At 42.5% G+C, this 144,179-nt stretch overlaps 1 protein-coding gene and 2 long non-coding RNA genes across 8 annotated transcripts; 2 read left to right on the forward strand and 1 right to left on the reverse strand.

Annotated features, from left to right (window-relative positions):
* Positions 1-7,506: 7,506 nt before the first annotated feature.
* SEPTIN7 (septin 7) lies at positions 7,507-90,092 on the reverse strand. Of its 6 annotated transcripts, none has more exons than XM_084857878.1 (14): positions 90,000-90,092; positions 64,953-65,049; positions 48,877-48,983; positions 40,600-40,700; positions 39,413-39,547; positions 35,124-35,241; positions 29,830-29,922; positions 27,408-27,504; positions 26,186-26,237; positions 24,611-24,736; positions 18,312-18,332; positions 14,495-14,630; positions 13,327-13,466; positions 7,507-8,510 (listed from the first exon to the last, which is right to left on the reverse strand). In XM_084857878.1, exons 2-14 carry the CDS (start codon positions 64,960-64,962, stop codon positions 8,471-8,473), a joined length of 1,176 nt encoding a protein of 391 aa, XP_084714004.1. In that variant the 5' UTR covers positions 64,963-65,049; positions 90,000-90,092; the 3' UTR covers positions 7,507-8,470. The 6 variants fall into 6 exon arrangements, with proteins under 6 accessions (XP_084714004.1, XP_084714003.1, XP_084714005.1 ...); XM_084857877.1 differs by having other exon boundaries at positions 64,953-65,055; XM_084857879.1 differs by lacking the exon at positions 90,000-90,092 and adding an exon at positions 67,094-67,175 and having other exon boundaries at positions 64,953-65,055.
* LOC146344671 (uncharacterized) lies at positions 45,598-64,057 on the forward strand. Its single transcript, XR_014792273.1, has 3 exons — positions 45,598-45,666; positions 60,350-60,480; positions 62,431-64,057. It is a non-coding gene; the product is annotated as an uncharacterized LOC146344671 (long non-coding RNA).
* A 33,037-nt stretch (positions 90,093-123,129) lies between the features above and the next one.
* On the forward strand, positions 123,130-128,836 carry LOC146344672 (uncharacterized). The gene is made up of 3 exons (XR_014792274.1): positions 123,130-123,493; positions 123,990-124,091; positions 127,818-128,836. It is a non-coding gene; the product is annotated as an uncharacterized LOC146344672 (long non-coding RNA).
* Positions 128,837-144,179: the final 15,343 nt, after the last annotated feature.

The following is a 144,179-nucleotide window of genomic DNA, read 5'->3' on the forward strand; positions in this document are numbered from 1 at the left end:
CACCTCTCTTTTATCACGCCCAATCCCTTTGCCGAAGGAAGGAACAATGAAACCATGGGTCCATCTCACTCAGCATTATCTATACTGGCTGGCCACGGCTCTCTGGGATTTCATACAGGAGCCTTTCCCAGCCATAAATGGAGATGTCTGGGATTGAATCTGAAGCCTGTTGCATGCAAAACATGCGCTCTACCCACTGAGCTACAGTCCTATGCAGTAAAGGACACCTCGGAGCACATACAGACTGAATGGTGTTCCCTCCTCACAGAAAAGCATGAGCCTGTCCTCGAACCCTTTGGACTGAAGAGAAGAACTAAGGCTTGACACCTCTCCCTCTAGAAATCAAATACTGCCTCTCCTCCCTTGGCAGTAGAGGGGGAATGCAGTCCAAACATTTCTTTAAAACTTGAAATGGTGTGGGGCCAGGATATCTGAAGGGCCACCTGCTCCCATGTGGAACCAAGAAAGCTGCCTGACACAGAGCCAGACCATTGGTCCATTCAGCCCAGTATTATCAACACTGACCCCACAGTGGCTCCCCGCAGTTTCACGGCGGTGTTTTTCCTGCCCTACCAGGAGAGGCCAGGGGTTGAACCTGGGGTCTTCTGCATGTGACGCAGGTGCCCTCTCACTGAGCTAGAGGACAGGGTCTTTTCTGTGATGGTGGCTCCAGTTATGGAATGTCTCCCCAGGGATGTTGGCCTGGCACCAAGCTTGTTTCAGGCAACAGCTTTAATTTGCCTACATTTTAAACAATGGATTGTCTTTACTGTTGCTAATCAATGTTTCCACCACATGGCTTCCTAGGAATTCTGTTTCATGCTGCTGTTCTTCTTGATTATGTACCGGGACTTGAAAATGGGTATGTTTTATATTGTTTGCTGTAATTGGAAGCCACTTCGTGGGTTTTTGAAAAATGGAAAAGCAGGGTATGAAGATTCAAAATGAAGGAAACCAGGGTTGGCCTCTGCCATGAGCAGAGTGAGGCCATCACTTCAGGTGGCAGATGCTCAGGGCAACAGTGGCAGCCTTTCGGCTTCTCCCTTGGAACTCCCTGGATGTGCCCCTCTGTTGGGGGACAGAGCTGTGTACACCACACAACTTCTCCTGGGCCCCTTAAACTAGCCTGCTGCCTCAAGTATGGTGGCGGACACTATCTCATTGCAAGCATGGAAGTAAGTTCCAATTGCCAAGCCGGCTGGCTTCTATACATGGAACAGGGAGGTGGGCACCATCTTGTCCTTTGCCTCAGACAGCAAAATGTCTTGGGCTGGCCCTGAATGCAACAAATCAATAAAATTGATTCATGTAGGTTATTTATTGGCCACTTTCCAGCCAAACCTCGGCAGCAGCTTCCAATAATCAAACACAGTAATACACAACCATAAGCTACAGCAAAGCCAATTTAAAAATACCAGCATAAAACACCCATGCGCACAAAGAAAAAGGTTTTCACACAAAGACAGCGCCAGGTGAACCACCCCCAAACGGCCACAGTTGAAAACTGCCACAGTTGAAAAGCCCCTTAAGGTGGCACTTATGCTGATACTTCATACCTGACCATATCCACTCAGTTCCAATACTGGAAAAATATCATAGAATCATAGAATGGTGGGGTTGGAAGGGGCCTACAAGGCCATTGAGTCCAACCCCCTGCTCAATGCAGGAATCCAAGTCAGAGCATCCCCGACAGATAATATTGGAAGTTCACAACCACACCCTCCTCTCAGGATTTTTGAATGAATAAACAAACTGTCAGGGCCAGCCCGAGATGTTTTGCTGCTTGAAGCAAAGGACAAGATGGTGTCCTCTCCCATTTCGTGTAAATACTGCCTAGGAAGGCAACTGAACTTTTCTTCAGCAATGCCATTGGGGCAGTGTCCACCACCACTCCTGAAAGCAGCAGGCTAGCTTAGAGGGCATACAGCAGGCTATGTGGCACACAGGGTTGTCCTTCAACACCTTGCTGCCACCTCCCAGCATCTGCCGCCTGAGGTGACTACCTCACTCTGCCTAATGGTAGGGCCAGGCCTGCGAAGTGTAAAACCATGTCTACAGTGAATGGTGCTATAAACTCAGGCTTACAGAAATAGGAAAATTGATTTCACCATGAAGTCTGTTAGTATTTCTCCTTCCTTTTAAAACCATGCTGTTGCTGAGAGCACCTTTGTTCTATATTCACCCCCCACCCCTGTGGCACTGACACAGATGTAGATGCCGCCAACCTGGCTGTAACAGGAACTCTGGGAGCCACATCAACTGTGTGCCAAATGGGCTCACTCTCCTGAGGGGCATTGTAGTCTCAATCCTTGTCTGTCCTCCCATTGGCTGCTGTGGAATCGCCTCATTGGCAGCTGGGAGGAATCCAACAGCCAAGGTTAGGGCACTGAACTAAACAAGTCTGCGGAATTCAGAGTAGCGGGAGATAGGGCAGGAAAGAATCTAATGTCCTTTCTTCTCGGCTGAATGGAAATGGCGAGCACGCTCCCCACAGCGAGAGAGTAAGTGCAAGCTAAGGTTTAAGCAATAAATGGCATCTTTGGTATAACAACCATGCTTTGGTTCAGTGGTTAATTTCAGGCATCAGGCATCAAGCCTGCCTAGAAGCCAGGCCCTGCAGTATAATTTCAGACAAGTATGCATGCACACACAGTCTTTGCTTTGGATCCAAACTTAGTCATACTTAAGCGCAGACCCATGTTCGATGTGCAGAATTAAGTTCATGGTTACAGCATTTTATTGATGTCATTGGGATCTTTCTCGGACTAAGACTACTAACAAAACCTTGCAAAAACCTACTCTACGTGATGCCTGCCTTGACATTTGAGGTGTAAAAGTTGGGGCGGGGCGGGGGGAGAACTAGGCATATAATTAATTTTGTAGCATGGTTTTTATGTTGTCAGTAATGTGAATTGCCTTGGGAGGCCTTGCCTTGAAAAGGCAGCAATACAAATCCTTTAATAAATAAAATAAACAAATAGCAGGGAGGAGCTGGCAGCCAGAACTCCAGAACAGCTTGAACATTAGTAGGCTAGGAAGGGTGCTTTTCTGAAGTTGTCTATTGTGCCTCAAAGAGCCAGGGATTCATTACTAACACAAATTTATTCCCCAAGTGGGAAAAAGTGGTGGTGAGAAGATTGCAAATGAAGGCAGTTTTGCCTAAACTTATAAAAATGCTCCCTTTCCCTCCACCTGCAAGGTTAAAAAAATATATATCCGTGGGGGGGGGGGGTGTTTTTGTTTTTTGCAGGTTTAGGACACAGGTAATAGAATGCAGTTTGGGCACTTTTGTAAAGAGCACAGACCATTTACGCAGTTATTTCTTCAGCTGAAAGTAGGTTTCTGTAAGATAAAAGCAGTGTCTCCCTCACAAAGAGGCAACCCCAAGATGCAGAGCACGCTGCCACCTTCTGTTCAATGTCTTGTAATGTTGCCTGCCTCTTTCATTTTCGGGTGCACTAGGAGATACCTATGAGACATAGGGATGGGAGAGAAATTTGTCCAGTCTGCATTTTAATACAAACTTACTCAATTTTGTACTTTCAAATGATTATGTGAACTGAAACTCAGTTATCTCTTGAAACTCACACTACTCTGAATTTTGCAATGGAATTTGCTAATCAAAAAATGCACACAAATGTGTATATATTAGGGAAAATAACATTAAAAATGCATTATATTAAGAAAATTGCTTGCAAAAGATGTGCCAGCATGCATGCATTAGGAGAAAAATGCACAAAAATCCTTATGAATTTTCATGTGAACTTTTTCAAAAAATGCTCAAAAGTTCAAGATGAACCAAATTTAAGACAAGAAACTCTCAAAGTTTGAGATGAACTGAACTTCAGACTGGAAAAATTAGAAACCGAGACAAACTGAAATTGACAACTTTGTCTGCCACTGTGATAGTCCCTCACTTCAGAAAAGAACTTCCTGCCCTCCCACAAAACTGGATTCAGAGGAACAGGAAACCCTCCAGACGAACTTCAGATGCAGGAGAGGACTGCTGCACGCACACATGTACCCACGAACATGTACACCTGCATGTAACCAGAAGCTCCTACTGCCTGTGCATGCTGGGAGTCAACGGTTTTGCCACTGGAGCCAATGGTCCAGGTCATCTTAGTGAAGCCTCTTGAGTGACTGTACCTGATAGTGGTCAACTTCAAATGGGTTCCCCAGAAGTAGAAGGCCAGCAGCAGTGAGTTAGCTCTTGAGCACCTTCAGTGCTGAAAAGAGAAGCTCTCCCTCCATCAACTGCACAAGAATGGGAAAGCTTAAAAGCACTGCCCCTGATCCATATGGGGCTCTGGCCATGGAAATAATGGACATTTAAGAAAATAGTAGTCGACTCCCTCTTTCCGTTTGTTTGCTCAGTATCAGCCTCATTTATTTTTTATAAAGAAAAGCAAGGTAAACAACATTTAAAAGAAATTAAAAAGTGTTCTCTAGACATTTGTTTTCATTTAATTATTTAATGGGTTTTTAAACCGCTTTTCATGACAAGTTATCTTCCCATGGGGGTAGGGGGGAAGAGACTTGCTGAAAAACCGAAGTTCATTATTATTTAGCTACATTTTAAGTTGGGTGCTTCCAGACGAGGCCTTTGTTGTGCAATCACTCTGCTTCATTCACTGCATTTTATAGGGGGTCCAGACAACGTTGTCTTCCATTTGTAACCCTCCAGCTTCTGCCATCTTTCTTCTTACCAGAACAAAAATCTGAGAAGCAGGAAAAGATGGAACAGCTGCACAGTGTCCTTTGTTAGTGCTAGGCATCCCCTGTCTGGAAGCACCCTTGCTCATTGTGTATCCAATTTCTTTTAGATTGCTCATCATGCAGCAGTTCAGATGCTCTTTTGGAAACAGGGTGTTTTTAACCTACATATTTCTACAGTCAAGTCTGAACCTAGAACAATGGACTAACGACAGCAAAAAAAGTAGTGGGATTAGTGTCATGAATTTACTGAGGATAGAAGTAGAATGCAGTGGCACAATCCTGAATTGGTAGGGCTGAATGTACCATGTCAAGCTGCAGATAAGGAATGCCATGTTTTGAATGCTCTCCCAGATCAGAAACCCCATGCAAGGAAGAATTTAGCCCAGTCCTTTCCCTGCTGTTTTCTACTTGCAGGGATTTTTATATTTACCGTAGAACAGTAAAAAAAAAAAAAAGTAACTCTCTATATGCAGCCTGAAGTGGTACATTTATTCTACCACTGTATTATGTCATCTAAACAAAAGTAAAGTATTTTTTTATTAGAACCTGTTAATATACACCCATGTTACTAATTTGCAGCACATTGATGGCTTGAAATGAAAACAAAACAAAGGTAGCCGTGTTGACTGCAAGAAAAAAACCCAAAATCCATATTAGTGCTCCTGTAAATCCGAGGTCTTGACATTTCTTTATTAGACCAACCAAAAAGATCACAAAAATGTGCAACCTTTCCAGATCTCATCAGGCAAGATGTTACAAGAAGCAGGGTTTTGAGATCTAGAAATCTCAAAAGCTTGCACATTTTTTGTGATCTTTTGGTTGGCCTAATAAAGGAATGTCAAGTCCTTGAATTTACAGGAGCATTCTAGATTTTGTCTGCCTGAAGGTAACTTTCACTATCACAGTAGACCAAGGTAATTATTTACAGTCTCCCAATAAAGAGTAGGATGGGGTATGCTACTCATAGGCAATTAGCAGATTTCATTCTATATCCATATTTTCTATATCCTCTTTAGTTCCCCTTTTTGAGTTTACAACAGGGGTGGGCAACTTCAGAGGGCCCAGGGGCCCACTGAAATCGACATCACCACCTGAAGAATTGTTTCTTATCCCAAATTAGTAAATAAGCTGAGTTAGATATACAGCAAAGGTCTTTTACTGTAAACTGCATCTTGGATAACAAACAGTTCCTTCCAGGCAAGGAAGCCCACAGTCTCACCATTCAAATCCTGGGATACAAAGCTACATATTGGCAAGTAGGTGAACAGCTTATCTCTAATGAAGATGTATGCTCTCCCTTCACCCCCATTAACTGTAGTATGCCAAACTATATTATCCTAAAAATTTTAACCATTAAGACCAAGACTTTACATTGTTTGTTTGTCTTTAAGGCTAGGGGATAAACCCTGCAGAATTAAACTTGCACTCTGGGCACTTGTGGTTTTTTTTGGTATTGTTTGGAAACTTAGGTCTTACAATTGTTATTTTTGTCTTCACGCTCTAAACAAATATTAGCCCCTGATGCAATCATTAAACGAATGTAGTTTACCTGTACCTAAGATTGGGAGTTTCCTACCAGAAAAATATTCCATACTTGGGCCAATATAAAAGAACTACAATAAATCTTTTCTATAGGTACCTGGGATTTCTCCAATTTCTTTTCTCCAGGTTGCATGGTAGCCAACAGATGTGACTGCTATATTTTTAGGTACACTTGTAATTTGAGCTACTTCTTGAGTTTCGTTTCTGGCGTGGTGGCTGAATAGGTATAATTCCATCACTCACTTAGCATTTCCATTTAGCAGGGAAGTAGAAATGGATTCACGTAAATCAGAGGTGGGCAACTTCAGGAGATCTGGGGGCCATTTTGGGGGTCAAAATAAGCTGGTTTTCAAAGGGTCAAAAAGACCACAAAATAGCCATTTTTAAAAATTGTTTGTTTTTACAATTTTGGGAGGTGATGGGGGCCACAGTGGAACGCAGCAGGGCTGTATGTGTCTCGTGGATCACAAGTTGCCCAATCCCTGACTTAAATCAAGTCAGGGGTGGGCAACTTGTAGGGAAAAATGCCATAACAGATTGAGATCTAACAACCGGTTGCATGAAATGCTAATTTAAATTAATGCAATTTTAACATTAATAGTATATAAAATATTGGGTAAAAATAGCGTTAAAAACAATGTGTATCATTTTATTACAAGTCTTCTCTATTTTAAAATTGTAGCTTTCAAGGTACCAACTAACTATTAACAACCTTCAAAGATAATTTAGGGACCTTCCTCTTTATAAGAACTATTTTGAGAACAATCACTTCTGATGTGTTGCTACAGCTACATCCTAATAGTTTCAACTGAAGTAATTTTTAAGAACAAATTTCTTGCTCCAATTTTGGCTTGGTTCACTTATGAAGTTCCAATGGATGTCATGCTAGATCGGACAATGTGTATGAAACTGATGTGGCATGAAAAAAAACATGTATGCCTGCATTTCCTCCCCACCCCCCTCCAATTGCTCAAGCATCAAGCCAAATACCTTGCTATTAGTCAGTGGCAAATTGAGATGCTGAATATTTGTAGGACTATACTGATTCACAGTTGTGCAAAGTAAAGTCCCACTTTGTTAAATGTTTGTTAGTATTTTGAAAAAGCCCATGCTTTAGAAATGTAAAGCTTAGCTCAGGGGTATGAACAATTATAAAAAGTTACCAATTCTTAAAATTAAAAGCACTAAAAAAAGAGGAAATGCCACAAATGGTTTTATCCAAGGATAAGAGAATCCAGACTTGAGTATGTTACATCACAACATTGTTTATTATGTGACTTTTTACAATACAAACAAAAATACAGAAATGCAGTATATGAATACAGCTAAATGGAAAATGGTGTCTTTTCTCAAGAGGCCATGATTCTCATTTCTAGAAGACAGACTGCACACAGGTAGAAACAGGTTGGTAGTTAACGCCACATTTATTCCTAGAAATGACCTATAAATGCATTTTCCTGCTACTTATCATAAAATGTAAAAAGGGAGTTAAAGGAAAAGTTTTATTCACTGGTTCCTACCGTATGAAAGAAACTACATTCTATTTAGCAGGGCCAATATAAGGAAAAATATCTAAATTATATGTTATTACAAAAATGAAGCAGTAATGAATTTTTTTCTGGCTAAAGTAGTTACTAAATGAGAATAGCATATATTTAAAGAATCCAAAACAAAAAAGGGTTGTTATAAAAAGCTTTTAGGTGCCCCATAAGCCTATACGTTTGTCTTTCCATGTGTATTTTTAAACAATGGAAGTGTCAAAAATAGGGTCAACTGTGTTAGACTAAATTACATTATTATATATGCTGCATTGAATGGAATTTTTTATAATAGAAGTATAGTTTGTATTATATTATGGCAATGTATCCTTGTGGAAAACCTTCCCAAGTCCTCGTATACTGGAATATCCTGTAAACAAATCAAACCACCAGAACATGATTGTACAACAGTAAAATGTTATTTAGCATTAAAATTACTTTTGTTTTTAAAAAAGGGTACTTAGAGCTGTTTTGTTTTCCTAAGTATACAACACCCTAAACAATTCAAGGCATCTCAAGTGCCATCAAAATTAACAAAAAAATTTGTCATGCTGTTAAATCCATAGATATGGATACAACTGGTGCAAGACCGGTCAAACAGATCCAACACACACTGATGTCCAGGCTGGAATATTGGCAACTAATACATAACTGGTGGTCAGTAAGTACATTTAAAATATCTTCCCTTTCTTCTTGTTCTTTTCCAAAGTTCTGTAAAAAAAAATACAAACAAGAATCATTCTGATACATTTAGATGTGATCTTTACTTGTTTAGGCACAGCACAATACTGTACACTATTACACTCTTCACAAGCTTGTACAGTATTTTGTGTTCTTTGATTTGGCCTAATAAAGGTATCACAGTAATGGATTTTAGTATTTTTCTTTCCGATTATCATATATGCTGTCTTGGGTTGCAAATCCAATGTGCCTAAGCCCACTGAACTAGCTGAGTCAAAATTCTCCATTTCCAAGTAAGCACGCATAGGATTGTGCTGTTGGTTTGGGACAAGACAGAAAGACCAACAGTTAAAGAGACTTCTCTCCCAACTCTCAAATCTAAATATGAGAAATTTAGCTGCAAAGTATAAATAGACTTTGCAGCTAAATTTCTGAGCAGAGCAGAGCAAAGCAGAGGAAGCTGCTCCAGCTGGTCCACGAACTACAGAAGCAAACAGGCTCCCAGAGAGCGAGCGACCAGAGCGAGTGACCAGGGGGAGCAAAAAGGAATTGGCCAGGGGAGTTGCAGTGGTAGAAGAGACAAAGCAGACAGAGGCTAAGAGGTAAGTGGGCTGCAGGAAGCCCAGGAGGCTGTCTTTTATTCTTCTGAGTAGCTGTGAGCTCACCAGGTGCTCCTGAGAGCTCCAACTGAATTGGGGTGTGTGGCCTGAGTACTCCCAGCAGCTGTGGGCAGGAAGCTTCAGTCTGTTTCCCGCCTCCCAGCAGAGCAGAGAAAGCTGGTCCAGAGACTACAGATGCAAGCAAGCTCCCAGAGAGCAAGCTCCCAGAGCGAGTGAACAGGCGGAGCAAACAGGAGTTGGCCAGGGGAGTTCGGCAGGGGAGGTCAAGGGGGAGGCCCCTAACATTTTTTAAAATTATTTTTCTTGTAACACATACTTCCATACCAGTGGGACTCTGCTTTTAACTTCTAGTGAGTAGAGGAGCAGGCACAGGCTAGTCTAGAATAATCATAAAGCTAGACACAAAAAGGGATAAGAGGCTATGGAAGAACAAGACTCTCCAGTGGTGGTGACCTGCCAGGTATGTGCAATGCTTGTTTTCTTGCCTGAGAACAACATGGCCTACACCTGCAACAAGTGCAAGTTGATCACGCTGCTGGAAGAAAAAGTAAGAGTACTGGAGCGGCAACTGTTGACCCTCTGGGGAATAAGAGAACACGAAGAGTTCTTGGACAGAAGGGTGGAACTACAGCAGCAAAGGGAAGACCAGAAGCTTGAAGAGCAACAGCAAGCTGAGGCAGAAGTGAGAAATGCTGAGGTGAGGAAAAATGCAGTAGAGGATACTCCTTGGAAAAGGGTGACAGTTAGGAGAAGAAGAACTAGACGCCACTCTGCGCCAGTGGATGCAGTGGAGCTGTGGAACCGATTCCAGGTACTTGAGGATGAGACTGGAGGACAGTCTGCAGAGGAAGAGTTACAGGGAAACCTGCATGAGAGTGAGCAAGAGGCTGAAGGCCAGTCACGCAGAGGCGATGAAACCCAGGCCTACAACAAGAAGAAGAGAAGAGTAGTAGTAGTGGTGGGAGTCTCCTTGCTGCGTGGGATCAAAACCCAAGTATGTCGTGAAGACCTGTGGACTCACCAGGTATGTTGTCTCCCAGGAGGACAGATTAGAGACATGACTGAAAGGTTGCCTGCACTCATAAAGCCCACTGACAGGTATCCCTTTCTTCTCATCCATGTGGAAACAAATGAAACTGCCAAGCGGAGCTACAAAGAAATCACGTCAGACTTTGAAGCTTTGGGAAGGAAACTCAAGAACTTTGGGGCCCAGATAGTCTTCTCATCCATCCTTCCAGTAGTCAGAAGAGGGATAGAAAGGGAACGAAAAATACTCCGGGTGAATGACTGACTACGAAGGTGGTGCCAGAGCGAGAGATTTGGATTCTGGGACCACAGGCTATACTTCCTGGAAGATGGGCTGTTGGCAAGGGATGGGTTGCACCTCATAAAGGATGGGAAGAATGTGTTTGGTCACAGCATGAAGAACTTCATCAGGAGGGCTTTAAATTGAATCCTACGGGGAAGGGAGATGTAAAGTTGGGGGTAACAATGGACAAAGGCTTATGCACCACAACGAAGAGAACAGCTCTAATAGCGCCCAATAATAGTCTTCAGAAACATGTAGGAAGAAAACCAGACTATGAAGCACATGGTCTTCGATGTCTATATACTAATGCCCAGAGTATGGGAAACAAACAGAACGAACTTGAACTCTTAATACAAGAGGGAAATTATGACTTGGTAGGTGTAACTGAGACTTGGTGGGATGACTCTCATGACTGGAATACAGCAATTGAAGGATATAACTTGTTCAAAAAGAACAGGAGGAACAGAAAGGGAGGTGGGGTTGCACTGTATGTGAAAAATACATATCTCTGCACAGAAATACAGGAGGATGAGCTTGGTAGCCCCATCGAGAGCATCTGGATCAAAATAAATGGAGCAAAGAATAAAAGGAACCTGGTGGGTGGAGTCTACTACCGGCCACCCAATTAAGGAGAAGACGAGGATGACACTTTTGAAAAGCAAATAGCCAATGTTTCAAGGAAGCATGATGTAGTAGTAATGGGGGACTTCAATTTCCCTGATATTTGTTGGGAGACAAATTCTGCAAAACATGGCCCCTCCAGAAAATTCCTGACTTGTGTGGCGGATAACTTCCTCCTACAGAAAGTAGAGGAAGGAACTAGAGGATTGGCTATCCTTGACTTGATCCTAACCAACAGAGATGACTTAGTGGATAAAGTAGCAGTTACGGGAACTCTGGTGGAAAACGTCCATGTTATACTTGAGTTCTTGGTTCTAAGAGAAGCAAAAGCCAAGTGTAGATAAACACGTACCCTGGATTTTAGGAAAGCTGATTTTAATAAACTCGGAACAATGATAAGTAGTGATTACTCCAAGCCAACATGGATTTTTCAAGAACAAATCCTGCCAGATGAATCTGATCTCATTTTTTGATCAAGTCACCTCCTTTGTGGACTGTGGGAATGCTGTAGACATCATATACCTCGACTTCAGCAAAGCTTTCGGCAAAGTGCCCCATGATATCCTGATGAGCAAACTAGCTCAAACTGGGCTAGATGAAACAACAATCTGGTGGATCCACAGTTGGCTACAGAATCGGACTCAAAGAGTGCTTATCAATGGGATCTTCTCAAACTGGGGAGAGGTAACGAGCGGGGTACCGCAGGGCTCAGTCCTGGGCCCAGTGCTCTTCAACATTTTTATTAATGACTTGGAGGAGGACCTGCAGGGAATGCTGATCAAATTTGCAGATGACACAAAATTGGGCGGGATAGCTAATGCTTTGGAAGACAGAAACAAAAGTCAAAGTGATCTGGATAGACTGGAGTGCTGGGCAGAAAACAGAATGACATTTAATAGGGATAAATGCCAAGCTCTGCACCTAGGAAAAAGAAACCAAATGCACAGTTACAAGATGGGGGATACGTGGCTCAACCACACTACAAGCGAGAAGGATCTTGGAATTGTTGTCGATCACAAGCTGAATATGAGCCAATAATGTGATGTGGCTGCAAAAAAGGCAAATGCTATTTTGGGCTGCATTAATAGAAGCATAGCTTCCAAATCCCGGGAAGTACTAGTTCCCCTCTACTCAGCACTGCTTAGGTCTCATCTGGAGTACTGTGTCCAGTTCTGGGCACCACACTTTAAGAAGGATGCAGACAAACTGGAGAGGGTTCAGAGGAGGGCAACAAAGATGATCAGGGGATTGGAAACAAAGCCCTATGAAGAGAGACTGAAAGAACTGGGCATGTTTAGCCTTGAGAAGAGAAGACTGAGGGAGATATGATAGCACTCTTCAAGTACTTGAAAGGTTGGCACAGAGAGGAAGGCCAGCATCTCTTCTCAATCATCCCAGACTGCAGGACACGGAATAATGGGCTCAAGTTACAGGAAGCCAGATTCCGGCTGAACATCAGGAAAAACTTCCTGGCTGTTAGAGCAATACGACAATGGAACCCATTTCCTAGGGAGGTGGTGGGCTCTCCCACACTGGAGGCATTCAAGACGAGGCTGGGCAGCCATCTGTCAGGGATGCTCTGAGTTGGATTCCTGCATTGAGCAGGGGGTTGGACTTGATGGCCTTGTAGGCACCTTCCAACCCTACTATTCTATAATTCTATATAATGGGAATTTTCCAGGCTAACTGAATACAGAAAACAGCTCATTTCTCATGGCAAGGTAATCAGCCCCCATGATGCACCATTTTATCCAAACAGGCAGGGAGAAGCTCACATATTTAGTAATTACATTTTAGTCAGACGTTCCAGAGAATGTGAACGCTTTTTTCCGCACCTGCATGTAATTCCTAAGTTTTGCTAAGGTCTAGTATTTTAAGATCTAGAATTAAGATTTCCAGTAAAGTCAAATCTCCTTGTCTAAGCATGTATCATTGCCCAAACTTTAATACTGAGGTCTTCAGACATAAGATAGCCAGATATTCTGGTAAAAAAGAGGTAGAAGGTTCATAACTCAGCCCAGATAGGCACGTAGTTCTTAACTTCCACAGACACTTCATTTATGTGGCTTGCTTAGATTCTGATAAAGGTATATGCTAAATGCATACAAAACAGTAATTGCAAAAACTGCACAGATAAAATCCAACAAGTGACTATGTAATATTGTATTCCTAATTCGGATGTGCTGCCCTTGCATGTACATATGGGGCCAGAGCATCATTCCATGTGATGGGTCAAATCTGTATGGTTCAAGATCATAACGCTATCAGAAAGAACTGTGGTAAGACCTCCAATTACCTCGAAGAATTCTGTTGTTCCAAAATCCGTTGCTGAGTTTCCCAGTTTGCCTTTTCATCCTCAAACTGGCGGCGTTTTTCCTCCAGTTCTTTGTGTTGGGCCTCCAAGTTCTTTTTCATTTGCTCATGACGCCGCTGGAGCTAAGAAATAAGAATGCAAACACGGCAAACTACTCACCTGTGCTGAAGGATGCACCATTTTGCCAATAATTTATTCAAAATAATGTCATTACTGCATTTCCTACATCCTTGCAGTACCCCTACATAGGCTGTGTATTACAAGAGAAACCTGCTTACTCTTGTATCTGAGGCAAGAGTATACACTGCTTGTTAACTATGCAGTGTGGCTTATTTTTCCTCAAGCAAGCCACCTTGAGAACCCATGGTTTTTTGTTGGGTTGTTCAGGGCTGTTAACAAGCCACCCTGAGGAAAATGCCCTGGGTTCAGACAACATACCAACCCATAGTTCAACAAACAACCACAGTTCAACAACAATCCACACTCAAGCACTGAGTGTGGAGACTGCCTCATTGTTTTGTGGGGAAAAAAGTAATCTTTTGAGCTGGATAGGAAAAAATGCTATTTGCAGTCATCTGTGTCTCATGTTTCATGTACAATTGGTATACATGTCTTGAGCCATTGGGATAGGTTGGACTGTAACATCTTATTTATTAGCTTGATTGTAAATATTAATGAACTCAGTCTAATTTTATCAGTTTTATCAGTTTGCAAGAAGAGTACCACATTATGATTGATAATTTCAAGAAGATCAATGTACTACTTATATAAGCAGTATAAAAACCATCTCTACAAAAATTATCTTAATGATCACACTACAAGAGAGGTACTAGAAAGAGCAGAAGACTATACACATGCATTTTTGGAAGTACTTGCCTTAAGGTTAAAATCATGACCAGGAAATCCACAATGTGAAAAGTCACTCGGAATGATGTGTGCCAACAGTTGATGGGCACAAAGGGATAGGGATGTATTGATCATCCACATGTATACTCAAATGATTCCTCTGGGAATCCACTTAGAGCTATATCTTTTGAGGGGCATGTTCAGAGTGCTAAGTGAATACTGTTCTGTAGTACAAGGATTTCTAATATTTGCTTTATCCAGATGGTGGTATACAGTATAAGCTCTCTGTCACAGGTATATGTACCTCAGCTTCAGAGTCCTTCAGTTTCTGAACCTTTTCTTTGACCTTCATTTCAAAGACTTGCTCCATTTCCATCTCCATTTTCTTCATCTTTGCCACATGCTCCCTTCGTTCTTCTTCCATTTGTGCCAGGGGGCTCCTGCCATAAACAAAAGCAGACGGTTGGTTATTCAGTTTTCTTTTGCAAATATGTGATCGGTTGAAAGTCAACAGACATACACCAAATGGAAGCAAGCAACGTCCTGACAGTGAAGTAACCCAAGTTAACAGGTGCTTAACTAATGATGGTGATCAAATGCTTCCTCATTGTCTTGTACACAGGAAACTAATGTGAACATCTAGTTTACAAAGAGGATGAAACCATGTGACGGGGGTCTGTGTTCCACTTACAGTGGTACAATTTCCAGGGAAGGACACATTGTGAATTGGGGAGGTAGTGAGCTTTTAATACCACAGATGTGTCTGGTTGCACATTTGATGGGTTAGCTCATGATAAATTATTGTCCAAGGCTGCCCATCACAGTTTTATATAGAACATTCTTTCTCAGTGAGTGTAGTTTGGGACTAGATAGCCTAGATTTCTGCTACTACAATTTTATTGAGCCACACGTTTTTATTGAGATCTATATTATAATTTATGAACTTGAGCACACTCCGGGGGAGAGTGGAGGACAGGAAGGCCTGGCGTGCTATAGTCCATGGGGTCACGAAGAGTCGGACACGACTTAACGACTGAACAACAACAACAACAACAACATATTGTAATTTGCTTGTGGTGTTGAAGTCTCTGACATTAATAGATTTGGGTGGTGCAATGGCTTGGAATAGTCCATAGCTAAAGGAACAAAGCAGTTGCAATCCAGATTCTGTGAGGGACTGGAATGCTGTCATTTGGCTGGGATCAAAATATCACAGTGACAGTCTAAGGGCTTGTTCTGCGGCATATGGAAACCAAGAGACCAGAGGAAAGGAGAATGAAAGGAAAGCTACAAAGTAGGCTAGGCAAGGCAAGACTGAGAAAGAGGGATCTGAAGGAAAAGTAGGCAGACTGGGTAAAACTGGAAAGAAGGATTGACAGTGGCAGAAAGGATGTGGGCAAGAAGAGAAGGCTGGGGAATGTGGTTCAGGTAGCAAAGAGGGCACTGTATTGTTAGATCCAATGCCTAGACTCTTGCAGGGGAATTATGCATTCTGACAGGAGGAGGATTATGTACGCCACCTTGGGTTCCTCAAAGAGGAAAAAAGGTGGGATATAAATGTAATAAATAAATACATAAATAAATAAACCCCAAGGGTGCAATGAGGACAAAGAAGAAGTGGGCAGTACCAATGGGGGCAACTGAATTTCTTATTGGTTTGAACTAACAAGCCAATTGTTTGGCTACAGATCCCTAAGAAAATGAATTACACCATGAAATATTTACAAAGAGTTTTCAATCACCTCCTTGAAATGCTATGGCAGCTGCACTAGGATTAGGCTTAAGGGGTAGCTGCGGCTAAAAGGGGAAGGGGAAGAGAACCTACAAACTGTATGTGTGCATGCATGTGCAGAAGTGCACACAGGCCTCTAGGACTCTGCCAAAAGTTCTAATTGTATGGTTAAATGGACAAAGCTGTGGTATTTAACTGACCCATTATATTCAGTCACATGTATTTAATTTCTTTCTTTAGCTACTGAATCCATACCACACACACGTTCAAATACCAGAATCTACTTTAGGTTACAATCTGAACATGCTACATCTATATTATCTGAGAAGGAGAAAACAGGGAATGTGCCCAATAATATGAGTGCACTAAGACATATATTTATCATCACTTGTCTGGACATTCATGTGACACAAAATATGAAAAAATAAAATGTAAGTGAAGTAGCAACCAACCAAATCCAACATTTACTCTACCACCTAGAATTACGTTAAACAGACACTGACATTTCTTAAATATTTTTCTTTAAAAATGTAATTACAGTAGAACCTTGGGCAGTATGATCCCAATTAACTATTTTTAAAAAGACCCAGGCATGTGGAAAGGAATTTATCCCTCATCACTTACAACATCCTAGGCAGTGGCCAAAAGGTGCCTGTAATATTTCCTCAAGCACACTGAGACAGCAGTCTTGGTTGCAGTGGATGAGTTAGTAGGAAGCATCAGTTTCTCAGCAATTCCTCTTAGCAACTTGATTGCTAAGAAACAGATTCTCCACTCCCTGCCAAAATACATTTGTAGAGATAGTCTTCTAGAAGATGTAGAACAATTTTGTAATGGCTCACAGAAAAGCCACTCCACTGAGAATAAGTAAAGTTCTTCATCTGGTCAGCATGGATCACCGCACAAGGAATCTTCGTGAGTGAGCTAGAAAGAAGCAGCAAGTGAATTCAAAGTAGTTTACAGAGGATGGAGGAAGCAATGGCAGACTGAGTTTAGGGGTTTCAAAAGAGCGGTACTGGGAAGCTAAACAGGAGGCACAGGTGAGTAAAGAAGTCAAGAGAACATTGAAGTAAGTGATTATTTCCTGGAAGCAGCCTCTGTGAGTTCATATGTCTGAGGTTCTGATGTAATAATAGTAGTTAAGCCAAACCCAAGTTTATTTGAAAGATTTTGTGCTTTTATCTAATGACTAAAGGCAAGAATTGAAGTGCTAATTAAAATTATTGCAAAGATTGTGTGCATATGGAGAGACAGGCAATTTCTACTGTAGTTTAATTTCAATGGGACTATGTTACCTTCACTGTAATAAAGAAAGAAGCACCTTCCATGCACTATTGTCAGTACAGCTATTACCATCACTAGAACCTGGCAAGTGTTTTAATAAGCAGAATGTTATTGTAAATTTGAATGCTTATATATTTCTCTAAATGAATGCTGTTTTTTTTAAACCCACACACTGAATCTAGGGTGTTTCCAGTGCATGTAAATATGCAGAATCTGACCAATTCAAATATGAGAACTGCTCAGATTTTTTCAAAATAGGGCTTTCCTTTCATACTGAAGGAACAAGTATTGCAGAACCTAATACTTAAAATAATATATCAATTCTGGAATGTTTACTAAAGCTAGTTGCATTCAACAAACATAAAAGGTCTGTTTGAGTGTTACGTTCTGGAGAGAACTCTCAACCTAGTGAGGGTATCTGGCTCTTAGATGCTGCAGAAGAAAATTACAAATGAACTGGGTTGTACCATACACGAATGTGGTATCTCCCAGACCCAGAAGGAGATTTAAAGGCAGGTGGTCAGGTAGACACAGTGTCCAAATAAAATGCAGTACCACCCAGTTCACATAACTACTTCCTCCCCATGGTGAGGGGATGGGGGTGCATTCCCAGCTGATGCTCATGCCAGGTTAACTATTCTCTATGGAACACAACATCAGATCAGAATGAAAGATGAGCCTCTGCAAGCCATTTATATGATACCTATACATATGCCTTTCACCAGCACAACAACTTGATCATTCCAGTACATTCAAATGCTCTGGAAATCATCTACAACTTTAAAGGCAAGAAATGAATTTGACAAGTTCTTGAGGAGCATTTTGTACGCAATGTACTTTTAAGTACTAAAAAGCTGCAAGCAGTGGATTTCATATCTGATAACAGCCGAACTGACCTTCTACTCTTTTTGTGAATAAAAGTACTCTCAGAATTTGTCACTAAAAATATTTAACTTTGTTAGGGAAGTTTTTGAATAAAAACATTAAAGCAAAACAAATGCAAGAGGTGAAAATAAAGTTTAAAAAATTACACTCAACATTAAAAGCCTTGTTTGTTTTAAGCCTTTTGTCTTATGGTTTTTGAAAAATTTAAATGACCACTTACATGCCTTCAACTGTGTCAAATCTAAAAAACAAAAAATACAGAAGCTTAGCGTGCTTAAATAAAACCACAAAAATAAAAAGCAATAATTAAAAACGCAAATTTATTATGGATTTGAAGCTACTTTGGTTTGTATGCTCCCTAGAAGCAAAATGTCCACTGTGAAGTGACAGATAGTTAGTTAAAGCTAGGTGAATTTCGGTTTTCAATATTCTGTTAGTCAAGTGCTCCACACAATTAATGCAGACCTGGTGTGCAAAGCTTTCAAGAACTATTTACCTGTATTGGTATGCAATGAGTAATGCATGCTTTTTAAATGGGAATTTAAATATTTTAGTGACATTCACATAACTTCTCAAAACAAACACCAATTCACAACTGTCTCTAAACCTATCCTACTAGTGTGCATGTTCAAAGTGAAGTAACTGATACTGCAGAAGTCCCATTTAACTGGCCAGCAGAGTCTCAAGAGGCTTTTCTGAAAAAAATACTAACTATAATTAAGTTCAGATAACATGGCAACTATTAGTTTTTTTCCCTGTATTTTACATGTTCTTTCAGCTTTATAAAACCATTCAAACTATTTCATAAATGCCTTTAAAGTCCTACAACTCCTCTGAAAGTTTCTGAACTAAAAAAGGAAAACATTTTAGACTTTCACAAGAACTGGTACAAACTGAACAAGTTGGAAGCCATCTAAACTAGGCCCCATTTTTTACACCGCGCACCTTCATAGACTCAGTTTTCTTCTCCAAATGCCTGTTCCAACAAATTCTACTCAGTGCGCATAAGCCGAACCACTTACTGAACAATGCCTAGCAGCACAAGCGCATATTTTGAAGCATGTTGCACCATATTCCATAGGCTCAGGAAGGCTTACAACAACTCTGACCTGACATGTGCAGCTCTCCACACCTCAATTGTGTGAGCTTTAAGTCTTGTACAGAGCTATGAAAAATCTCCTTCCCCCAACATTTTACCTTAGAAGACAGCTCCCATTCTCCACAGCATGCACAAGAACACATCCTCCAGGTCTTAAACACAAGAAACAACCATAACAGTTTGCTAGCACTAGCAAAGTGCTTATGAGAGGCTGAGAATCCTATTTGATGCTCCCTACACAGTTGCTATCAAGTTGTCTTGGTGAAAACACTAAGTAAGGGAGGACCTGTACAGTTGGTACATATTTTGCTGAACTTTATTTAAGAATATTTATATACTTCCCATTTTTAAAATCCTGAAGCAGTTTACATATGCTGAGTTGCTGAGTGTAGGATCCTGATTAGATTGCATCACTGGAAGCACAGGTACAACAGTGGTAATCTTAGCAGGATCACATAATTATTCTGCCCAACATTTTTAATACCCCATCAGCCTTTGATATCCCTTTACTAAGAAATAACAAATGCTGAAAATACTCAAAGACCAGAGCTAAACCCAAAATAGATGTAGGAGTATTGATCTGGATTCATTCCCTTTTGCCATATATTCATACTTGATGCCCATGATCTCCTGATCTGGCTTCCCCCGAGTCTAACTTAAAGTCCGAAGTTTTAGTTCACTTGTCAGAAAAGGGTTACAGGATGCCAAATGTGGATTTTGTCAAAGACACAAGGTCTGTTGACTTTGCAAATCAAAAGTCTGCCTTAGTGGAGGACACTGTTTGCTAGAGAGATTAGTTGTTATTCCAGAATACATTGTTGTGAAGAACCAAATTATTAATATACTGATCACAGGTATATTGGGGTAAGGCAACATAATATAGGACCACTCCCCTAAAATTAGTTTTAACTAGTTGGAAACTCTTCAGCTACATCCTCAAGGTAAATGTGAAGATGCTGGTCAGCAGAAAGTACTGCTGGTGCAGACTTCTTGGACAAGAATATTGTTGTCTCTTGAACTCAGCAGAAAGGGTCTGCTAAAGGATGTTTGAATTAAGTAAAAGGTTACTTCAGCTTTCAGTAATCCTGAACCCTACAAAGCATGCTCTATGTATTAGCTAATAATCTATTTCCTAAAGCAAACTCACATTCATAATTTTAATATTTACGTAAAAGCTGACTTATGTATCCCAAACTAAGATATAAGCTTGTGCCAGAAATGTGGAAAAGTGTGCAGTGCCTCATCCACAATGTTTGAATAAAGCAGGCCAAATTTTATTTGTATGGAGGCAGTCTGCCTTTTATAAAGGAAAGATCCCCACGCTGCAAGTTGGACAACCTGAAAGGCCACGAATTGTAAGAGAACTGCTTTTTCTCCAATAGAATAACTAAAAACTATGGCAAAACTCGCTTGGGATTTTTAGTAGTTGATGAGAAGCCTACCAGAACACTTAAGATACACTTGGCTGCAGAACAGACTCATTTTTATTCACCTGTTTACATCTGGTGAATTTTATAGTTACTGCTATTGCCATCAAGAGTCAAACCACCACTCTGTTGTGTACCTCTTTGTGTTTCTAAAAGGCAAACAATTTTACCTGGAAAAGAAATTATCTCTCATATACACAAAGGAGTACCTACTTTTTTGGTTAAGTTTAATTATGCTGAATGGAAATTTTGTGGAACTAGTAAAATGTGAATTTGCAAGGCTGCAGGACTATGACACTTAGGGTCAGTTTGGGTGTCGCAGTAAGCCAGGGCTTCAGCGTATTGGGATTGAGTGAGCTGATGGAGGTGGTGTGGATTGCTCCCTGCCTCCTCCACCGGTCTGCAGTGCTTCTAAGCTGTATTTAAAACAACAACAACAACAGCCTGCTTTTTATTTGTAAGATGGGCTGAGAAAGTAGAGATGGAGTGCTTCTTCCATCCAAATTAAAAAATAATAATTGTAGGCTAGTAACTTTTGGGGGCTTATTAACAAGGCTGTTATGTACCAATATATACCTTACAAAAATTAATATATGCAACAAGTACTCTAGCTCCTCTATAAATAAAGATTCAATTATTCCCAACAGAATAGAGTCCATTAATACTTTCTGTATACCCCGAGCACAATATATAGCACATTAAGACCTAGCTTTTGATTTTGTTCTATTTGTACTCTTCTTCTGCATCATGTAATTCAATGTAAATTCCCTCTGCCTGTCAGGAAGCTTAACCATAGGGTATGCTGATACGTACAAGAGTAGATAAATATTAATTTCCAGTTGAGGCAACAAGTACATATCAATTCTAAACAGATATTGAATAGCTTTTGGAACAAGATGGAACCATGTGGATAGCACTGAAATATATGAAATCAATTAATCGCAGTACTACGTGATTATACCCAATATTGTAGGTCCTCAGTGATATGGAGAATCAGTGAGAGATCTAATGAAATCAACAACAAATATTTCCATCACTGTCTAGACCAGTCATCCCCAACTGGTGCCCTCCACCACTTGTGTTGGACTCTGGGATGTATGAGAATTGGACTAAGGGATGCATGAGAATTTTGTTTTTGCTCACAAAACATGCGAGCATGCTCTGTTCAAAGCCCTGAACACGACTACGGGCTGCACAACTTCCCCAGTTCAATTTGCACAGCATTCTTGATGTATGCAACTTTCACACATAGACAGAATCAGCCCTGCTTTACTCTATGGAAGAAAGCTGTACAAATTAGGAAATCTGGAGAAATCTGTGCAAATTTCATGTTCAATCACAGCTCGATTTGTGCAATTTTCCCTTTCGCACAGAGCGAACAGCGATCTGAAATGCAAATGGGAATCAGGTATGAGACGAGCTGCAAGATGATGATTCGAGAATCCTAACAATCTCAAACATTGCTCGTTTACCCATCCCTAGTTGGACTGCAATGGCTGTGCTGGCTGGGAATGATGGGAGTTGCAGTCCAACACATCCAGCAGGCACCAGGTTGGCGAAGGTTGGTCTAAATATAAACTCTCCACCAGGTGAAAAAAACTGCCACAGCCACAACATAAGGCTAGAAGCTAGGCTGGAAGTGATCTAAAAACTCCATGTCGTCCAGGCGAGACTGATACTATATGGACTATTAAAATTCTCTATGAAGAACTTTTTACTTTTATCTAAAATCACCTTCCAAAAAGATTGAACATGACCATTTTCTGAAAGGTGCATCTGCTTTTAGATACTGATATTGCTCTCACCTTACTGGTGTCAGTGTCCCAGTTCATACATTACCACAGGTGGCCCTTAAGCAGATGCCCACAATTCCAGTTGCCAATACGTCAGGGATAAGTGCCCAATACTCTCTGGCAAGGACTCGCTACAGTCTCCCTTTGTTTTGCAGTTCAGAAAGCGGAAGTAGAAGCAGGGATTTTTTTCCTTCTCCAAACTACTACACAACACTCTGCCTTCTCTATACTCCAACTCAAATGAGAGAAATCCTCCTTCTTTCCTCTCTGCCAATCCCCCCAGAGTACTCTGAATACACCCAAGGTCTGGGGGGCAGGACATGGCAGCAAGGACAAATGGGGGCTTTGCTAATAAGTCACAATGATACTTGTAAACCATTGCCTTTCTGATGAGCGGGCAGGCACCCCTCCCTTCTACCACACACTTCAAAGAATGTGTGAACTGGGCTCCCAGAACCAATGCCCAATCACGCAGAGGTCTCACTTGTGTGGTTCTCCTCCCCCAACCTTTGCGGGTGATAAACTGTGTGAAAGTGTCATTGTACAAATGGACATCCTTGAAGAGCCTCCACATCACATATTCTTTGAAGTATCTGGTGAAGGGAGGGAAGTTTGCTATTCCACCATTGCCTGAGGGCCACTGCTGGTAAAGTATGAAGCATGGCATGGATTAATGAAGATGCAATTCCTCTCATTTCTCAAGAACATGAGAAACGAAGTCACCTGAAATGGTTCCAAGGTGTTATAGGACACCCCATTTTTACACTCTGCCTTAACAGAGGCATCCAAATCAGACCAAATGTGAGCAATTTTTTCCACAAATGTGTTGCTCAAAAAACCAAGGCCCTTAGCTCAAACTAAGGCTGGGCTCTTGCCATAGCCAATGTTCAGGATGTTACCATATCTTGTAATGCATACTGAGGGAGGAGGCCTACAACTCTCAGCAAGAACACCCCACACAATTCAACATCTTGATCTTCCAGGCTGGGATAGGCCAGCAGCAGTACCTCAGTGTGTATATACAGCACTATCTTCTTGACTCAACAGCCACTGGTTCTGCTCTGGACAGTGTTAAGAGGTCATGGCATACTGGTCAGTAACTGCTGGTCCAATGAGGCAGCTCTGTTCTGCTGATGATCATAGCTCAGTGGTAGAGCACACGCTTCGCATGCAGGAAGTCCCAGGATCTATCCTTGGCATCAAGGATCAGGAAGCAGGTGATAGGAAAGACCTCTGCCCGAGATTTTGGAGAGATGATGCTAGTCAGAGCAAAGACTGGGCTAGATGGAGAAACAGTCTGACCTGGTATATTGCAGATAACTATGTACCACCTGTCTCTTACACCAGCAGGCCAGTCAGAGTAGTAAATATTATGCAAGTCTTACTTGGTAGATTCACAGCTCTGCCTATGTGTGTGTCTAACACAGATGTCAGGATAAAAATGTAGCAATTATTAAAATAGGTATTTTTCTGGATAGATCAGATAAACACATTCCTCTAGTAACATACTCTATAAGTCTAAAATCTGTGAACCCAAGTAGCTACATCTTGGGTGTGTGCAATATTGTATGAAAACCCAATTTAGCTGAAATGCTGCACTGTTGCCTCTCTTTCCAAAGTGGAAAGAGGATGGGATGACAATTTGATAAGCAACTTCCATTCTCCCCACTGCATTTCAAAGCACCACACACACACAGACACACACACCAAAAACAATTAAGTTTTTAAAAGCTGATGTAGATCATTAAAATAAGTTCACATCACTGTACATAGAAGCGATATGAATATAGCTAAAGTTCACCAAATTTCAACTGGTATTCAAGCAGTTCATCTACAGCTTTGTTATATGTAATGTGTTAAAAAAGAAGATCATAGCAATGGATCAAAAATTAAGGATCAAAAGATTAGGACTGCAATCCTATACATACGTATATTGGAGTAAATCCCACTGAACTCAATAGGACTTACTTCTGAGTAGATATGCACAGGACTGCACCATATAGAATAGTCTTCCCCAACCTGGTGCCCTCCTGATGTTTTGGATTACAACTCCCAGCATTTCTGACCATTGGCCATGCTGGCTGGGGCTGATGTGAATTGAAGTCCAAAAGATCTGACTCAATGGCAGAATATATAAACCAAAACCAATTTCCCATAAACTTCTGAGAAAAGCCATAGTGCCACCTAAGCTACCACTTACTTTGTTAACTGCCCTTTGTTTTTGTTGTTGTCAACTCCGTTGTAGGTAACAGCTGCAAGTTTTCTGCTTCTGTAGTTTTCATAATGGACATTATTAGTGACGTCCTTCAGGTCTTGCATGTGAGTTCTATTTAAGAAAAGGGACAACTTGTCAGCAACTTGCATGTCTTAAATAGCATCAGATAAATGCAATATTAAATTTTAATAACTAAAAACCTTGATATAGGGTTTTGAAATGTAAGTATTTGTTTTTGAACAGTGATTTACTGTGCTTACAGAAAGATATGTAAATGATTTCATATTTGGAAAATTCTACACAGGTATACCCCAAGGGCAAGAAACAGTGATATTCTGTAGATGCACTTAAGATGCAGATCTGTGGATCTTGCCTCTTAATATCAAGTTTATTTCAATTTATATACTTCGGATCAGGGTTTAAGGCTATGGTTTGTTTGCCTCAGGCCTTGATGTCAAAATTCTAGGCCTCCACATCCCATCAGTAGATATATCAAATTCAAATTCCCAAACATCCAGAGATATTAACTGCTGACTTTTACAACTCCCAGGCATTTGAGAATAAGTTTCCCGTTGTTTGCATTGTGTGGTAAGAAAATCTAACCAGTCAATGACTTACATGGAAAAATATTAACATAACCTAAAATCAATCACTTCAACTGAAAAAAGAACTCCAACAATTATGCACAATGAAAGGGCCACTAAGGCACAATCCTATCTAGATAGGCGGCCGCCTCTGAACTCGGAGGCGACCACCTATCCAAAGCAGGGCAGGAGAAGCACAGAGGGGATCGTTCCCTCCATGCTTCTCCTGCCCTGCCTTTTTGGCTAGACAGCCGGTTGTGGCTGTCTAGCTGGGGGAGGACGGAAGCAGGGAAGGAGGCTGCTGTACGACACATTTCCGCCCTCCCCGCTCTGGAACGCCCTCAGCCACGCCCCTCTTTGGCTGTTCCGCGCTCCTCTTGCGAGCACAGAGAACAGGCTGTTCTGCGTTGCCTCCGAGGTAGCAGGGAAATGTGGGGAGGTCGGTTCTCCGGGAACCGACCTCGGAGCGCGGGCTCTGAGGTCGGTTCCTGGATAACATGATAGCCTATGGCTGTCTAGCCGCTGTCTAGCAGCCACAGGATTGCTCCCTAAGTACACCCAAACACACTTCTTTTCGGACACAGTTTTATCATTTAACCAAGGGTTTCTGTTCTAATATATCCCCAAAATGAATGAGATAGTTTTGCCATATTCAACAGGCTTACAAGCAGATAGCTAGCTCTAGTCTTCCAATGTGGTCCAGAGGTTTTAAAGATATAAAATCAAATGTAGACAACTTGTTACAACAGCTAGATAGGCCATTTGGACTTTGTGATAGTGAAAGAAGTATGCAATAAAAGCAAAGGATTCTGTAAATATTTTAATTTAATATCCTATTGTGAAGTAAAAAGAATATCTCTAATATATAGAACTGCAACAGACTTTATGGTAATTAAGTTTTCCTCCATCTCATTTAGCAAAAAATCTATTTCCCAAAGTTTATTTCCAAAATCAATGCTGCACATTATTTGCTTACCTTATCAACATGTTCCTTAGAATTGTGAAGTCACAGTGTTCACCGTTTTCCACTGCAGGAGAAAAAATGTTGCATTTTTATACAGGAAACAGACATGTTGTAGCAGCAGGTGGGCTGGGCAAAAGACATGGAAGCCAGCTCTCTGCTTAGCATCACCACTACTAACTTTGAAGAAAAGTACCAGAAGGTGAGGTAAATCTAGCTATCATTTTTATGTTGGACTATTAAGATGTCATTATATGTATCTTTATGTTAAAATAAAAATATACAAAACTATTACAATAAAAATATTGCAACAAAAGTGATATTAGCTGCCTTGAGTATGCAAATGGAAAAAAAGAATATAAGTCAAACAAGTGAAGCCCTGCAACAAAACATTGCAGCATAAGAGTACTTTGTCCAGGGTTCCAGCCACTCTTAAATTTTTTTTCTCCATTTTGATTTTTTTCTGGAGGATGGAGTGGACACATTTATGCCTAAACCCAGCTACATTAAAATCTGCGCAAACAGGGACAAGAGGGGAGGGGGGAGGGCATGAGTCAAAACTGGGAAAGTTCATTCTGGTAACACTAAACATCTGAACTCAGCTAATATGTCCTCCATCTACTGTTTCTTACTGTATGGAATCAACATAGTAATTTTAATCAACAGATGGAATGCAACCTTGTAAATTTTGAAATTTTATTTAAGTTTGCTTGTAATAATCATTATATTGTACTAGTTACTGGCTTGTCAAGTAAGATGAAAGGGCGGGGATGGAATCTTCCAGTTCTTTCCTCTGCTACCGCTACTCCATTGTACAAGCTTAAAAGTTGGCCTGACCACATTTCTTGCACCACTTGCTACAACAGCAATAGCCTCAGTGATGAATTTGTTCAGGAGATGTGGTGAAGAGTGGTTCTTCTACCCATCTCCTGTCCATCATAGAGACAGGGATGATTTCCCACTGCTGACCCTACCTTGTTACTTCAAACTGGCTGCACCTTCCTTCCCATTAAAATGAGATGTCCCCTTTCCAGTCCCAAGCTACACTTGGGTTGAGGTAGAGGAGGAAATGTTCTGTACTGCCTCTTCCTCCTTCACTCTCACATGAGCCTGGCTCCCTCAGTTATCATTTACAGAGTAATAATGCTTCGGAGCAAGGCATTTAAAAGATGTAACTTAAAAGTACAAGCGTCTTGCCCAATTATGCAAATATTACACTAACTTTCTATGAACTTACCTTCTGCAACACCCCAAGGATATTGTCTTCCTCTAACTCTCTTGCCATTGACTTCAATGATAGTATTGCTACCTACTACAGCAAGAGGTAAACGGTCCTACAAGACAGAAGAACACACTTTTTTCTTGTATAAGGTACTGACAAAGCTGATCAGAATACATAATATAATTCTTCTGAATACACATAATTTCCAAGTTGGATATAAACAAGAGAAGGAATTTCTGAAACGTTACATGCCCGGGGTCATAACTCAATGGCAGAAGACAAGCTTTGCATGGACAGCATCCCAGGTTCAGTCCTTGCAATCTGTACCTAAAAAGCATTCAGATAGCAGGGCTGGGAAAGATTTCTGACTGAGACCTTGCAGAGCTCTTGCCAGTTGGAGCACATGATCCTGGACTCAATGGTCACGTGTTTTTGTAATTACTAGCTTTCCTAGTTCTTCACATTAGATTAACCTCCATAAGACAATTCCCCTGTATTACACCAACAAAGAACTGAAACAATTTACCACCACTATCCTAGATAAAAACACACACACCTCCCTTCAAAACCAGTGAACGAAAGGAGAACAAGGCCGGGCAAATGAATGAGGAAGAGAAACAATGGGAGGTTAACAATCTTCTGAAAAAACTAGTTTGATATGCGTACATTTTCATGTCTGCATTGTATATGACAATATATCAGTCACCAGGGGGTGCAATAGGCTCTCTTCAGCACTTAAATTTTAAATCTTAAGTATTAAAAGAATCCAATTCATAGAAGCAGAATGGCAAAGGAGCCAGTAGGTTGAAAATATTACATCTCATTGAAGCTATGCAACAGCATTTTTAGACTTAATTAATACGGAAATAAAATTAATTTAATGCATCAGTGACCACTTTGATACTAGAAATCAGGTATGAGCAATGCTTTTATCTCAACTTTTATTTGAAGTTGTAACATGTTGCTCATTCACATAAAGAAAAAGGCTGCTTCCATTTCCATTTTAGATTAACCACGGTTTTAGTGTGATGTCTCAACTGTGGATGATCTTAACAGTGGTCAGTGAAAACAAGCCAGATTCATAAACTACAGCTTTATCTTGGCTTGTTTCAACTAGCCATCATTAAGATTAACCAGTTTGTCTGGGTTTGGACAACACAGCAAGCTGTATTACATCTAAAATAAAAGTAAAAGCTTCCAAGCCCATAGTTATGGCTGTGCCAGGGGAACGGGAAGAAGTGAACAAAACCAAGGCTTGTTGGTGCTTATTCTTGAAATGCTAAGTTATGGTTTAGTGTTACATCCAAATGAGGCCTCTATCGTCATCATAAAGTTTATGTCCAAATGTGGCCGCTATCACCATAAAGTTGAAGGGAAATCTGATGTTTAAAAACATGTTTATCCTATGAAGTACTTCAAACACCACTCATTATGAAATATTCCCATGAAATAAGCAAATATGAAAAATGGATTTGCATTTTTCAGGGGTCATGACCAAAAAATAAATATCTTCTAATTCTCCAAGTTGTTAAATACTATATTGTGTGCGCGCTTTTTATATTTCAGATACATAAGGGACTTGGCAGGATTCCGCTTATGACCTGGACCCCCTGAGCAACTCCTTAAGGATCTCTTGCCTCCTTAAGAGTCCCACCTTCCTTCTTTTACCTTCCCCTTTCCAATAATGTGGGGTTTAGGCTGCAGGCGTGGGGTGATTGACACTCTAGACACAGGGTTTAACCACAACAATATTAAAACAAGCAAATTACAACTAAAGGTATTTATAGAATAGAGCTGAGTGATACAAAAGGCATTAAGAGAAAATAAAGGTTGCAAAAATGCAAGTTCCTTTACCCTAGCTGTATTTAGATTTCTCCGGGCTGCTGCTTCTTCCTCTCTCTTCAGGCTCTGATCTCCTTGACTCTGCTCTTACTGCTATGGTCTTTCTGACTTTCTTTTTATACCCTTCTCCCCCAAAACCAAAAGTACTGCTTCAAACCTGAACACATGAAACTTAACTGGAGAAATGAAAAAGAAACTTAACTAGGGAAATAAAACTACTCCTCTCAGGGATAACCCCTCCCAACAAAAGACCCCTCTAGGTCTGACCTTTTCCTTGCCTCTGTAGGCCTCAAACCTTCACAGGACTGGAAAGATCATTCATTTCAATGAACAATACTGCTGCCCTTGCATAACTTTTTACTGTTGGGATGGAGGAGCTTCTGGCATATGCTTTAGTGGGTTATGTATAAAAGGGTTTCCCTGGTGGCTTCACTACTGTGAAAAGTTCTGCATGTACTTCCCTTTGTGGAATAGCTCTCTTCACTGTAGTGAATGGGAAGCCCATTTGTACAGAGTTCTGTGCAAACAAAATGTGTGCTTTATGTGAGGGGCAAGTTCTATTTGTGAATATTTTGCTTCAAGGCATTTTTTGTACCTTTATCTTTTTAACCAGCTTATTTTCTTCTTCATCATCTGTTTCTGGGAATTCATATATTTTAATTTTGTGCTCTTGGATTTCTTTCATTATCTGAAAATAAAATAAAAAGAATGAAACAATGATTGGACATGCTTATGAAGCAGGGTGTGTACTTTCTGCTTTCATGCATAAATTACATTAATCCCCAATGAGGCTTGGAAGTTGAATACCACAATCCCATGCCAGAATATGGATACAATTTTTCCACTCGGGATTTACAAGATGTTTTTGAAAAACAGCTTACATATTTGTCATTTTTCAGACAAACTTGCATTTCTCAGTAAAATTTCCTCACTAATTTTTGCTATTGTTTGTGACAGATTAGCATACAGGAAGTCAGAGAATGAGAAAAATAATGAATCAGAAACTTGGGTATGTCTGCTTTTCTTTGATGGGGTTCCTGCTTGATGCTAGCAGTTTAAATGATAACAATTCTTTGCAAGATTGCTTGCATTTCAGCTCACTGAAGATCTTTTGTTAAACTCAATACGTTTTACAAGTTGAACCTGTGCAGTCAGAAGCAAACCACTGCCGAGTTTACTCTCAGGCAGCTATGAATAGGACAGCAGCCATACCCCGTAGTGGTTTGTTTTGGATGTCTGTTTCATTATGGAGTTTTTAGCTCCTTTAAGTATAAATAATAGAAAAGCAGGATATCTCTTTCATCTGTCTCTCTTATGGGAACATGGCAATATATAGAAAACTAAAATTCGTGTGCTAGCCCATCCTGATGTACCCAAAACAGCACCATCCATGCAGAACAGTGAGGTTTTAGCAGGCTTGGGATAATCCTGGAATCTTTAGAAAAACATAGTAAGGGGGGAACCCCCAAAATAGCCCAATGAGGACTACAACTCCTGTCAGCACCAGCCAGCATGGCTGATAGTTAGGGATGATGGGAGCTGGAGTATAACAACACCACAGGTTGCCCATGCCTCCTCTGGGTGCAAAAATGCACCTTTGATTTGAGTGTGTTTATATGTACAGTATACACAGGAATTATTACTCTCTCATGCTGTTCATTGTCTTACATAAAATCTTCATATTACATATTTTGAGTGAAACCATATCTTAAAAAGTGTTTTCACTCCAAAAGGCAAAATATTCATATTGGGTTTTCCTAGCAAACGCCCCAAATTTCCAGTTTTTCTGTTGGAAAAATGAAAAGTGTTCGGGGAGGAGTCCGTTTTACATTTTTTTCTGTTTTTCCCCCCTTGGCCTTCACATCTCCATTCATACGTTTTGTCGCAAGTCCTGCTTGTTCCCTCTATCTAGGACCACAGTGCTAGCAAATTTAATTTATATGTAAGTGGGAAGTTGCCAACAAAGTCCAACTCATTTACATTTGACTTCAAAACAGGATACAAGAGGGACTGGTAAAAAAAGATGAAAAGGAAAATCAAGAGGGTCAAATCCCTCCAACGTATTTGGGGGATACTCAAAGTCATGATAGTAGAAACTCATCTAGAATGCCTACCATAGGTCAGGAGTTATATCACCAACTTCAAGAGCTCACCAGTGTGGTTAACAAGCAGTGTCAAGGAAGATATTAGAGCAGGATAACTTCAGAGTGCCTGGGGGCCAATTTTGCCCCCCACCCTCTAGCGGTTGCACACACACCCTGCTGCTCCCAGAAGAGCGCAGCGTGCCATTAAAACAAGGTGTATGCTCACTGTGTGCCTTGTTTTAAAGGGGAAATGCTGCTTTTTTGCTGAGCCACTGAAATTCAGCAGCAATTCAATGGTGACCCTTTGTAGGGGAGGAGGGGACAAAACATGGTGGGTGACATTTTGCCAGCCCCTGTATTACAGAAAGGAAGGCTTTCTTCAGAATATGGAAATCTTGCCCAAATGAGAACAAAAAAGAACACAAACTTGCACAAAGGAAATGCAAGCAGATAGTAAGGATTACAAAAAAGATTCTACGGAGCATATCTGTTAACATTAAGACAAATAATAAAAGAGTTATTTAAATACATCAGATGCAGGAAACTAGGTAAGGAGGCGGTTGGACCACTGGAAGACAAGGGAATTAAAGGAGCACTAAAGGGGGTTAAGGAGATTTCAAAGAAGCTGAATGAATTCTGTGTGTCTGTTTTTACTGCAGAAGATGTAGAACAGACAAACATGCCTGAAGTGACATTTTTGGGAAATGAGTCTGAGGAAATGAAACAAATAACAGTGACAAGAGATGAAGTTCTAGATCTTATTAACAAATTGAAAAAATAAACCAAATCACTGGACCCAGATAGTATCCATCCAAGAATTCTTAAAGAACTCAAATATGAAATTTTTGATCATCTAACAAAAATATGTAAGATAACCCTGATTGTTCTCTCTACCAGATAACTGGAAAGTGGTTAATGTAACACTTTATTTTTAAGTGTCCGAAGGAGATTCGGGAATTAAAGGTTTGTTAACGATGTGCAATCTCGGTAAATTGGTAGAAAACATTAGAGGTAATATTTTCAAGCATATAGAAGGACAAGTCCAGCTGAAGAACAGCCACATGGCATCTGCAATGGCAATTCCTGTCTCATTAACCTTTTAGAGTTCTTTGAGAGCATCAACAAGCATGTGAACAAAGGTGATTCTGGTAGAAGTTGTTTACTTGGACTTTCAAAAGGCTTTTGACAAAGTCCCTACACAAAGATTCATGAACAAACTTAGCAGTCATGGGATAACAGGAGAGGTTGTTCTATATATTGGTATAGAACAAAAAGCAGAAGGTAGGAATAAAGGGACAGTTCCTACAATGGAGGGAGAAAAACAGTGGGGTCCCACAGGGATCTGTATTGAGACCAATGCTCTCTAACTTGTTCATAAATGATCTGTTAGGGCAGTGAGGTGGCCAAGTTTGCCAACAACACCAAATTATTTATGGTGGTTAAAAGAAAAAGAGATTATGAAGAGCTCTAAAAGGATCTCTCCAAACTGGGGGAAATAGGCAGTAAAATGGGAAATGAGCTTCAATGTAAGCAACTATAACTATAAGCACCTTGGGGCAAAAGTTATAACTTCACATATATGCTGATGGAGTCTGAGCTGGTGTGAGTGACTAGGAAAGAGATCTTGAGGTCATGACAGGTAGCTCAATGAAAATGTTGACCCAGTGTGTAGCTGCAGTGAAAAAGGCAAATTTCATGTTAAGGATCATTACGAAAGGAATCAAAAATAAAATGCCAATAGCATAATGCCTTTATGCAAATCAATGGTGTGATGACACCTGGAAATATTGTGTACAGTTCTGGTCACTGCATCTCAAAAAAAGATATTTGAGCTGAAAAAGGGCAACCAAAATGATAGAGGGGCTGGAGCAACTCCCCTGTTAGGAAAGTGTATTGTGTTGGAAGCTTTTTAGCTTAGAAAAAAGATGAGTAGCAGGGGCGTAATAGAAGCATGTAAAATTGTGCATGACTTGCAGAATGATTATTGTTATAAGAGAACCCAGGATTGTCGATTGAACCTAAATGCTGGAGAGACTCAAGACAAACAAGAGAAAGAATTTCTTCACAGAGCACATAATTAAACTACTAAATTTGCTTTCACAAGATGTAAAACTGGCCGCCAACTTGGAAGGCTTTCAAACAGGGATTAGACCAATTCATGGAGGACAAGGCTATCAACGGTTACTAGTCATGATGGCTATACAATACCTCCAGTATCAGAGGCAGTATGCCTCTCAATACCAGATGCTGAGGAACATGAATGGGAGGGTGCCAGTGCACCCATGTCCTTCTTGTGGGCTTCCCATAGCCATCTGGCTGAACTCTGTGGGAACAGAATGCTAGACCAGATGGGACTTTGGTTTGATCCAGCAGGGGTAGTAGAAGGATCTATGAGCTTCCCAGATATATGTAATGTTCAAGGCAATTGAGCCTATAGACATAAGAAATACTAAAATAATTCACAGTGTTGTCTGGAAGTGAAACTTCCAGGTTTGCACTGAATGTGAAAAATGAAAAGAAAACAAAAAAAAACTTTTCCCCTCCCCACTCTTCAGAACCCTCCCCCATTTCCACACTATATAGTAGAGGTGGGCAATTTGTGGCTCTCCAGATGTTTTTGCATACAACTTCTATCTTTCCTCATCATTGACTACGCTGGCTAGGGCTGATGGGACAAAAGAGGACACCAATTTGTTATAGGCCAAATTGTTTGGAGGGCCACAAATTGCTCACTCCTCCTATACAGCAAGAAAATACTCAGGTTCAGGGCTGGCAGCCAGCCCAAATCTAGCTTTATACAGGATAGCAGGAGACTGCCTAGGGAAGGCTGGAGAAAAGGTGTCTCCTCTTTCCCTCTCCTGGAATTACCCCACAGAGAGGCCTAAAGAGCACTATATGGCTCTTGTACCAGGACAGCTGGAGCTCTGAACGTGATGAGGATACAGTACAACTGTTTGTGGTAAGCTCCACTAGTATCTAATAACTAATGTGCCAAAAAAAATAATAATAATGGTGAAGTGCTGATCATCTGTTTCACAGTGGTTTCAAAGCTTTCTATCAAGATTTGAAATATGCAACTATTACGCTCTCACTCCTGCTCTCCAAGGCAGTAACAGGTGCTCCATGTTAGTAAGTGACCAACATTTTCAGTACCCTGCCTTCCGCTTGAAATACATATTGATTTGATTTTACAGCAGGCACTATTGCTGTAGCGCCTTAGGGACTGAATTAAATTGCAAGCAAAATTTTGGGGCAGAGGGTGGAATACCATTTTCTATCAGTGAACAGGATTCGACTAGATTATCCTTAAGGCCTACAACCTGCCCTACAGGTAGTCACAGTCTTGCATATAGAAACCACAAACTAGTGTACTGTATTACTTTTCAACCACAAGTACACCACTACCTTTGAAAAGTAGACACTACAGCAGTGTCTAGCAAAGAAAGATGCCCGACAAATCTAACATTAACATCCCTACTCAAAACTGGCAGAATTTCAAACAATTTTAGATTGATAGTGTGATATGTATTTCACTAATTAAGAGCATTCATTTTTAAACATACTGGAAAGAACATTCATTGCTGAGATAAGATCAGTGAACACATTTCCCTTGTCTGGAGTTGCATTATACTACTCATGCTTTTTGCCTTCAGGAAGAAGTTAGCTCAGCAATATGTATTCTCTTGCTAAAATGCTGTAAATTACTTTAGGGATTAAATCCTGACGTTATAACTTGAAATGGAGGGGATGTACAATAGTTATATAGGCACAAATAATTATTTTTAATATTAAAGTTTCCATCCACCTGTTTTTTAAACTGTTGGCATTCTTCAGGTGTAAGCGTGTCTGCTTTGGCAATAAGTGGAATGATGTTCACTTTTTCATGCAGGCGCTTCATAAACTCAATATCCAAAGGCTTAAGTCTGAAAAAAAGAGAAAAAAGTATTGTGATTCTGCAAATAACGTTTCCCGAACAAAGCAGCTAAAAACAAGATGCACACATACTGTTCAGAGAAACCAAGTCCCTTGTGAACACTGCAAAAATCTACATGAGCAAATGTTCACGATGAATGCAGTGAAGTACCACAGCTTTCTTTTCTTATTTAATAGTTGCAACTATATATATATTTATTTTTACAGAAGAGGAAACTAAGGGTGCAATCCTACTGCAATGATCGTAAGCCTCCGAACCTGGATGCTGATAGTCATCCTATGCAGGGCAGCCAGATCTTTACCTCCCTGTCCTCCTGCCTTCATTTTCAAAAGCATCTCCGAGGGGGAGCAAAGGAGGCTGGAGAGGCCTCAGGATAGTTCGTATCCTGGCCTCCCTGGCCTCTTCCCCTTTCTCACCCCCTTTTCCCCCTCTCTGACGTCACGTTCCCGACCTCGGAGAGGCAGCCAGCACAGAAAATTAGTCCTAGGGCTAATTTTCAAATTTAAAAAGTTAAGAAGTCACCAAATCTGGACTACATAAAAGTTCTTACGGAGCTCAAATTTGAAATTGTTTTGCTAACAAAAATATACAACATCACTAAAATGGGTCTCCTTACGAATTTTTTTTTAAAGGTAACTGATGTTACACTAATTTTTAAGAGAGATCTGGAAGAGTCAGGAAGTTATAGGCTCACTGGCCTGACTTTTTACCCAGATAAATTGATGCAAAGCATAATTAAAGCCACAACAAAACATTCATGAAGGATAAGGCTAGCAATGATGGCTAGTCATGATGTCTATATATTACCTCCAGTATCAGAGGCAGTATGCCTCTGTATATTGGTTGCTGGGGAATATGAGCGGGAGGGTATCACTGCACTCATGTCCAACTTGTGGCCTTTCCACAGACAGCTGGTTGGCCACTGTGTGAACGGAATGCTGGACTAGATAGGCATTTGGTCTGATTCAATATGGCTCTTATGTTGTTACAGAAAAATTAGCCTGCAGAAAAATCAGCATGCCTTTTAAGAAGTAATTGATAGTAGTACATGAAAAGAATGGGTTTTTTAAACTAAAGGGATGGGAAAGTTAATAAAGTGGACTGTAAGAAAATCAGTTTGCTCAACTAGAAGACATTCTACATATCCTTGTGTTTGCGTTCTGTGATTAGCAATCCTATATTCACTTATCTACGAGTAAGCCCCACTGAACTCGGTGCTTATTTCTCATGGTCTTACTTCTGAGTACACATCTACAGGATTGCAAGAGTCTTCTACTCCTATTCTGCTTAACAAGTTAAACTTGATAGCTTAGAGTAAAAACTAAGAGGGAGCACCAAGCCTTTTCTCTGATGGATATTATGGAAGGTATTTTCTTTATTATATTTTAAACAGCTTTTTCATTGGAGCACCCAAAGCAATATTCAAATTCTATAAGACCTACAATTCCAATAGTCATGAGTTTGGGTCTGTCAAATTCAAATCATAATATATGCGTTGAATTTTCAGTAATCCGGATTCAGACCATATTTCAGCTGCCTAATTGTGTGTGGCCAGAAGCTTCTGCCAATGGTTTGCAGACAGACAGGCAAGAGAGGCTGCTTCACACATTACAGAGAACAAGTATACATGTAGAGGGAGGCCCAACTAATATATGGCTCTCTAGTGTGCACACATGTCACATAAAATGCGCATCTCAATATAGTTTTAATGAATGTGCTACATATACATTATATGAATGCAGTGTGTTAAGCAGTCCTCCCCCTACTCACTCAGTGTAGAGGAAAATGAGTCTAAGCAGTTGCTCTCCATCATCTCTTAACATTTCCCTCCCTTGAAGCAGTCTTAGGGCACAATCCTAACTAAATAGTTAGCCGCCTCTGACCTCGGAGGCAACCGCCTATCCAAGGCAAAGCAGGAGAGGCACGGGGAGATCGTTCCCTCCACGCCTCTCCTGCCTTGCTCTTTTTCACTAGACAGCCATTTTTGGCTGTCTAGCGGTGGGCAGCCGACCAGGAGAGGAAGCTGCCATATGACATATAGGATGCGTTGTACATGCAGCTCTGCTCTCCCTGCCCCAGAACGCTCCACAGCCCCGTCCCTTTTCAGTCGCTCCGAGTGCAGAGGATGGGGAGTCTCTACGCTGCCTCTGAGGCAGCGCAGACAAGGGGGAAAGTCGGATTTCCGGGAACCAACCTCAGAGTGCGAGCTCCGAGGTTGGTTACCGGAATAGAGCATATCCTATGGCCCTCTAGACAGCATCTAGTAGCTATAGGATTGCTCTCTTTATCTCTGACAAGAGACTGTACTGTGTGAATTCTCCCAGGCTTGGAACTTCACTTGAAACAGGAAATTAGTACAAGGGAAACCATGCCAACTATTAATCAACCCTGTTCTCTTCACCAGAGTACCCCACCCCCTTTCATTTCCTTGCTTTAGCTAGCATTTTTGATCTGGAGAGGTTTCCTATCTTATCCAAGTGGCTAAACCCTAATATAGGACTGGAGTGCCATCACAACCTCTGCAGCGAAGTCAGCTGAACTCTGATCCTGTTCCAAACAAGGCAGTTTGGCTTAAATAAAGGAGCAGGGCTTCTTAAAATTCTTGATACAAGTTCCTAAAGACATTTTCATGTTATTCAGAAGGGAAAGGTCTCGTTTAATTGGAGAAATAATAATCAAACAAGGCAAAAGGGACCCAAAACAGCCTACAAAATGCAAACAAAGTCAGGTAAAGTAATTTCCTTTACTAAATCTAACCACCACAACACCATCATAAAACTCAGGACTAAGAAAACAGATAAATCTTACTTAAACAGAAGTACACAACTGTTTATATTCCATAAGTGATTAAGCTGTTATCTAAGAGTATTTTTAGTAAATGGCTATTGAAATGAAAACAATTAAAAGGTTTTCAAAAAAGGAAGGTGTCAGTGAGCTTTCAAATCAGACAATATCCAGCTCTTGCTTTCTTCAGATTCTGACCTTGCAAGTCTCTCTCCACTTCTGGCACTGGTCTGAGGGTTTGGTGCAGGAAAGCTGGATGAAACTGAATCCAGATGAGACTGAAAAGTAAAGTTGGCAGGCCCCATGACCTAGGAATGTGTTCATGAATCACTGATTCATGACTGAGGTCAGCAGCTTGCCTCCAACTTTTTCCCAGGATGGCAGTATATTTTAGATTCAGAATCAGAAGCTTCAAGTGTCACACTTAAGGACTACCACAATCTTTGAACATTTGGTGTTAGCAATACTGAGACAAACAAGGAAAGCTGGACAAAAAGTGGATGAAGCTTGTCCTCCTTAGAGGTAGTTAGATGACCCCTTGCATGACCAATACAGACAACATTGACTGAAAAAATGTAAACCGTACACCTATATTAAGTGATATATAAAAGTTATGAATGAAGAAGAGTCACATGCACCTCTAGTTAAGGCCTGGCATGTATGACTTTGATAGCGACCCTTCTGTTAGTTAGCTCACCATTAATAGGACTGGCATGTTTTTCCAGCATCAATAGTTACTCCCCAGACAGATAGGTGGCAAACTCTATAACACTTTGCTTATACAGCTGACTTCAACTAAATATCACTTTTTTTCTTTTCCATATACATCCTCATACAGACCAAGTCTTAATACAACTAATACTGGATGTTACAGATTTTATTAAATTCTAGTTAAGATATTCAAGGCCCAGGATTAAATGCAATTTAATCCTCCCCACACACAGAAATATTAAGAAGTCAAAGGGGAGCAAGGAAGGTAGAGAAAAGGTACATCAATCTGTATCAACCATGAACTGAGAAATTCAATATGTGGCTTTTATTATGCACTGAAGCTCCCACTCTTTCCTCTTAAATGTAATGAAGAAATTAATGTTTTGGATATCCTCTGACACACAATGAATACATTACGCGAACCAAAGCTAACTGACAAAAGAGGCACTAAAGGAACCAAGAAAACTAGCAAATAATCCTACGTCCTGCTATTTTGGATTTAGTGCAAGTCACCTTTGCTAGTGTTTGACAAGAGAAATTACTTAGGAGATTAAACCATGCTTGCAATCCTATGCTGAGACACATCTGATCTTGTAGATTGAATGCATGTACTTGGAAAAGTTTTAAGGGTACAGGGAGTAGAAAAAGTTACATTTTCTACTGACCCATGTCCTGAAGGAGCAATGAAATATAAGCAACACTGCACCCTGTTGTCTGGCATCTGACGTCTGTTCACTCGTGATTCTGCATTGAGATAGTCTTCAAACTTACTGTCGATGTAATCAATAACTGGCTGCCAGCTGGAATATGCAAATACAAATGTTTCAAGTTAAATGACCATTCTTAAACATGTACTGCACCAAAGCAAGTTAAGCATAACTTTAAGTAATTTGCATATAAATGCTGCCGATATTCTGTTCACAAAGAAGGCTAATGGGGTTAAGCATAGACTAATGTCTTTTAACTTGAACATGTCAAATCTAATCAATATTTTTCCAGGAACTATAGTTAGCTAGCTTAAAGATTAGCATTTGTATTCTATTGGGTTATGCTTACAATCAGTAAATGGAAGCATTATTACAACAGGCATGCAATTTGCCACTCACCAGAGCTTCTCCCAACTTCTTCCACCAGAACATTCATTGCCTTTCCCCTACCCTTATTACACCTGCTACTGCTAGAATGCAGATCAGTTCTAATGGCTGCACAAGAATGCACTCCCCCTCTCATCCACCTATCTCAGGCTTTAAGGGATAATGGCCCTTTCAAGTGTGGAGAGAGGGAGAGCTGCACTTTATTCCCCTGGGTAGAAATACAGGAGCAGCTGCTACAGTAAGAGAAAAGGAAAGGTCATGTGCACAGCTGAGGAAAGAGGGCCAGGAAGGAAGAGTGGTGGCAATAAGTAGATGCTACTGGTGCAAATGGAGGAGAGGTCAGAGAAATAGGGAGGACACAAGGACCCCCCCCCCCCCAATATTGACAAAGCTGCGGGGCAATTCATCTAAAAAAAAAAAAAGGATTAGCTTAGTAGTATTAAAATAAAACATTTAAGGCAACTGAAGGAATATTCTTGACAGGATATCAGGAGATTTTATCTTGTGACATCACAGAATTACAGTCACCTCCTTGACATTTTACATAGTGAACAGCCAACCAATATTTACCTCAGAGCTAATCAAAGAGAAACTAAAGAAGACATTGTTACAAAATTTGTACAACTATATTATTTTTAATATATTTCTGGCCAACAGAATAGTGGCAGAAGAGACAAAGTAGAATTCAGTTCTACTTCAAAGAAATGCAGATGTTCTGAGTTAGTAACCACCACTCTGGAATATTAGAAACTGCTTACCAATTGCTATTATCCACTGCATCACCAAATCCTGGTGTGTCAACTATTGTTAGCAGCAGTTGAACGCCGCCTTCTTTGATTAGAACTTTAGACTGTTCAACCTGAAAAATAAATTAAAAAAAGATGATCATCTATATGCTTGAGAACTGAATGTGGTATTTCTCCAAGTAAAAAAAATGCTGAACAATGAGCACCACATCCTGAATATTACAGTTGTTTATACTTACTGTGGTTATTAATTGTTATTATTCATTATTATTATGTTGTTATTGCTGTTGTTGTAGGTGTGCATACTCACCAGTTGCTCCCATAGAAAAATGTTCTGCTTATGGTTTCTATGTATGCATTTTTATATGTGGGATCCTCTCCTGGATCAGAAATTTTTATGTTATGTTTTTATTTGTTTTATATATAACAAGTTTGGATCCCTAGTTGCTCTTCTGTGAATAAGTGGTTCTTTCTATTCAAGGAAGCGATTGTGATCTAGGGGAGGTCCCACTGGCATTAAGAAAAGAAAAATTGCAATTTTTGCAATTACCCCTTCCCTCTGCAGTCCCTAGTGCCACCTGTCACGTTGTTCCCAAACCTCCAGAGGAGATGGGGGCCCACAGGGGGAATCACAAAAGTTGCCTTTCCCCTTCTGCCAGTTCGAGCATCACATAAGCAGAGTTCCACTCACAAGCCATAATCTTTAAAACACACATAATAAGCTTGTCCACTTTGCTCAGTCTGCTTCTGCTAGTCATTAGGGAGAAGCAAAAACTTGTGCCACAACTCCTGAACAGTGGAAAGTTTCAGAAGTCATTGCTCACAAGAACTTGCATGTCTAACTTATCTTCCCAGTGAAAGCACCTCACAATACTGAATTGTATTTGAGTGGCATGATTGCTCATCTTGTAATGCACACTTTCTTGGTCACAGTTATGTTGACTATTCAGATTATATATGCAGGACTGTGTGTGCACCACAATTCTCCGGGAGCACAGGAAACCCACAGAATGTGGTACTCCGCTTTCATTAAAAGAGAGGTGTCTATGGTTGCAAAGGTACACTTGAAAATGTGGAGGCAATGCCTGCTGAAAAACCCCAAACCAGAATGGCTGAATTTCAAATGTTTGGGGCAATACTCCAGTACCCTCTATAGCTCCTTACCCCTTTGTTGTGACAAAAAATAAAAATCTGTTATCCACCAGCAGAGGAGAACATCAATAGAACCAATCTCAAAGAACACCTGTTTGATTCATATCCATTCCATAAAGCTATACTGCCCAGAGAACTTAATGTTAATGGGCAGTGTAAAAATGCACTCAATAAATAAAATTTCTGCACATACTTAGCACTTAGTGAACTTAAATAGGGTAACATAGGGTGCGTGGAGGCTTTTTCTAGAAATGCAGAAAGCCTAAATATACACAGGGATCTTCCCATGACCTTAATCTTGACTGGGGCTAGAAAATTGGTCAGGAACATGACTGCCTCCACATGCCATACATATAAGATGGAAGACCTCAACATCTGACCACCACTGCTTATCTGTGATAATTCATGACAACTTCAGCCAGCCTCCTTGAACACTGCTTATGCTTCCCAGAATATTATTCGGTGGCAACAGAAAAACTACGCAATACAAGGCAACTAGCTTCATAGGTTACGGTGCCAGAACAGTTGTCAAAGAAACCGATCTCCTGCATGCACCCATGCCAATTCCACTGTACTGATTTCTGATTCATGGACTTTGTGAAGAGATTGGTCAGTTTAACAAAGCCTGAAGCCCTACTGTACCTGTGCAGTATTGTGATCTGATTCCCTGTTTGTTAGAAGAGGAGCAGGGCTTTTCCTAAGACAAATTTAGAACAGCACAGTGGGATGCAATCTCCGCTAGTGTGCATGGTGTATGCCACAACACAACGTGCATTTTCCTTGTGGGCAAGCACATTTTATTGGTTGCTACTTCCCCCAAGTTTGGGCCCAAGGGCACACTTGGTATTTTGAAAAAGTGCCCTTAGAAGAAGAACAGTCAGGGCCAAACTACATGTTTCTTTAAAGCAGCAGCTTGCAGCTACGCCTCTGCTTTTAAAAAAGAAGCAATTAGAGGCCTACAGGGCGGGAAGGCTTATCCTCTTCCCTCCTCAACCATCATCAGGACATAGATCAGCCCCACTGCCCCCGCAAGCTAGGAACTTCAGGAGAAAAGTTGAGAATAAAGTTCCTATTGCTGCCAAACAGAATTTTCTAAAGTTCCTAGCACTGGGTCTTTCTTTCTTTCTTTCTTTCTTTCTTTCTTTCTTTCTTTCTTCTTATATGCCTCTTGATATAAGATCTAAGCAGTTTACATAAGGAATATATAAAATACAGTACAAACGCCAACAATATAAACAATATAAAATGCTGGAGGAACATTGAAACTCAGAAAACTTCAGCTGTTGAGTGGTATAGAAATGAAACAAATAGAATGCATTCTGATAGATGTCAGTTCCAGAAGCACAGGCAACACAATGTAGCCAAATAGGAAGGGCAGTATTGAAGGTACAGTAGGAACTAGCAAACAGAGTTGGTTCTCTTATGATTGATAAACAATGCCAAAAAGAAGTTACGTTGCACAACTAGGAAATGACTGTGCAGGCAACGTTGACAGAGATTGCAAATCCATTCAAAATGAATGGGAAGAGACTGAAAAATATCAGCGTCAATGAACTTCAATACCTCACTCCAAAGGCCCATCATGAATTACTTGCGTGCATTGTTCTAAGTGCAACAGCTAATTGCACACAAGGTTCTTGAGTCTTGCTCTGTTTCTGCATTGCAGTGAGAGTGTTGATAGGACCAAAAACTAACAAAATTTGTGTTATGGCTAAGGTAGTAACAAGAACAGGGGAGGAAGAGCAGTACTTCCTTGGCAATGTTGAGGCTTAAGAACGAGGCACAAAAACGTGGCACAGAGGGCCTGTATGTTGCTATAGGGCCTGTATGCTCAAATACTATAGGAAAACTGGAGATTGAAGATGGAAAATCATCTTCATGTCCTCTCTAGTTACAGATGGAGCAAGTGCCAACACTGGGTATGAGCATGGCCTGTGGACCAAACTGGGAAGCACGAATGCAGAGAACGCAAACAATGAGCTTGTACCCACTTCTCAAGATTTGGTGTGCCATGCATAAATCCGATCTGGCATGGCAGTCACTGAGGACGCAATCCTATGCATGTTTAGACAGAGAAAAGGCCTACAACTCCCAACATGCCCTGGCCAGCATTGTTGGCCGCAGCATGCTGCGAGTTGTAGGCCTTTTCTCTGTCTAAACAGGCATAGGATTGTGCCTTAAGAGACATTAAGTTGTAGAGGCAAGACATATTTATCAAAAGCTGATTAGGGTGTGTTCTTTCATCTGTAAGTCAGGGCTGCACACCTCTGAACTCCAACAAGTGGCTGCTGACAACAACATGAATCTGATGAAGCTGTCCTATATTTAAGGTTCAGTTGACAGAATTGTGTTGAGACGTATTGGAAGTGAATTCAAACACCCTGACATGCACTTGTGTTCTTCCAGAACTCAATTTATAACAGATCAGCAGTTGACTGAAATAGATGTTCCAACTGAATTTTTAACCCTTGAGGTTTGCTATTGATGAAGAGCACCTTTCCACTATCAAGGTTTTTATTTCCCTGAAGCTGGTCTGAAAGCAGTGCATATTACCATTTGCTCTGATCTAGACGGGTCAAGTATCATGAGTTCAAGGACATGGAGAATATGGAAGAAGCCTACAGGATGTTTCTCAGAAACCTGGAGCACGCTTTTGCTCAAAATAAGCATTACACAATTGTGAACACTGCTCTAGCTCGCATTCTTGTTATCAAGCCATACAGTGTAGATGTGAAGCATCTGTCTGATCAGCACTAATAATATTCTGAAGTCTTTAGGCAGGTCCAGCATGCAATTGGACACCTCTTTGTCTACCACAATATGCTGTCCCGGTACATGTGGGACCCTAGGCCAGCAGCACTCTACTGGACCAATAAGCAATTTTATTGAGTAACTGACAGTCCAAAGGGCAAGGAGCAGCCATATTTACCTGGCCTCTTTCCTAAAGTTAATTCTAAAAGGTGCTTTTTAGAATTTGAACTTGACGCTTTTGGGGACAAGGCTAGCTAAGCAGGGTCTGCCCTGGTTAGTATTTGGATGGGATTCCACCTGGGAATCAGGCTTCCTGCATTGAGCAGGGAGTTGGACTCGATGGTCTTGTAGGCCCCTTCCAACCTTATGATTCTATGAGTTATATGATCTATGAGATTCCAAGAAAAAAACAAGTGTTGCAACAAGTCTGGTGAATTAAAAGTGTTTTTTTATTTTCTTTCTCCATTTGACTACTGATTCAGAGCTGCACAAAATTCCCATTAGAATTTCACAAATCTAGCTTAGAACTGCACATTGTGTAGAACTTCCAATTAGAAAAAGCCCTGAAAAAGCAGCAAGTGGATAAAGGCCTTATTTTCTTCCTACCCTAAAAGGCAACTCTGTAGTGTCTGTCTTCTACTCGTATATTTACTTAAAACTTACTAAAACAAATTGCCAACTTCCTTAGTAGTCCTTGATGAACCAGTTCTCATAACTTTATGTTTACTTGTTTAGTAATTAATACAAATACATATACTGTCCTTACCATTCAGATGATCCTATATAGCTTACGATTAAATCATAAGGCAAACAGTAGGCTAAGCTAGCTTTCAGACTAATGCAGAAAGATTCTTTTCACACAGGAAACAATAGCCCCTGACAGTCACCATGGCCAAATGCACTCTCCCCCACATGTAGTCTTTTACGTCCAATTCATACATTACAGTTTCTTAAAAAGAGGTCGCAATCCAATGGACAGGGCTGGTTTAAGGCAGATTTCAGTGGTCTTAGGCATGCCTACCTCGTGTAGCAAGAGCATCAACCCAGACCCTAACAATTATGAAGGAAAATACATATACCATACATTATACATATGTTCCCCTACAGAGAATGCTTTATTTGAAAACTTCAGCCTATGAAGCTGTCCTTCAAGCAACACACACCTATCAACTGCAGGTGCGTCTAGCAATTTGAAGTCCTCCTTTCTACAGCCAGCATTTATAATTTGTTATTTCTAACACCTTAAGTCAAGGTCTTGTGCTCATGAGATATTCAGTGATTATCTTAACACAATAATACACTATAAAGTTTAAACTAGAGTTCATCACAATGAACATTCCTCTTGGCAAGTTTCATTTTTTCTTTATTAATTTGTATATCCATACATGGTCAACTTCTCACAAGACAGCGTCATCTGGAAAAGATCCAGAAAACAACTGTAAACTAGTGTCAATCTCCATTAAGAGCTCAAATGAATCCTATCTAGTTTTAGAAGTATTCCCAGGGGATTTAGGGAAAATAAATTAGCTCCAATCCTGGAATTTAAAACTTTTCTTAACAAATCCATTCCAAATGGTTATTTTCCCATGCACTGCACTTAAGTATGTCACACACAGACCAAGTTCACAGTATTATGCCAGATTCTGGAAAATTAACGTTTTCTTGCCTGCTGAACCATTTCCTATGGGATGACACATTTTCTAGTGACTCCTTTCTTTAAAAGTTTCTAATACCTATTTCAAAGAATATGGTTCACACAAAAGCTGCTGTGAAGCCAATTCTGCACACATTCAGGAACTTGAATAACCTTAAAACAATTCACCAGAGGAAAGCAAAATCAAATCAAGTTTATGGAATTATGAAGTGATAAAGGCTTTTGCCTCAGCTTGAAAAAAATATTTCAATTTTCAGATTCATGTACTTTTAAATGTTTAGTATTCCAACTCAATATCCACTTATTGCCTAGGAGTTAACAAAGCAGCAACATTAAAATGCAGATTTTTCTTCTTCCAACAGCAAGCATAATCAACACACACCAGCTGAGCAAGTGCACTTAATGTTGCACCTCATATACTCACCCTTCTCTATAGAAAACCCCCTGTCAACACTCGCTGCTGAAAATGGTTTCTTGAAGGGCTGCATTCAAAGACTGGGCTAGTTTTTAGAGTATTTGTATGCATACTGACAGATGTAATTGAACCGGAAGGGGTGCAGGTTTTTTGGCTGCAATGTAGGCTCTGCACAGTGATGCTTCAGATGGGCTGTCCACTGTGGCTCTCTACGGAAGCTATATACATCTATACGCAGACTTCTTTAAAAAAGGCAAAATAACCATCAATCAAAAGAACTATTCATCTACTCTATATTTAGGTTGCAACATTCATCCATACTATATTTTTACCATTTTAACTAGGAAAAAGTAGAAGAAAATATGCCTTGGAAATGGGGTAGCCAACCTGGTGCCCTCCAGGTGTTTTGGACTACATCTTTGATCAGCACCAGCCAGCATGGTCAGGGATTATGGGAATTGTAGTGAAAAACATCTGGAGGGCACCAGGTTGTTGACCCTTTAAAGTATGCACAACACTGGTATTAGTTATCACATGGTTAAACAATTCTACAAGCATAATTAGCCAGCACATCCCTGGGTTTCAGCATTTTCTTTTAGAAAGGCCCTGATCTAGTGTGCAGCTTTGAGAAGTTTGTGGAAAGAATTACTTTTGATCCTCACCCCAGGTCCTTGCATACACACACAGCTCTGAGCACACACATCCAGGCCTTGCATTAAAACACCCCTTCCTCTGGTGCCTCCTTGCCAACCTAGCTCCAAGCGGAGCAATGCTGTGCGAGCCACTTTCAACGTTGGTTCTATCTACCATGCCCATTCCATAGTTCCTAGGGAAGGTGCTGAGAGAGGAAGATTTATGCTTCCTTCCTTCTGCGCCAACCACTAGAACCAAGAGATGGGATGGTGCTAGGGGAGAGGAATCCCCTCTCAACTATTTCAGGCTTGAAATTGTCTGAGGACCATCACCTGGACACTGTCCCCAAATCTACTGCGGGAGCCTGACTATAAGTTTTTTCAAGTACTGATGTAGGACAAATTGAAATGGCTTCAATTTCAAACTGTGCTTCCTCTAATCCCATTTAATAGGTATGGTTTTAAGAATACACTTCCTTGTTATTACACACCTTAAATCTTTTTCATAGCAGTGAGGATAATAGAAGAGAGGGAAACTAAACAGGAGAGTGAAATAGTAGAACTAATTGTCAAGTATTCAAAGTAAACAGTTTTTCTTATCGCTCCATCTCCTTGTTATGGGAATCCTTTCCAACAATATGGAAGAATATCAAATAGCAATACCATCTACTGACTGCATTTTGAAGTAACAGTTGATACCGGGAATTGTACGCCGCATTAGAAGACAAACATGGTATTGCTATTCTTTTATGCTACCCAATGCAAAATTACTCCAGATCATTCCCCAGTGCTTGTACCATTTTGCAAAATTACTGCTACCTTTGCCTCTTCTCATGTGAGTCAACCACACATTACAATCATCTTGAAAGGCCCTTCACCCCAGTTTTGACATTCTCTCCCCAGAGAGATTTCCTAGTATCAATTTCTGCATCCTTACACATCCAAGTTAAACCCTCTTTATTTTCCCAGGCTGTTTTAGATGGATTTTATTTTTGTCAAGCAGTTTCTTCGTATGCTGTGCCACTTAACTTTGTTTTGCTGCTTGGAGGTTTTTAAAAATATGATTTTAGTTATATTGTAAGCTACTCTGAGAATCCTATTGGATTGAAGGGTAGGGTATTAAGTTATACAAATACATACATTAAAAAAGCGCTCCCAGATTATGACAATAATTTCGTTTAACATTATAAACTAGCCTCATCTGGGAATCTGTATAATAGGTGTTTTCTGTAACACTCCCTGACAACTATTTGCACATTGTCAGATTTAGTATTGCTGAAGGATCATGCAGACAAGATTCATGGTTTTGTAAGGACCAAAGCCCAGATGGTGTGGAATCAAATGGTGTGGAAGCCCACAGGCAAGAAAAATGTCTTAAGAAAAAACGAACATATGCCTGCCTAAATTGAGGGCATTTTAAAGACTACAGCTTCATATTATTGATGTATACTAGCTAAGTCATCAGCAATCACAATTTATTTTAAAAAAGGTTTTCAGAAGGCACACTTCTTTAATTGTGCTGTGCAGTTACTTTACAGCTAAGAAGCAATAGCAACAACATATACGCATACATGGATACATTTCTATGCAAGAGATCAACAGAATACTAGCCTCCTGATAGAACTTTTCCATTTGCAGACTAGCATATATTAGAACTTAACACAAGGTATATTGTCCATGCAAACCTGTACAGTCTTTTTAATTCTATGTGAAGGTCCTGGATACTCTGGAGAATACAGGTCTGTCAAGAATAATGAGTTGATTAGCGTTGATTTTCCCAGTCCAGATTCACCTATAAAAAAGTGAATATTAATACAATTAGAATGATCACAGAATGTTTATAGATTGGCCTGATATACTCTCTAAATCAAATTTTTAAAAGTGAGATTACATGCTCTATATAACTATATAAGTTATCACAATACAGAATAAGGCTATTCCTTACTTTTCACTCTCAGATCAAAGGTGTTTATCAAGCCCCCACATCTTGCCCCAAGTTTCCTGGATAAAAAGATCAAGCGGCACACAGCCCTTTCATTTCCTCCGTACAAGCCACAATGAAACCCGCAAGTCTGTAATTTAAACATAGTTTTCTGTTTCATCTGAACTCAGAATCTATGGTTACGATCTTTAGAACAAGTCAGGATCTTAAACCATAGTTTGAAGCTGGTTTAAGATCCCAGCTTGTTCTGAAGCTGGCATCCATTGTTTCCCAATTCAGAAGAAATTGGGAACTTTCATTAGAGTCTTCCTGGCTTAACAAGAGTGGTGTTGTGCATATTAGGGCACTGCTTCAGCATGTAGGTTTTACACATAGTGCAGCTTAGAAACAAGCCTTCATGCCCAATTCATACAGGAGGTTCTACAAATGGTGGAGGGGGGAGCACAAGCCTGAAGCACTGTGAAAAACATGCCATTAGTGGGGCTCTTACTATTTGACTTTATTATATTAATGCCAAGAGATGATAAACAATTACTTGGATCTCACTGGGTTATGTTTTAGAAATCCAAGTTTAACTCAAGTTCTACTTCATTTGTTTGGGCATCCCACTTTGTTCCCCCCAACAATGGTGACAGTCATCAGATAACACTGCTATGACACAGTTGGGGTGGAGGACTGCAAAGTTCCACTGCCAGAGTTTTGTTTCCACCATTTAGTGCAATGACCTTTACACAAACCATTTACTAATAATTAGCACACTAAGGGCACAATCTTATGCATGTTTAGACAGAGAGAAGGCCTACAACTTCCAGCATTCCCCAGCCAGCCATGCTAGGGGAATGCTGGGAGTTGTAGGCCTTTTCTTTGTCTAAACATGCATAGGATCGCACCGTAAAACTTTGTTCTTACTGTTGGTAGGCATACATTTAGAATTTGTTTTACTTACTAACATCTAAGCTAAGGACAGCGTCAATATTAACACAATACAAATACTGGTAGATTGCTGCAGGAAACCCAGAGTACAGTTGTCAACTCAGATTGGTAGTTCATGCAGTAACAGTAAGATACAAACCAGTGATCGATTTATTTATTTGAGTTCTAAATGCATTGCTCTTCTCCAGGACTAGTACTCTCCCACTGAAGGTCATATGAAGCATCATAATACATGGATAAGAATCATGGCAAAAAGTATTGCCAAATTATTTTTTGTTGTTTTTGCTTACTGTGGCGTTTACTGTGGTAAGCTCCATTAACATTAATAGGTTACTGTTTGGAAGCAGGAAAGCAAAAGTAATCTTGTTACATAAGGTCCTAATATGGCAATATGAAGCAGAAAGGTTTTTCTAATCAAAACAGTGTGAAGTAATTGATTTCTAAACAAGCAGAGGGCTGGTTTTGTATACAGAAATGTAGCATAGTTCAAATTTTTACTTAACTGTTTGTAACACAAATCAGTGAGTGACCTGGCATGTTTTAGTGGGAATTGCGAGAAAAATATTTTTACTCCTTAAGAAGTCTTGTAGCACCTTAAAGAGAAGAAACTTATTAGGGAATAAGACAGCTTTCCCTAATGGCCATGCTGGCTGGGAGATTTACATATATCTATAATCCCCAGCCAGCATGGCCATTAGGAAAGGCTGTCTTATTCCCTAATAAGTTTGTTCGTCTTTAAGGTGCTACAAGACTCTTGTTTTTGCAGCACAGCTACTTCTCTTGAAGATAGGACAACAGGACTATTTAACACACCTATATAAGAACACACAAGAATGTTTGATCTAAAGAGAAACAATATGGCATGGTAATAATGGATATCTAGCCATACAATCAAGGTAAAACAGCAGGAAAATGGTATGGTGTGCAGGAAGTATATAATGAAATACTGGCTGCCCCATGATCAGAGATGTAAAATTTCAAGACATTTTGATGCCACAGAATAAGTGTTTTCAGGGGGAATACCAAAATTTGGGGGGAAAGTCTTGCAATGCTTATCAGATCTAGAACTTTAAAAAAGGTAGCAAAGTAAGACTGAAAAATGCATAGATCCAGAGAAGCATCAGCACAAGGACAATCATATAAGAGACCTTTCCCAGCCCTTCCTCCCCACTGCAGCCCTCTGCACAGCCTGAAGTTTAGGGCAGCCTTTGGAACAGCATAGGCAGCTGGCAAAGTCCTCTTGCGAGCATATCCTTGCATTCACACTTCTCTGGATCCATCCCAATATGTATAATGTAGCACATCCATTTGTACTGTTCGGTATATTTTTGAATTCAGAAGCACAGACGCATTAGTTTTAAACAGAATAAAGTGTATGTTAGAGATGAAGCAGCAAGCTGCTGCACGCTTCAGTAGAGCAACCCAGAGAAAGTTAGGAAATAGTAGTTTCAGGGGACACCTTATAGTGCAACGCCTTTCTTCAATCAGATTGATCTGCTAAGAAATTACGTTGCAAGATCTGCAGAAAGGTTAAGGAAAAAAAGAATTCTAAGTAGTACAAACTGTTTATGCTTTAAGATTTTCTTTGGGCATAAATGCCTCAGCCATAACTATCTGGCATGACCACCTACTCTAAGCAATGCAACTTCAAAAGATAACAACCCTAAGAAAGCATAGAACATTCTAGGCAGCTGCAGTTTGGCTGTTCATTGAAAGAATAACACTGATTATTTCAGTACAGCAACACTGAAGTTAATAGCTCTCATAGAGAATCAATTTGAGTGCAGTGGAAAATGGTTGAGGGCTATATCCAGGTTGATGTAGCCAAGAGGGAAACATGATATTATCATTAAAATATAATCAGTGAGCTTACAATAACCTTTCCAAATATAAGAATCATCTAATATAAGGGATTTCTCACAGCTGGCACATTAATGTTCTCATATAAGCAGGAGTTCACAAAGTTTGACTGGGCCTGGTAGCCAATGATTATTTTCTATTAGCCAGAAAAAGTAGATTTTCTACTTCCACCATGAGCCTGCAACAATACTAATAATGATACTGCAACAAGCTTTACTGTTCAGTCACTTCCCCCTTGTTCATAGGCTAGAATTCCTGGTAGCTTTGATTAGCAAAGAAAATTGGTTCCCCACCTCAAGCAATTTGCCCAGCTTCCTGCATCTCCACCCTTTTAGAACAGTAAAGGTTAAAGACTGCTTCAGTTTCTCATTAGAGAGGAGGGAAAGGATACTCGCCAGAGTTAGAAAGGGCAGATGCCATGGCATCTATGGAGAGTGCTTTTGTGTTCTACTGACAAAAAGGGAAGAATAAAGCCCTGAGTTTTACTTATGTGTTCACTCAACTTACATGGAAGCCTTCATGTGTACAGCTATATGTGTAAAAGCTCCTTTCCTGAAGAAGTTTGTGCTGTATGCACTGACACCCAGGGGCAGGACTACTTTGTACACACAACACTGGAAGCATGGCCCTCTCCCTCCAGTGTTGGGCAAATGCACAAGAAAACTTCTGAATAGAGCTTGAATGACTCGTGCTTTGTTTCCCACTTCTGTACAGTAGGAAGAGGAAATTCTGGATTTTATTTTTAGATAAAAATAAACCACGAGTTTTAGAGGTCCACTAGTCATCAAATTCCAGATCTGCCTAATCTTAAAATTGCAAGTAATAGGAGCAGTATAAACATTAAAGTCTTTCTGAGCTTCATTTCAATTTGGGTGGGTGGGTGGGGATCCAGGCTTAGTAATACTTAAGTGAAATCAATGGGACTAAGTTATGACCAACTTAGGTTCAATTGGTCTACTCCAAGTATGACTAAGTCTAGATCCACCTTATTGTGTGCATACAATTGACAAAACAATTACACAAGGTCTACAGAGTTGACCAGAATAATACACTTACTTATTGACTCAGAGTGAATATATCCTCTGTTACCAACATGCTAGGTGTTCTAATAGTAGTAGCAAATTTAGCTGTTTTTGTGTAGTAGAAGATGCAGTATCTGCTAATAGAAAATTAACGTAAAATCCAGAAGACCTTCCTTGATAAAGTTTAAGCCAGGCGTGGGCCATTTGTGACCCTCCAGATGTTTTGGCCTACAACTCCCATCCCTCACCACTGGCTATTCTGGATAGGGCTCATGGGAGTTTGAATGCCAAAATATCTGGCGGGGGGGGGGGGGGACACAAGTTGTCCACTAGTTTAAGCAAATAAATGCTTCACGTAAACCACAACAGAAATTACCTTGAAAAGATATATGAATCTAATCTTTCACATCCTCAGACCCATGTGTATATGGACATTCTGCAGCAGGAATTCCCACCATACAGCTGGTTAGTAAAACAAACAGAAAGGCACTTGATCTACTGGTGAAAAGGCTCACCTAAATCTTGCCACCATCAATTTTAGTAAATGAGGAATGCAAAAGATTAGGGCATGTGTAGGCAAGAGCACTCTATCTAAAGTCTGTGCCTCATGTAAATTTTATCTTTAGAATACCCTAAAGCAGGGATAAGCAACCTGGTGCCCTCCTGGCGTTTTGGACTATACCACCCATCAGCCCTAGCCCGCATAGCCAATGGTCAGGGATTATGAGGGTTACCATCTGGAGGGCACTGGGTTGCCTACTCCTACCCTAAAGTAACAATTCCTTAGAAAGGCTAAGAACAACCAATTTTGATCACCAGGTCTTCAAGGTCACATACAAATCAGCAAATACTAATAGTAATCTATGCGGTCATACACACAGTAAGTGTAGCAAAAGTTTAGAGCAGCTATCCATGCTGAAGTCCCAGCAGTTGGTAAACCAACCTCCAAATGCTGAACAGCATTCACTACATATTTTGGTACCCCAAAGAGGTTTCTCAAAAATCTATTCTGGACTCTTTCCAAAATACCAATTTTTTGACCCAACTTCTCAACTGAGAGGGATAGCAGAACACAATGATCCAACATAGACTGACCTTACCTACAGCAGCTTGTTCATGATGTAGAACATTCAATTTACTATCCAGTCTATTTATCATAAAATTGTTTAGCATATAGTTTACTAATTCTACTTAGAAGACTTATCACCATGTAATTGGCTGGATCATTCCTAGGATGTTTAAGAATGGGCACCACAATTGCTCTGACCCATCCTGTTTTGCCTAAAACTGTAAACAAAGCTGCCTAAACCGGAGCCCACCAACTGATGTTTGATTTCAGCGGTTCTGCTCGGATTACATCATGTTGTTGTTCAGTCGTGTCCGACTCTTCGTGACCCCATGGACCATAGCACGCCAGGCCTTCCTGTCCTCCGCTCTCTCCCGGACGGATTACATCATAGCCAGGAGCTAACTGCTGAACAGTGGCTTTCACCTCTGTTTTGGAAACTGGGGGCCAAAGAGGACTATCCATATCATCACTTTTATCATTAAAACATTGTAAAAATCAGCTCCCCAGGAATACAGGGAGAAGCTAAATTGCCATTGATAAGACAGCTGCCTCTGAAAGGAGGTCAAGTCTCTCATGAGTATCACACAAGCGAAACATCCAGCTGCCTTTGCAGGAGTGCTTTCCCTCCCTAACCTGAAGGTCTTTATTGCTCTTCCTAAGCTCATATAAGGTATCTGGTATTTGGCTTAAATTACTTTTCCTTTACTGATTGTAAAGGTACCTTAGGTTTTTTCCCCACTATTACAGTATATCAACCAGGGAGTAATATTTCATGTGCCAGTAACTACAACCAAGAAACCATTGTTATGAACTATGCAACTCTCTTATAGAAAGTGTTATTTCTCTTATAAAAAAGTAAGAGGGTGTATGAAATCAGGTCTGTAGGGTCTAAAGCTTATTGAACAGCTGGAACAGGGAGTGATCCAATCAAGCTACTATTAGTCTCATTTAGCACTTCTAGCAAAGAGCCCCCCCCCCGACTGAAAAAGTATATTGACTTCTGTCAGTATATTAAGTACACCAAGGGAAACAAGAAAGCACCATCACATCTGGGTGAGAGTTATAAGTGTTGTGGCTTCGTAAACTCCAAGACACTAGTCGTTCGGGCCAAGAGCTCTGTAATCAAATTAGCAGCTAGAGAGAGCAACCTTCACTATCTTGAGGAAACACTACTAACTTGACAGTTTGATTGGCCCAATTCTGTAAGAGCCATCATCCTTTCATGACTTTGGCAAAAACAATGTAGTAATCTAAACCTAAGGATGAGAGTTAAAGTATTCATATATCAAAGAAAGCCCCTGATTAATCATTGGACCCATATGGGAAGAAGTGGAATCACTTAGCCCCATGGAGCTGCAATCAGTCTGGAAAGGTTTCAATTAACATTTATCTTCTCTTTTTTGCCACTGGGAGATTAAATGAGACATAGCTTTCCTTTAGTGAGGAAATCAAAACAAAACAGTATTATTGGAATATCAGTCTGATATGCATCAGAGCCTATTTTTGTAGTAATTCTATATTCTAGAATTCTCAGAAGTGTCCTATGCTAGGCTTCCCGAAGTACTGCTAGCTGCCTTTATCTACAGAGTCAGCAGAAAGCAGAGTCTTGTTTCCAGAACAACGCTTCTCTCTACATTTTAAGGTGATATGCTAGACAGCTGGCAGCAAGTGAATATGTATTGTATGACACAGACAAGATGGACCAAAGCTTGGCTTTATTGACAACTTCTGTGGTGATAGGCAAGTCACTCTTTCACAGTCTCACTCCCTTACCATAGGGATGGCAGGCCTAATCCAGCCTGCCCAGGTCCCCAATTTGGCCCACCTAGTTTTCGGTATGGACACTGCACCCCTTCCTGACATCACACCCACTCCCTTACTTTCACACTTTGATCTCTGCAAACCATCAGTCGATCTGTTTTCTTTTTAAATAAATGTATAACTGTTTTTTATTGATCAGAGTGCAATCTAACTTTCTACCGCACATCTCGGCTTGTCCCTTTCATCCACTGACTTAGTGTGCTTCTGGAACACTTCAGAGGAAGCAAGACCACATGAGTATGTGGTGTGTGTGTACACACACACACACATGCAGATTGCATTCCTACAATGCTGGGTGTTTCTGGAGCAACAAGTCATTTCTGATCCCTCAGCAGGGTGGTGGCAAGGGGAGGGGGAGGCCGCATCCAGCAGAAACTGCCTCCTACTCTAAATTGGTAACAGTGGAAGTTTTGGTCCAGCTTACTTCTGCCTTTAGGCCTGCCCACCAGTGGAATTCAGCCCTTAGGCTGTAAAAGGTTCGACACCCCACCTTACCAGTTCAATGCTGTTAAGTTTTTAGGTTATCCCCTACAAGCCTTACTGAAACAGTATACTAATATTATAAGTAGTGTACCTTAATCCAGCAACTATACATAAATGCATAGTGTAAAACACATTTAGCTGAGACATACATTTAGGGGAAAAATAGTTCTGAAGAGGAAAACAAGATTAATTCTCTGGTAGTTTTCAAGAACACTGAAGAAGATAGCAGAGAAGAATGCAGAATGAGAACTACATTCATGGGACTGGATCCTGACTACTGATTTCAATGGGCCCCAAATGTGACTTAAGTATAGAATCAACCCATGGTTAATACATTCAATTTTCCAAAAATCAGAAGTTAAAGGTATCAGATAGACAGGAGATTTGACAGAGGCTCCAATCCAGTTAGTTAGTTGCAACTAACTTGTTCCATGTTCCTCAGTTGGATCATGAACATATTGTCCAAGTACTAATCCTACTTGCCAGAAATAAGAAATCCAGTGACATATCTTTCCCAAAGCCACTGCCCCGTCAATTTTACTATTAGGGAAATAACAGATTTGTACTTAGTATTATTTGACCGATCCCATTTACAGTGTCTTTTACTTCCTCTTTTCACATTTACCTTCCAAACAATCATTGCTGTTCATTTTGACAATTGTCCACCAGCATCACATACTGTATATAGTCAAACTGCTTAGAAAATGATATTCTGGAAAAAGCCTGAAGTTCAATGTAAGCTTCAAATTGAGCAAAGTCTAAATAATGCCAGCAACTTCTCCAGCTGTGAAGATTCCTATTTCAGCCCCATTCAAGCAACATAAATAAACAGTAATTCATAAATCTTTGCCAACAGTGTTGCCTCATTTCAGGAAAGACCTATTCCCAAGGCTGCTTCATTGTTTTCATTCTTCACCTGGGAAGAGTTGCAGTCTTCTCCATATTCTCTTTTGTTGCTGTTCACTGGATCCATTTCACTAAACTGGTTAGTTTGATCTCCTACAGCTCATGGAGAATCTCCAACACCAGAAGCTAAATTTTTATGATGTGCTTGCAACAGAAGATTGACTTTGCAGCTACACGTGCAAGCAGTTTGTGCTTCTAATTTGTTGGGCAGTGTAAAGTGAGTATATAGAAATCCTAAGCAGGCTTTAACTACCACATCTGAACTAGTGTGTTTTTGTCTGGTAAATTTAATTATGGAGCAAGATTAAATGCACTACAATTACACATTTACTCCTTGAGCAAAACTATGTTTTTGTTGATACTATGCAATTTTCTACTACCTGTTGACATCTTAGAGAAAAATGTACAGTTGTACCAGATTATTCAGCTTTGTATTTTTTCAAAAGGCTGAGTGTTTGGATCTGAACCCATCACAAAGCAAGTCATATTTTGGGGCCAACAGTATATAACTCACAGAGTGAAATAGAACCTACAGAACATAAGACAGTATTCTTAGTTCTGTCAGACCAAATTTTAGCTTCAACACTATCTATGCTTTTGGTTGTCTATCACATGGCTATATTTGCATTCACAAAATCTGAAATTTAAACAGGACACAAACATTGTCCAGTCATGAAGATGCAGTACTGAACTGATTATGTTTGCTGCATTTGGTTTATATTAACATCAAGTTGGTTACCTGTTCCAATGACAGCGTATCACATTTTTCTCCACTGAATTTGGAAAATGGGTGTTTTTAGCAAGTATACTGGGTTCAATTAACAGCTCCAGTTTCAACAATGCAACATAGTTATTATCCAATATTAGTACACAGGAGGACAGTTCCAACCACTTCCACGCAATATACATGATCGTAAGGAAACCTTTAACTTAGCTCGGACGGATTTAACTTGAAAATTTAATAATTCCCCATGAACCTCAAGTTTTATGACGATTTTCCTTTACAACTGCCCTGTGGAACCTCCCTCAGCCACTTATAATTGCCCAATTTGAAATACCACTACAGAAACCCATGACTTGGTCACGTTAAAAAGGGAACCGAGGCAACTATTTATCATCCATTACTTTGAACTGGAAAAATAAGCTTTACTGTCCTGTAGTTCATCCATCCAATACTGTATTTTCCTCCTCGGCTTAGTTAGCATTGTAACAACGCAGGGAAACTTGTTAACTCAAATGCCCAAATAATATCGAATGTATCATGAGCCAGGAGACCACAGTTTTCAGAATTTAAAGATTAGTGATATACAAAGCATACATCTGCTGAACCACAGTGGGCATCTTACAGTACAGTTATTCAAAACAACTTCTGAATAAGAGTGCTGTATTAAGAACTGGGGATATTGATCACACCAAATGTTGAGCCTCCACAAAATCCTGCCCTGTAAAGAACACTGAACCGGAGTAGGGAGGAAGAGACCACAAACAGAGTGAAATCCACTAATCACCACCATCTAATATCTTGGCCAAGAATGAGAAGGAAGCACTTAAGAACAATCCCATGAATATTTGCCAAGTTCCATTAACACCACATGAACGATATAAAACAGGTTTTTATATGTCCACAAGTTTGAGGCATTCTTAATATCCTGAAAAATGTATTAGCCAAATAATCCAACTGTGTCCTGCATCTTTCATTAGCCAAGATGGGAATTGGTTCTACATGTAATCATTTACAAGCCTGCCTGTCCACCCCATTCCACCAGTTTGGGTGACAATGCCTACTTAAACCAATCCAAAGTAGACCAGACAAACCAATACCTCAAACTCAAAGACTATTCTAGCTACTCACTTTGAAGATGAGCAATGCTTTTTATAAACAAAGACAATCTCAATCGCCAATGTGGGGTGGATAACCCAGAGGTAGAAAGATCCCAGACCACATACTTTCCCATGACCGCCTCCCCAAGATCCCATTATTCATCCACCCACACCTACTCTATTCTCATCTCAGCAAGCTCCAGTGCATTCCTCCCTGCTAAGTTTGGGTCACTTAATCATGACCACTGAAAAATCATCCATGCCTTAAAAAAAACTTGTCTTGTTTCTGATCTGTTAGATATTGTTGCTTTCACATTTTAAAATATGAATGCTACATGCTAGGCGCATATAAAGAAATAAATAGTTTTTCATTCATTGTTTGTGTGTTGGTTTGTTTTTCCACTTTGTTTTGATTTCAACTGGAGACCTAGAGAGTCTTCTGCCACCTTTAACTTCAGTATTTTCCATCCAAATATCATGACCTTTTCAAGAAAAGGCTGCTGCAGATCCTCTTTATAGAGCCATTAAAAAAAGATGCAGACACAGCCTAACTGCTATCTAAACTAGATAGAGCATTCCAGTCCCTCAATTTCATTGCTTTCTCCTCTCCCTGTGACCTTTATATTGTTTCACGCTATAGCTAGGACCCTAACTTTTCATTCTGCTTACAAAGGGGTCCTTCTGCTCTTGATATCAAGTTATGACCCAATGCAAAACAGCACCTCCAGTGCAAAGCAACCGAAAATAGAAAACCTGAATGAGTAGGATTTTGTTTTCATTCTAAGTGCAAATGGGACTCACTTGGTATTTATTTTTTTAAACAATGCACACACCCTGCTACATGCAATAATGCAATTCTTGATGTTCCAACTACATCCTATGAACCAATTAAGAAGTCTTTGGGGGCTATACATTCCCTAGCCTTCAGTGATAAGGGAAAATAGTGGCAGTGCAGATTTGTTAAAAACTGATCTTGATCTTAGTACATAAGTGCATTTTTAGGAGACAATGCTTCAGATTTGTCCATTCCACAAAAACCTAAGTTTGAGTATTCCTAGCTTAACTTGCCCATTGCCATTTCAAGCTAATATGTACCAACAATCCTATACACACACAGAAAACCAAGTAAGTATTGGTGGTAGCTTTTAAAAGACTAACATTCATGAGCTTCACTAACTGTCTGGAATAAGTCAAGCCTCTACAGCGGTTCCACAGAATTGAAGAAAATGGTGTTCTAGATAATTGACCGATTTTTATTTATTACATTTATATCCCACCTTTCTTCCATCATGGAACTCAAGGCGACTACAGGTGGTTCCCAGATGGTCTCCCCTCCAAGCCCTGATCAGACCCAAATCTGCTTAGCTTCAGCAAGGTGGCTACCTCATGTGCCCTTAGACTATGCCCTGGGACCAATGATGAATTAGGAGAGGTAAGGCACAATTAACGCTTTCAGAAAGCAAATAACTGTTATACTGCATCATTTTGACTCATCTCCTTTCAGAACTGCCTCCATCAGCTAACCATTTCACCCGGCTGCCTCATAATAGTGAGATAGCAAGGTCTCCATTGGCTTTACTGGGACTTTTTGAATTTGCTCAATTTTGCCCCTAGCCCCAAACAAGAGACCCATGCACAGTTGCAAAAAGCCTGTTGCTGCATATGAGAATCTGGATTGGAGCGCTATTCTTCTTTTAACGCCAGTGCTGAAATAGAACAGGCCACCTGGCCCACCAACCACCATCTAAAATAAATCAGATTGGGATGATGGAGTAGGAAGGACACAGTTATTGCTACCAACCCAATGTGAGTCCTCTGCTAGTGGGCATTCAATTTGTTCAGGTTTTGGAGAAATGGGGGGAGGGAAGAAGGGATCCATCTGCCTCAGCATCCAATCCCTCCCTGAACACATGCTTAGGCCCTCCTTCAAACAACTCAAACATCCCAAAAGATGATCATCCCAGATTTGAGAACTACTATATTAAGACTTTAAAAGGTACATGATCAGATGAGTTTATGTTACATACATGGCCTATATCTGAGCCCAGGAGAGGCAAGATACTCCATAAAATGGTGGCAAGAACATAAATACCATCAATGAATTCCGCATTTAGTTAAGGGTCCAAACAATATATGAATACAACAGAGTTAATACTAAAAATAATGTCAAAGAAAGTCAGCAACAGAAAGTATTTCAAATAGCTGGAAGTTGGGTGTTTTTTTTTAATCAGACAGATGCAGTCCCACAACTAGAGGGATTTATAATATGCAGCTTTTCCAGGTAAAAAGCTGAATAAATTATTTGGTTCTACAGTGTTCTCTTGCAGTTAGAGATTTTAGCTGACTTTTGTCTGCTTTTCTTAATGGTCTAGCTAGAGCAACAGAAATGCGGGAAGTTTACACCAATAACCAGACACGAACCAAATAAAGCCAATCCAGCTTCTAAATGAATTTAAATTAACAGTTTTTTCAGAAAACAAATGCAACCATCCAAGCAACTAATAATGAGAGCAGTAAAATTGGCACGGATGAATTCTTGGCAATTCTGCCCTCAGCATTACACGCATCTTTTATATATGGACAAGTGCCAGTCAGGTCAGGGAACATATCCATGGACAGAAGAGAAATGGCTGTCAAAAAAGCTATTAACACTGAACTCTTTACTCTGGTTTATGGCAAGTGATGTGAATGAACATTTCGTAATGTTATCAGTTATTCACCACTTTTAAACTAACATCCCATTTTCCAAAATCCTACTGGAAAGCATTGAGTAACTTTGCCAAGATGTTTGGAATAATGCTCACGTGTCGATTTTGAGCTTTAAAACCTCCATGGCGCTGAGGGCTTGCTGTGAGTAATGAATGACGGCCTACTCTGAGTACAGATTGAAATATTGTTTACGCAGTTACTCAAAGTGAAAACAGAGAAGGAAGAGCAGTTATTATGAGCATCAGTGTACTTTGCTTTTAAATCTATACAACATGAGATTTACCTTCTGGTCATGTAAGCGAGCTGAGACCTAAAGTTTGTCATCTCAAGATATCCAATTTTGGATAGTTTGAGAAACAAATGTGCAATTGAGTCAATTCTTTACTTTTCCACTTCTAAGTGTAAGCTGAGGGTTCATTATTGACTGATGGCTGTATTTTCTGTAAAAGAAGAGCAGGACAAAACTATTCATCTTTCAAAGTCACCAAACTAACTTTGGCATTTTATATTTGAAGTCGGTCAATTATAACCTCATATTATTTGTTACGTATGGCAGAATGCCTGGATTATGAATTAGAATTCACTGTAATTACTCTTCTAAATCTTTTAATCCAAACCTCCGCTCTGCATACTGAAACAGTGCCTTTCAGATTTGCTTTTTGCATGTTACTAGGTATTTGCGCGATATAACGAAGCAGTATCAGAAGAGTACTTCAACATACAGCTCCTCGGATCATGACATTAAAGCAACGTGAGATTCTTCTGAACACATCTTCAGTCTGAATGCTTCAGAATATCTATTGTTCTAACAGCTCAAGATAGTATTTGCTCCGTTAACGAAATGGACTGTACAGATAGAAAATGTTTCTAACCACTGCCAAGAAGGATATGCTAGCTGGAAATCTGCGTTCCAAGAAAAACTGACCTACTAGAACTGTGAAGCTTTAGCATTATTCTATTCCCCCCCCCCCACACACACACTTTTGATTAACTACAAAAATTTTACAGGCAAGATTAGGAGGCTGGAAGATTAAGAGGAAGTGTCTAGATTTAATTTGCATAGCCATTATTTGTGGATGCTAAAGTATAACATTGTTTAACGGAAGTAGCTTGACATTATTAAGACTGGCACAGCATGCATTCATAGTATTTGTTTGCATTGATATTATTTTTTATGTATTGATTATATTCATGCATTACATAGGATAACAAGCCTAGGTTTAGTTATGTAAACATTAGTAATATTACTATGTATTATTAAGCAACTTCTCATTGTGTACTTTTATTATGTAAATATACTCTTGAAAAAACACAAAGCTTACAATTAAGATGAAAACAGTAAGTACAATATATAAAATAGCAGCAATAAGACATTACTCCCCTCTTAACAAGTGGTAAGACCACAATCACAGCCTCGATAGCAGTAAACTGCAATGATCTAATTAGACCCAACAACCAAGCAAAACTAGCGGGAAAGCTTTTTGGAAGAGCCATGTTTTGGCGTAACACCTGAAAGAGAACGCTGTTGAGGCCCAATGTAATTCTGTGAGAGCGCATTCTATAAAACTCATACCACTACCAAGTGGCCCTGCTCCTAGCAGATACCCACCAAACTTTATTCAGCAGCAGCATGGCCTTGGGGGTTGAGCAGGGGTACATACAGAATAAGGACATCCTTAAGGTACTCAGGTGTCAAACCACTTAGGGCTTTAATGGTCAAAAGTAGCACCAGAAATGGAACCCAGAAAGACAGAATATGATCCAAGCAGCATATCACAAAGAATATGTTCCAATCAGCCCACTGTAAGCAAAACTATCAGCAGCCCTTTGCACTTGCTGAAGTTTACTTCTTTGCTAAAAGTTAGCAAGTGACCAAGAGGAACTTATTCTACATTATTATAATGTAGCATAACTACATTATGTCGTACAAGACTTGCCACTGTTTTGCAAAGTTTACCCCTTCGGGAATTTCTGAGGTGAAGAAATCGTGATGTCCTATCACAGAAGCTGGAAATGTAATATGAAGTACCTGTCTCTGGGTCACTAAAAATAAAAGACAGGATATAAAGAATTTCCAGAGGGCAGCCGTGTTAGTCTATTCCAGCAAAAACAACCATAGGTTAAAAACGGAATCAAATATGTACAGTTCGATTGAAACTGGAGGCATTACTAACAGGAACACTTGAGTTTTGTTCAGTTCACGCCTGGAAGCAAAACTATCCGATTTGCAGCTCCTGAACTAACATGTGTATCAGAACACATTTATCCTTCTGAATTTGCACTTCTGAATTTTGCCAGTTTTCAGTTTGAAAAATTTGCCAAACTACTTATGGAAATGTGTATTTTATAGTAAAAGGCATACAAACTGTGTATGAAATTTCGTGCAGATCCCCTGCCACCCATCCCATCAAAATATGTACAGATTAATAGGAAAGTGAGGTGGGATGGAGTTATAAAGGAAAACACTGACATGGGCCAAAGATACTCTGCTCTGCACATCCTTAACTAGTAATTAAGGTAAGTGTATGGTTTCCCTTTCTCATTTACACACATGCACTAGTTGCAGCCACCCTTTAAAGTAGCATTACTTTGTTTCATAAGGTAGCATGATAGCCAATTTTTAGCAAAGAAGGATGAAACAGACAATTCCAGAATTGGCTCTTCATTAAACTTATGCAGATTTATGTCAATTTATATTCAAAGCTTTTAAATTCAATTTCTCACTTTTACAGAATGCTAAACCTTATTTATTGAATTCAATTGTAATTTGGAGTCCTAATGATTTGTGACTCTTGCATAACACACTGCATGCAACCAGATCAGTCACTGTAACCACATTTGCATAACTACATTGCCTACATCCAGGGTAGAGCTGCACTCAGAAGCAGATTTCAAACATCACAACTGAAGGCAGGTCTATTGAGCTTCCACCACAAATTGAATGGCTTCTGTCACTTGCTAAATGGAGCAGGGGCAAGAGTTTTCATCCCCTGCAGTATGCAAACCTGTGTGCAAGACTGATCTTTCTGACTATTGTGTCACAGTGATGATTGCCAGAAGTTGAAGTTACAGAATCACACACAATGTGGCAATTGGTACATCACTTTATTATACATTACTTTTAATAAAACAGGTAGTTATCATTTGAAGGATAGCATACATAAATATATTGCATACACCAAAATACAAACTTACCTACTACCATGAGTGTGAATTCAAACCCTCTCTTCACAGACTTTCTATAAACTTGATTGGGGAGATTTGCAAACCCCACATATCCTTCAAGGTTCTTCTGTTGCTAAGATAAAAAATACTTGAAATTAAAATACTGATTTTCCAAAATGATTATGATTTGATATTTGTTATTTGTTATGAAGATTTGTAAAACTGCTTGAAGTACACGTAACACCCTATTTTTAATAGTTTACCAATACCTCACCTTCTATCTCCCACCCCCATTCCCACCCCTGGCAAAGACTTTTAAGTTATAGTCAATCCCATGATTTTTGAACATTTGAGTACACACTGCCAGGGTGCTCTGCATGCATGCAACTTCTTTTCATGGCTAGTGGATGCTGATTGACCCCATGAGCAGAACAGCACTGACTTGGAAGGTAATTCTCAGCTACCAAGCATATTTCCAGATAAAGTGAGTACAGTCATCTCAAATAGGCACAACTTCAGCCATCTGTAAAAATTTGTGGCTTAGGGCACAATTCTATGTGGATTGCCAGCAGCCTATAAATTTGGAGGCTGCCGAGTATCCAATGCAGAGTGGGAGGACAGCAGAGGCGGTCTTCACCTCCGTGCTCCAGCCGCTCTGCATTTCTGCTAGATGGGCAATTTTGCCCATCTAGTGGCAGTGCCTCAGAGCGGGAGAGAAGGAGGCTGGGGCGGCCACTCCATCTCCTCCCCTCCCAAACCCAGGCATCGCCCCATTTTCCCCATCTCCACCCTCTGTTTTCCAAGTGCGGGGAGGTACCTGGCGCAGTTCTTTCCACACCGGCTACAAGGGGGAGATGGCAGGGAGCACAGTTTCCTGGCTCCAAGGCTGGAGCCCTGTTTCTGATCTTGGAGCCAGGACACCAAACTATCCTATGCCCCCTGACCCCAGATGCTGTCTTGGGGGTACAGAATAACTCCCTCCATCATTTGATTGGCCATGGCAAACGCTTCAGAAAAGCATATCAGTTACCCAGGGCCAGGTAATTGGCTGCAACTATTTATTTTGAGCCAGATCTCATTTAGGAAGAACCAGGAGAGTCTCAGCTGTGTGGTTTAAAAACAGTGGGTGGAACAGTATAGTTATGGCTTACTACTATCCATGTAGTAAAATGGGTCGATCCCCAGGGTGGGGAGGGGAGGAGATGGAATGGCCACCCCAAAACTGTCACTTGAGGCACAGGTGAACTCAGTGGCACAGAACACTTTTTATCAGCTTAGGCTGGTATACCAACTACGCCCTTATCTGGACAGAGATAGCCTAGCTACAGTTATCCATGCTCTGATAACTTCTCGTCTGGATTACTGCAATGCGTTATACATGGGGCTGCCTTTGAAACAGTCTAGAAACTTCAGCTAGTCCAAAATAGGGCAGCAAGATTGTTAACAGGGACTGGCCAACAAGCTCATATTACGCTGGTACTTTTCCAGCTGCACTGGCTCCCACTCCATTTCAGGGCCCGATTCAAAGTGCTGGTATTAACATTCAAAGCCCTTAATGGCTTGGGGCCAGGTTATCTGAAGGATTGCTTCCTCCCATATGTGCTTGCCCAGACCCTAAGATCATCCTCAGTGGTCCTTCTCCATGAGTCCCTGCCAAAGGAACGAAGTCAGGTGGCTACCAGGAAGAGGGCCTTTTCTGCTGTGGCACTCCAGCTGTGGAATGAGCTCCCCGGTGAGGTTCGCCTGGCACCTACATTGTATTCTTTCCAGGACCAGGTGAAGACCTTTTTATTTTCTCAGACGTTAGCTTTCTAGTGTTTTAGCTTTGTTGTTTTAAATCTGTATTTTAGATCTCTGCATTGCTGCTAGGTTTTACTCGCCGGTGTGGTGTAGTGGCAAGAGTGGTGGACTGGGAGATCCGGGTTCTAGTCCCCACTCGGCCATGGAAGCTCACTGGGTGACTTTGGGCCAGCCACAGACTCTCAGCCCAACCCACCTCACAGGGTTGTTGTTGTGAGGATAAAATGGAGAGGAGGATAATGTAAGCCGCCTTGGGTTCCTGGCAAGAGGAAAAAAGGCGGGGTATAAATGCAATAAATAAAAAAATAAATTCTGGTTTTATTGTTATATTTGACCTGGGTAAATTCAAAACCCTCCCAGAGAATAGCTACCTTGCTAAAGCCACTTGGATCCCCTGCAACAACAACACATGTAGAGAAAAAAATATAGTTGTCTAGGAATCAGTACTTACAGCTACTTTGTAAACAACGTATTTCCATCATTTCAATGGTCCATGTGTAGAGAGGACACAGCCAAAAGTGATGAATTCCAACAGTTCAGTAAAACCAGGTAGATGCAATATTTCAGCAAGAAAAAGAAAGGAAAAAAGAAGAGTTACTTACGTTTGTTCAGACCACACAATTAACAGTATTTGGTTCTTATAGTACTAATAAGAAATACATATGTATATGCACAGTTCTGGATCTCTTGCAAAACCGTTATGAACAAGAAACTGCTACTAGTGATAGGGCTCTTCTTCAACATGAAAATAATCAGGAACTCCACACAATGCAAATGGCGAATCAATCCTGTGATAAAAACACAATTTCTGTAATTTTCTCTCACCAAGACTCACTAGGCAAAAAAGTTTGAAGGTAGTCAGTGACACAAACTATTCCATAAGGGGAAATCCTCAAATCATACTCCGATTAACTTGAATCAACAAGATAAGCAAGATTTTCAATTGGATAAGCAAGATCAAACGGCTACATGACAGTGGCAATCAGGAGGATAAAGAGTTAATGTTCCACCATCCTCTGTGATGCTCCAGGTGATTGGCACTGCATCCTGTCTGTTTAATGGAAAATCCTCATGAGCTTTATAGTACTTCACTGGTTTTGCTTATTTAACAGCTGTAACATTTGATGTAGCAGGTATATTCCTAATAGTTTGGTTACTTAAAGATATTTAATAAAAATATAAATTGCTTTTCTGCTCATGAGGGCCCTCAAAGTGATGTATAATTTTAAACCCTACAACAGGGTTGGGCAACTGCAGGAGGATCCAGGAACGATCCCCCCCCCCCGGACACCCCTCCCATTTGCAGGCTGCATTACACACAGTACTGCACAGTGCATGGGCACCCCAGAAAAAAAAAAAGGCAGTTCGCTGCCAAAATTTGATGGCAAACCATTCCATAGCACTAAAAGGGTTAAATTTAGCTTGTTTAGGACATCAAAGCAAACCCTTGCACTGGAAATGTAATCAATATATAGAACAGATTTAAAAATACATTACCCCAAGGTTTATTTCCTCCCCCCGCCCATTATTGCAATATATCCTGATGTAACTCTTTTTAGGCAATATGAAAGTACAGGAAAAAGTGGCTGATTAAAGTAAGCCAAATACTTAAGAATAAAAAAATAAAAACTTGTACAGAAATAATATATGGGATATCACGACCTCCTGTGTTCCAATATATGCAGGTTAGATACACGATCAGCAAGTTTCTTGGAAAATATGGTCAACTTGAGAGATGGTACAAAATTTGAGTTGTTCATATTAGTCACTTAGATATGTCTAGAAATACATATTAACAGAAGTGGAAACTAGATTTAATGAATGAGGTATCATCAGATATATGGAGTTGGGAGCATGTACCACAGCAGAACCTGGGAAGTATCCAATACAGCCCACATGGCAGTGGGACCCACAGCTAGAGCAATGGGAACCTACCTATTCCCAAAGCAATCTGAACTTAGTGGAACTGTGCATTTTGAAGGTTGTTGGGGCACCTTCAGTTTGGCAGTCACTAACTTATTCCACTTCACACTAAGACGTATATGTATTTAAATGACATATATGTATTCTCTCAAATACTTGCTAGGGATTACCTGTACACAATTAATTACAACTTTGGAAAATGCCAAGCTTGTGTAATATTGTATTTGCAATTGACATCCATTCATTGTTACTAATGAACTTATGAAACAGAAAATTTTCTGCAAAAAAATTAAGTACTGGAGAACATTTCTGCTTCAGAAAATTTTCTGGCCAACATCACTGAGCAGGGCATGAGAGGTAAAAATGTTTGGTCTATGCTCATTCACAGCTTCATAAACCATGGTTTTCAAAGCTTCAAATGAGTGCCCAAAGTGGACTGATATACAAGTCACCGTTTTATTTATAGAACATCCAGGACATTACCTAGATAAAATGAATGCTTTGGGCTCTGTTCTTTCCGTTTACCCCACCTGCATTTCCTTCCCCCTCTTCTGCTCTCTCTCTGGTGTCACGTTTTCGGACTGTAAGCTCCTTGAAACAATGGCCAGTTCTCCTGTAAAGCCATGCAAACTAATGGGGCTATGCAAATAATTATAATATTCACTGTAGCTATCCATTTGCCCAGATCTAGTAGTGACAATAAAAGGACTACACCTGAGCCCAGAACTGAAGAAAGTAAACACACCTGGATTTATGTGCTTATGACATATTTTTACCTGCTCCCCCAAATATTATACTATTAAAGAACCTAATTCTATGAGATAAGAGTGCACATGTGGTTGAAGCCTCGACGTTTTCCATATGGATCCTAAGCTGTTAAATTCGAGGTATAAAAATTATCACGTATTGACCACTGTCAGCTCATGATGTGCACACAACTTGGGTGTGTCACTGTAGTCTGGAACAGAAAGACTTACTACTCAGTGAAAGTCAGATTTATGCACATTTGCTTTCAAATACTTTGCACTGTTAATACAAATAACATCAGTGCTTCAGTTGCTGCTCCATCCCCATCCAATCTTCCATATTTTGAACTACAGAAAGGTCCAGGTGTTTTTACTTGGTCCACTGCTGACAAGTGAACCAAACTGATCTTCAGCCAGCAGAATGGTGTTATTACAGAAACTGCCTGACATGCTTGCCAGTTGCATCTGAAGACAGAACTGCTCTGTTCAACATGTGATTTCCTGTTCAAGCAGCATATAACCCAAACCAAGAGAGTTCTCCACTCCACTCTTCTGCAATCCAACATAATCCTGTTATACTCCCTAGCAGAAATGTAGAATTTATGAAAAATTTTATGCCATGTAAAAAAAAAATCAGGTTTTTCTCCCCTGAAAAAAATGGACATTTTGGGAGAAATAGGAAAATACTTTTCTTTCGCACTCCTTTCAGATCTAAAGTCACTCTGGGGCACAATCCTATTCCGATGATCATAAGCCTCCAAAATAGGAGGTTTACAGTCATCTTATGCAGGGTGGGAGGAGCAGTGCAGGCGATCTTAAGTTCCCCATCCTCCCACCCTGCATTTTTGCTAGACATGCTTTTTTGCCCATCTAAAGAAAGGATCTCAGAGGGGGAGGGAAGGAGGCTGGCCTCAGGATAGCTCATATCCTGGCCTTTCCAGTTTCCCCACGCACCGAAATGGCCTCTTTTCGCCCTCTCTGAGGTTACGTTCCCAATGGTTCTTTCTGCACCAGCTTTTGGGGGGGGGGGGCAGAGCTCCAATTCCCAGCTCCAAGGTCAGAGCACTGTCTCCGACCTCAGATCTTGGAATCTGAACTATTCTATTGCCTCTCAGATGCTATGTAGGGACCATAGGATTGTTCCCTCCATTACTTTAGAAACATACATTTTATGTATAAGTTGGTTTGATCATAAAATTATCATTAAACCACAGTTCCTCCAATTCAGACACAATGGGGAACCATGTGACTAGTTCAGAAAAATCTTTCAATCTTCTCTCACACACAAACAAGAAGGAAGCGTGCTCACCAAAGCACATTCTCATGACAGGAAACTATGGTTTCTAACTGCATCTGAATCAGGCCCTACAATAGATGCTCAACTTGTCATGGTAGCAGAGCTGTACTTCTGGGTACTAGGAGGAAGGATGGAAGGTCAACTTTCCCATTAAAAATTTCAAAGCTGCAATGTGAAAATATGCAGAACTCTACCAGTCTCATAAGCCCCTAAATTCTCTCATGCAAGCATCCTCCACTGGCAGCTCATTCAGCCCCTTCCATCTATTTACTCCTACACACAATCATGAGCAAGCCTGGATGGAGAACTTACATACCAGCTATACTGCTGAATGCTCCTATAGTACCCCATTACTGGCTGTCAGCACACTACCTCCACACAGTGAGCATAAGCATTTTCCAGGTAGCCAAGGAGACAAATACCACCTTTCGATGGTGCAATCCACAAGTTAAGGCAATACATATTCATAAGAACATAAGAGCCATGGTAGATCAGACCAAGGGTCCTTCTAGTCCAGCTTTCTGTTCACACGGTGGCCAACCAGCTGTCAACCAGGAAACCACAAGCAGGACACGAGTGCAACAGCACCCTCCTGCCCATGTTCCCCAGCAATTGGGACACATAAGCTTACTGCCTCTGGTACTGGAGGTAAGCACATATCCATCAGGAGTAGTAGCCACTGATAGCCTTCTCCTCCAGGTATTTATCTAACCCCCTTTTAAAGCCATCCAAATTGGTGGCCATCACTACATCCTGTGGTAGCAAATTCCATAGTTTATGCGCTGTGTGAAGTACTTCCTTTTACCTGCCCTGAATCTCCCACCAGCTTCATGGGATGACCCTGGGTTCTAGTATATTGAGAGAGGGAGAAAAATGTCTCCCTATCCACATTCTCCACACCATGCATAATTTTGTACACTTTTATCATGTCTTCCCTTGCTCTCCTTTTTTCCAAGCTAAACAAGCCCAGTTGTTGTAACCTTTCCTTATACAGGAGATGCTTCAGCCCCTTGATCATTTTAGTTGCCCTTTTCCAGCTCTACAATATTTTTAGGTATGGTGACCAGAACTACACACAGTATTCTTAAGTGTGGTCACACCACAGATTTGTATAAACGCAGTATGATGTTGGCAGGTTTATTCTCAATTCCCTTCGTAATTATGCCTAACATGGAATCTGCCTTTTTTACAGTGGCTGCACACTGGGCTGAAATGTTCATCGAGCTGTCCCCCACAACCTGAAGATCTCTTTCTTGGCTGGTCACCCCTAGCTCAGATCCCATCAGGTTATGCTTGAAGTTGAGATTTTTTTTGCCCCAACGTGCATCACTTTACACTTGCTTACACTGAACCACATTTGCCATTTGGATTCCCGTTCTCCCAGTTGTGAAGAGCTCCAAAAGGATCTCTCCAAATCCCTTTTTGTGTTAACCACCCTAAGTAATTTGGTGTCATCCGCAAACTTGGCCACTGCTCACTCCTAATTCCAGACCATTTATGAACAGGCTGAAAAGCATTGGTCCCAACAGAGATCTCTGTGGGACCCCACTATATACATCCCTCCATTGGGAGAATTTACCACTTATTCCCGCTCTCCGCTTTCTGTTCTTTAACAAGTTACTGATCCATAAGAGGACCTCTCCTCTTATTCCATGACTGCTAAGTTTGCTCAGGAGTCTTTGGTGAGGGGCTTTGTCAAAAGCCTTTTGGAAGTCCAAGTAAACAATGTTTACCAGATCACCCCTGTCTACATGTTTACTGATACTCTCAAAGAACTCTAAAAGGTTAGTGAGACAGGACTTAGCTTTGCAGAAGCTGTGTTGATTCTTTGTCAGCAGGGCTTGTCCTTCTATATGCTTACTAATTCCATCTTTAATGATGTTTTCAACCAACTTACCCAGAACAGATATTAAACTAACAGGCCTGGAATTTCCCAGATCCCCCCCCCCCCCGGATCCCTTTTTGAAAATTGGTGTTACATTGGCCATCTTCCAGTCCTCTGGTATAGAGGCTGATCTTAGGGACATGTTGCATATTTTGGTTAGAAGATCAGCAACTTCATATCTGAGTTCTTTGAGAACTCTAGGATGGATACCACCTGGGCCCAGTGACTTATTTCCTTTCAATTTATCAATAAGGTTGAGAACTTCATCTTTTGTCACCACTGTTTGCCTCAGTTCCTCAAGACTCCCTTCCTGAAAACATCAGTTCAGGCACAGGTATCTGTCCTATGTCTTCTGCACTGAAGACGGATGAAAAGAATTCATTCAGCTTCTCTGCAATCTCCTTGTCCTCCTTCAGTACTCCTTTAAATCCATTCTCACCCAATGGTCCAACTGCCTCCCTTGCTGGTTTTCTGCCTCTGGTATATTAAAGAAGTCTTTATTGTTGGTCCTGGTATTGTTAGTGAAGCTCTTCAAAATGCTTTTTTGCAACTCTTATTGTCTGCTTGCATCGCCTTTGTGCAAGCTTGTGCTCCCTTTTGTTTTCCTCACTTGGGCAAGACTTCCATTTTCTGAAAGAAGCCCTCTTTTCTCTAATAGCTCCCTTGGCACTGCTCCTTAAGCATGCCAGTGACCTCTTGGACTTGGTGCTACCTTTCCTAACCTGTGGTATACATTTTAGCTGAGCTTCTATTATTGTGGTTTTGAGTAACCGCCAAGCATTTTGAAGGGGTTTAACCCTTTCAACTCCCCCTTTCAAATTCCTTTTTACCAGTTCCCTCATTTTAGAGAGGTTTCCTCTCTTTAAGTCAAATGTGACCGTGTTGGATTTCCTGGGCACTTTTCCACTTAAATATATATTAAATCTGATAGCACTGTGGTCACCATTTCCAATTGGTTCAACAACATTAATATCACTTCCAATAAAATCCAGGGTTGCATCCCCTCTGGTCAGCTCCTTTAGGGCATCAAGAAATGTAACCTCTTTGCCATGACTGGAATATGCAGTCATTATTACAACACTTCCTCATTTGGAGGCCTCCCTGATTTCATTTTCCATCTCAAGGTCACCCTGAGCATTCTGGTCTGGGTGACAATAGCACCTTCCTAGCACTAAATTAGTTTTGGAGCCTTGTATTGTCACCCACAGTGCTTCTGTGGAAAAGTCTACCCTTTTTAGGTGTTCTAGTCTGCTCGACAGTATGCTTTCTTTGATGTACAAAGCAACACCTCCCCCAGTACACCCTTCCCTGTCCTTCCTATAGAGTTTATATCTAGAGATGACTGTATCCCAGTGGTTCTCTCTATTCCACCAGGTTTCTGTAACACCCACTATGTCTAGCTTCTCCTTTAAAACCAAGCACTCCAACTCTCCCATTTTGGCTCAGAGGCTTCTAGCATTTGCATAGAAACACCTATACATAATGTCCCTGCCCAGATGCCTCTGGTGTGTGCATCTTTCACTATGGCACTTTGGCCTGTCTGATTGGCTATCATGTTCTACCATATACTCATGGCCTAATTCCTTCCCTTCTACATTTGGGCAATCGAAAACATTTTCATCTTCACTCCCTTCAGATGATTCAACCTGAAATGGATGCTTCCGAGCTCATGTCAGCTTTCCCCCTGGGTTTAGATTAAAAGCTGCTCTGCCACCTATGTTTAGCACCAGCAGTCTGGTTCCATTTTGGTTCAAGTGGAGCCCATCCCTCTTGTATGGGCCCAGCTTGTCCCAAAATATTTCCCAGTGCCTAACAAATCTGAACCCCTCCTCCCTGCACCACCTTCTCAATCATGCATGGAGACTCCTCAGCTTCGCCTGCCTAGCTGGCAATGTGCGTGGAACAGGTAGCATTTCAGAGTAAGCCACCTTATTGGTCCTGGATTTCAACCTCCTGCCTAGCAACCTAAATTTGGCTTCCAGGACCTCACAACTACATTTTCCAACAGCGTTGGTACCAACATGGTCCACGACCACTGACTCCAACCCTGCACTATCCTAGGCTATCTAGACAGCACATGATATCCGCAACCTTTGCATCAGGAAGACAATTCACCATGCCGTCTATACACCCATCACAAACCCAGCTGTCTGTGTGTCTAATGATCGAATCTCCCACTACCACAAGCCCACCTCCCCCCAGAGGCACATCCTCTGTGCAAGACGATATTTGCTCGTCTTCTGAAGAATGGCTCCCTTCTAAGGGATCATTTCCCTCTTCCTCGGAATGATGCCCTCCTTCCCCAAGACCCGCATTCTCTGTGAAAGCATAGGAGCTGTCACCCTGGGAGTGGGACACTGCTAATAGGTCCCTGAAGGTCTCATCCACCAACCTCTCTGCCTCTTTTAGCTTCTCCAGGTCAGCAACCTTGGCCTAAAGGGAAAGAACATGTTCCCTGAGAGCCAAGGGCTCATTAAACTGAGCACACACCCACAACCTCTGTCCAGCAGGCAGAAAGTCATACATGTGGCACTCCAGCAGGCGCCCCCACACCCCTGCTGGCTTTCTACCTACATAACTGTTTTTTATTTGGGTGTGTTTTACTTGGAAAATTTCATGTTAGTAGGAGAAGGTGGATTATTTATAGTTATTTACTTACAGTTACATACTGTGAGTAGGGAGGGGAGAGTCAATTGTCTTGGCTTCCTCACCCTGAAGCTAAACTTGCACAGTTGCTTAACTTGCTTGTTTGCTGACCCTTTGTCACTGGGGCTCAGAGAGATGGCTCCCTTGCAAACCTGGCTCCTTATATAAATAGGAGCAACTGGCCCTACAGCCAATCTGATTGGAGAGCCTCGTTTGAAAAGCAAGGGAGGCTATTGTGTGAACTCCTGATCAGCACTCCTGATATTCAAGATATGTGGGTGGCTGCGGATATGTACACATGCATCCTTGTCCCTATATACTAATCCCCAGCATATGGGAAACAAACAGAACGAATTTGAACTCTTAATACAGGAGGGAAATTATGACTTGGTAGGTGTAACTGAAACTTGGTGGGATGACTCTCATGACTGGAATACAGCAGTTGAAGGATATAACTTGTTCAGAAAGAACAGAAGGAACAAAATGGGAGGTGGAGTTGCACTATATGTTAAAAATACATATCTTTGCACAGAAACACAGGAGGACGAGCTTGGTAGCCCTATCAAGCGCATCTGGGTTAAAATAAATGGAGCAAAGAATAAAAGGAACATGGTGGTGGGAGTCTACTACCAGCCACCCAATCAAGGAGAAGACAAGGATGAAACTTTTGAAAAGCAAATAGCCAATGTTTCAAGGAAGCAAGATGTAGTAGTAATGGGGGACTTCAATTTCCCCGATATTTGTTGGGAGACAAATACTGCAAAATATGGCCCCTCCAAGCAATTCCTGACTTGTGTTGCTGATAACTTCCTCTAGTTCCTTCCTCCACTTTCTGTAGGAGGATCAGCTATCCTTGACTTGATTCTAACCAAAAGAGATGACTTAGTGGATAAAGTAGAAGTTACGGGAACTCTGGGGGAAAGTGACCATGTTATACTTGAGTTCTTGGTTCTAAAAGAAGCAAAAGATGAATGTAGCCAAACGTGTACCCTGGATTGAAAGCTGATTTTAATAAACTCAGAGCAATAATAAGTCAGGTCCCATGGCAAGCGACTGTAATGAGAAAAGGAGTCCAAGATGGGTGGAAGTTTTTAAAAAAGGACATTCTAAAGGCACAATTGCAAACAATGCCAACAAGAAAAAAAGGCAGAAGACAACAGAAGAAGCCAATGTGGCTTCACAAAAAGCTTAAAGATGACCTGAAAACAAAAAAGGACACATATAGGAAGTGGAAGGCCAAGCAACAAAGGAAGAGTACAGGCAGGTAGCACAGAATTGCAGGGATGGCGTCAGGAAGGCTAAAGCTGAGAACGAGCTGAGGTTAGCGAGGGATGCTAAAAAAAACAAAAAAGGCTTTCTTCAGATACGTGCACAATAAAAGACAGAGGAAAGAAATGGTGGTTCAACTATTAAATAAGGATGGCAAAATGATAACAGATGACAAAGAAAAGGCAGAAGTGCTCAATTCCTACTACGGCTCAGTCTTCTCCTGAAAGAGGGTCTATGACCCCCGTGGCAAAGTACAGGCTGAAGGGGCAGATTTGCAGCTTGAGATTGATAGGCAATAGGCATATGGTCAAGGAACACCTAGTTACATTGAATGAGTTCAAATCTCCAGGGCCAGATGAACTACATCCTAGAGTAATAAAGGAACTGGCAGAAGAGCTCTCAGAACCACTGCCTATTATCTTTGAGAAATCATGGAGGACGGGTGAAGTGCCAGATGACTGGAGGAAGGCTAATGTTGTCCCTATCTTCAAAAAGGGTAAAAAGGAGGAACCCGGGAACTACAGACCAGTCAGTCTGACATCAATCTCTGGGAACATTCTGGAGCAGGTTATAAAGCAATCGATCTGTAAGCACCTTGAAAACAATGCAGTGATTACTCGAAGAGGTAACAAGCGGGGTACCGCAGGGCTCAGTCCTGGGCCCAGCGCTCTTCAACATTTTTATTAATGACTTGGATGACGAGGTGCAGGGAATGCTGATCAAATCTGCAGATGACACAAAATTGGGCAGGATAGCTAATACCTTGGAAGACAGAAGCAAAATTCAAAGTGATCTGGATAGACTGGAGCGCTGGGCAGAAAACAACAGAATGAAATTTAGTAGGGATAAAGGTCAATTTCTGCACCCAGGAAAAAGAAACCAAAAGCACAATTACAAGATGCGGGATACGTGGCTCAACCACACTACAAGTGAGAAGGATCTTGGAATTGTTGTCGATCACAAGCTGAATATGAGCCAACAATGTGATGCGGCTGCAAAAAAGGCAAATGCTATTTGGGGCTGCATTAATAGAAGCATTGCTTCCAAATCCCAGGAAGTACTCATTCCCCTCTACTCAGCACTGGTTAGGCCTCATCTGGAGTACTGTGTCCAGTTCTGGGCACTGCACTTTAAGAAGGATGCAGACAAGCTGGAGAGGGTTCAGAAGAGGGCAATGAAGCTGATCAGGGGACTAGAAACAAAGCCCTATGAAGAGAGACTGAAAGAACTGCACCCCATGAGCCATACATTTGGATGACCTCCATGTATGGGTACAAATTTAGACCCGAGTTACTACAAATCAGAGATACTAACAGCCTGATTTATAACGGATGGGAGTGGGGGAATAGAATCCTTTTGTAGCTAAATAAGTCAGAATTCCTTGCTGATTTACTGCAGTTATGTACCAGTAGCTCCTTATCTGGAACACTGCCCTACATCAATGGAGATCGGATCTAGAATGTATATTTACAATGGATTGGATCTACACTAAGATACACTTAAATCCCATGTTGCCCAATTATACTTGTTTTGAGCTGGTTTGGATGCAACACTGATCACCAAAGCATCAATGTACAGCCACAATTCCTATGCTTTCCCACTACATAACACGCAAACCAAAGAAAACCCATGCAAGAACAAGAAGTAGAGACTTCAAAATATGGGTTGGATCCAATAGTATCATTCCACCACTGGAGGAGAAACCACTGACAGAATGGATTTTCCCTCCTCCCTGCAGCTCCCCACATACCCCCCAAATGTGCTCTGGGAGGTTGGGGGAACCTTTGGAGCAAATTTGGGAGGATGCGAGGGGCTGCAGGGGGAGGAGAGGATGGGGAACTCCTGTTGCACAAATGGATTTGTGTGGTTTTAGATCCAAGCTAATGAGTGGAAGACAAAAATGGTACTAAATACAAAAGAAAAGATGTTATCAACTGTTACAGAGAGACCAGCATTTTTTTTTTATTTTCATCCTTTTCTCAACTTCACAGTAAGCAGATGTTCTGAGTGGACAGGTAGGTGCTAGAACAAAGATGAAGCTGCTTAGCTGCCTGAAGAGACATCATTATAGTAGTCATTAATTTGCTGTCAAATATAAGCCCTCAAAGCTTATTATACTTGTAAGAAGTAGTTGAGAATACTTCTAACTCAAAAGCATGCAGATGCTTTCCCCTTTTACAACTTGCTCTTTCTGAGCATTTGACACACACAGCATAGTAACCTGCTTGACACCTCCACATACTTTAAAAAAAAAATGCTTTTGAAGTTGGAAAATGTAACCAATATCCTAAAAATTGCTAGCAACTTCAGCAGAAATTCAACGGTGCTAATAACCTTGTAAGTCAAATGTCTGGATTTTTAAGGAATGCAATTTGTATCACACTTGGAAAAGAGTTCATTTGTATAGATTTTGTAGCAGGAAAATGTGATACTATCAATACAGCTCTAATGATGGAGAGTCCAAGGCTGTATTCATACCACAGTTGTTAAAACTGGTTTACTCTTTCCATATTTCAGCACTTGTCAATAGTGAATTTAACAGATTTAGTTAATGCTGTTACTTCCTTTGCAAACTCTCTGCTAGGATGAAGCCACATATGACACCAAGAAACATGTATACTGAACTGAACTAGCATGATACTGCCCTTGTTCCTTGCAAGACAGCTGAAGATAGCCTTTTCACAGCATGAAGCACATATGGGAGCAATCAAGAGCAATGTTGGAGTAGTTACTCCAGTAAGTAGACATGCAATATGGAAGTAACTATGAACTCACCAATTCAAATGTACTTGAATATTATACAAGTCATACAAAGCCTTTCTGTACAAACAGGCAAAATCACAGGGAGCTGTAGTTTTAAGCAATCCTGTGGGGATAGCTGGCCACCTCTGAACTCAGAGGCAGCCAGCTATCCAGTGCAAGATGGCTGATTTCATTTGTCTAGCCAGGGCGCCTTGGAGCAGGGGGGAAGCCGGACAGTGCATAGGAAGCAACATACCAGTGCTTCCGCTGTTCCTGCCCCACCCCCAGGAAACTCCCTTTTCAGCCACTCTGCACTGCTCTTCCAAGCGTGGACCTGGGGAACGATCCATACTTCCTACAAGGCGGCAGAGGAGGGGGCAGGGAGTTGGTTTTCTGGGAACCGAGCTTGGAGTACTGGCTCCAAGCTCAGTTCCCATAAACCAAAAAATCCTATGGCTGTCTAGATGGCGTCTAGCGGCCATGGGATTGTGCCCTTAGACAAGTGGCTAATATAAAAATAACTGTTGTGCCTATGTCTAAACAGATGAGATCAGTTTGTATACATATTGACAAGCATTCTACCTCTATCAAGGTATGTGCAAAAAAAGTCATATCTGAAGATTCCCATTTGTATTCTAGGTATTTCTTAGTAAAGGCGCTTAATGATATAGTCATTAAGATATATTTACCACAGATCCTGGTATTTACGCTGGATAAGATTACAGTTGATACACACACCCCTCAGGATGTAGTACATGATATATTGTTTCTTGCTTGTGATTTGTATCAAATTATACTCAGATGGTTACTGCTGGAATTACACATTCCCCACGCACAAATTCTATTTTTAAATTAAAAAAACCCTTTTGACACCTCTCCCTCTTCCTCCATCCCTCTCTCTGACACACACACACACACACACACACACACACACAGCAAGTCTATTTACTTGCAAGATCAGTGCCCAAAACTTCTCAAAAGCATGAGCTGGTAGTTACTAGCCAGAACTACTTCCCATTACATGGGAAGTAATTGCTTCATAAATATTCATAATCTAAGATCTAAACAAACTACAGTACTTTAGTGAGAAAGCATTCTGGTAAGAAGCACAAAGGTCTGAAGAATGTCTTGACTTCTAAATACATTTTCTAATAGAGCAATCCTATCCATGCCTACTCAGAAGAAGCAAGTCCCACTGAGTGCAATGGAGCTTACGTTCAAGTAAGTATGGATGGGCCTTCAGCCTAAATGTACTTGGTCATGGTACCCTGTGTAACAGAGGCATGTGCAGAAAGACTGGTAAGTATCTGGGGATGAGATGCTACGCTTAGCTGAGAACTGGTCTTGCATACACTGTACTGCTAAAGCTACAAATGTAGGCCAAAGGTTATGCCTCCTGAAAGTCAAGAACTCCCACTTTGCCCTACAGATGAATCTGAAGACTAGAAGGACTGTATCTTTAATCTTTTTAAAGCAGCCTCCAATTAAGACATTAGCAAGCCTGTCAGAAGAGTAAGATTCCTAACTATATGTGATTTAGTGATTTCAGGAACATAGAATATATCAATATTTAGATATTTCAGCATCCCTCCACAGTCATAATGGTGTAGTTGCCACCAGGAATATTTTATCATTGAAAATAAAAAAAAAGTTGGTTGAAAAGATAACATAGAAACATGGTCCACAAGGAATATCCCCAGCAATTAAGGCTTAGTTATAACATTCCTGCTTTAACACCTATGTAAAACATTAAAATGCAGAAGATATACGTAATGCATGCAATGCTGCAATATAGTCTATTTTATAGATTAACAAATTATGTCCCAATTAATTCTTTTGTACAGTTTATAAACTCAGAAAAGCATAGACTGTTAGGAAAACCCATCCACTACATTAAAGTGGAATGGGGGTGTAAAGGAATAAATGGGATGGGTGGGTACCTACAGTGTATATCTGGTAGGTATATCAGGGTGAGCAATGGACAGCCTTTAGCCTAATCTCAAAAGCCCACTGCAAGCAATTTGTTCTGATCTGTGGCAAGAGAAATCTGTCCCTCTGACAGCCTGCTTACCAAGTAGGAAAAAGAGAGTAAAACAATAGGAAGCAAAATGAGGATAGCAGCATTCCTATCTAACCAAAGGTTCAACTGGGAACCCTTGTGGACCTGAATCAGCTCAGTCACCTTGTTTGATGCATATAGCTAAGTCATGACTCTGCAAGAAAAAGATCAGCTAGGAGGTTGCTTCCTCCCTCTCAGCCAGCCAGCCAGCCAGCCAGCATACTCTGTCCCAACAGCCAGTTGCCCTGGAACTGCAAAAGGGAAGCACTCTGGCCTCTGACACCTGCCAGAAAACTAAAAGAAGATGGCATGTGTATGTGCCTTTTGTTCGTTTGTTTAGCTTTGTATTTTTATTTATTTATTGTATTTTTATCCCGCTCCTCAGCCAAAAAAGGCTCCCAGAGCAGCTTACAATCAATGAACAAAGAAGACAATTGTATTATTACAATTGGCTATAGGCCACCTTGAGGAGCAATAAGACAGTGGGATGTAGGTGTTGTAAATACAAATACATATATACAAAGGTTATCTTTTCATTTGGTGGAACAGCATATTTTGTTTCACAGGATATCAAGACAATCTCGACAACAAGACCTAATAGCCTAGTTGGTAGAGGGTTCCCTCCTCGATCCAACCCATTTGTATTGTATATAGAGTCCGTACTGGGTGAGATTAAGATTGTGTTAATGAATGTAATTCAAATAAACTATTGCATCTTTTGATAGAATGTTCCCAGTTTCCTCTAAGCTAATTAAGATTTTGGCTTTGCTCTGTACGCTTATTACAACAGAAGGCAAAACTGTATGGAAGTATCTTAAAGAAGGGTCAAAAACCTGCCCAAACACAGGGGTGGGGTTGACCACTGTATTCCACTTTGATGCTCATTTACCTACTAGCTACCCTTCCTGGTGGGATAAAAGAATACCACAGTGACAGGAGCGGAAGCATAAATTTTGCCTCAAAAATGGTATCCTCTGAACCAACAAAACTGCATTTCTTTCTGCTACCATCCGGTAAAGGCAGAAGTACAGCACAAAGCAGTGTTGGGGCAAAAATATTCCAACCCTTTAATATTCGTATTCTATTCTCTCCTTCCACCCCCACCACATTAACACCACTGGAAATCCTACTTTCAACAGCAGGAGAATAAGCCCTGAATGTAATTTTTTTTACTTGCAAGTAGTGAGGTACATTTTCATCCCTTAGTTGCAAATATTCTATAAACACCCAGATGCTCTCCCCCTCCTGTCCACCAGCTAGTTACATTGTGAATCTGTCAAAGCTAGCCAGGTATTTGCTGCTTCTACAAGTCACTTTACCAGGATTCTTGGCTTGTTACGCCACAACATATATGAGGTGCAGCTGGTGCACGGGTTCTCTCCTGTATTACTTCTCCCACTCGTGTGAGCACATAAACAAACCAGACGTAGTTGGCCTAGTTCAGCCTTTGCCAACCTGGCACCCTCCAGGTGTGACGACTACAACTATCATCCCCAACCAGCATGGCAAATGGGGATGACGGACAGTGTACTTCTACACATCTGGAGGGTGACAGGTCCAGGAAGGTTGGCTTAGCATCATGTCCAAACCCAAGATCCTGGCTTCTTTCTCTCAACCCTGGCTTCTTTCTCTCAACCCTGGCTTCTTTCTCTCAACCCTGGCTTCTTGTTGGCTTACGCATTCTGGAAGAAACCAACCAACCATGTTTTGGTGTGTTTAACTGCTTGTGTGAGTGGAAGGAGCAAAACAGGAGCAAATGGGGTGTGTGCACTAGCACACTGCTTATTCAAGGTAAGTCTGGAATCCTGGCTTATTATGTGTGAACGCAGAACTGACTAGGAGATTCTAATGTGAGTCAATATAGAGAAAATATGGTGCATACCTTGCAAAGGCAAATACTGTCCTGGTCCAAGCACTCCAGTCCCCTCCCAACCATCAATGCCCCAAAACCTGACTTGGCAAAGAAACAAGTGCCCAGAACCTGACAATATCCAAACTGTGGATTGAAGTAGAAGTTAGCAGGTGCCAGACGCAAAGTGATACAGAATTGGACTGAAGTAGCCTGACAATCTAACATAGCAGAGCAGAAGCAGCAAAATAAATGGCAGCATCCTTGATACTTCAGAAGGCATTTATGCTATGCATCTGTTCAGCACTTATGCATGGTGCCTATTAACACTGCAATTGTACTTCCTTAATAGTCTATATTACCAGATATACTGCCATTAGATATAGTTGAATTTCATATTTTAAGTTGTTCACCCCAACTGTACAGTCTTTGTAATCATCTTTAGTTATTTCCAATGAGTTAATTTTAATTTAATTTTAATTTAATTTTAAAGCCAATTCACTATTCACTATGTTATAATCACTTATGTGATCTTCATCCTGGAATCCACCAGGGATTTTTAGATACAAACTGGACTTCCCCCCACAACACCCCCATAGTTTCCTTCCCCCTCCCCACCCCCATCAAAGCTAGCATTAAAAAATTAATAAAAATAAGAGACACCAGTCATCCTAAAGCATGCTACAGGTCAATGACCTATTTAGGTCTTGTTCCCAGATTATGAAGATGTTACAGAAAAGGGTCTTTATGCATATTTTAAAATGTTCAATTCCACAGAGGGCCATGGAGGTTAGCCAGAAATGCCAAGTGTCAAACAAAGGAGGCTGGGGAATAAACAGTAGCATGCTATTCAGTATTACTCAGTTACTTACTAAAACTCCTTGAACAGCTCCAAAATACTGAAGTCAGATCCTTAATACCATCTGTGAGTTATATACTGTGAATTACATAAAACCTACCAGTGTAATACCAACTGGAAGCACAGATCAACAAGATGACCCAAACCACACTGAACTGAAAAACCATTCTCTTCAATTTAAGTTAGGCTTCTGAAACTATAATCCTAAACACTCTTATTAGGGAGCAACTCCCACTGAATTCAGTAGGAATTACTTCTAAATAAACTTGCCTAGGATCATGTTGTGGTCTTAAAAGGTAGAAAAGAGTTTACATACAAAAATATGCATCAGGTTCACCATTTTGTCAAGAAAAAATACATCCCCAGTAAATTTCATTAATAATGCCCCAGAAGGAAGGAGGCTAAACAATAATTAAAGGTAAAGGTGTCCCCAACCAGTCGTGTCCGACTCTAGGGTGCGGTGCTCATCCCCGTTTCTAAGCCGAAGAGCCAGCGCTGTCCGAAGACGCTTCCGTGGTCATGTGGCCGGCATGACTGAACACCAAGGTGCACGGAACGCTGTTACCTTTCCCGCCGAGGCGGTACCTATTTATCTACTTGCAATTTCTTGCTTTCGAACTGCTAGGTTGGCAGAAGCTGGGACTGAAGACGGGAGCTCACTCCGTCACGCAGCACTCAGGTCTCGAACTGCTGACCTGCCGACTTTCCAGTCTGCAGTTCAGCGTCTTAACCACTAAGCCACCACGTGAAATTCATAATTCAAGTATTAAATTGCAGAAGCTGTTCTCCCATTCATAGGTTCAAACAAAGTAAATTCCACAGCCTCTTCAACACATTTTACTAGCAAAGCTACTCATACAGCTCTATAGTAGAAGTGACACCTTCAGACGTCATGATTCAGGTTCAATGCTGGATCTAGGTACAGCCGGGGGGAGGGGGGGTTAAGGGGCACATATTTCCATCAATTGCCTTTTCCTAAGGGTGCAAGCTCTGGCTTGGCTCACGTGCAAGCAGGAAAAATGTTGAGCCAACTTGTTGGCACTAAGCTGGATTCCCAGATTCAGGATGCAATACAGACTTTAGCACCTGGTGCCCCCAGAACTGAACTACAATTCCCATAATATATGACCATCGGCCATACTGACTGCGGCTTATAGGAGCTATAGTCCAAAAATATGGAAGGCACCAGGTTGCCTAACCCAGCTTTAGACCAAAAGAGAAGGAGCTTCAGTAATCTTCTGCTTGGGATAGGGACTCAGCTTGAGCCTACTCAGTAACAGCAATTGAGACAAAACCCAGCACATGAAGTTCCACTACCAACCTGATCTCCAGAATATAACTGCCTCCAGATAATGGGGATTTGTGTTTCCTTAAAATCGTGTATATTTTTAGACCTATGACTGCTGTTCATATCAACAAGGACTTTTGCAGTCCTTTTTTCCAAGGACTGAACTACAGGTGTTTTATTACGCAAGTTTGATAGACAAGCACACCGCTACTAAAATATTAGAAAACATCCAATGTTTAGAACAAGCATATTATTGCAATATGGATCAGTCTAGGCAACAATTCAAGATAAATCAGGTGAAAAATAACTAAAATCCAGTTCACATAACCGAGTATAAAATATTGCTGTAATTGGAACAAATGTTGTGATAAAGACTCCCTGCATCTGCAAAAGGAACAGTTGAAACCATAGTGCAAGCAAGACAGGAGTTAAAATGGGGTCAGAACCATGGAAGAAACAATTTAAATCCTAATGGGGCTAAAAGTTACTAGCTATTTGCTCAGGGTCAACTGTTATTCACAATGAGAGGCCATCTTCAAGGCTACATTAACACATAGCATTTTGAATATGCTTACCTTTTACATAAAGTTGTCGAGATCAGAGGCCACAAGCACAATGCATGACACTTGCAAACAAACCAGACTGTTTGGCTTTGTGGATGTAATGAACAGGATGTGGTCTTAAAAGTATGTTTTAGAGATCTACTACATACATTGATTCATCTTCAAGATGGTTTACATCTTTTATGTTCCCTAGCTAGGCATTCTGCAAGTCAACACGCTTCTTAAGAAACTTGACTTCCAGGGACTAGTCCAAGACCTATCTTAGAATACCTTATACTAGAGCTTATACGAGCTGAATTTCTAATTTTAATGTGAATAATTATTTTATGCTAACTTGACTTTATTATATTGTATACACTCATTGTGACATATAGGTGTTGGACTTGCTTTTTTAAATTCAGTCTTAATATTAGCACAGAGGTGTAATGAGCTGCCAGAGCAGACTTCCCAGAGAAGTAGCAACAACTTTCAGGCAAGGGCCTATACCCCTTCAGCTACTACAACAATCTTCCTCTGCTTGGAAATATGTTTCAGGCTGCACTCTCATTAAAGGATGGTAGGCTACAATAACAACTTTCCAACCCAAGATTCCATGCTTCCAGCAGTATGGTGCTTTGAGAAGCAAGCAGCTTTGCCTGAAATCACAGAGCATTCTAGCCCACTGAGTTTGCTACGCTAGGCATGAGTGGGGAGCAGCTTCACCTGCTCCTCCTGAAGTTCCCATGTGACCAAGCAGAACGGACTAGGGGATCCATAATGTACCTCTTCCCCCTCCCCTAATACTATGACATGCAGTGCTGGATTCCCATGATCAAACAGTTATGCACCACATGCAAATACCTGGTCACGTGCCAACATAATCACACTATCATATGCTTTTGATCTTTTGCTCAACTGAATCCCAAACCAGAAATCTCTGAACAAATTTCTGGACAAATGCTGAACAAAGTCTTCAGAAAGAACAAACTTTTACTCATGGTGTGCAAAGAACTGCACAAATTTCAAAGCCTTTTTAAAGGACATCCCTTACTCTATCACATGCCAGTGTTTATACTTTTACAAAATATGGATAGGGCCATTTAGGATGCTGATAATCCCATTTCACTAATCTAATGGGATAAATTCAATGCTTGACAACTTGTATTTGAAAGCATCAGTAATCCACACTGAACATGCTTAGTGCAAGTCAGGTGCTACAAAGAACTGAGACCCTCTATCAAGCTCAGTTTAAACCCAGGTACATGATGAGTTACCAAAGGCCAGTTTAACCAAAGACTTGGGATGGATCATGCTCTGTTGGAGTGTCAGGAGGACACTCGAGGATTGCTCTTATTTCAACACTAGGTTATTAGGTCAGCTGCAGATAGCAACCTTTCTGTATAGTCTTATAATCAGATTTTTGGTTGCTCTTTGTAGTTTGCATAATACATACAACGCCAAGGAATATCTGTGTATGGTTTTCCTACTATGAAAACTAAAAACTAAAGAACAAATGAAGTTTTGTACCAGATTTGAAAAGCTGTCATGTGAAAGTAAATGAGGTGCTGTTCCATTAATGGCCAATTCTTCATAATATTAAAGCATTGTGCAGGGCTTTCCCCACTATTTCTTGTTAACTCCCTGGAATTGTGAACTATATACAGTTATTTTACATAGAAGATCAAAAAAAACAATGTTTGTGTTTTAATTTTTCCATTACTTTACTTTAGCAGCAAACATTCAGCTAACTAACATGGGCCACTTTGTACTAGATCTTGAGCCTACATGGTTAAAAGTCCATTGCAGCTTTGGAAGAGACTGAGGACAAAACATCAAGCAGAAGAACAGATATTGAAGAGATCTCATTTCTCATAATATATAATATCAAGGCACAAACTAACAAATGGGTTGGATCCAGACTAAGGGTGCAATCCTATGCAAGTTTAGACAGAAAAAAGTCCTACAACTCCCAGCATTCTCCACCCAGCTGGGAGTTCCAGGAGTTTTTTCTGCCTAAACAGGAATAGGGTTGCACACTTAGTCATACTTTGTATAGTCCCATTGATTTCAATGAGTCTACATTGAGAATAACTAAGTTTGGATCCAACCCACTTGGATACTGGATTACTGCAATCAGGAACAACGTAACATTCAGGTGACAAAGATTCTTGAAATTATAGTTTTCAGAAACCATTAATACAGAATCCTTTTCTATACCTTAAATCAGGGGTGGGCAACTTGTGGCTCTCCAGATGGTTTGGCCTACAACTCCCATCATTCTTCACCACTGGCTATGCTGGCTAGGTCTGGTAGGAGTTGTAGGCCAGCAACATCTGGAGCACCACAAGTTGCATATCCCTGCCTTAAATTTTAGTCTCCAACTTCTCAAAAACTAACTACATAACCAACATTGAGAAGACATGAAGCAATTTAGTCATGAGTACTTAGCCCTCAGAGCATTCCACTATTTTTTCAACTATATTCCCAAGAACTAGTGAGGGAAAATACTGGCTTAAAGACACAGACTGAAATCTTGTGCAGTCCCATGCAGGGTTTGGCTGCTGAAGGCTGCAATTCTGTGCACACTTAGTTGCTTTAAAAGGGCTTTACAGACACACTAGTTCTCTCTGGCTTTTAACTGAAAAGATTTTATGGTATTTGCTGCTTTGAGATATTTGAAATTGCTTTTTCCTACTTAAACAACATGCTTGCGATATAGTTCAGTCAGCTATATTCCAGCCATGTAGTTTCAGCAGGATTCATGTACAAAGCAATGCTGAAGACATGAAAAAGTATTACATACATAATTACTCTAAGACTAGGAAAACAAGCGCTTGGTCACATTATCATGAACCAACAACTTTGCCCTGTTAGTTTGAATGAGGAAATATTTCAGTCTTACGCAGTTAAAAAAAGTAATGTTTAAAATTTACAAAGATCTTTGAAAAGAACACTGTATAAAACAACCATATCTAGGATGGTGAACTAAAGGAGATGATCTTAGTCTACCACCTTTTCAGTCAATTCAAATATGTAACATGGCTACACCCACACATACAATTATATATTCCGAGTGCTCTTTCAGGGTGTGACCAAACTGGAGTGAAATCACATTCTCAATCTTAAATACATTTAAGAGCTTCCTTCTCAAATAAAGCTCTTTCAAATTATAACAGCTTTTATTTATAGAAGACCAAGAGTAACTAGGAGAACAAATTGCATTGCGTCCAATCCCCTGATGCCTTCGAATATACCTTCATCTCTGCCCTTCCTCTTTCCTGTGCTGGGATTTCTCGGTCCCTCCCGCTTGTCTCCTGCATGTTTTGCACGGCTCCTTCAATTCCTCAACTAAATTCCATCCATCCCAAATTTGGGGGGGCAAAACGGGGTGTGGTTGGGAGAACGGATGTAGGGAAAGAAAAGCGGCACGGAAAGCCTCCTTTTTCAAGCGTTTTTGGTTTTACTGCATTAAAAAAGAACCGGGGGGGGGGGTGGGAGGGAGAGAAAGAAACCCGCTGTAAAACAAGACGCAGGAAACGGGGAGTGTGTGCGCGCGCGCTGCGAGGCTGCAGCCAACATTTCTCGCAATAAGGGTGAGAAAGCGGTACGGCTAGAGCCGAAAGCGCTGTGAAGAGAGAGAAAAAAGACGGGGGAGATGAAGCTGAAAGAGAATTGGGGTGGGAGCTAAGAGAGAAACGACTTCTAGGACTAAAAGGAAACGGGGGCGGGGGGGAGAGAGAGAGACTTTCGTCTACGAAAGGAGACGCGCCTTAACCCGGGAGTTATGAGTTCAAAGGAGGGAGATGGCGAGTCTCCTCCGCGAGGCTTAAGCCTCAAGCTCCCCTCCTTCCCTGCCCCGAAAACGGGACTACAGAGGGCGGGGAGCAAATGTGGCTTCGGTTAGCTGCCGCACGGGGGTATAAGGTGGGCGGCGCGCAGCCCCCGTGAAGGGCGAGCAGGAAGCGCGGGGGGGCCGGGCATGGTCACTGTTACGGCTTCCCCCGGCGCCGGAGCCAGCGCGGGGGCAGAAAGCGGCTGAAGGCGCCTCAGAAGGGCCGCGAACGGACCCCCTCTTCTCCTCAGCTGTCACAGCCCCCGCCTGAGCCGGCACCTCCACTCGCCCCCTCCCTCATACCCTGGCGGAGAAAGAGGAGCCCGGGATGGAGACTCACCCATGGTGCTGGCGGAGGCGGCGGCGGCTGTTATTGCTGACGTTCGTCCCCCTCAGCCGTGGCGGCACGGAGCGAGATCCCCCTCCCTTGTCTGATGGGGGTGCTTCTCCTACTACTACCGCCGCCCTACCGATTCTCCAAAGCCCCTTACGCTGACTTCGCGGCGTAACCGCCGAAGACTCCAACGACGCCTACGCACATGTACTAATACGAAGCCGAACGGGCGGGTGGACTCCGCTTAGTCTCCCCATCCGCAACCTCTTCCGGCCTCGCTCGAAATGTCGCGAGAATCCTGTTTCCCCGCCCCCACCCTTTTTTACTCTTGCCCGCCGTCGGCTTTCTCCCTCCCCTCCTCTTCCTCGTAGCGACGATTACGCTTTCCGCCATTTTTATCGCGGGCATTCTCCTCCACCGTCAAATCTCTGTAACACCCGTGCGAAAGTAAACGATTATATGCTTGGGGCGGTTCCTTCCTAGCACGCGTTTCGTTTTAAGTGTTAGTCTTCCGCTGGGCCTTTAGCAACAGGACGGGTTACGGCGTCAGCGAAGTGGGGTGGTGCCTGAAGAGACGGGGGCGATTTCGCCCGAATCAAAGATGGGCGGGGAAGTTACTGCGCAAGAATTGCTTCGCCTACGCCGGACGAGCTGTTCTTGTAGAGACGTTTTCTTGCCCGCCTCGTCCATTTGGGGCCGTCTGCTATCGCAAACAGCTCTCGAGCGGGAGAAAGTGGATAGAAAGAAGCGCGGGCGTTGCTAGTAAGAAGGAGTTGATGAAGAGGAGGGCAGAACTGAGGGGAAGGGTAGCTACTGGGTGATCTGTGGGGAGTGAGGGTGGCTCCCTCAGAAGGTTGGGGGCGGCTATCTGGTCAGGATTTGCTGGAGGAAGCCCGTTTAAATGGAGGGACTGGCAACCTTCTTTCCCCCCTTTTTCAGGGCTGCAGTGCACGCCCCTTCCTACACCCACCCGACAGCTAAATAGCAGCCTCTCAATCCCTCTCGTCAACAAGCATGCATGATTCAGATGGTTCCCATGTTCCAGGAGACCCAAAATAAATAAATAAGCCTAAAGATAGGCGTCAAACGGGACGGCATGCCTAAATTCTCAGACAAATTCGACGAGTAAGTCTGTTCGGTGTAAAATCTGCGGCCCTCGATCACAATGACTTCATGTCGCTTGCTGAGATCCTCCTCCTCTCAGGGTGAAAGGCACAGAAGCCTGTCAGTCTTTCCAAGCTTACCCTAATAGTTAAGAAAGCTGATGAAGTTTTGGCTGTGTAAGTTTCAATACCTTGAAAAAAAGAAACATCCTTATCCAGTCCTGTGTGGTTCGGTGGCAACCTTTTTGCTACGGTGCACATCTTATGTGCATCTGTGTAATTGAAATGGACAGCTGGAGGGCAGCCAGCCCAAAATCCTCATACACACACAGCACACAATTTGTGACTTCTCCTGTATGCTGCACGTGGAGTGTCCTTATAGTGTGTGTCTGTCTTTTCTGCCCTTAACAATAAGCATTTTAAAACATTCTGTTTTTAAAAATAAAAAATGGTGAATGGTTTGTATGAGGATTCCACCAAGGACCTACCGATGATATAGCATACATAGTGTAAACTAGGAGCAAACTGCAATCAGAACTTAAGGATAGAGTGGGGTTGGGAATCTCAGGCCTGGGGGCCAAATCCAGCCCCCTGGAGTTCCCCAAATGGTCCTAAACCCTTTCTGTCAATCACTTATCTTTTGCTAGTTTCCTGGCTTTTGTGTAGCCCATCCTCCCTTTTTTCCTAAAAGGTTGAAATGCCTCTCCTAAGGCTTTGTTACTGGCAGTAAGTGATTCAACCTACAGTATGCTTTATGCCCCTCCCCTTTTGCCTTTAACCTCACCCGTGTTGCCTTTGCCCCTGCCCATCCCTGAGGGCATCTCCAAAATTGAATTTGGCTTTCTGACTGGAAGAGGTTCCCCACCGTTGACGTAAGGGAAAAAGCAGTTCGCAGCATCTGTAGTTGACGTGAGCATTGACAAGGGAACTGCCTGCCTGACCTGTTAAGGATACTTTCTAAATCATAATGAAAAATACAGTGGTTTTAGGGAGGTGGAACTGGAAAACAACACACTGATCTCAGAATGAATCACACTTCCTTTGTGTTTTTGTTACTAATGTCAGTATGGTTGCCATGAAGTAGCAGCATTCCATGAACAAAAAAAGCAACACACACACACACTTATTTGCATTATATTTATATTCCTAATCCAAATTATCCCAGAGGCTCAGGTGAGTAATGCTTTTAAACTGCTTCTGTGCACACTTACTTGGGAGTAATCCCCACTGAACCCAGTGGGATTTACATCATAAACATGCTTAGCATCAGGTTGCATGGCATGTATAAAATACATGTCTTAAAACCCAATGAAACATGGCATACGTTTTTTAAAACCCAGTGTAGTTTAGCCCAATTTAAAAACTAACCCCAGCTATAACAATCTTATTAAGTATGCAGAGTCTTTAGTGCTATCGGCACTACCACTGCTGCAGGCTCCTAGCATTAACTGCCACTCTTGAATTATTTTCATCATGAGCACATTAGTTAGCAAGGCCTAATATATGCTTGCCTGACATTTTTACAAACTGACCGTGTGATGTGCTCCCAAACACATTAGTGTTCTCATCTCCTCAATCTGGATATAGTCCAAAGCCAATGAAAAAGGCTGTGATTGTCAGATTTCTTTCTGAATGTAAACGTCTCTACAGTTTGTACTGAACAATTGTAATAGGAAAAAACCCAACCTCTCTTGTTTTGTAGTGTGTTTACTGTATTGCATTGGTATACATCCATTGCTTCAGTTATCTAAAGAAAGAGGCTTTGATAGATTACAACCCAATGATGCCATCTTCGTGAGAGGCACACACATACACTTATTGTCAGAAGTAGGAAAAGGGTGTTCTGTTGGAGCTGTAGTGGTGTAGTAGTGGCAAATCTCTCTCTCTCTCTCTCTCTCTCTCTCTCTCTCTCAACAGAATAGGACAAACTGTAATTCCTTGGTTATGAATTCTTAGGCATAGTGATAATGTAATTAAACCAAGTCCTATTAGGTTTTAGAGATGTAATGCCATACTTTAAATTACTTTGTGGCATGTAGCATGCAGTTTGGGTAATATAGTAACATTCTTACCTGTAGCAACATTACACTATGAGAAAAAAACATTTATTCACAGTAGTGTGGTTCTCAAAAATTTGACTAAGGGGACCTATTAATAATTTTTTGAATGTATTACCTGAGGAAGATTTCAGTGGTTTGACCCCATGGGCACATATTATTTCAGCCCTTCTAAACTCTGTAATCTACATCTATTAGGTTGCTTCTGCCCATGTTACATGGCCAATGGCAACTAGTGTTGGCAGTTGATTATAGAAGGGAGCCATTTTTCTGTCTGTGGTCTCTGTTGCTGCAGTCCAGGGCCCCATCTACATGAGCCATTTGCCCCAGTGCTGCTTTGAAGGGAAGATCTTTGCACCAGATGACATCGTCACCGTTTCGCAGCCCAATCGTGGTTTTCACGGAGAAATCTGGATTTTCTCAGAGTCCATTTGCTGCGAAGTTTTCACTTGCTTTGGGTTCACTGCCGGGGGTTGAGCTGTCTGTCCCGTGGATTGAAATCGCAGCATCGTTAGTGATGCCTCTCCTGTTCCTCCTTCACAGCTCCACAGTTACAGAGGCATGAAGAAGCAGGCTGCTGGAAGCCATGCTGATTGGTGGAAGGGAAAGTAGCTGGGGGCGGGGGGAGAGCAGAGGGACAAACATGTCTACTGGGAAGTAACTCATTGCCTTCAGTTCCACGTCTCTGCCTCTCACTTTAAGTATTGAGCTTGAGAGTAATGAATGTAAAAACAAGCTTAATGAATGTAAAAACAAAAAAAGGGAAGGAAACTTGTTGATGTCATGCCATTCAGTCATGGGACTCCACCCACATATGCACAAAGTAATGCAGTTTCTCCTGGCATTTGCCCAATGACAGCGGAGTTTCCCCAGGTATACGCCGCATTAGCTGGCAATGTGTGCCACGGGAGGAGCAAATCCGAAATGAAGAAAATCCAGTTTTAAACTTAAATCACCTAAGAAAGTGTCCCTGTGTAGATTGGGCCTTGGGGTGGAATCCACTGTTGGCCCTATGTAGAGTAGAGCCATTGAAATGAATGGGACTTAAGTTAGTCACAACTAACTTAGTTGCCAATCATTTCAATAAGACTACTCTTTGTAAGACTAACATTGGATAATACCCATTAGCTCTTGAAAGTTGTTAGCTCACTACAAGAAGTACTTCTCCCTCTTTTTTACAGTGTAGGTCTTGCTATGCTTATTAATCACCAGTGGCTATTGACTGAATCTTGTGCGCTTTTGCTTCTGTATTCATTTGTGCTCTGCATAGTACTGTGAAACATCTACCGCTGTCTCTTGCATTGATTGACTCATTAGCCTCACTTTGTTTTTTAAAAACATCATTTTTCATTTTTAAATATGCCAGAATCTAAATGCTTTAATTTTGCACTATGAGAATCTTTAAAAGAACTATAATATCTTGGTGTGCAACAAAGTATGTGTTCATAGTTTCAACACTTTATTGAATAAGTTTAAAGGGTATGGTCAGTAAGTAAGATGTTAAGGCGGGGGTGATCCCAAATGTGTAATAATTAATCCTTGGACTTAGAGCAAGTTCTATACAATTGAACAGTGAAGCCTGGGTGGAATCACTATCCTATCAAAACCAGTGGGGTAAGAAGGAAGTGGAAATAAATGCATAAATAGGACTTACCCCAAAGAAGCCTTTTGCAGGATCAGTGCTGTACCAGAGCTGAAGATTTAGGACATTTTTGACTTAACATGCATTCTAACTGGGATTTTAGCAATGTATGATATATTTATGAATATACATGGCACTACACATCACAGAACAAATCCAGATATGGAGCTCTATGTAGAACTAAAAGATGAACAAATTAAAATGAAGGCCCCAGTGCAGCTGCAATTGAGGGCAACTAGTCATGTGTAGTGTAATAACTGAATGCACATTCACATCAAAAGACTTATCCAGCCCAATCAATAATCTCAGATGAGTATCCAGATGCACATCTGCATAGGCAATGTGGACACGGCTACTTGCACGCACTGCTTTCTCTTGCTAGATGAAGTTGAATATTTCTCCAACATGATATGTAGAGTGCATACTTTTCTGCTTCGGGAACTGAAGGTTTCTGGCCTCTACTGTTTTTAGAGCTGAGTCGATTTAACTGAATGTGTATTGTGATATGAATAGACTAATGGATATGACACTTCATTATCACTGGAATCAGAGGTCTGCTCTACTTTCTGAAAATATCTCTGAAGTAAGCTCTGGCACCAGCAGTTCTTGGAAATGGAAGATGAAGCTCGACCAGGTAATTGGGCAGAAAATAGCCAATATTTTAAAAGTCATTTAAGCCAATTATTTCTTCTTTCGTAGCTGAGATGAAGTGCGGTACAATTAAAAATGGAACTGTTCTTTTTGTCACCATGCCCATTAGCTGTTTATTCACAAACACAGTGGAATCAATGGACCCATGTTGTAGCAGGCAGAATTAAGAACCCGCATGATTACTTGTATTATTAGGCTAGCCCAGCAAAGGCATGGAGAATTTGCACATAATTGGAATCTGGGAACCTGTAAGCAGGGCCGGCTCTACCATTAGAGTGAGGCGATCACCTCAGGCAGCCTCCTGGCTGTTCTTCCAAAACTCTCCAGCTGTTCCCCTCTGTTGAAGGGCAGAGCCATGTGTGCCACATAACTTGCCCTGGGCCCCCTAACATCCTGCTGCCTCAGGTGTGGTAGAAGACACTATCCCATTGTAAGTGTTGAGCCAAATCTGAGAATCCATGCCCCACCTGCTCCACAGAAAAAATATATGGAGAAACCAGTGTGAGTGACAATAGATCATGCTGGCAAGCTGTGTGTGTGTGTGTATGCATGCATGCCACTATGTGTTGGTTTGCCCCAACATTCTTAGGTGTAATCTGAAACCTGCATGACACCTAGCAGAGCCTAATCCATTCAAGTTTGTGTTTGCATCTCTTCCTTCACTCCATCTTAAGACTCAGACCATGCAGACCTCAGGGCTTCAGCATCAACTCAGCCTTTTTCCTCTCCTTCCCTGCCTGTTTTGTGTAACATCTTGTCTGATGAATAGATCTGGAGATCTCAAAAGCTTGCCCACAATTTTGTGTGTATTTGGTTGGTCCTAATAAAGATATTGCCTGGATTTTGGATGAGGACGGCAATTATTTTGGGGTGGACCAGTATGTTTTATTTTGTTTTATGTATTCCTTTTCGAAGTGAACCTGCAGGAAATGGGGTGCAGCCAAAACACCAAAGTACCAAAAGTATTAGCATATTTTAGCTTCTTACTGCTAGTAATTAAGCTTTAGGGGAGGCATTTCTACCTTTTAGAATGGGAAAAAAAATACGCAAAAGCCAGGAAACCACCAAAAGATTTAGGGTTGGGGAAAAGGAGCTGGAGCCAGGAGAAGGGGTCGTGGCTCTCTGGGGAACTCTGGAGGCCAGATTGGGACCTCATATGGGCCAGATTTGGCCCACAGGGCAAAGGTTCAATGTCCCTGGTATAGATGAAGATGCCTACCAGTTATTTTTTTTTTTAATCAAAGCAATGTTTTGCCAGCCTTGGAGAGTCTTCAGCAAGCGCTTCATAACAAGAACCTACAAGGGAGGAAATTCACCAACGTTCAAGAATTACATCACCCATTCACATAAGAACAAAGTGACCAAACATCACAATTTGATTCCTGCCAATAAATAATGTTTCCAGGACAGCGTTGTTTGGGTCTACAGGATTTGTTGTTCAGTCGTGTCCGACTCTTTGTGACCCCATGGACCATAGCACGCCAGGCCTTCCTGTCCTGCGCTCTCTCCCGGAGTGTGCTCAAGTTCATATTCATTGCATCGGTGATGCTATCTAGCCATCTCATCCTCTGCCGTCCCCTTCTCCTTTTGCCTTCAGTCTTTCCCAGCATCAGGGTCTTTTCCAGAGAGTTTTCTCTTCGCATTAGGTGGCCAAAATATTGGAGCTTCAGCTTCAGTATCTGTCCTTCCAATGAGCACTCAGGGTTGATTTCCTTTAGGATGGACTGATTTGACCTCCTTGCAGTCCAGGGGACTCGTAAGAGTCTTCTCCAGCACCACAGTTCGAAAGCATCAATTCTTCGGCGCTCAGCCTTCCTTATAGTCCAGCTCTCACAGCCATACATTACTACTGGGAAAACCATAGCTTTGATTAGACGGACCTTTGTCGGCAAGGTGATGTCTCTGCTTCTTACTATGCTGTCTAGGTTTGCCATAGCTTTCTTCCCAAGGAGCAAGCGTCTTTTCATTTCATGGCTACAGTCACCATCTGGGGTGATCTTGGAGCCCAAGCAAGTAAAATCTGTCACTGCTTCCATTTCTTCCCCTTCTATATGCCAGGAAGTGATGGGCCAGATGCCATGATCTTCATTTTTTTAATGTTGAGTTTCAAACCAGCTTTTGCACTCTCCACTTTCACCCTCAACAAGAGGCTCTTTAGATCCTCTTCACTTTCTGCCATTAAGGTGGTATCGTCTGCGTATCTGAGATGGTTGATAATTCTCCCAGCAATCTTAATTCCGACCTGTGAGTCATCCAACCCGGCATTTCTCATGATGTACTCTGCATATAAGTTAAATAAGCAGGGCGACAATATGCAGCCTTGTCGTACTCCTTTCCCAATTTTGAACCAATCGGTTGTTCCATGTCTGGTTCTTACCGTTGCTTCTTGATCCTCGTACAGGTTTCTCAGGAGACAGGTAAGGTGGACTGGTACTTCCATCACTTTAAGAATTTGCCACAGTTTGTTGTGATCCACACAATCAAAGGCTTTAGCGTAGTCAATGAAGCAGAAATAGACGTTTTTCTGGAATTCTCTTGCTTTCTCCATTATCCAGTGAATGTTGGCAATTTGATCTCTAGTTCCTCTGCCTCTTCGAAACCCAGCTTGTATTTCCGGTAGTTCTCGGTTCGCATACTGCTGAAGCCTAGCTTGTAGGACTACAGGATTACAACAGGCTTAAATTGCTTTGCTAGTATTCGGAATTGCCAGGCTACTGAAAAAGGTGTCTATTCAATTTACTGTCTTGTGCAGAATCATTTGCCTGCAATGTCACGTTGCATAACTGAATGATTCTACAAAATCGGGACAGTTTAGCACACTGGAGCTTAATATCTTGCGATGGGACGGGAGCATCTTATAGAGCTTGCAGAGGTAGAGCTGAGAAAGTAAGATAGTAAAAAAAAAAAAAAAGTGTCCAAAATTCAACAACACAGTAGTAGTGCCTAGAACCTGATAAGTCAACACCCCACATGATAATAACACTTCTCTGATGAAACATTTATTACCTCACTGACGTGCTTTTGCTTAAGAGAGCACATCGGATTCCAGCCTGGCTTTTTATGTGTCCATGTTCACACACAGTCTCATACAGTACCACCCAGGCCATTTCCTTTTGAACTCTTTCTCTTTCCACTCTTCAAATTTCCCAGCTGCATTCTTTAGCACTGTGGCTCCCATGAGAATCATCATACTTCACAAAACTTTTCAATTTATTTTTCTTCATTGTGCAGTTTAGTAACTTTTAAAAATTGCTTTATTTATATCCCTCCCCCCTCTATATAAAGATGTTTTGCCTCACACGCTGACCAACAGGATGAGTCACATTTCCACATGATTTGGAAAGTTGAAATTTGTTTCAAACAATATTCCAAGATCATCCTAGTTACTAGAAAAACCTAGAAAATGGGCATTTACAGAGGAATCCTTTGCACGCTTACTCTGAAGTAAGTCCCTCTGTGTTTAGTGAGGCTTATTTCCTGGAGGTGTGTGCACATAGGACTGCCGCCTTATACAGTCCGTCCTCAAAATAGGGGACTTGGCATACCACCCCTATGGTGAACTAGATGTGCTGATGTTCATTGAAACCAATGAGCTTAGGGCACCTAACTGCCTAGGATCAGAATGCACATTTACACACAGATAGTTAAGTTACTTCCACACACCCCAGAAAGTGGAAATTTGGTACAAATGTAATTCAAGATGCTTTGCTTGCACGGCAAGAAAGAAAAAGAAATGTGGTTATTATAAGTGTGTGTGTGTGTGTGTGTGCACGCGTGTGTGTGTGTGTAGACAGAGAGAGAGAGACAGAGAGGCTGGTGCAAAGCAGCACAACAGCAAAGCAACAAGGAGGCTCTGGATCCACTGTGGATGCAGTCGGTCTTAACGTACAATGTATAAGAAAGATAGAAAGACTAACAGAGTATTAACAGCACAGCTACCAATGAGGGCAGAAGCTGAAACATTTTGCTTAAGATATATTTTATATATGGATCCAGACAGACAGCGGCCCTAAATTGGGAGTGGGGGAGTGACATGGTGAACAATCTGGCCAGGGCAGAAGGTGGTGGGGTGTTTTTTATTAGAGAGTACTCTGGAGGTGTTTTGTTTTTATTTTTTACCAGTTTTCCCACCAGCCCCCAACTGGTTTCATTGGAGAGGAAATTACATAGACTACCTCCAGTCCTGCATAGGTAATGGAGCTTCTCCTGAGGCTTCTCAGGGGAGTAAAGGGGTTTTGGATCCAGTAGATCCAAGCCTGCCTCCAACCCATCCCTGGAATGCCCCATTTCAAGGCCTGCCACACCACTGGTGGAAACACCACCAGCTGTAGATCTTCGCCTGCAGAGCTTTCTACAAGCATCGCAGGGGCTGCTGGGTGGACCTGCCCCCTCCCAGTGAAGCTCTGCTGCCATTAGGGAACTTCTGTACCATTCTAACCCCCTCCAGATAGCGGATGGGGGATTAGGATTCCTCTCTAGGGCTCCTTCACACTGAGCTTTTATCCTGCGAATGAGATTGCTCCTTCATGGAAGTTTGCAGGCTCTTTACATGATGGCATGATCCTCCAAGGCATCTCCTGCACTAAATGCCCTTTGTTCCATTTTTAAATAGAAAGCAGATAATGAGCTATCAAATTAGCCCGTTGTGTTCCAATTCAGTTTCCTCTGTGAAAAGAGAAAAAGCAGCAAGAAGAGGAGCGAAATCAGTGAAAGATAATAGAAGACTCAGATACGGGGAGAAGGGGGGGGAAGGAAGCATGTGAAAAAGGGAGTTGTGATCCTGCATTTAAAACAGAAGCAGAAAGCCCTGTTTTAAATGCAGGATTTTAGGCTGGTGCGGATGCCCTAAGTGAGTTGTACTTACGGTCCCATTGAAATCAATGGGACCTAACTCAAGTCCTGACTGACTTTTCACATTTATTTCAATGGGACCTAAGTGCAACTCACTTTGTCTGGATCCAACCCCAGAGTGAATCAAATAAGTAAAAACAAAACAAAACCCAATAAATGGACTAAAATATTCAAACATTAAAATACAAGGATTAATGATTTGAATAAAACATGAATTCCACTCACCTTAAAACAAAGTCAGTTTATTACAAAGTGTATTCCGCTTAGAAAAGTTTCCCTCCTACTTTCTGTAAAGCAAGTAAATTGGATTAATTTATCCTAATATGGTGTATTCCAGCTTTCTTTAAACCAGTAGCAACACAGTGGCTAATGAACGTTCTGCTTATTTGCTGTTTCAGTTCTAACTGTGGTGATTACATTATTCTTGAACTTCTCCTCTAATAAAACTTTTAGTGCATTCCAACTGTAATACCGGTGGGATTCATGGCAGGGATGGTCATATCCGAAGATTTTCTTGATTATTTGAATAACCTTTTCCGAAAAGCTGTACCCAGAAGGCAACTGCAGCTCATGTTGTTTGATCATCATGTACATTTAAAGGGTTACATCTCCAACAGTGATTCCTTTTTTGTTTTTTTCTTACACAGTCCCGCAGGGCTAGAGGTAAGATTTGCTAGGCTAGGTACACTCTTTGTATTTAGGCTCCAAGACCTGCTTAGCCTTAACAGTCTGTCAGAAAGAGCACTGAACTCTCTATGTTCTCCTTTGCCATAGGGATTTGCTTTTCTCCATTGACACGTCCCGATTTTTGTCCCCCTCCCTTGTATAATGCCGTTGTCAGTAAAGCACAACTGCATTATACAAAGATTTAGAAGAAATTATCACACACCAGCTCCATCGGATCCACAGTGGATGGAATTTGGTCTGATCAGTGTTGGCACAACAGGACGAGTTATTATCCTCTTCCTCAGATGTTGGGATCCCTATGGTGAATCCTGCCCTTCATCACCTTATTACAGCAATATTTTTGCTTTTAATCTGATGGTTTTATTTTCTTGGTAAGTACATTCTCAAGAGAGATGTTCAGGGTTTTGTTTGCTTTAATTTGCTCTCATCAATAGTGTAGCTGCTCTGGTGTGACTTCTGGCAAACGCAACATGCATCAAAAGCATCCCACTCATTCTGTGCAATGATTTTGCCACTTGTCAGTATAGTTTGTCATCAGTTCAATGCTAGAGTCCCCAGTTTTATTCTGAACCCCAGGCAGACATGAAGAGCTGCTCATGCAGAACTCATTGCTGGGTCTTAAACTGCAAATGCTCCATTGGATTCTCAACCCTCAGGGCATGGCTTGTATTTTCATTTATGCTGAGAGCAGCAGAGCTAAGAGCTTAAGGGTGCTGCAATGGATGTAGCATTGTGTTAAGGTGTTGATTAGCCTTGTCTAATCTACATTGCTCCTAGTGGGGGGTGAGATGATAAAAAAATCCACAGTTGGGCAATTCCTTCCTTAGGATTTAACCAAAATGCAGCAAAGGCTGTGCAAACTTTGGAGTTCTTCGTCAGTCTAAGTGGTAAGAAGCAAAAGATGGGGGAAGAAACAGAAAAGTAAGAACACAAAAATAGGCCAGATGTTGTGGCCTTGAGGAACAGAACAAAAAATTCTCAGGATCAGCATCAACATTTCCCAGGGTTCTTTGGGTGAAAGCCAATGGTAGTTAAACTAGTATATGTTTTTAGTGTAGATATATCCAAACTTGTCCAAGGAGGGAAAAGGTAAGTTTTTCTCTCTGTTTGGTTGTTGTTCTCCAAAGCCACGGAAGAGGCCTCTGGGAACCTGAGCTTTCAGTAAAGACACATAAATGCAAATATAAATTCATCACCTTTGTCAGAAAATGGAAATATAATAATATTTCTGAAGGATAAATATCCATCTAGAATACTGTTTTCCATTTCTTTTAAATTTATTCTCTGGTTTGTTTGGTCAGAGCTTAGATCTGTAAGACTAAGTATAGTGTTTAGTTTAAGAAAGAGTCCACACTATGTGTACCTTTCAACCAGCCTGGCAAAAATAATGGAAAATCAGCAGTAAAAATCTCTTTTTATGGTAATTAGATAGCTATGGAATACAAGAGTGGCGAGCAGGTTGACTGATGCAACAAGTCAGTCAAGATTATTTTTATATAAACTGTGCAACCAAACAAAACGGAAAGCTCAAAAACTCCTATATTGGCTGCATTCGAGTTAATTTATAGAATAGAAAATAGGGTAAATATGTAGTGCCCCTTTCTTATTTATCAGATACACTTTTAAAAACAGAACTACAGGCTTACATAGATTTATATAAAATAAAGTACAATAACTAAAATAAGATCACATGCCCATCAAGTAGCTACCTGGGTACTGCAGGATTCATTCTCTTGGTTTTGTTCCAAATGCTTACTCAACTTAGGGAGCAATCCTATGGCCACTAGACAGTGGCTAGACAGCCATAGGATAGCTCGTTTTCCAGGAACCGATCTCGGACTCCATGCTCCGAGGTCAGTTCCCGGAGAACCGACCTCCCCCCACTTCCTCACTGCCTCAGAGGCAGCGCAGAACAGCCCATCCCCTGCACTCGCAAGACGAGTGCGGGGCGGCTGAAAGGGGGCATGTCTGAGGGCGTTCCGGGGTGGGGAGGGCAGAAATGCCTGTATGACACATCCCATGTGTCATCCAGCAGCCTCCTCCCCCACTCAGCCCTCCTGTGGCTAGACAGCCGCAATCAGGGCAGGAGGAGCGCGGAGGGAATGATCCCCTCTGTGTTTCTCCTGCCTTGCATTGGATAGGCGTTTGCCTCCAAGTTCAGAGGCGGCCGCCTATCCGCATAGGATTGCGCCCTAAACCGAATAGCAAATAAGTATCTTAGCTTGGGGAAATCTGCAGCATGAAGGCAATCAGACAGTGTTCTGGCTCCATATACTCTTACACACCTAGCCTGGCAGGCAGGTCACTTAAGGTTTCCTTCTTCTGATTTACTTCAGATATATTTGATTTGGGCAAGAGGTCGAATTTCACATGGGTACATTTTTCTCATATGAGCCATTCCAAAGGCCTGGTTTAAAATTAGCCCCATTGCTTTCACAACTGTAGCCTCGCTAGCAGAAGCAACGGTTTAGGGATTTCTTTCTTTGACTTAGCAATTCCCAATTGAAAGACGGCTCCAGTGTCTTTCAGAGGGATGTATTACAGAACAAGTTGGCAGCGCTAATATGATATGTGTGGAGTGGCTTCCATTGGTGAAATGGAGCCAGGCCTTGCAAGCTCAAAGCACTGGGACTTTATTATTAGCAAGGATGATGACAACATTTGCCACCTCACCCCTCAGACTTCTGTGGTCCCTCTGAGTTTAGTTGCAATGCTTGCACTGGGGGGAAATGAATTTCCTCCCTTGGCCTGGGAAAAGAAACTTCTGGAAAATCTGGGGGTCTTATGTTATTTGGGGACATGTTGTGTCCCTCTCATTCCCTTTTTTGTGCCATCTCAGATCTCTCTAGCCAAAGTCGAACATGCTAACCACTACACCGCCTTTGCCAGTTCACTATTCTATGACTGTCAGCAGATCCTAATAAATTTGGTATTATGCAATGTAGTGCTGCTCTTGGGGGTGGGTGGTAGGGATGTGTATCAACAGAGCTGCCTGCATTTTGGACTCTTCTTGGCAGGTTGGCTATCGGGACTATCATGATGAGCACCTGCACTTCCAAATTTTACCGCTATACCACTGGCTGCATCTGATGATGGTCTCCCTGTTATTAAAAGAGGCACTGGGTGGCCTTTCAAAATGAGGCATTGGCAACCCCACAAATGACAACAGGCCCAACCCAGTGAAATTAGTCGTATTACGGCTACAATCTTAGACACATTTACTTAGGAGTACGTACCTTTGAGTTCGGTGTGCCTTCTGAATAAACATGCATAAAAACAGCTGCACGTCCCATTTAAAACAATGGGGCAAGTTAGTCATGACTGAGGTATTCCATCCATTTTAGTGGGATTCCCACAATAGGACTTATTTCCATGTAATGTTGTTGATTATGACATCCGAACCCGGAATTGTGAGTTGTTGGGGAGAGACAGTCTAGAGTTGTAACCCAAGAACAATCCATGGGTTACAACTCTGGGTTGTCTCTCCACCAACAACCGAGAATACCCAGTTTACATGACATGATCAACAACCTAGAGATCGGGTATTCCTGGGTTGTTCAGTTCTGCCAGGCTGCAGCAAAAGGGGTCAGGTGGCAAGAAGCAGCATGCTGCCTCACTCCTGCTTGTTCATGACTACCCTGGTTTAAACAAACCATGGGTAGTTGTGACATGCAAACCAGGTCACTTACTTCTTTGCAGTAATATCGCGTAGTGTCACGAGGCAGAGGTGCAATCCTGCTGCTAGATGGGAGGCTGGCATAGCCCAGCTCTTCCCCTCAGTCATCATGGTGCCTCAGTACCCAGCTCTCACTGGTCACCATGCAGAGTTCATCATGGTGGGGGAGGGGCTATACTGGCCTCTTATGAAGCCATTCAGTGCCCTGCTTTCTGTACATGGGGCAAAGGCCCCACTGAATAACCAATTTATATTTATTGTAAGGGGGGGGAAATTATGTGGAGGGACCCTCCACGTTGGACTGCAGTGACATATCTGGGGTTGTGGGTTGATGCTGCTGTCTGGACATGCTCATGGGAATCTCTCAAGCCACAGTTAAGAGGACTTGTGGCATTCGTCTTGTGTTTATACACTGGCCACATCTTGGAATTCTTCTGGGCTCTAATGTGGGTATTTATGGTTTTCCCTACATTCCTTTTGTATCTTTTCCAAGACTACAGAGATAAGCCTCCTTTCTTAGGAATGACCTTTGGAATATGGCTGACTCCTCCCTGAAAAGAAATAGAACTGTAGCCTACACTGGATTTGTTTTTCTCCTGTAACACTTCTCAGATACGTTGTTTATTACAATAATATTTGTTCTCTCTGCCCAGACCATACAATAAGGCTTCATAAAAATTGTCCTATTGTTATCTACGTTTGTAGAAAAGTCTGGTAAAAAAAAAAAAGCCTTTTATTATTTCTAAATAGTACTTCTAAATTGCTTAACTATATTTCCCTCAGACCAAACTGGATATGACAGGGGACAGACGCATTTGTTTATTCACGTGTCTGCCCCATTCGTGTCTAAACCTTCAGCCTAATCCATTTCAGGTGTTCTCCCTTCACACAGTTACCATTGTGTGCGGGGAGAATGTGTCCATGCTCACGGCCCCTGTTGTTGCATCCTTGCTCCCCTTCACCCCATGGTCCACATATTGTGGGGGGAAAGTCTACTGTTCCTGCTCCCACATGATTTAGAATCCTGCATGGGGTCAGAGCCTATGCAACTACAGCAGGCTCCCCTCTTCAGACCTCCCCCTCAATGTGTGGACAGTGAGAAGGGGGGACAGTGAGTGCTGCCCCACTCTTCCACTCATGCAGTGATAATGGTAACTGTGTGAGAGGAGAAGGACTGCAGCAGGCTAGAGGTATATATTGAATCCTTAGATGGATATCTTGCCGGACAAGTGTCAAACTTTGAACTCCCAAATACCCTTTGAACAGTGGAGGCTGGTGGTTCCAGTTTTGATGGGGCTGTGAATCCATTGTGGGTTTCAGTCAGAACCAGCCAGAACTCTAAAGGAACTATCCAAGGTGCTGAACCCTATAGAGTTCTGGCTGGTTTTGACTGAAACCCAGAATGGATTTACAGCCCCACCTAAATCGGAGCCACCAGCCTCCACTGCCTTTGAATCTTCAAGGGACATTTCTTCCTTGAGGAGAAATGATGAGGGTGTATATATTTCTATTTGGGGTATACTTGTTACGTTGACTTGTTTTCGTTTTTAGCATTTATTTGTGTTTTCTTATTCTAGAACAGTTTTTGGTCTTATGCAGTGGTTGTTGATTATTGCTAATTAAATCCTTCCTTCCTTCCTTCCTTCCTTCCTTCCTTTCTTTCTTTCTTTCTTTCTTTCTTTCTTTCTTTCTTTCTTGTGTTTTGTTGCTCAAAGTGCTTGTAGTGACAGAACAGGGGAGGTAAGGCATGTGTGTGTGGGAGCTCTGGTACTCTCAGCTGCCCCCATCTGAGACTGGACCCCCCCACACACCCTGTTTATATATGAATGGGGCAGACATGAATAACACACATGCCCGCCTTTCTCAAGTTCCGTTTGGCCCTCAGACATGTTGAAGGCGGAGACAGCAAAGACCTCCATATTTCAACTTTTAACCTTTTAACTTTTCACTCCATGTTAGTTCACAAGACAGTTTCCGCCCTGGGTGTGAGCTCAATGACAGGAGAGTCATCATCACAGGAAGCTCAACTGCAGCAGCATCACCGTGATCAGCTAAACACACCAACGGTTGGTCCACAATTAAAATTCAGCCACTGCATCGCCTAGAATGGCAAGGCACATATTGGGGCCAGCACGGCATACCATTTCATCTAGTACCAGTGGGCCGATGCTGATCAAACAGCAAGTGTGATTAGTTGACTCCACAACAGACGTGGCTTAGTGACTAGTGAATGAGCATGTCTGCATTGGGACAAGCCAACCACAAATCCTCTTTTGAATGAGCAATATGCCCTGTATTAGTGATGCTTCAAGTCTCCAATACAACTACTCAGTAACGTTATAACCATAGTAAGGGAGTATAGAAATAAATCTGGTTGTGCCATGGTATAGAACGGGAAGTACAACCTGTGGCTTGGGGGGGGGGACATGTGGCCCCTCAAGGCCTTTACTGCAGCCCCCAAGAGTGCCCTGATGCTCCCACTGCCACTGAATCCCCCTTCCCCCGGTCGCGGCCACCCCTCTAGAGATCCTGGTATGGATCGTGCTTTCCCTGCAGTTGCTAGCAGCAATGAAAGAGTGATCCGTATCAGGATCGCCTGGGTATGTGTGCATATGCATATGTACATAACTGTGTATATTGCACATTTATGTGTGTGTGTGTATGTGCACGTGTGCTTATGCATGTCCGGCCCCTGGCCTGCAAGACAGCATCACGTGTGGCCCTCGGGACTGAAAAGATTGTGCACCCCTGGCATAGAAGATGAAATCTCATATGGAATCATATAGCTTTCTTGGAATTCTGCTATCTAGAGATGCTGTAAGGCAGGGGTGAGGAACCTCAGGTCTGGGGGCCAAATCCAGTCTGACTGGGGTCCCAATCTGGCCCTCCAGGTTCCCCAGATGGCCATGCTACCTTTACCTGACTCCACCCCCTTTCCCCCAACTACCATTCGTTTGGCAGTTTCCTGGCTTTCATGCAGTTTCCACCCATTCTAAAAACTTGAAATGCCTCTCCTAAGGCTTAAGGCTGCTCTACATGAAGCTAAAATTCCACTTTATCGGGGCTTCTGCTTCTGGATTTCTTGAAGGATTACAGTCAGCTCCTTTTTTTCCCTTTCTGGGCAAGTTCTATATGTTTCATTAGAAAGCCACTAGTTGGCGCTGTGGTATTGCTGTAATAAAGCACCATTTTATCAGTACACCATAGGTTGACCATGGTCCATAGCGGGAGGAGGGAAAATGCCGGACTTTCATCATCATGAAAAAAACCATGATAAAGGTTGCAAAGAGCGGGAGGTGCCCTGGTGGAAGAGGATGTCATGTATAGGACCCACAGACTTCCGTCACTGACCAATCACGAATGCATGATAAACGCCTCATGTAGAAATGGCCTTAGTTACTGGCATCAAGAGCTTTATGCTACAATGTGCTGGCATTTTTTGTGTGTATTTTTGGCCCCACCCCCTTTGTCTTCAGCCCTGCCCAGCACTGGGATGCAGATCCTGGGAGCTTCTCCAAAACTAAAATCCACCCTTGGGCTGAAAGAAGTCCCCCACGCCTGATGTAAGGTATTTTCAGTTGGGGTGGGGGTCATTCTAATTTTGCATTTCATTGTTTTTAGTATAATTTAAATTAGTCGTTTTTGTCAACATATGAAATGGTTGCATGCCCTGAGCCCTCAGGATGCAGTGGGCTAGAAACCAAGGAAATAAAGTTATTATTTAAAAAGATATCACACTGCTAGGCCTTGCGGTTGCAGAGATTAACCTGAAATCACATGGGCACATTCTGGACAGTGCTTAGGAGTCAGAGGACCTTGGTGGAATCCTTGCTGAATGGGGAATGACATGCACAGATTGGATGTGGATTTTGGTTCTGGGTTGTATCTGTATTGTGATCCACCCATCTTTGAACATGGATGCAAATGCTCATCCTGATAGGATGACCACTTGTGAATTTCCAAAAAAGAGGGTATGCATCAAAAAAGAGGATGAAAAAGGACACAAATCTGCATACATTTTGCATATGTTAATTTGTGTGTGTGTGTATTCTCACACACACACACACACACACACACACACATATCACAGCTACTGGTGAGGGCGGAAGCCAAAATGTTTAGCTTAAAAATATTTTAATACTCTGTTGTTAGTCTTTCTGTCTATATATGTGTGTGCGCGCGGGCGTGCGGGTGTGCATGCAAATTTAGATATTATTATTATAACTGAAATAGAAATACAGTACATCTGACCCTAGTGTGGAAGACTGTGTGATCTGGTGAGCTGTGTGCCTTACTCAGTCTGCTGCCCAGGTGCTGTTGATGGGCCTCTTCAAGGCCCAGCTCTTCCTTCTGATGGTTCTGATGGTTCTGATGGTTCTTTATCTTTGAACTGGACTTGGGCTGGACAGCCCTTCAAATAGAGGACACCTTCACAATAGAGGGCTGTCCTCTGGCAGACCTGAAAATAGAGGACTGTCCTCTGTAAAAGAGGGCACATAGCCACCCTACATCCGGATCTGCTGTCTTGGTCTACTAGTCAGTTAGAAACAACAACACAGCAGCTGCACATGCCTGTTTCTGGATTGGGACTAGGGAATCATTCTTCTTAACAACATGGTTCGCAGTCCCTACCCACTTGCACTCATGCTGTCCTGCAATATTTAACTAATCCCCCTTCTTTGGGCATCTGAGAGGACTTCTCCCCCAGGCCATATGTGAAAGTTCAAATGCTCACAGGCCCTCAGTCTACCTCACACAAGGGCTTCCTTGCCCCACCTACCCCATCTGGGTGGCCCCTCTCTCTCCAACCTGTTCTAAATCCAAGATGGAGTACATAACTCCCAGTGTTGCACAAGGAAAACAGGAACAACAACAAAAATCCTGACAGAGAATTTTCTAACAGTTATGCATGTGAACCTAATAATGTCTATGCGTAATTTAAAAATGTTTTTAAGAATGTGCTTCCTGGATGCAGAAATTGCCATTTTAAACCACAACTGTCCAGATCCACATTCCACAGGTAAGTAGCAGAGTTGGTCTTGGTTTGATGTTGGGTCATCAAAGCCAAGTCTTATCTCCAATCAGCTACTCTGAGGTTAATTTTTGATCCCTAAGCATTCTCCCGCAAGGGTGATTCACTGTGGGATATGATTTGTTGCCCTATCCTTAAGGGGTCATTCATTTGAAGTACAAAGGAGGAGCTGAAATGATTTTCTCAGGAAGATAAGGTGTGATGTCAAGGCTACTCAACTCTTGATTCATTTCAAGACCAAAACACTTTGATGAATGGAAAGGGGGGAAAGATCCTAATATCAAATTGCTGTCAGCTATGTTTTTCTCTTTCTATGCATATTTCAGAAACCAGAAACGTAACAAATGAAAAAAAACAGCAAAGCTATGCCAAACAAAATGGGTGGATAACTTCCTTATCCAAGTTCAGAAAGAGGGAGGGTTGTGGTGTGTGTGTGTGTGTGTGTGTGTGTGTGTTTGTAACAGTGAATTGTGCTTACTAAATTTAGTGTGACTGCACTCAGCTTTTTTCCTTGAAAATCTTATATTTAATGGTAGAGAATATTTTTTTAAAAAAAGTATAAGAGCATTCCCTTACTGGGGGGGACGAAGGGAAAGAATGTTGGATTAATTTTGAAAGTTCTTTGTTAAAAGATATGTTAATGCTGGTGTAATATATTTAAACTACAGGCACCATTTAAAATGCTTTATATCATACATAAAACTGCCAAGTAGATACATTTTATTTGGCATAGTAAGTTATCAACTTGGACTCGGATGGGAGAACACAGTTAAAGATTTCTTGCCCGCTAAGGTAGGTGGGCAGGCTGTATTTTATTATCGGTGAAATATGCTGAAATCACTAGTACTCAATTGCTTCTGGAAATGTCAACCAGCTATTTAGATTTTTAAATGTTTGAGCAATGCATATCAGTTTAAGTTGTACAGAATTTTTAAGACAGAAAAATAAAGTTGCAACTGAATCCTGCCTGAATCCTGCCTTAGCTTTCTTCGTTCTGTTTGAATTATTAACCTTTGGGCTCCAGTCCATGGGGTCACGAAGAGTCGGACACGACTTAACAACTGAACAACCTGTCCACTGCTCACAGTGCAGCCCTCAGGCCAAAAGTGGTTTCCCATCCCTACGCTAATCCAATAATAGGCATCCTTGGAACCCTGTTAGATGCTATCTGTACTTCATTGGTATCAGCATGCCAACGGATTTTGATTCATTGTATCATTGGCACATACAGTAGTCCTTAAGAACCTATGCTGCTTTGAATGCAAGTATGAATGTGAGGAAGCCAGATTCCGGCTGAACATCAGGAAAAACTTCCTGACTGCTAGAGCAATACGGCAGTGGAACCAATTGTCTAGGGAGGTGGCGGGCTCTCCCACACTGGAGGCATTCAAGTTGAAGCTGGACAGCCACTTGTCAGGGATGCTTTCACTTGGATTCCTGCACTGAGCAGGGGGCTGGACTCTGTGGCCTTGTAGGCCCCTTCCAACCCTACTGTTCTATGATTCTGTGATAAAGAGGCAGCGTACTGGAAGAGCAATGCGAGGTCTGGCTGTATTGTCTCTTCCCCAAAGCTCATTCTCAGGACATAATCAGGCTCAACCCAGTGGAGGCTGGTGGATCTGATGTCAGTAGGGTGGTGGATCTGCTCTGGGTTTCAGTCAGAGCTCTAAAGGAGCTATGAAAGGTGCGAAGAATAGCTCTTTTAGAGTTCTGACTGGTTCTGACGGAAAGCCAGAGCCGATCCCTTAAGTCAGGTTCTCTGTGGTATAGTTGTTGTGTGCCCTAGCCCTGCATTTACCTCGGGTATGCTCACCCTGCCCAGGGGTGTGCCTTTCACCATGACCCCAGTCAAGGGGGTGCTTCCTGTCCCTGGGTTTCCCAGCACAAACTGGTTAGTGTCTACTCAGAGGTAACTCCCTTTGTGGTCAATGCGGCTTGTCCCCTGAATGTGCACACCAGAGATACCCCCTCAACTGAAATAACACATTTTAAAGCACTAATTCCCTAAAGGCTGTAAAGCGCTTTCCCCAAGCTGCGATTCTCTGTTGTTTGGTTGATTGCCTTTGGAAGTAACTAATTCAGACCTTCGTTCCTGCGCAGCATCGGGTCAAAAAGGGGGCTGGTTTCCCTTCCCTTTGTTTTCCCTCCCTGTCTTTCCCAGCACAAACGTATGTGTGCCCACTCAGAAGTTACTCCCGTTGTTGTCAATGAGGCTTGTTCCTGAAATGTGCACTGAGATTCCCATGAATCGAAATAACGCATTTAGAGAGCCTTGATGTCGAAGTTTCGAGTGATCGCAGCAGGGCAGCTAGAGCACTGTGTTCCGGAAAGGATTGTTTATTTAAGGAAGTAAGGGGGGGGAGAGGAAGAAGGAGATTTTTCCTGTCCCCTTTGTGTTTTGCAACACAAACCAATTAGTGTCTACTCAGAAGTAACTCCCATTGTGGTCAATGAGGCTTGTCCCCTGAATATGGGGGAGCCTCTCTTATTCTCAAAGGAGAAATGGGGGGAGAGCCTGGAGGGGGGAGAGCCTGAACCTCTCTTATTGGTCGAGCAGCCCCTGCCAGTCAGATGATGTTCACTCCAACCTCCCCCCCCCACCTGGAAGTATGTTCTGTGAAGTGACTTTTATTGGTGTGATACACTCACTCATGAAGCCCTGCATGGAGCAAAGCCGACTCCTTGAAAAATCCAGGTAAGCCACGATTGGCTTCTCCTTCTGTCTCCTTCCATTGTCGTGGAGAAAGAATCATCATCAGCTCACCAAACCATGAGATTTAGGGTGCTTCCAGATGAGGCTTGTTTTTATGCAATTGTACTGTCCCATAAATGGAATTTACATGCGTAACATTGTCTCCTATTTGTAACCCTCCCATGTTTTCCCAGTGCTTTCCTAATGTTTTCCCATCTTTTTTCTTCCAGAAGAAACAATGGAATAGCTGCCAGTGCCTTTGGATTGTTCCATCCATCTGGAAGTGAAGGTATGAAAGGTACAGAACGGTACGGAATGGTACTGAAACTGCCTTGGTCATCTTGTGGGATGGCCTTTGCTGGGAGAGGGACAGGGGGAGTGCAACCCTGTTGATTCTCTTGGACCTCTCGGCAGCTTTCAATACCATCGACCATGGTATCCTTCTGCATAGGTTGTCTGGATTGGTGTCAGGAGTGTCCCTGTTGCCTATTGAATCCTCCAATAGCCAGAATCAACACTCAGACAAAAGGGCTGCTTTCCAAGGCTTTAATTCCACTCAACCTAATGAAGCTTACAGATGCTAATCCCCTGAGACTCTGGGGAAATACAAAGGAACAGCCTAGTAGGGGTTTCTAAGAGTTAGGACATCAGTTGGTCTCCATTTGAGGAAAAGCGCGGCAACTCTCTGAACTTAAGGAATAAGAGGAGGAGGTTTCCCCCTCTCCCGTGGAGCTGTTGATGTTGAGCCAATCGGGCTGAGCACCTAAGCTCGGTTCCTGCAACCTCTCGCTTGTGCCTGCGCCTCGAGTCTAAAACCTCAAGTTGCCCCTCCCTTTCCATGCCAGGGCTACTATCACTCCCAGGAATGTGAGCAGGGGGGGCTCCCCCTCCAGCTGTGCCTCTGAAACCTGAGAGGGTTCCTCTCCCATGGATTGTATCTCCTCCTCAGAATCAGAGCTGCTTTGGGACTCTATGGGCTCCAATCCAACCCTGACAATTGGGAGTTGGAGGCACTGTGTTGCAGTGGTTCCAATCCTACATGGATGGCCGATTACAGAAGGTGGTGCTGGGGGATTATTGCTCTGTGCCTTGGCAGCTATGCCATGGGGTTCCACAGGGCTCTGTTCTATCCCCTACGCTGTTTAACATCTACATGAAACTACTGAGAAAGGTTACCCAGAGGTGTGGGCTCAGGTGTCATCAATGCGTGGATGGCACCCAGATCTACTTCTCTTTTTCATCAAACCCAGGTGAGGCAGTGGCTGTTCTGAATCAGTGCCTGGGCATGGTAATGGACTGGATAAAGGCCAATAAACGGAGACTCAATCCAGATAAGACAGAGGTACCGTTAGTGGGTGGTTCGTCTGCCCAGCTAAGCGATGTTCAACCTGTTCTGGAGGGGGTGGCACTCCCCCTAAAGGATCAAGTTCATAGTTTGGAGGTGCTCTTGGACTCAGAACTGTCAATTGAAGCACAGGTGGACTTGGTGGCACGGAGTACCTTTTATCAGCTTAGGCTGATATACCAACTATGCCCTTATCTGGACAGAGATAGCCTAGCTACAGTTATCCATGCTCTAATAACCTCTCATCTAGATTACTGATGTGATCATATTATGCCAGTACTTTTCCAGCTGCACTAGCTGCCAGTCCATTTCTGGGCCCAATTCAAAGTGCTAGTATTAACATTTAAAGCCCTAAACGGCTTGGGGCCAGGTTACCTGAAGGATTGTCTCCCCCCATATGTAACTGCCCAGACCCTAAGATCATCTTCAGGGGGTCCTTCTCTGTGATCCTCTGCCAAAGGAAGTGAGGCTGGTGGCTACCAGGAAGAGGGCCTTTTCTGCTGTGGCACCCCACTTGTGGAACGAGCTCCCTAGAGAGGTTTGTCTGGTGCTTATGTTGTGCTCTTTCCAGTGCCATGTGAAGACCTTTTTATTTTCCCAGGAATTTTAGCATTCTAGTCTTTTAGCTCTGTCATTTTAAATTTGTTACTGTATTTTAAACCTCTGCATTGCTGCTAAGTTTTATTCTGGTTGTACTTTTATACTGTCATTTTAAGCTTTTATATTTTATATTGTTTTTATACTGTACTTGTGGATTTAATTTTTGTGAACCACCCAAGAGCTTCAGCTATTGGGTGATACAGAAATGTAACAAACAAACAAACAAACAAACAAATATCCTTTTGTAGTGTAGAGTAGGACTAGTGCAGTTACAGCTCTACTGGCCCTATACTATTGTCTGTAAAGCGATTGTAGGACCACTATAGAGTACAGCCTTAACTATACTGATCCTCATCTATTGGCTGGACCTAAAGTTCAAATTTCCCACCAATGTAGGTGACAATATTAACTGCTTTCTTTGAGATAAAAGCATACCAGAAACTAGTCAGGTAAATTCAGTGCTTTTTTATACTGCGTGTTCTTAAAATCGAAGTGGTTGGTTTTTTTATTCCAATGCCTGTCCTTTCTTGAATACCTGAAAGATTCCACTGTTCTCATATCAACAACATTGACAAATCAGTGTTTTGCTAACAAAAATTATCCCCTTTGGATGGGAGTTTTCTTTTGTGGCTATTTGTAATAGCTGTTTCCCCCTTTCTTTTGTATCTCTGTTCTTGTCAGGGTGGACACTGAGCCCATAGAATCCCAGAGTAGTTCTGATTCTGAGGAAGAGCAGTCGCTCCTGGGAGAGGAGCATGCTCCTCTTTCCCAAGACCAACAGCTGACGGAGATTCCTCCCACCCGCATTCCTAGTTTAGTTGGCAGTCCAGGGAGTGACAGAGCGCGGATAGCAGACTTAGTGGATGCGCGACGCAGACGCAGAGAGCGGCGCCAGATGGAGGGCGCGGAAAGGAGCGTAGTGCCCGGTTGGCGCGCACACAACGGCTGCGCCCCGAGGATCCAAGGGAAAAGGGGAGGGACTCTCCCTAGTCCTTAAGTTCAGGGGTCTGCCAGTAATTCCCTTTCAAACGGGGACCAACTGTTCCAACTTAGGGCATAGGTACTCTGCTGCTCAGATCTAGTTGCTACCTGTAGAGTTGTTAAGTTGTAAAAGAAGAATAAAGCTTTGAAAATAATCCCTTTGTCTGTGTCTGGACTTGGCTACTAGATGAGACTGAGAGAGCCCTCCAAAGAGCCCTTGACAGCTTGGTCCCCGTCCCCGTTTTTCTTTCTCTCCTCTCTCTCTCTCTCCGATTGCCTTATGGAGGGTACCGGGGACCCAGCGGTGCAAGCTCTGCTGCAAGAGAACCAGTTGCTCCATGATCAGATGGCTCAACTGACGGTGGCTGTGCAAAATCTACAGGCTATGTTTCAACCCCCCCACCTCCGATTCCCCCATGCCGTAAGTGCCCAGTGGCGTTGCCAGTGAAGTTTTCTGGTGAGAAAGGACTTTTTTTCAGATTTTCAGGGCCCAGTCAGAGCTGTACATGCGTCTTAGGCCTGAGGATTTCCAGACGGAACAGGTTCGTGTGGGTTTCATCATTAAGCTACTGTCAGGCATGGCAGCTAAATGGGCTTCGGGACTTCTTCTCGCTAATGACCCCCTGCTCGGGGACTATCAAGGTTTCATGACAGCCATGGCACGTTTTTTCGGTGACCCCCTGCGCATGCAGACGGCTTCTCGGGAGATTTGCCGCCTCCGGCAGGGTAAGGACCCAGTTTCCAGCTATGCGATAATCTTTCGCTTGCTGATGCAGGATTTACAGTGGAATGATGCCACACTAGTGGCTCAGTTTTTGGATGGTTTGAATGACGAGATTTTGGATGAGTTGGCGCGCATGCCCAGCCCGCCTACTTTGGAGGAGCTCATCCAGACCTGCCTTCAGATAGATAATCGGCTGGAGGGGCACCGGCAGACCCGGCGGGGAGCCAGGGGCCGGTATTTCCCTCCTCCCATTCCCCCACATTTCCTGCCTCCTCCCCACCCCCCGCTCCGGCGCTGGGGGTAGAGGAGACCCCGATGCAGCTGGGAGCTACTCGAGCCTCGCTGCCGCCAGAGGAGTTTAAGTGCCACCGTGCTGAGCGCCGATGTTTTCGATGTGGAAAGCTGGGGCATTTCGCCAAGACCTGCCGAGTGAAATCCACTGCTCCGCTGCCTCCTCCTCCTCCTCCTCCTCTCCTTCCCCCTCCTCCTCGTCCCCAGGCCTGACTAGGCTGCCCCCCAGGCTTGTTGGGGGCCTCCATTGTGGGGGTCAGTTCCCCACCGGGTGGGTGCCTTCCCCAACCCCCCCTCCCATCTGCTGTTGCATGTTCACCTCCGCTTCTCTCAGAGGGGGGGGTGGAGGCCCTAGCTTTAGTAGACTCGGGGGCGACGACCAGTTTCATGGATGAGTCCTTTGCCCTTTTCCACAACATTCCTACCCTGCCCCTTCCAGCCCCCTTGGCAGTGGAGACCATTGATGGGCGTCCTCTCTCTTCGGGCGCAGTGACCCGGATTACAGCTCCGCTCACTCTGCGCACCCAGTCCCACGTTGAGCAGATTCAGTTTCACTTAGCCAAGGTTCCCTTATACCCAATCGTGCTGGGTGTTTCCTGGCTGTCTAAGCACAACCCTTAGATTTCTTGGGGACTTCAGCAGGTGGAGTTTGCGTCTCCCTACTGCCGGGAGCATTGCCTCCCAGAGGAGGCGCCAGTCCCAGCCCAGGCCTTAATCCTTTCCTCCCCCTCCTTGTCTGCTTCTGGCAGTCCTTCAGCTACCGTCATCCTCCCAGAGAAGTATGCAGCTTTTCGGGATGTGTTTGACAAGAAAGAGGCTGACCGGCTTCCCCCCCACCGCCCTTTTGACTGTGCCATTAACCTCATTCCGGGGACAACCATCCCCGCTGGCCGGCTGTATCCGATGTCGGAGCCGGAACTTCGAGCTCTGCGGGAGTTTTTGGACACAAATCTCAAACGCGGTTTCATTCGCCCCTCCTCCTCCCCCGCCTGTGCTCCTACCTTCTTTGTGGCCAAGAGATCTGGAGAGCTCAGGCCAGTGCACGATTTCAGAAATCTAAATTCTGTTTCCATCCCTGACAAGTACCCCCTACCCCTCATACCAGAGATGCTGGAGCGCCTGGGGCGAGCCAAGATTTTCACAAAGTTGGACCTGCGTAACGCATATAATCTCATTCGCATCCGGGAGGGGGATGAGTGGAAGACCTGTTTCAGGACCCAGTACGGAGCATATGAATACCTAGTAATGCCTTTTGGGTTAGCCTGCGCCCCTCCCACTTTTTCACGTTTTATGAATGCCATCTTCAGGGACTATTTGGACACTTTCCTCATTGTGTATCTCGATGATTTACTTATATTTTCTGAGGACTCCGATGCCCATCAGCGCCATGTCTCAGCCATACTGCAGTGCCTCCACAAGAACCATCTTTATGCCAAGCTGGAGAAATGTGCGTTTGATCTAACCTCTTTGGACTTTCTTGGCTACATTGTTTCGCCTGACAGTATCAGGATGGATCCTGCAAAGGTCCAGGCTGTTCTCTCCTGGCAGGCTCCGTCCACCAAGAAGGACTTGCAACGTTTTCTGGGCTTTGCTAATTTTTACAGAAAGTTCCTGCCCAGTTTTGCTTGGCTCACTTCTCCTCTCACGGACCTCCTTAAGGGCAAGAAATCTCCTTTTCATTGGACGGCATCTGCCCAACAGGCTTTCGAGGAACTTAAGAGGTTTTTCAGTTCTGAGCTGATCCTGTTACATCCCGACCCGAGGAAGCCTTTTGTAGTGCAAACTGATGCCTCTGACTTCACGGTGGGGGCGGTGCTCTTTCAGCCTCATCAGGAGGGCGGCGGGTTGCAACCCTGCGCCTACCACTCCCGGAAACTGACCATGTCTGAGAGGAATTATACCATCTGGGAGAAGGAACTGTTGGCCATCAAGTCCGCTTTGGAGATCTGGCGTCATCTCCTGGAGGGGGCACAACACCCAGTCGAAGTTAGAACTGACCATCGCAACCTTGAACATCTTCAGACAGCCTGTGCCTTAAACCAGCGGCAGATTAGGTGGTCGCTTTTTTTTCTCAGTTCCACCTTAAGATTTGCCATGTGAAGGCCTCAGACAACCTACAAGCAGATGCTCTTTCTCGTAAGCCTGACCTCCAGCCAGGGAGTGAGGAAACTCCCCCCCCCTCTGATTCTTCCCCCTCAAGGCCTGGCAGCAGCGGCAGTGCCTCATTCTTGGGACAGGCCTGATGAGCGATCCTGGGAACCTGCGAAAAATGTGCATGCTCCATTGCTGCTGAGGCGCTTCCACCAGGTGTACCCCCACAAACCTGGGGCCCCAGGGGAGGAGCACGAGGGGGGGCCTCATGGGAGCGGGAATGATGTCAGGGTGGACACTGAGCCCATAGAATCCCAGAGTAGTTCTGATTCTGAGGAAGAGCAGTCGCTCCTGGGAGAGGAGCGCGCTCCTCTTTCCCAGGACCAACAGCTGACGGAGATTCCTCCCACCCGCATTCCTAGTTTAGTTAGCAGTCCAGGGAGTGACCAAGCACAGATAGCAGACTTAGTGGATACGCAGACGCAGAGAGCGGCGCCAGATGGAGGGCGCGGAAAGGAGCGTAGTGCCCGGTTGGCGCGCACACAACGGCTGCGCCCCGAGGATCCAAGGGAAAAGGGGAGGGACTCTCCCTAGTCCTTAAGTTCAGGGGTCTGCCAGTAATTCCCTTTCAAACGGGGACCAACTGTTCCAACTTAGGGCATAGGTACTCTGCTGCTCAGATCTAGTTGCTACCTGTAGAGTTGTTAAGTTGTAAAAGAAGAATAAAGCTTTGAAAATAATCCCTTTGTCTGTGTCTGGACTTGGCTACTAGATGAGACTGAGAGAGCCCTCCAAAGAGCCCTTGACAGTTCTCAAACAGAGCACAGTACGGTCTGGCGGTAAAATACAGAGAGTTTTAGGGTGTAATCCTATCTAGATAGGCGGCTGCCTCCGAACTCGGAGGTGACCGCCTATCCAAAGCAGGGCAGGAGAAGCACGGAGGGGATAGTTCCTCCACGCTTCTCCTGCCCTGCTTTTTTGGCTAGACAGCAGGCTATCTAGCTGTGGGAGGACAGAGCGGGGAAGGAGGCTGCTGTATGACACATTGGATGTGTTGTACAGGCAGTTACAATCTCCCCACCCCAGAACGTCCCCAGCCATGCGCCTTTCCGGCCTCTCCGCACTCCTTTTGTGAGCATGGAGGACGGGGCTGTTCCACGCTGCCTCCAAGGCAGCGCGGAAGTGGGGACAGGTGGGTTCCCGGAAAACAGCATATCCTATGGCCATCTAGCCGCTGTCTAGCGGCCATAGGATTGCTCCCTTAGTTTACTTTTTTCCTTAGCTAAGGGAAACTTCCTTGTATTCTTTCAATAAGGCCAAATAGACATGCGTGTGGCTTTTTGTAGCCTTCAGCAATGATCCTCCCCTACGGATTGATGGAGAAATTGCCTGCTGGTCTCAGTTGCATTAGATCTTGAAGGCCATTGAGGTGTTGGTCATATGATTGTGGCTGACACATTCATGGGATTGATCTCTGCTCATTCATGAAAGGGAAACTGCAGAAGAGAATGATGGATTGCCAACCATCTGGAATCTTTCCTGTATGATTTTGGAATGGTTTCTCCTCTCTCCTCTCTTCTATATGAAGCTGCTGGAAGACATCATGCAAATATTTGCATCAAGGTGCCACCAGTATGCTGATAAACTCCAGCTCTCTAAGAATGTAACAACTACCTTTGTAGACCTGACCAAGGTCCCTGTAGTCCTGCTTTCTGCATTGCGACCGACTGTGCCTGCTCACCTCTGGATGCCCATACAAGTAATCTGCCTAGTTCAAGGGCGGACAAGTTGTGGCCCTCCAGATGTTTTGGCACTTTTCTGAATTTTGCAATGGAGTTCCCCTATTAAAAAATTGCTTGCAAAAAATGCATACATTAGAGAAGAGAATGTTTAAACATGCATTATATTAGGAAAAATACTTGCAAAAAATTTGTGTATTGGGTAAAAATGCATACAAAATGCATGCATCAGGAGAAATGTGCACAAAAATGCTTCTGAATTTTCATGTGAACTTAAAAGAAAAAAATACAAAATCTCAAAGTTTGGGATGAACCAGACTAAAGACTGGGAAAATGAGAAACTGAGAGAAACCGAAACTGACAGATTTGTCTATCCCTATGTCAGACTATGGGAAGGGCCTGGATGTAAGCAAGCCAACTGACATTGAAAGCAGACAGGCCTGAACTGGGGTGGCCAGATGCAAAAAAGGACAGGGCTCCTGCACTTTTAATAGTTGTGTGGAAGTGGGAGTTTCAGCTGGTGTAGCTGGTCATGCAAGTTACACCTACTGAAATTCCATCTTCTACTACATAACTATTGAAGGTGCATCCAGCCAGCCTAGTCTGAACTAATGATAGTGGTGAAGTCTGGCAACCCTGATCACTTTAGATATCAATCTTGAGATGCTGAAGGGAACTGCAGAAGGCTGAGTGAGTAGTTTGCAGTTCCTTGATGCTGGGAGATGTGCAAAAGGGCCTCTTGCCATGTCATCTTTCTGCTGCCACCTATTAAGTGGTAATGCAATGCCCTATGATCATGCAAAAGGTATGTTTAGATCCCCCCTTTCAATTCCAAGTGCCAAAAGCCACAACCAAATGTGTAACAAATCTGTTCCACATAAAGCAAACTTTATTATTAGTGTTTTCTCTCAGCTTCTGGGCTGCTGCTTGTAACATGTGAGTATAATTCTGGGAATTGTTCCTTGTCCATCAACTGCAGGCTTCTCTCCTCTCCCCTCCCCCTCCCCAAATGTTCCTCCTAATTAGAAATCCTTTCTGCAATTAATCATTAAGGATATGAAATAACAGTGACAAGGTTTAGTTTCAAGTCATTTAAGAGTTTTGTGGAGACTAAAGGTGCAATCCTATGCATGTTTAGACAGAAAAAAGTCCCACAACTCCCAGCATTCCCCAGCCAGCACAGGAGTTGTAGTAGGACTTTTTTCTGTCTAAACATGCATAGGATTGTGCCCTAAATGGATGAAAATTGAAACTTTCAACCCTTTGGGTTGAAACAAAATAGTTGAAACAAAACTGTTCCTTTTGTTTGTTTTGCAAATGGCGTTTTGAATGGTTGGGAGGGCTAGATGGAGAGAGAAATTAGATCATTGGATTTCTTACACTATAATAAATAGCAGATGATGGGTTGGATCCAGATTTAGGTACATGTAACTGGGCTGGCGGAAGCAGACTTCTCCACCCCCTCCTCCCTATGGTAGGCCCTCTAGCCCCCTGAAAATGCTACACGGAGGGCCAGAGGACTCTACTGAATGGAAATGGAATAGACTGCAGGGGGAGGGGAGAGAAGGGGGATTCTTGAAAGTTGGGTGGGGGCACCTTCCATGAGTGGTGCTCTGTTCATAGAAGATGCCTCCATCCATCTTTCAGGATCTTCTGTGGGCAGAGCTCCACTCATGGAAAGTTCCTCTGCCCAACTGCATGGGGTCTCCCCTTCTCCCCACACCACAGCATAGCCCATTCAGCTCTTATAGCTGAATAAGGGCATCTGAAGCTCAGTCATGTGCTGACAATCTCTGAGGGGCACTGGATGAAAAATTATTAAAAAAAACAGAAGCACTTGTACATATCGCTTCCACATCTAAAAATGTTCAAGAGATCAAATGCTCAGATGGGTAGGAGATTGTCATAGAAAATCGATTTCTGCATTTCACTTTTCAAATAGCTTCAGTGTTTTTGTGGCGCTCCCCCTCCCCCATTTGATGGTCAATGGTTTGCTCATGGCACTCACTTCTGTCTATATGCATCGAATAGGTCTTGTGTTGTGGTTACTCTGCCCCTTTGATGGTGCAAGCTTATAGGTGTCTACACAGAAGTAAGCCCCACTGAGTTCAATTGGTCTTGCTCCCAGGTAAGTGTGTATCAGGTTGCAGCCTATTAAACAAATTCCTCATGTAGTGCATAGAAGGGGGTGAAGAAGCAGAGATAATTCGGGGAGAGGGGACCTCGTCTGGAGCTTAACAGCAATTCCTGGCTCACAAGAAGTCAGTTGTTTCATATGTTCTCCAGAAGCAGAAACTGCTGCTTTTTATCTCATCAGATCCCACCATGATTAGTGGTAGCACTAGAGTCAATGGATACCGATTACTACTGTTTCCCACATGGTAAACTTACTACATGGCATATGCAACCATCTGGGGAGCCTGTAATGTTTAGACGTCCACTCCATGTTTTTCTAGTGCAGGTGGAGGCAACCTTTTTAGGCCTGTGGGCACTTCTGGCAATTTGACAAACTGTCTTAAGCACCACCACAAAATGGCTGCCATGGGAGGGGGTGGCTAGTCACAAAGGACATGTAACTTACCCAAACAATTGTGTGCAAGGCAGAGACAGGGTCTGAGCTGCAATGCATTAAGTATACTCCTTTGAACCCACCATTTCCAGCACCTTCTCCCCCCTTCTTTTCCCTGGTGGCTGGGTACGCTGCAGAGGAAAGCATCGGACTGCAGCTGCCCACCATCTTCATTTCCTCAGAATGTCACTGAGTCCCACCATGAACCCAGAAGTATTCGTGGGAAATGAAGATGGCAGCAGCCTTTATCTCGCTTTCCCTGGGTCCCTGAAGAATCTTACAGGCTCTTCTGCCATTATCCTAGTGACGTAAGAGCCATCGCTCATCTGTCTCCTCTCTGCACCACTCCATTCATTGATGTCAAAAGCTCTAGATCACATGGGAGGAGTCCATGACATGATTGCTTCTTCTCATGGAGGCCTTGTCTTAGCTCAGGGGTGCAAAAAGTGTAGGCTACTCCCCCCCCAAAAAAAAAAATCCCAAGGGAAAAAAGGAAAAGCACTCTAAGAACAGGCTCTATGTTTCCTGCTACAGAAGCCTCATTCCTAGAATATTGCTGGAACATTCTAGGAAGGAGTATTTAATGGCTCCTGCCTGCTTCTTAAGATGCTCTAGGAATGGGGTTTCTATGGCAGAAACCATAGAGTCTGTTCCTAAAGCATTGTTTCCTTTTTTCCTGTTTTTTAAAATAATTGTTATTGATTTTCCCTTTCAGCATGCAACATAATACAGAATTCAGTCAGCTGATATTCTCCATACAAATTCATGTGTAAGTATACTTTTGTCTTCTTAACTTTATTACTTACAGTTCAACGGACTTTATACTCTCTTTAAACTATAACAACAGGTCTGACATTATTGATTTGTCTGTTATTTTATCTCCAGAGAAAGTATTGTTTAGGTTAAATGTTATTGCAACCATAGGTTATTAAAATCAGTTGGGACCCATGTTGATACTGTTGTTTTGCTTGTATATGTGATAAAACACCGCCATTCTGCTACAAGAGTGTGTTTTTTCTTTTACTCTTTTAACATTCTCAGATGTTGGGTAAGTTTCTCTGAGAGTGCTATTTCCCATACTATGTTGTACCGTCTCCTTATATTTAAGCTTTTTGCATCCTTCCAACATTTGGCTATCAGCATACATGCTGCTATTAAAAAATATTCAATTTGCTTTTTATATAATAAAGTTTGATTTTGACCATCACATTTGTTAAGTAATGCCAATTCTGGTATTTTAATGACTGTTGTTTCCATTACGATAGATATTTCTTGGAAGACTTCCATCTGAAATCTTTGGATATGTTCACGATCCCACCACCTATGAACATAGGATTCTCGAACCCCACCGCCTCTCCAGCCCAATGGTGAGTAAGACTTATCTATCTTTGCTATTTTAAATGGCATTAAATACCATTTTTGTATATTTCAAGTGATATCTTTGTACATTTACCTGATGTAACTTTAAGGGGGACTTTTTCCCACATTTTTTCCCAGTATTTTTGATCTATTTTAATGTTCCAATCAGACTTCCAACATATTCATAGCCCTTGTAGTGATCCTGAATCTTGTTTAAGTAATAATCTATATAAATTAGTTATGTGTCCTTCCTCTTTTTCTGTTATGGTGACTACCATTGTTTCCTTTTTTGCTGTTTGTTTTTTTCCTGAAAAAGTCCCAGATAACAGATTGTGGGATGTCAGGATCCTTCAGCAAGAGATTGGATTAGAGGAGGGAGATGGGCAGGGAGCCAGAATTCCTGGAAGGCTGGGTGGTCTGAGAACTGAGCTTTATGGCAGGAGTGTTCATTTTATCTGATCAAAGCAGGTGCCAGGCCTCTGAAACACTCCTGGGCAGGTGCTGGATTTGAGTGAATGGGGTGTGTGTGTGTAGGAGAGTGTGTGTAACAGAGAGACTAGAGCAGAGCTCTCTGTGTGTGTAAGAGAGAGAGCAGAGCCGAGTGTGTGAATGAGTTGTATGTTGTATGTGAGTTTGTTTGTGTGTGTATGTATGTACCTGTGTGGCCCCCACCACTCCAGCAGAAAACTGATGTGGCTGTCAAGGCTGAAAAGGTTGTGCAGACCTGCCTTAGCTCCTGGGACATGTGGTGTTTGCATGAGAAGGAACTGTAGGGATGTCTGAGGAATCCAGCCAGGTGGTGAAGTTTGCCGAGCTTTCAGCAGCTCAGCCCCCCGGGCTCCGGCTTGCAGATTTTCATTTTTTTCCATGTAAAATAATAAAGTAATATGCTTAAAATAAAGTAATATGCTTAATTTGTGCAAATTGCAGCTGCAATTTGCTCCAAAATTAAGGACACTATGGCCAGAATTTGCACAAATTACAGACAAAATTTGTGTAAATTACGCAAATTGTGGCTGCAATTTGCAGAAATGGTGATTTTAAGGAAAAAACCAAAGAAGGTTCCCAGATTTCAAAAAAATGCCTGTGGCCTGGCTCATAAATACAAGCTGAGCCAGGAGCACCGGGAAAATCTTGAGAGCCCCCAAAGGTCTGGATTTCCCCGCAATGGCCATCCCTAATGACCTGTAGCTTCTGACATTATGAGAGCAGGGTGGCCAGGACACATGCTGCTGCAGCTTCCACACCACTAGGCAATTTTGGAAGGGGCCCTAAACTGTAGCATCTACCAGTGGAGTCTGGTGGCTCTGATTTTGGTGGGGCGGGTTTCAGTCAGAACCGGCCAGAACTTTAAAGGAGCTATCCAAGGTGCTGGATCCTATCTCCAAAATAGGTTTGGTGCCTTGGATAGCTCTTTTAGAGTTCTGGCTTGTTCTGACTAAAACCCAGAATGGATTCACAGCCCCACCGAAATCAGAGCCACCAGACTCCACTGGCATCTACCACATCCCAACAAGCATATGGGGTTGCAGGGTAGCAGGCACAGGGTCAACTTTGTCTCTTCATATGGGTGGGAGCTACAGAGGACTGGCCCCCCAAGTGATAGCATGTACCCCAATGTGAACGTTTAGCCAGCCAATGAGAAATAGGGGAACCCAAAACTCACTGTTTGGAGACAAACATGTGGCCAAGCCTTATGTGGATTAACTCTAACTTTTCTTCTCTTTGCTGCTTCGTTATAGTAACTGTTGAGCTGCTATATAAACTGGTAACGTGCCAGTTACCTCTGCACTCCCTTATTAAGTAGTTTACAGTATTTAGATTTCGACACATACAGCACAAAGGAGTGCCTATCCCAGGCTTAAGGCATATCTGACAAATAATTAAAAATGCGGTCCAACAAAACCACAAATCCCCTCTCTAAATCATCATGCCTAGTTCAAATCTTCTGTTTCCTCTTCGTTTCCAAATACTGTACAACTTTGAACATTTGACAAGGCTACTTTTCAGGTGGGAATATTGGAAAGTTCTCCTCGACTCTGCTTCTTCACCACTATTGTTCGGAAGTTGCCTCCACTTATAGTGAGACACTGGGTACTTCCAGATGAGGCTTTTTTATGCAGTTGCCCTGTCTCATTAATGGAATTTGATGGAGGGTCCAGGGTGCTTCCAGATGGAGGGCTCCTAGCGCTACCCATCAGAAGTCACCGTGCAGCAATAACATCTTTTTTTCCATTTTCTGCAGTAGGAAAAAAGACTGAAGAAGCTATGCAGAAACAGAGGAGGGTTACAAGTTGAACACCAAGATGTCTAGACCCTTGTAAAATTCTGTGAATGAGGCAGGGCGATGGCATGGCGCCATAAGAGCCTCATTTGGCAGTACCCCCCGGGGATGTCACAATCCTTTTGTAATTCACCCTGTGTTTTCCCACTGCTGAATCTGTCTTCCCCCTGCCACCACCATAAAAAAATCCAATGAAGAGGTTAAGAGCAGAACCACAGAGCAATTTTTCAGCAGGTGTGACAGGAAAATGCACCACTGAGGCACAGTGGAAGGACTTGTAGATGACATGTTGGGGATGTCCTGCCTTGCTTGCTGTGCAGAGCTATTGCGCGTCTTGAAAACCAAGTCCTATCTCAGGGCTTCTCCATACTTAAAAAGCAATGCAGGAATCCCATTGAACACACCAGCACTTAATTCTGAGTATACATGAGTAGGGTCTGGCTGTCAACCTGTAGTTGTCTTACTGTGCTTGCCCTGAAATTGTACAAGAACTGCCTTTTAAAAAAGGAGATAAGGAGGTGAAACTGACACACCTAGATTTCAACTGCTGTCTTCCTGGTGCTTCCACAAGAGGGGTGCCAGTGGTCAGAAGGCATTGTGCAGCTATCCTGCCTTTTCTTACTTAATTAATTTTCTGTGGCAAGTGAAAAGACAGAAGAAGCGGTGGGCAAACACAGGAGGACTACAAGTTGAAATATAACTTGGACCAACCCGCCCTGTAAAATTCTGGAAATGAGGCAGGGTGATGGTACCTTAAAAGCCTCATCTGGAAGCCCCCCCCTTCTCCCTTTGATGAAATAACATTTGAAAACAATGAATCAAAGGATCCCCTTCAAATGCAGGGAGTAAGTAGGCAGGTATGTATGTGACAAAATTCTGCTGTTTTCTAGCCAGGTTATGAAACTGACCAGAGAAATTGAGGGCTAGGCTTGAAATTGACTAGAAAATCAAAGGGGTGGTTTTTCCCCCCTTCCTGGGTAGTGAAACTGACCAGAAAAAGGCAGGATTTACAGCAGGTTTACCTGGAAGTATAGCAGCAATCCACTTGCCATGTGCTGCAGGCACACTAAACCCCCGCCCCCCACCCCCTAAAGTGGTACTGAGAAGCACTTGCTTCAACAAGTCACGAGAAGGGGCGTGTGGCAACCATGAGGGGTTGGGAGGGGACAACATTACCCACTTGGCTATGTTGTGCTCACTTTGTGGACAAAACATAGTGAGATGTACATGCCACTAGACCCCTTGAAGTGTGGAAGTGAATGGGAATCCTGCTTTTAGCTTACAGTAGAAGTGCGATGATTGGCAGCACCAGGGGCCCTCCAGTGTGAATACAGAAAGCCCAGAGTTGCACAACTGGATAATACCAACTTCTGTGTATGTTTTGGGGGGGGGGTGTTTCTGTGCTTGCAGTTACTTGTTCCAATCTCTGCACACTCTTCCCTCCATACAGATACAGTGAAGGATCTTATGAATGAGGAATTAACAGCAGCTGATGAGACGTCGCTTTGCACTTGCTGAGGTGGTCACAGGTGCAGCCTCTGGAAAGCCTTGCCTGATTTTAAGCTGGCATAATATGATGGTATCTAGCTGCTGTGGTGTGTGCGTGTGTTGTTGATGTTGTTGTTGCTGTTTAAAAAATCTGCTCTTATCTGATTATGCTGTTGTTTATTTATTTATTAAATTTATTAATCGCCCGTCACTCACCAGCTCCAGACATTTGGACAGGGATTCTACGGCCAACCTTGGTGAAGATCTGAACGAGAGATAGAGCTGCGTGTCATCCGCATACTGATGACACCGCACCCCAAACCTCCTGACGATAGCCCCCAGGGGCTTCACACAGATGTTAAATAGCATCGGGGAGAGGATGGAACCCTGTGGCACCCCACAAGTGAGCAGCCACGGGTCCGAAACCTCCTCTCCCACTGCTACCCTCTGGTACCTGCCAGAGAGGAAGGACCATAACCACCACAATATGGTGTCTCCAATGACCAACCCCTCCAGGTGGTCCAGGAGGATACCGTGGTCAACAGTATCAAAAGCTGCTGAGAGGTCGAGGAGAACAAGGAAGGAGCATTCGCCCCTATCCAGAGCCATCCTCATATCATCCACCAAAGCGACCAAGGCTGTTTCTGTCCCATGCCCAGGCCTGAAGCCTGACTGAAATGGATCTAGATTTCTAGTTGTGTCATTTATTGTTTCATTGAAGGATTTTTAACTCACTCTTCCACTGAAAACAGCTTCTAAAGTAGCTTATAGCAATCAATAATATCTCTGCCTTCAGGCTTACAATTTAAAAGACATGTGACAAAAGGAAAATGGATTCAAATGGAGGAGGAAAAAAGCACACCTCAGGCACTAGTTATATAGTTATGTTTGGCTACTTTCTAGTGTGTTTTATTGTAAGCCACATTGGGCAGTCTGCATGGAGAGGTGGGGTATATATTTAATAAATACAATGTAATATCTCCCAGTGGAAACCAATGTATTAATTTTACCAATCTTCTGGTACTATTTCACTGATATACAGTGACACTGTTAAAAAGGCACCAAATACACAATTGGCTTGAGTGGTCTGTACATTGGGCTGGATTCAACCCAAGTTAGGCTACAATCCTATACATCCTTACCTAGGAGTACATCTCACTGAACTCAGTGGGACTTACTTCTGAGTAGACATATATAGGATTGCTCTATGAGTTGCACGTTGTTGTCTTTGAAATCAATGTGACTTAAGTCGTGATTAACTGGTCCCATTGATTTTAATGAGACCTAAGTATGACTAACTTAGGTTACAACCTGTGGACATTTCCTTGGGAGTAAGCCTCATTCATTCTGAGAAGACATGTATAAGATTGCACTGGAAACCTGACTCCAACCCAGGGACATATTAGCATATTGTTCAGTCGTTAAGTCATGTCCGACTCTTCGTGACCCCATGGACCATAGCACGCCAGGCCTTCCTGTCCTCCGCTCTCTCCTGGAGTGTGCTCAAGTTCATATTCATTGCATCGGTGATGCTATCTAGCCATCTCATCCTCTGCTGTCCCCTTCTCCTTTTGCCTTCAATCTTTCCCAGCATCAGGGTCTTTTCCAGGGAGTTTTCTCTTCACATTAGGTGGCCAAAATATTTGAGCTTCAGCTTCAGGATCTATCCTTCCAATGAGCACTCAGGGTTGATTTTCTTTAGGATGGACTGATTTGACTTCCTTGCAGTCCAGGGGACTCATAAGAGTCTTCTCCAGCACCACAGTTCGAAAGCATCGATTCTTCGGCGCTCAGCCTTCCTTATAGTCCAGCTCTCATAGCCATACTTTGCTACTGGGAAAACCATAGCTTTGATTATGCAGACCTTTGTCGGCAAGGTGATGTCTCTGCTTCTTACTATGCTGTCTAGGTGTGCCATAGCTTTCCTCCCAAGGAGCAAGCGTCTTTTAATTTCATGGCTACAGTCGCCGTCTGCGGTGATCTTGGAGCCCAAGAAAATAAAATCTGTCACTGCTTCCATTTCTTCCCCTTCTATATGCCAGGAAGTGATGGGGCCAGATGCCATGATCTTAGTTTTTTTAATGCTGAGTTTCAAACCAGCTTTTGCACTCTCCACTGTCACCCTCAACAAGAGGCTCTTTAGATCCTCTTCACTTTCTGCCATTAGGGTGGTATCGTCTGCGTATCTGAGATTGTTGATAATTCTCCTGACAATCTTAATTTCGACCTGTGATTCATCCATCCCGGCATTTCTCATGATGTACTCTGCATATAAATTAAATATAATTTGTTGCATGTCTGGTTTTTACTGTTGCTTCCTGACCCTCATACAGGTTTCTCAGGAGACAGGTAAGGTGGTCTGGTACTCCCATCTCTTTAAGAATTTGCAACAGTTTGTTGTGATCCACACAATCAAAGGCTTTAGCGTAGTCAATGAAGCAGAAATAGACGTTTTTCTGGAATTCTCTTGCTTTCTCCATGATCCAGCGAATGTTGGTGATTTGATCTCTAGTTCCTCTGCCTCTTCGAAACCCAGCTTGTACTTCTGGTAGTTCTCGGTTCACATACTGCTGAAGCCTAGCTTGTAGGATTTTGAGCGTAAGCTTGCTGGCATGTGAAATGAGCGCAATTGTACGGTAGTTTGAACACTCTTTGGCATTGCCCTTCTTTGGAATTGGAATGTAAACTGACCTTTTCCGGTCTTGTGGCCACTGTTGAGTGTTCCAAATTTGTTGGCATGTTGAGTGCAGCACTTTAACAGAATCATCTTTTAGGATTTTAAATAGCTCAGCTGGAATACTGTCATCTCCGCTAGCTTTGTTGTTAGCAATGCTTCCTAAGGCCCACTTGACTTCACTCTCTAGGATGTCTGGCTCAAGTTCAGTGACCGCACTATCATGGCTATCAGGGACATTCAGATCTTTCCTGTATAGTTCTTCTGTGTATTCTTTCCACCTCTTCTTAATCTTCTGTTAGGTCCCTGCCTTCTTTGTCCTTTATCATACCCATCTTTGCACAAAATGTTCCCTTGATATCTCTGATTTTCTTGAAAAGATCTCTAGTCTTTCCCATTCTGTTGTTTTCCTCGATTTCTTTGCATTGTTCATTTAAGAAGGCCTTCTTGTCTCTCCTTGCTATTCTCTGGAACTCTGCATTCAGTTGGATATATCTTCCCCTTTCTCCCTTCTTTTTCACTTCCCTTCTTTCCTCAGCTACTTGTAAAGCCTCATCAGACAGCCACTTGGCTTTCTTGCATTTCTTTTTCTTTGGGATGGATTGAGTTGCTGCCTCCTGAACAATGTGACGGACCTCCGTCCATAGTTCCTCAGGCACTCTGTCTATCAGGTCTAATCCCTGAAATCTATTCCTCACCTCCACTGTATATTCATAAGGGATATGATTTAGGTCATACCTGAACGGTTTAGTGGTTTTTCTTACGTTCTTCAATTTAAGCCAAAATTTTGCAAGAAGCAGCTCATGATCTGAGCCACAGTCAGCTCCAGGTCTTGTTTTTACTGACTTCTCCATCTTTGGCTGCAAAGTACATAATCAATCTGATTTCGATATTGACCATCTGGTGATGTCCATGTGTAGAGACACCTCTTGTGCTGTTGGAAAAGAGTGTTTGCTATGATCAGCATGTTCTCTTAGCAAAACTCTATTAGTCTTTGTCCTGCTTCATTTTGTACACCAAGGCCATGCTTGCCTGTTATCCCGGTGATTTCTTGACTTCCTACTTTAGCATTCCAATCCCCTATGATGAAGAGGACATCTTTTTTTGATGTTAGTTCTAGAAGGTGTTGTAGGTCTTCACAGAACCGATCAACCTCAGCTTCTTCGGCCTCAGTGGTTGGGGCATAGCCTTGAATTACTGTGATGTTGAATGGTTTGCCTTGGATTCGTACTCAGATCATTCTATCATTTTTGGGATTGTACCCCAGTACTGCTTTTCCCACCCTTTTGTTGACTATGAGTGCTACTCCATTTCTTCTAAGGGATTCTTGCCCACAGTAGTAGATATAATGGTCACCTGAATTAAATTCGCCCATTCCTGTCCATTTTAGTTTGCTGATTCCCAAGATGTCAATGTTCAATCTTGCCATCTCATGTTTGACCACCTCCAGCTTACCTTGATTCATTGATCTTACATTCCAGGTTCCTAAACAATATTGTTCTTTACAGCATCGGACTTTCTTTCACCACCAGACACATCCACAGCTGAGTATCCTTTTGGCTTTGGGCCAGCCGCCTCACTCTTTCTGGTGCTACTTGGAAATTCCCTCTGCTCTTCCCCAGTACTATATTGGACACCTTCCGACCTGAGGGGCTCATCTTCTGGCATCATATCTTTTAGCCTTGTGATACGTTCCATGGAGTTTTCTTGGGAAGATTATTAGCATATTATGACTCCCCAAATGAAAGAACTATTCTAAGGGCACAATCCTATGCATGTTTAGACAGAAAAAGGTGCTACAACTATCAGCATTCCCCAGTGATCTTTGCCTCCCCATCCTCCCACCCTGCATTTTTCGCAAAACGGGTTTTTTCTCCCATCTAGCTAGGGCACTTTGGAGAGGGAGGGAAGGAGGCTGGAATAGGCTTTGGACAGCTCATATGCTGGCATCTCCAGTCTCCTCTCCTCCCCGCCCTCCAAAACACCCCCTTCCCCCCCTCTTTGAGGTCACTTTCCTGATCGCAGAGAGCAACTGGCATGGTTCTTTCCATGCCAGCTGCATGGGGTCAGGGGTGGGGGGTGGATCTCCAATTCCCCCTCCAAGGTCGGGGTGCTGTCTCTAACCTCCAAAGGGGAATCTGAACAATCCTATCGCCCCTCAGACAATGTCTAGGGCCCATAGAATTGCCCCCTAAGAGGTTTTGTTAGAAAGCTATTTTAAGAGGTGCAAGTATGTATATGGGTAATATAAAAATATACAGAAAATATAATGTATAAAATATGCAAAATGGAAACTGTTTTATGATAGTTTAATCCCATCCTTCATCACTCAGGACAGCATACAGGAGAGTCTCTCCCTTCTATCTCTCCCCCCCCCTTTTATCCTCACAACAAACCTGTGAAGTAGGTTAAGCTGACAGACTGACTTGCCCAAAGCCAACAGTAAGCTTTGGGCTGAGTGGGGACTTGAACCTGGGTCTTCCCAGCCTTTGTCCAATGTTCTCTAACCACCATACCCCACTGGCTTACTTAGAAGTCTACTTATGGCAACCAGACTATATGTGACTACTAGTCCTATAATGGTTAGCAAGAATGCAGCCTTAAAGGGGCAATCCTGGCCTGGATTGCACCCCATGTCTGTAATCTGCTCATTACAGCAAGGGTGATTTTTCTCTGAATTGTTGTTTTGCCCTTAGGAGCTGAAAGCATAGGCACACTTCTGCTTTTAATTGTAGGGTATAATAAATTCTAAAAAAGCTATTTACAAGACACTTTCATGGTTGACAATATTCCATTCAATTAGCTGTATTGGGTGTAGTCATTTCCTCAACAAAGAATAATAAAACAAAATCTGCAAAAAGAGTTTGTCTGGCAAAAGGCACCATATGTAATTCTTAATTTCTTTAGAAAAGAAGCATTTTAAAAGAGGGGAAACATCCATTAAGGAAGTTATTCAATAATGGATTCTTTAAATGTTTGTGTGTGTGTGTGTATAAGTGAGAATTATAATAGTTTTCTCTATCCAAGTTATGTTTTTTTAAATGCTAGACTGTACGTGTTTATTCATTGTCCAATGAACATGAATGTCCGTAATCAGTTTTCTGATTATATTAAGGGCATGTTTGCTTTCCTGGGTTGTGTTTCTGATGTATTTATTTTGCTCTTCTCCCTGCATGTGTTACACTGAACTCCTTTGTTCTCTTCCTTCTCAGCTTAATGCATATTTCATTTCCCCCCTTTGAATTCTCTCTGGCTTTGCTCAGCTGCATTGAAAATGCTGATGATGCAGTTCCTCTTTCTTCAAATCTCTGGATGGCTCATGCTGCTTTGGGGAAAAACAGAGATCAAAGAATGGGAAACCCATGAGTTAGATTAGGCAGGAGATAGGTATAAAATGAAATGGCAATAGATAGCAATAGTATGTATTGCTTTTTGCATTCCAGGTTCCAGCCACAGAGACCCAAAGCTGGATCTAACCTAGATTTAGAATGATCTGCCCAGGACACCTAGTACCTATATCTTCTATACAGAAACCTTTCTCACTCTCACTTTAGACCTATTTCTGTTTCCCTGGGGAATCTGTCTGTCTTTCTACAACTGCTGACACCGGTGCAAGATGCAGAAGACGACATATTCTGTGCACCATCTGCTTGCTCCCAATTTATGGGCCACAGAGCTTCTAGTTTTAAGCAGCTGGGTAACGGGCAAGAGTGAGACAGAGCATATATGGATGGTATAGGCATACTTGCATCAAATAGCTTGGAGATGCATGCATGTGCTAGGAAAAAAGTGTATATAGAACAGAAATCAATTTCTCTCCTTTATTAATCTATCAAATCCAAATGATTAAGCATACAAAAACACTGCAGTAGGGAAATTAATGGAAAATTGTTTTATAGAAGCATGAACACTCTTAATAACTGAACAACACCCAGTTTTGTATAATAGATCAACCTGTTGATATCTGATCCTCACTTGCCAGGTTTGTGAATATTATTATTTATTATTAATAATGTTATTATTTCTGCTGTTTGCCAGTTTTTAAAAAGTTTGTGTCCGTGGAGGCTGGTGGCTCCTATTTCAGTGGGGCAATAAATCCGCCCAGAGTTTCAGTCAGAATCAGTCAGAACTTTAAAGGAGCTATCCAAAGTACTGAACCCTATCCCCAAAATGGATTAAGTAGCTTGGATCACTCCTTTAGAGTTCTGACTGGTTCTGACTGAAACCCAGAGCGGATTTACCGCCCCACTGAAATAGGAGCCACCAGCCTCCACTGGGTCATGCGCAGCTGCAGCACAATCCTATGAATGTTTACTTTGCTGTAAGAACTGCAGTGTGCAGTGGGGCTTCCTCCCTAATATGTGTGCCTAGGATTACAGCTTTTATTCTTCTGCCTTGCTGCCATTCAGATTCTTGCAGCACACGATCAAGGAAGAGACCCTTTTTGAACTATACATATTTTGTGGCAGCTGGGAATTTGCCTTTGCTTCAGATTGTGCCATTGGTGGGTTTTTAATTAACCAGACCCAGAGATCTTAGTGTGCCTCCTTCCAGCCATAACTATTTTCCGAACCCATCCTCATTAGCCTGAGGCAATTTGATATTATAAATCTACCCCAGGAGAGATGGCAAGCCCCTATCCCCTGGGAAAACAACAACAACAACAAGTCAGTGACTGGCTTGGTGGCAGACTCGGCCTCCTTGTATGACCACACTACAACCCAGATCCCTTCTCCACGGTTTGGGGCTGAGCTTGGACTTATCTTCAGCTCTTCCTAAGTCTTGAAAGGTGCTCAAGATAAGCCCTCTCCACACCTGCCACTTCAAAATGAGTATGGCAATGTGAGATTAAGGGCCTGAAGGTCACCAAACGGCCTGTTGTTTGGTGGCAAGTGTTGAGAATTTCTGCAAGGGAATAGTATATTGTCTGTCTGTCTGTCAGTCTGTCTGTCTAAGCAATTCTGTGGGATTTCCACATTTAACAATCTAATTTCTTTTCTGCTGTGGCACCCCGGCTGTGGAATGATCCTCCTCTAGAGCAGTGGTCTCCAAAGTGGGACAGGTATGTCAGCTATGACAGCTATCAAAACCAAGTATCAAAATAAACTAAACTTAGAACCAGACCTTCGAATTGCTGTATCACAAAGTGTTAAGCCAAGATTTTCAAAAATAATGAAGCATCTTCAATCACATTGTTTTCACTAGACATATTATTATTAATAATCATATGTTTTTTAGTGAGAGCAAAGAGGTTTTTTGTACGGTTCATACATAAAATAATTGTTTAAAAATATTGTTTATTTCATCTTTATCTCATCCTTTTTTAATTTCTATTTTTGTGTATGTTTCATAATGTACATAATATATTAGTACAATAGTACATGTATATAATGTATAAATAAATAAATATACATATATGCGGGGTAAAAAAAAGGAAAAGGTGTCCCCAACCAGTCATGTCCGACTCTAGGGTGCGGTGCTCATCCCCGTTTCTAAGCCGAAGAGCCAGCGCTGTCCAAAGACGCTTCCGTGGTCATGTGGCCAGCATGACTGAACACCAAGGTGCACGGAACAGTGTTACCTTTCCTGCCGAAGCGGTACCTATTTATCTACTTGCAATTTCTTGCTTTTGAACTGCTAGGTTGGCAGGAGCTGGGACTGAAGACGGGAGCTCACTCCGTCACGTGGCACTCGGGTCTCGAACTGCTGTCCTGCCGACCTTCCGGTCTGTCTGCAGTTCAGCGTCTTAACCACTAAGCCACCGCAGCCCTTTTATATGCGGGGTAGATGCACAAAAAGTGTTACTGATAGGGGTGCACAATCAAAAAAAGTTTGGGGACCAACTGCTCTAGAGGCTTGTGCTCTTTCTGGCACCAGGTGAAGACCTTTTTATTTTCTCAGCCATTTTCGTTTTTAGCTCTGTTGTTTTAAATCCATTGTTATATTTTAAATCTCTGCAGTGTTGTTAGGTTTTATTGTGGTTTGTACTTTTATACTATAGTATTAAGCTTCTGCATTTTATATTGTATGTTATGTTATATTTTATGGTTTTAATTGTTGTGAACTGCCCAGAGAGCTTTGGCTTTTGGGGGGTCTAGAAATGCAATGAATGAATGAATGAATGAATGAATAAACAAACGCAAATCAGGCCTATCTCAGGGCTGCTTCTTCGGGAGCATTTCTATAAGTTGTGCCTGTGAATCATAGTACAGACAGGGATGAGCAGACTCCAGGCTTGTAGGATCTACTTTATTCTGTTACTCCTGGGCTGGGCCGCTTGTGGCCCTCCAAATGCTTTTGCTGACAGCTCCCATCAGCTCTAGTCAGCATAGTCAATGGTGAGGGATGATGGAAGTTGTCGGCCAAAACATCTGGAGGACTACAAGTTGTCCCCCACTGCTTTACTAGAACACTGAGGCCAACCAACTGGAGCCAGGCACAAAATAGTGACAGGGGACAATGACACATACTCTTAGAATTAAGGAACAAGAGTGCCTCTGAGCACATGCTCCACCCAGGCATTTGTTTGCAGTACCAGAACTGATGCCCAGTCCTTTCTCAACACACAAATTTACACCTGGTTTCTCCCCCAAAAGGAATGGGGGTGGGTAGCCTTTTCATTGTTGTTGCTGTTAAAGAATGGGAGTCAGAAATCCTTGGTGGTCTCCTGCAAATTATCCAGAGGTCTACCAGTAGATCCTGATCTGCCTTCTGCCCACCCCTGGTGTAAGGGAGGGAAGGCAGAGTCAGGGCAGAACTGATCAGTGATGGCAGAGCTGGAAGGAATCTGGTTGATTAGAGGTGGGGCCACGGCAGAATATGAATTTGCCCAGCCACTGAGATCGGTGAGTGATGCCCTTCTGTGCAGCTTGCCACCTTCTGAAGTATGGTTGGAAGGAACACACAAAAGGGCCTTTCCCACCCAGAATATGGAGCTCCCTGCCCCAAGAAGTTAGTTCAGTGCTAACTACTAACGAATGTTTTGCCATTGGTTGAAGATCCTGCTCTTTCAGCAAGCTTTTGGTCTCTCTCTGGCTTGTAATTAATCATCATAATGAGGATGCTCCATTTTATTGTTTTTGCATTGCTTTTATTGTTATTTTAGCTGAAATAGTTTTTTAATGTGATGTGTAAACTACTTAGAGAGCAATCCTATGGCCTCTAGACATTGTCTGGGGGCCATAGGATTGTTCACTTTACAGGCTCTGAGGCCAGAGACAGGAAACTGCACTCCCCTCCCTCTCCCAGCTGGTGCAGAGAAAACCACACCGGCTACCTCCCTACGCTCGGAAACCTGAGCATGGAGATGGGGAAAAGGAGGTGGTCTCATGGGTGGGGAGGGGAGGAGACCGGGGAAGCTGCCTTCCTCAGCTTCCTATGCTTGCCCCAGCCTCCTTCCCTTTCACTCCAACGTGCTGCATCAAGATGGGCGAAATCGCCCACCTAGCAAAAATGCAGGGCGGCCGGAGCACAGAGGTGGGGTTCTCCCCCGTGCTCCAGCCGCCCTGCATTAGGGTACTCGGCATTCTCCAACTTCAGAGGCTGCGACTATCAATGCAGGATTGCGCACTTAGGGATTTTATTATATTAAGCGGTATATCAGTATTAATAATAACGTAAATAATCTGTTGCTTACATTTGCTTTTGCTTGTTAGCTCTCTCATTGTTTGTAAATGTATGATCTTCTGTGTTTTATGTTTTGTTATCATTGTTTTATGGTTGATGTTTGGATTGTTGGATTGTTTATCATTGATGTGAGCTGCCTTGAGAGTTTTGTCGCGATTGGAAAGGTGGGATGGGAAGCTTCTTATCAATAAAATATATAGAAGTGAGTCAGACAATGGTGTGTCTAGGGAATTTTAGACTCTGGACTTATTGGGGACCCTCTTTAGATGGTAATGTGGATTACTCCACTCCTGTCAAAATGTGGTAAGCCAACCCTGCTGTATTTGGGAGCCCTGGACCTCTGCCCCAAAGTTCTGCCCTGATGGCACGGCACTGCCAGAGCCAAGAACCGCTTGATGACATCTGAGTTTATTGGCTTCTGATAACCTTATCCTGATTATCTGAAAGCACACCGTTTCATACATCAGACAGATAAAATACTGTCTGGTGGCTGTCCTGTCCCCTTTATCCAGTGCTGGGTGCTGTTTCAGCATTAGCAACTAAAAATCCACCTCATCAGATTTTCCTACTGTCAACGCAAGACAAAGTAGGGTTTTGAAATGGCACCTCGACCCTCTTTGTTGAAGCAGAAAGGACTTCTCTCAGGTGTTGGTGGGGCTGCCAGTGGCTGCCGGCATGGCTTCACAACAACTGCCTAGCAAGGTGACCTCCTGTTGCTTTCAGAAACAAATGCAGCAGGATTGTCCAGTTCTGCCTTGCTTGCTCCGTGCTGCAGCAGCAGTTGCTGCTTGCACCACAACAGCTGAAGGATGGAGATAGGATCGGGGCCTCCTACTTGCAATCCATAGACATTCCTTAGTCAAGGAGCACACAGGAATGTCCCGTATTATGCTGGTATGTCATTTGTTAAACAGAGCGAGCCAAAGGGTATTAACTCAAGGGTAACAGGCGGAAATGTGTCTGTGGTAATTAAAGTGGGACCACGCTGTGTAAACAAATGTTATACCCAGGCTTGTTACAGTGCAGGAACAACTTGGGCCCAAGTGAAAAAAAATGGGAGAAAAATGATGATAGGAAATGCCTTATAGGGCTCCGGGGAAAGGATGAGAAAGCAGAACAGGAAATGTTTATGTAGATAAAGGAAGCCTGCGAAAGCAGCTAGGACGGGGATTGTTGGAATTTCGGTCTGCTTGCCATCGAGTGGAATGGCAATTAGGAAAACATGAAAGAAGCTAGGCTCAAGTCAGAGACTCTGCTACTTTCTTTACAGTGCTAGCCAAACATAGCCATGCTTTGCAAAACTGAACTTGTGAGGTTCCACATTTGTCTCCCAAAGACTTCAAAATAACCCCGCTCTGAAATAGCCAGTTTGTTGACCTCTTGGGTCAACCTCCACGACTGATCTGTTTTCTCAGGCTTTGTGGAAATAGCTGAGGGGGGTGGGCTGCTTTGCTCTAAGCGGATATTTCTGAACTAATGTGGTTGCTTCTCAGCTATAGGAAGGGAGGGCAACGTGAGGGATAAGCTGTGGGGTTTGACTATTAATAGCCAATCATGAAAGAATTGATTTTAGTTCTGTCTTTCATTGACAATGAAAAGTAGGGACAAAGTAGGTGGCCTTTTAGATTTGCTTTCAAATATTCTGCATTCTTAGCCATTCTCTCTTTGTAGCTTGCTTCATGATTCTGTAGGCAGAAGCCAATCATATATTTGCTATTTCCCAAGATGTAGAATTGTGTCTGGAGCAGTTGCTGGTTGTTGTGTAGTAACAGTGGTAATTGCTGTCCTTGGGGGTCTTGCACTGAATTGGAGCAAACGTTGGTTGTATTAAGACAGAGATGAAATTATCTTTCAATGACACAGCAGAAGCAAAGTGTAGCTATTTAATTGCCACTCTGCTTGGCTCCACAGGAACCTCTGTAGCCAAACATGTGTGCTTTGCTATGATATCCCTCAGCTGCATATAGGAAGAGCATTCCTTCCCGTGGGCCACAACACCATTTTCTTGATCACAGATTTCTCTTTCAAACACAAAGGGCTCCTTCACATGGAGCTTTTATCCTGCTATTGAGTTTGCTCACTCACGGAAGTTTGAGGATCCTTTTCATGACGTTGTTAACCTCCAGGGCACATCCAGAGGTATTTCCTGCTTATTTTGTCACAAAAAGATCTGGAACTAATGAACCATTTCTAAAAATCAGAATGTAACACGATTGAAACAGCCACTAGATGGCGGTGTTTCATTGAGTTGTATGGAACCTTGAAAATTAAAAGCTTCCCCTCTCAGCAATCATGTGGTTGCTGTCTGGGAGCCCGCAATAAACGCGGAAAGCCTCCAGAATGGGAGGACTGTGGGGGTTTTCTTTAGAGTAAAGGCAGATAGTCAAGCCACATATGCACCCAGAGATCACATTGCAATTCAATCTGCTTCCCTGAGAGCAAACTTCAAAGCACTTTAAACAAGTATTGTCTAGAGCAGGGGCAGGCAGAAGGTAGATCTCCAGAAGTTTTGGGCATCAACTCCCAGAAGCCCCTGCCAGCATGGCCAATTGTCAGGAATGCTGGGAGTTGATGTCCATAATATCTGGAAATCTATTTTCTGCCCACCCCTGGTCTAGGACAGAGGTGTTGAACCTCATCTGGGCTTCTGAGGTCCCAGTCTGGTCCTCTGGAGTTCCAAAGATGGCCATGCTCCCTTCTCTACATCAAGTGGTTCCTACTTTCCCTCCAATCGTTTGATTTCTCCGCTTTAGCAGTCCCCCCTCCCCCCAGTATAAAAGGTTGCAATGCTTCTCCTAGGCAGGGCTGGCATCAAGGGTAGGCATGATCGGGCACTGGACAACGGCCCACACCCCAGCAAGGTCCCGCTGACCCGAGCCCCCTGGTTTTGCTCTTCCTCTTCCCCATTGCAGCCTGCTTGTTCACCTCCCTCTCTCTCTCTGGCCCCGGCAACGGCTGTGGTGGTGAGGAGGAGCGCTGCTCCTAAGACCTGGTTACTCGCAGTAAGAGCGTTAGGGTAAAATATGCTGGTATTCTTGGTACTTTGCCCCTTTTGCCTTTGGCCCCATCAGGCCCATAAAAATATGAACATAGAAATTACAATTAAACATACGTGCACATACACAGAGAGTGCATGCGCAATAGCAGCTAATGAGTGTAAAGCACCAAATACAGACTGGAATAATTGTGTCTTCAGGGTTATTTTTAACGGCAGCAGTGATGAGGCTGTATGCATCTCCCTGGGGCGGGAGTTCCAAAGGTGTATCGCTCTGGAAGAGGGGCCTGTCCTTCTCCCACAATACACTCCTTAAGCCTGGATTCTAGCATGTTTGGGCTAAAGGGAATTATTACTCGCACAAGTAATAGGTGGTGGCACCCCAAAAGAAGTGGGGCAGTTCATCTGGTTTGCAGGCCTTTTAAAGACAAAGTTGTAAACTGTCCTTACATTGATTGTAAAAGAAAAAAAATTAGGGGGGCAGAGAAAATTTAGGGGGGAGAACCCCCCTGCCCCCCCCATTATGGGCCTGGGCCCCACCTCTTGCTTTTGGTCCCACCCACCACTGCATTGAAGCCCCCAAGAATGTCTCTGAAATTGACTTCAGCCCTCCGGCTCAAAGAGGCTCAGGACCCCTGATCTAGGAAGTGGTGTTCTGTATTTTTCTTACTCCTTAACTTGCTCCTGAGTGTTCACCAACCATTCTTCCGATCTTATATTTGCTGAGTTCTATTAAAATATTGAGATTATAGGTTAGCGGGTGGTTTACAAACTGTGTTCCAGGGAACTAGGGGTTCGTCGGAAACTTACGAGAGTTATTAAGGGCTCCTCAATGAGAATTGGTGGGCAAGCTTCCAATCTCCACTTGCAAAGTGAAACTGGGAAAGATCTCCTCCATCTTCCTGCTTGACCGCTGTGCACTCTGAACACTGAAATGCTGCTGTTTGATGACAAATTCTTTTGTCTCAGCCAAGGCCTTCTGCACAGAAATGACGATGACACAGAGCCCAGTGTGGAACCTTTGGCCGTACATAATTCGTCATTCTCCCAGAACTTGCAATCTATTTCCTTAGGCAGTCAAATGCTTATAGGCGTCTTCAGTGCTCTGAACTTCCTGAAACCTAGGAAGCTGTCTTACATGAGGTCAGACTATTTGTTCATCTAGCCCAGTCTCTTCTGACTGAACCGGATACCATCTACATGCAAAGCATGTGCAGTGAACTATAGTAACTCCTCCCAAGGCATATGCTCCCCCAGTGACCTACAGTCCCTTCCTTAACCTATCACACATGGTGGTGCAGTTATGGCTGGACCTTCTGGCCAAAGCTCAGGGCCCTGCAGGCCAGCCCCTCCCCACAAAAGAGCACCCAGAGAGCAGCAGATGAGGAGGGCATCAGTGTAGCAGCAGCAATTTCCATGATGGTGCTGCGATTTAAGCGAGCTGAAAATGCAAAACTGCACATGCTCAGAGCATTTTTGATTGGCAAACATTCTAACCTATAAGGAATGTAGAAGCAGTTGTAAAGCATGGAATGATGACCGGAGGGTGGGGAAAGCAAAAGATTAGTTGTGCTTCACAACTGAGGTTAGACAGAAGATGGTCGAAGCCTCCCATTAACTTCAGGATCTAAAATTACCTAGCTGCACTACTGGTCATACACCACAGTTGACTTCATATTTCTTTTACTGCTTCCTTCCTATCTACTGAAAGTGATTTTCAACAGTGCCAATACCAGGCCCTATACACGGTTCTATCTGTCATTTACATTTGTTCTAAATAAGCAAAATGCATTGTATTTCTTTAATTATTTCATTATTTGAAAATTGTAACCCACTTTTCAGGGTGCACTGCCCTCACAAGGTAGCTTACAATATTACAAAAATATGAGACTTACAAATTACAATTAAACATACATGCACAGAGAGAGAGAGAGAGAGAGAGAGAGAGAGAGAGAGCGCACAATAGCAGCTAATGATTTTAAAGCACCAAATACAAACTGGAATAATTGTATCTTCAGGGTTATTTTTAACGTCAGCAGTGATGAAGCCATAGACATTTCCCTGGGGACAGAGTTCCAAACATGTATCGCTCTGGAAGAGGGGCCTGTTCTTCTCCCTTAATACACACCTTAAGCCTGGATTCTAGCATGTTCGGGCTAAGAGGAATTATTAATCACACAAGTGGTGCCACCTCTGAAACATACGACAAAAGTTGTCTTGCAGCCTGTCCTACCTCACAGGGCCGGAGGTGCAGGCTCCCATTTGTCATATGGGATTTAGCCACAGTATACCATACTGGATCTCTGTATGATACCAGAGACGGTCTTCTGTGACTGCCTCTCTAACATGTAGTGTAGTATCCTCTGTTAACTCACTGTCTTGCTTCTCCTGGGATGTACAGACGCTGACCACATAATGAGATGCTGAGCAGCAATTTTTCCAACCTCCTAACCCAGGGCTACACAATGTTTTGGGCCCCAAGGGCCACACTGGGCATCGTCAGGAGGTTGCCCCCCACACACACGTGTGTGTGCATATACATGCACGGTTGGGTGCGGGAGGCTGTTTTGGAGGACAGGGAGGCTAAAGCCTTCCCCACCCACCCCTCAGTGACCCCAGCGGGCACTGCTGTTTTGGCACCGTCTTTAATGGCATGGAAGCACTGTTTGGTGGGGGAGGAATTCGGTGGTAGCAGTGGGGGAGCACGGGGACCGCACGACCTGAACCTAGACTTATTGCATGTGGACTAGCGGATTGTGCCAAAGTATTGATGGAAAAGTTGGGTCTTAGAAAGCAACTCTCCCGTTATGAGTTCACTCATGTTTTAATATTTCAGTCGACAGCTCTGCTCAGAGTTATTAATGCCATTTTAAAAAATCATGATATAAGCATGTTTGTATTTTATTAGGAGTAGTACATATATTTAACATTCCATAGGCTCCAAGGCCAAAACTACCCTCTGATTTCAACAAGAGCTCCCCCAGGAGACTGGGAATGGGGCATGCTGTCAGGGTTGCGGTGAAAAAAAG

The sequence above is a fragment of the Heloderma suspectum genome, chromosome 5, assembly GCF_057233095.1.
Source record: "Heloderma suspectum isolate Gila_16-S chromosome 5, 16-S_ref, whole genome shotgun sequence".
In the NCBI taxonomy this organism is placed as follows: domain Eukaryota; kingdom Metazoa; phylum Chordata; class Lepidosauria; order Squamata; family Helodermatidae; genus Heloderma; species Heloderma suspectum.

Bases quoted from the DNA above. Each gene is read 5' to 3' on its own strand.
- SEPTIN7 (XM_084857878.1), bottom strand. The intron at 24,737-26,185 runs GTAAGCAAATAA...TTTCTTAAATAG, and splicing joins CTAAGGAACATGTTGATAAG to AACTCACATGCAAGACCTGA. The intron at 13,467-14,494 runs GTACATATACCT...CTTATTTCTTAG, and splicing joins TGAAGGACTCTGAAGCTGAG to CTCCAGCGGCGTCATGAGCA.